This window comes from Cololabis saira, chromosome 3 (assembly GCF_033807715.1).
Source record: "Cololabis saira isolate AMF1-May2022 chromosome 3, fColSai1.1, whole genome shotgun sequence".
NCBI classification, from domain to species: domain Eukaryota; kingdom Metazoa; phylum Chordata; class Actinopteri; order Beloniformes; family Belonidae; genus Cololabis; species Cololabis saira.
Genome location: NC_084589.1, coordinates 46562171 through 46703445, shown reverse-complemented (window position 1 = coordinate 46703445; position 141275 = coordinate 46562171). Strand labels below are relative to the sequence as shown.

Sequence of the window (141275 nt, the reverse complement as noted above, 5' to 3'; positions counted from 1 at the left end):
ATTTTAGATGGATGAATTATTTTATTGTTTATAATTCTGGAATATTACACTCTCCATATGTAGAAAGAGCAGCAGTGCCCCCTGGTGGTGAGTTATAAAAGCTCAACATAAACCAAAGAGTGAACAATCTATCGTAATAATAATAAAAACACGAATAAAAAAAGACTTTAGTGCATCAACAAGAGGAAAGTTGTCAGTGATGCAGATTATTGGTACAGCGTGATCAGTACAACCAGCATTTAGCTCAGAAAACAATGTGGAAAGAGAAATGTCATCAAATGAAGTTGAAAAGTGGAGATGCACTTTTGTCCTTTATCCTCAACTTCCTCAATCACGTCATTTTGATCCAGTTTGTTATTTCACTGGTCTTGGCTTCATCAAATGACACATCCAGGGACAGAAGCCGTGCATAGGTGTTCATCCTGTCCAGGTGTTGGAAGGTGAAGTGAAGCCGAAGCCATCGCTTCATCCACTGATCTGTTGGCACGGTAGGAAAACTGATAGGAATCCACTGTGTCAGGAACCATGGAGTTGATGTGGGTTAAAAAAAGATGATCTGCTCTGTTGGTCTCTGGAGAAGGTTTAATGAAAATGCTTCTCCATGAATAAGGACTAAAAATAACGTAAAAGTTTAAGACAGACTAATTATCCACAATATTTAACCAATAAAGATGAAGTCATTAATGACATGAATGAGGTGGTTAATAATTTTAACAGGTATTTTGTGAGTGTTGGACCAAAGCTGGCAGAAAAATGTGATCCTGGATCAGCTGATGGATGGAAGGAAACATTAATAAGTAGAAATCCAGATTCAATGTTTCTCACAGCTGTGGAGGAGAGAGAAATCATAGATATTGTAAGTAAATGTAAAAACAAGGTGTCAACTGACTGTGGTGATATGACAATAGTCAAAAAGGTTATTGATGGATTGTTAACTGACATACAGCTGTAATCAGTCGCTCAGAACTGGGACATTTCCAAAAAAAGATTAATACTGCAAAAGTCATCCCACTGTACAGAACTGGAGACAGACACCAATTCACTAATTACAGGCCTGATTCTTTACTCCCAACATTTTCTAAGATCGTAGAAAAAGTATTTATTTACAGGTTGGACAAATTAATGCCAATCAAAAGGCCACGCCCCTAATTACGCATTAAACTTCTTGCTTTATATAATTCCAACCTGCCACAATACGAGGAAAAAGAGGCTTCAAACCCCTGCAGAAAACCTGTGGGTGATTCATGCATGAATGAACCGTCATTCTGAGTTTGGGGGTTAGTTTGGGATCTTTATTCCCTCTAGTGGTTAAATGTTGGAAACTGCAGCTTTAAATGAGTCTTGTATATCTATATATTTCACACCAAAATCAGTTTGATAGTTTGATCAGTTTGATATTTAAATGTTTTAATGTCTCAAAGACTTACCATGTGTATTATTTTGAAGCCCATTGCAATAAAAGTTTCTTAACAACATAAATGTTTTATAACAAATAAAGAACACATGAATTTAAAAATATTTTTATTTTATATATTGATATTAACAATCAGAAGTTTATCATATAAATTGCGTCAGCTCTCATTGTGTCGGAAAAAATAAAACTCTTTCTAAACCTTCTTGCTTGTGTTGTTTTCTCAGATGTAAATCACTTTGGATAAAAGCGTCTGCTAAATGACAGAAGTCGTAGTAAACCAGTGATGAAAAGAATGTTGTATGCATTTTGTTCTAATTACTTTAGTTGGTAAATGAAATACTTACTGTAACTGCGAGAAGGAACTATGTCATTTGTTCAGACTCCACTGCAGCCCTTCAGAGTTTGACTTCAAATAAAACAACAAGAGAAGATCTAGTGTTGGAAATATTAATGGTGTTGTGGAGGTTATACAGAACTGGAATTACTGTGCAGTTTTGTTGGGTTCCTGCCCACATGGGTGTTGATGGCAATGAGAAAGCAGACAATATTGCTAAAAGAGCATTGAAATTGAGTAGTGAGGTAATTATGGAAATTCCTTTTGGTAAAGGTGAAGCAAAATCATGAATTAGAAAGGCAGTGAGGGATTCATGGCAGAAGGTGTGGGACAACGGTGTAAAAGGGAGACATTTTTATAACATACAGAAGTCAATTAACGTGAAGGTTTTCAAAGGAAAGTGTAGGAGAGAGGAAGTCATCATTTCTAGATTAAGATTAGGTCATACTAGTTTAAAATCAACTCTGTATTTAATGTCAAAGTCCGTGTCTGATAAATGTGATGAGTGTGATGTCACAGAGAATGTAGAGCATGTGATTCTTAAATGTGGCAAGTATGAGGTAGAAAGGAACGCTTTAAGAGACAGGATGTACGAGCTGGGACGGGAATGGAGTTTAGTAGGTTATTAGGGAGGAGTGAGGTGATGAGGGATTGTTATAAGGAAATCCTTGTCTTTCTTAAAGATGCAGGGATAGATAATAAGATTTAAATGTGGTTATCTTATTTTATTTAGGTATTTCCTTTTTCCCCCTTTAAGTTAGACTGTAACCTGGTGTAATAATGATCCTGATCAGGGGCGTCGCCAGGTGTAATCCCTTATGGGTTCTGAGCCCAAAGGGGCCCCTGCATAGCGGAGGTCTAAACTGCAAAATTTTTGGGATCTTACGGGTCGGATAGGTTAACTTTGCATGACTTTAAGTCGTTTAGAAACAGATTGACAGCCACAAGCAGCTTCAATGATTATAACAAAAAAGACCATTCCAGATCAGCAGATGAATGCATAGCACAGGATAATAATAACTGCAGGGTGGTGAATTTTAGACAATATAAGGAGTAAAAACTGAATGAGAAACGAGAAAGCCAAAGAAAGTGTCATGACAACAATTATAATTATTATCCTCCTTATTTCATTGCTGCATTCAGCAAAATACCAATGACCTCCAAGTTCCAACTCACTGCATCATATAGGGCTAAACAAACATCCATCTCAGACTGGTATTTTATACAAAATGGCAAAATAAATAAATACAATAAATAAGAAAAAACACATGACTGACCAACATGGCAGCATATAAATAAAATTCACATTAAACATTCCCAACTCAGTCCCAATACAAAGACATACTCAATAAAATTACAATAAAACAACTTAAGGTGCCATTACAATGGCTTTTTCTATCTTTTCGTTTCTGTGCTGCTGATTTCTTCTGTTTTGTTTTAGCCTCCGCCAGTGGCAGAGCGTGGGTTTCAGCACAGAGGGGGCGGAGCATTCTCAATGGGCCCTTATGATAATTATTTTACTATTCAACAACTTAAAGATAACGGACACCTCATCATACCCAGCAAACAACACAAATGCTCACGTTTACTGAGCCAAGCAAGCCTAGGTGCCTCAGAAAGCCACAAACCAGTTCTCACACACACACACACACACACACACACACACACACACACACACACACACACACACACACACACACACACACACACACACACACACACACACACAGCCTGACAGCCGTCAATCTGAGCGCGTCGCTGTCCTTGGTGCTGGTGTGACGGTGACTCACAGAGTCTGAGCCAAACCATCTTTAATATAACTTAAAACATAAAATGTAAACTACAATTACACAATCTATTCAGATAGAATATAGACACAATTGTCTATAAGGCCATTAATGAGATCTATAAATAGAAAATAGACACGGCGGTCTAAACACAACAAAAACGCATAGCCTATTAAAAATGTATCAACTGCACACAATATGCATTCAAATAGACTCGGCGGTCTATTACAGTTGACAACAACACAAGGTACATTAAGGTGGTCAAGGCAATAACAACATTCTGATCATTATTTATGTACTCACCGATTGCTGTCTCTGCTCTTGTTGCCGCTGCACCAATTCACAGACTCCGAACTCCAGAACATCATCCTTGGCTCGAACAATAATATATTCCAAGTAACGTGGAAAACAATGTAACGGCCGCTACAGCTAACACTAGCCTCCTCATCAGCCGTTGCAAAATATGAGGAGAGCGGCGGACAGGAAGCAACTAGCCTCTCCTTTCTCTATTTTACCTTTCTTTTTAACGATCCAGGCTGGTGCTTTTTCTTCTCCATTTTTCCTCTTTCAAAGTTCCCTCCAAAATGCCGCAGTCTCACATACAAGACGAGTTAGTTCAAATGTAAAAAAACGAAATAAGTTAAGGTCCAGCCAATCAGGTTGGCTCACAGCCCTGATGCGTTCAGGACAGTTGTAAAGTAAGAATTAACCTACACTGGCCGCACAATGCACATTTTATCGTTATTATAACCTACAAATTTTACGATTATATATGAACGTATCACACAAAACGGGGCCCTCTCATTGGGCCCCCCTGAACGTGTGGGCCCTGGGGCGACCGCCCCCTTGCCCCCCCCTCTGGCTCCGCTACAGGCCTCAGCTGCAGGCACAGAGAGCACGCAATGCCAAAATAAAAGCCTCGAGCGAGTCGAGCCTCGTCGTGGGGGGAGGCGGCGGCCCCTTAGGGCAGAGGGGGGGCCCTCTACTTTGAAATGTTGTTGACATTGGGTTTTTATAACCCGGAAACCCGCGCCAGCGTCGCTAGTGATCCTGATGTTACACACTCCGGTACAGCAGGTGGCGGTAGAACCTAATAACGTTGGTTGTGATCCGCCATTAAACCTAGAGAAGAAGAAGGAGAGGACGGTTCTGTTGTTTCCTTTCTTTTTCCTCTTCAACAATGTCTAAGGTGAATCATATGAGAGAGTTTATCGGTCAGCGACTAACAGCAGCTGCTGTAGAAATATTGTCAGTGTTTGAAAAAAGCATCTTGGAGTATGAAGAAGAGCTCGACCGTCAGCGCAGACTGTTGGACCTCGCCTGGAAACCTGAAATCAGACTCCACAGAGTCGGTACGTAACCCTGGAAAGTTGAATGAATGAACACATGAGTATGACTCCTACAAGATCCCTTTGTTTCCAGTTAAAAGCCGTGGTGATGAAGCAAACCAACTAAATGGGAAACTCCCCAGCTCAAGCAGCTGCGGTCAAATCAGCCGCTCCTAAATGTTCATGTGCTCCTATTTCAGCCTTTACGCTAAATGAATGAACGCGGCTCAAAAACGGAAAGATATGAAGTTCTGAGTTTGAGATAATGCAGATGTGTTTTTTTTTTCATTACCTTGATTACACCCAAACTTCCACCGTAATATTTACACACTCTTACTGTAAAAGAAAAGGAAGAGGAAAACACTTTTTTTCACTTCAGGTTCTGTTTTGCAGAGACTATAAAAATGAATTCTCCCATAATTTCACCCAATACCTCATATACCCCTCCTTCATAACTACAATTACTACAAGCATGCTTCATTTCTAACAATTTTACCGTGGTAATATTGAAATATTAAGGTGTAAACTTCAAACACTACTTTTCTACAAAGGTCAGTTGCCTTTGTTGCAGAGACTGTAAAAATGAATTCTAAAACTAAATCAAATATCCACATAGTGTGCTTAAGGATGATTATAAAACAATGAGGCGATTGTGGTGACGGGACTGAGCCTGTGATTCTGTGTGGATTATAAAAGTACAGTGAATGTGAAATTGAGCAGACCTGTAGTGAAAGGTTTGAAGTTCAGATCTTAATATTTCAATATTTGTACAGTAAAATTGTTTGAAATTAAGCATACTTGCAGTGATTGTAGTCCTGAAGAGAGGTATATGAGGTATTAGCTGAAATTATGGAATAATTCATTTTTACAGTCTCTGCAACAAAATCAACTGACCTTTGTAGAAAAGTAGTGTTTGAAGTTTACACCTTAATATTTCAATATTTCTACAGTAAAATTGTTTGAAATTAAGCACACTTGTAGTGACTGCAGTTGTGAAGAGAGGTATGTGAGGCATTGGGTGAAATTATGGGATAATTCATTTTTATAGTCTCTGCAAAAACAGAACCTGAAGCAAAAAAGGCAAATTACTTTTTTTTTTTTAAAGTAAGGTGTTTGAAGTTTAGATGTTAATATTTCTATTTTTCCACAGTGAAATTCACTGTGCCTGTAGTGATTGTAGTTGTGACGAGGGCTATATGAGGTATTGGGTGAAATTATGGGAGAATTCATTGTTATAGTCTCTGCAAAACAGAACCTTAAGCAAAAAAGGAGACTGACCTTTTTAGAAAAGGTGTTTGAAGTTTAGATCTAAAAGAAAAGGTTTTCATCCTTTTCTTTTACAGTAATAGCGTGTAAATATTACGGTGGAAGTATGGGTATATGAAAAAAACATATCTGCATTATCTCAAACTCAGAACTTCATATATTTCTGTTTCTGAGCCGCTTTCATTCATTTACCGTAAAGGCTGAAATAGGAGCGCATGAACATTTAGGAGCGGCTGATTTGACAGCAGTAGTGCTCAGTTAAGGCAAAAAGCCCAAGGGGCTTATACGAGGCCTCTACCTGTAAAATACAGCAAAATATTGTACAAAGATTTAAAATATGCAGAAAACATGATTGCAGAAATATCATGAGGTAATTTGATCAATTAAATGTGTCCTGAGTTTACGTTTGAAATGATTGAATGAAGTAGAGGTAGACGAGATTGCTGTAGGTGTTCCATAACTGTATCTGATGGAGAACTGACACAAACCAGTACGGAACTTCAGGAGATTTAAATGATTAGCCTGTCTAGTATTAAAATGGTTCATATCACTGTTGAACTGAAAAAAATCTTTACATGGCAAAGAAAATGAAACTGGAAGGAACAATACTTTGAAAATAAAATTGCAGGTTTGATATGTATTTAACTTAAAGATGGGTAAAATATTGAGTTGTTTGAAAAGAGAGGCAGAATGAGCAGACCAATTACTGTGTGTGGCAATCCTGCAGAATCTTTTTAGCAACATGTGAAGTTTATGAAGATGTGTGTTGTAGGTAGCTCCCCAAATAATATTACAGTAAATGAGATATGGATATATAAAGCTATAATAAAGAGTTGGGAGACAATTTTCATTCACCAAACTACAGAATTTGCCAATAATACCAATAGATTTAGATATGTTTTTACAGACATGGTTGATGTGGTTTTTCCAGCTTAAACTTTCATGGATAATTACACCAAGGAAGGTTGTTGATGTAACCTGAGTGAGCGGGTCATCTCCTATAGACAGACCGGTGTTAGACTTACAATATATTTTATTTATTTATTTTTTCCACAATATCTTTATTTGAGTTTTATAGCAGCACAAGACAATCACAGTAAAAACGATCATGTCATGTATAGTCTAGTCATGGCCATGTCTTTTCTTATAGATTAGCTGCCAAATATAGCAACAAAAAAAAAAACAGCTTAAAACAAAACAATCACAATAAAAACACAAAATGAACAATATGCTTCTCTTGTTATTAGACAGATTATGAACACAATGTAATGGATTGTGAAATAATAGTAATAATAATGATAAGCTACGCGCTTTAAAAGTAACAGAGAAAAAATAAATACATACATACATACATACATACATACATACATACATACATACATACATACATACATACATACATACATACATACATACATACATACATACATACATACATACATACATACATACATACATACACACCATACCCACAGTTAGTGATCATTTTGGTTTTCTGTTAAGTCTGAGTTCTTGACATATTCAATAAATGGCTTCCATGTACCTTCAAATACATGCTGTTTGGCTTTCAGAATATAAGTAATTCTTTCCAACGGTAGGGTTGATAACATTTGTCTTAACCATTGACTGGTACTTGGTTAATGGCTTCTTTTCCATAGTAGTGCAATACATTTTTTGGCATTTAACAAGCTTAAAGGGAAAGTTCGTTTTTTTACAACCTGGACCTTATTTCTGGCATTTTTTATGGTCGTATACTCACCCAGAGGTGTTTGGTGTCATTTGGAGTCCTTCGGAAGATATTAGGAGAGATGAGATGAGATGACGCCATGAGTTCAGAGGTCTTGTTTACAAACTGATTTATTTGTTATACACACAGCCCCGGATGAAGACAACAGGTCCTGGAAGCAGATCTAGTGATTCATAAAAGAAATGAAGAGTTTCGCAGCAATCATGTGTTATTTAGACGCTGCATCGTCTGTGCCCCGCGGTGCCCCCATGCGCTACCGTTATATGGAGAAGCGGCTCGCAAAAAACTCCTAATATCTTCCGAAGGACTCCAAATGACACCAAACACCTAGCTGGGTGAGTATACAACCATAAAAAATGCCAGAAATAAGGTCCAGGTTGTAAAAAAACGAACTTTCCCTTTAAATCTATAATTGCTTTTTCATATTTACTGAAGTTATGTTTCTCTGGATAAAGGCCCAGCAGGAAAAGTTTAGGACCCAATGGTATATATTTGGAAATTATCTTTTCGATGATGACTCTTATCTCTTCCCAGAATTTAATAATTATTCTACACTGCCAAAGGCAGTGAAATAGTGTTCCTCTATCTTCTGTACATTTTGTGCATATGTCTGGTATATTCGGGTCATATCTATTCAAATCCATCGGTGTCACATACATCCGCATTAACCATTTATATTGTATTATTCTAAGGCGTGCATTTATGGATCCAGAATGAGCGTTGGCACATGCGGCTTCCCACTCTTCCTTGGTAATATCTGTTTGGATGTTTTCCTTCCAGGCCCTTAGCTTACCGGTATATGTTGAGTTCTCACTTGAAAATGATATCAACAAATTGTAGATTTCTGATATTGCACCCTTTCTCAGACAATTCTTTGTTACAATTGTTTCAGTTCTGTGCTACAGGGTTTAGAAAAGTACATTGCTTTGATTTATTTTAACATAATTTCTAAGCTGAAGGTACTTGAAGAAATGTTTTCTATTAAGATGATATTTAGCTACTAGTTATTCAAAGGACATCATATCATCTGAGTTTGTTGTGTATAGATTTTTAATTGTTTTTAGTCCCTTAGTTAACCACAATTTGAATGTTGCATCTGCCCTGCCTAAATTGCGATAGTGATTGTGGTTCGTTTACGTATTTCTTCACTTCATACCAAATCTTTATCATTTGTTTAACAATTTGATTTTTAGTTTGTTTACAAAGCTTTTGTACACTGTCTGAATAAATATATGACGGAAGAGATGGATTCAAGCCACAAGATTCCATTTCAGCCCAGTGGGGGGCATTATCCATTGAAAAATAAAACATAATAGACCTCAGTTGTGCAGCCCAGTAATACCATATCAAGTTCTGACATTTTAGACCCCCCCGGTCATATGGTAAGTACAATAAAGACAAGCGTATTCTCACCCTACGGTTGTTCCATAGAAAACCAACAAATAATATTTTGACTTTTGAGAATAAATCTGTAGGTGGTGGTAATGGGATGTTCTGGAATAAATAAAGCAACTTTGGCAAAATATTCATTTTTAAAATATTAACTTTGCCCATTATGGATACTGGTAACGACATCCACCTGTCGATTGACTCACTAACTTCTGCCATTAAAGGTTCATAGTTGGCACTTGCTACCTGTTCTAACCTGGGTACAATGCGTATTCCCAAATATTTAAATTGGTCCACAACATTGAACTGAATTGCTTCAGCTATTGGATTTTTCCTCTCATTTGAATTAAGTAGTAATATAGAGGATTTGGTATGATTCACTTTATACCCTGAGATACCACCAAACGCTCTTATCAGCTGTATCAGAGCTGGGATTGATTTCCTTAAACAGGACATAAATAAGATTACATCGTCCGCGTAAAGGGCAATTCTGTGCTCTACTGGTCCTACTGTAATTCCGCAAAACTGTGGATGAGAACGTTTTGCTATAGAAAACGGTTCTATTGCTAATGTGAATAACAAGGGTGAGAGAGGGCAGCCCTGTCGACATCCTTTGTTAACATTTATTGGTTTACTTATTTTATATTATTCTTTTGTTTTACCATATTTGAGTTACTGTGTGGAAGTCTGGGGTAATGCGTATAAAACCAACCTGTTGCCTCTTTACATATTGCAAAAAAGAGCCATACGAACAGTTTTCAATGTCAGGTTCAATGATCATACTAATTTACTTTTTCTTAAGGCCGCTGCGTTAAAATTTTTTGATTTGGTAAAATTGAAAACTGCACTAATTATGTATAAAGCTAAAAACTATCTTCTTCCTAATTTAATTCAACAATTATTTCATGACAGGGAAGGTGGTAAAAGGTATGACTTCAGAGGAAAACTTAAATTGCAACAACAAAGTGTAAGTTCAACTCTTAAGAGTATGTGTGTTTTTCTGTTGGAGGGGTTATTCTGTGGAACAGCCTTGAAGATGAAATTAAATGTAGTCAAAGTGTCGGCCAATTTAAAAGCAAGTACAGAAAAGCAGTCTTTGAAATGTATAAAAGGGAAGAAGAGATAAACTGATGTAAAGAAATGAAATGATTGAGGGGAAGAGGGTTTAAGGGAGTAACTTTGTGTTATGGTTGTCTTTGTTATATGCGTGTTGGCGGGGGATGGAAATTAATAAGCTTTGCTTCTGCCATCCCCTTTTCAAACAGTGTTTGTTTTGTTTTGTTTTATTATAGTGTCTGTTGTTGGTATTGTTGTTTGTTCTGTTCAATGGTGTCCTGTAACTTTCTGTTCTTGTTTTGTAGTACGAGAGTTGTGGTTTTGTTGGTTTGAAATAAATAAAATGATGATAATGATGATGAAATATTTCTGTTTGTTAGAATTTCTGCAGTAGAGTTATTGTATATGACCTGCACCCATTTAATAAAGATATTTCCACAACCAAATCTTTCTAAAACATTGAAAAGATAAGGCCATACGACCCTATCAAAGGCCTTTTCGGCATCTAATGATAATAGGGCTGTATCTGGTTTATCTTTTTTATAGTGAATGATATTCAGTATTCTTCTGACATTATGGAAACCTTGTCTTCCTGATATGAATCCATTTTGGTCCTTATTTACAATTTTTGGCAGAATTCTCTGTAATCTAGTTTCTAGAAGCTTACATAATATTTTAAGTTAGGAGGCTTATTGGTCTCAGATTTTCACACCTATTAGGGGTTTTGCCTGGTTTTGGCAGTAAAATAATTAGAGCTTTATTCATCGAAGATGGAAGATTGCAACTCCGAAATGCCTCGAGAAACATTTCTAAATGGGGTGTTAGCAATATGTTTTTAAATGTTTTGTACAAGTCAATCGGGAGACCATCTGGTCCTGCTCTTTTTCCTGATTTCAAATTATCTATGGCGTTACAGATTTCTTCTTTGGTAATATCTGTATTTAAATCTTGTTTATATTCATCTGGGGTACAAGGAATAGGTAATCCATCTAAAAATCTATTCATATTTTGTACATTAACAGAGTTAGTTGTACCATATAATTTTTTTTTAATAATCTCTGAAAGCATAATTTATTTCTGTAGGGTTCACCACAACATTCCCATAGGATGTTATGGTTGTAATAGCTGTTCTGGTCTCTAATTGTTGTATTTGCCATGCTAATAGTTTTCCAGATGTATCACCTTGTTCATAGACTGTTTTAATCTTAGAAGACTAGATGCGGCTCTAAAAGCAGATTGTTTGTCATATTCAGACCTCAAAATTAGTAATTCTTTTTCCAGTTGAGTTGTTTTTTTCATAAACTTTTTCTTGAAGAGTTTTCTTTTTTTTTTCCAAATTAATCTCTCTTCTTGTGCCTTTTTTGACTTTGAACCCGTATAGCTTATTATATGTCCTCTGAGAAAGGCTTTAAATGCTTCCCACCTTACACATGCTGTTGTCTGTTTAGTGTTAATTTTGAAGAACTACTCTATTTGTTTTCCTATGTACTTAACAAATTCTTCATCTTGTAACCACTTATTCTGAAAGCACCATCTAGGTGGGCCAATTGGCAATTTTGAGGTCATTGGGTATTATTCCAGTTTCTAGAGATTTGGTGAAAATATGGGTCAAAGGCTTAGCAATTGAATGTCTAGTTTTCATAATTAAGTTAAATCTGACCTCATCATGACCAGCAGCTGAGTCTTTCAGGCACATAGTTATGTCCAAGATTTCCTTCTCTGTAGGAGGCTTGAAGCTCTGAATAGAAGGATGGGAACCTGTCAGAAACTCAGATGGAGACCCGGCTATAGGAGTTATCCTTTCTGAAAGAACTGTACCAATATTAACAAAATAATTGTTAAAAACATATGCAATGTCAGATGGGTCAGAGTAGACTCGATTTTCATTAACAAATTGAGATGGAAGATTGGCTGTAGAATTATTCATATTTAGAAGCTGGTTAATGACTCCCCAGGTAGTTTTTATGTTATTAGAAGCCTCATTGAATTTGTCGGAAAAGTACTTTTTCTTGGCAATTCTAACAAGATGATTATAATTGTTACGAAATGTCTTATAATTTGCTTTATTAATTGGGGATGGATTACTGATGAATTTCTTATACAATCTATTCTTAGCTTTCAGAGACTTATGGAGATCTGGTGTAAACCAGGGTTTTCTAAATGCAGAGACCTGGTTTGCTTTTTTGCTGACAAGAGGAAAGCACCTGTTGAATACAGAGTTGAAAGACTTGAAAAATGACTGATATGCTTGTTCAACATCATCATGGGTGTATCCATCATCCCATAGGATGTCATCAACCTGCATCTCAAACCGGTCAACATTTATTTTGTTATACACTCTATACCTTAGAACTAGAACTTGTAAGATGTGAGATGACACTGGCAAAAAACAGGACGGTTGGAGGATGTTCATATAGGTGTTCATATGCAGTACTTGTAGTTAGATCGTTATATATGACGCAGAAGAAGCCATTTCTAGAACAACAACTTTATTTTTCAACTGTCTTGATACCAACGCACTAACACAAGAGTACAGTCACAGTGCCGCCTAATGGTCACACAGAGTAATGCACTTGTTTTCAAATATACTACACAGATGAAGGGGAAGACCGAAGGTTCAGGACAAAGTTTAAACCTCACACATACAACCAAACAATCAACACTGGGAGGCACTTTTGACTTGTTAAAATCCTATCTTTTTGTCCCTTTTTGTAATTCCAGAACTCCCACAAGAAAATGTTTGTAAGGTGGAGGAGGATGGGGTTTTCAGTGACCAGCACCTGGATAACCTGGAGAGGAGCTGCAGCCCAGACCAGGAGGAACCAGGGCATCCACAGACTACAGAACTGGAGGAAGACTCCAGCAGTCAGGAGATGAAGCACGAGGACGTAGAGGTGGATGTCTCATTGGTCAATGTCGCTGATGTGAAAGTTGAAAATGGTGAACCAGGACCAAACTGTGTCCAGCTGCTGTTGCACACTTCTCCTGAAGCTCAAAACAAAGATGAGGAAGGGACTGAAACTTTACGCTCAGACTCCAGTAAAACTGCAGATCCGGAGCCAATGAGACGACACGGTGACCACGAAGATGCTGCTGTCCCGTCAGACAGCAACTGTAAACCAAAGCTGATCAGGACCTACACGAGGAAGAAGGTATTTTCTTGCAGCACTTGCAGGAAAGAGTTCAGTAAAAGTAGTAATTTAATGGATCACATGAAGATCCACACTGGCGAAAGGCCGTACCTGTGCAACACCTGCGGAAAAACCTTTACTGAATCATCAGCTCTTAAGCGGCACATAACCACACACACAAACATTATTCTGGGAAGATTCTAGGTTTCAAAGACTGTAATAATTTTCCTTGTTGACTAATTAAGAAACATTTTGAGTGGATTTCTTTCCCTCAAAGCACTCAGAAACACAGCCATGAAACCTTTTACATAATGTTACACAGGGAACAACCTGCCATCAAGACATTTCTGAAAATATCTATATTTTTCCATTTTGCAGGTTTCTACTGAGGAAATGCCTCCAGAAGATTCTGGTGTTACAAAGTCTTCCTCCACAATTGAAGATTTGGAACAGGTATATATTGATACTTTTAATAAACATTGTACATTATCTGACTATGAAATACTATTTTCTGAATGAATAGCAGCGGGTGCAAAAAAGATTACTGTAGGTTTTAATCTTAACTCGCACACTGTGCTCGTAAATTATTTCTTCCAGTTTGCACATTTCCATTTTTAGGGGCAAGTGAAATTCTCGCTCTGTAGAGCCCTGCAGTAACGTCACATTGGACTACCAAAACAGCCAAATCACTGACCAAGTGCAACACTATTAAAATATGCTCTGTTATATCCATAGTAAAGCGATACCAGAATAATATGGAATATATCATCTATACACACACACATATATATATATACATATATATATATATATATGTATATATATATATATATATATATATATATATATATATATAGGCAGCACGGTGGCTTAGTGGTTAGCACTGTTGCCTCACAGCAAGAAGGTCCCCGGTTCGACTCCCAGGCCCGGCAGGGGCCTTTCTGTGTGGAGTTTGCATGTTCTCCCCGTGCTTGCGTGGGTTTTCTCCGGGTACTCCGGCTTCCTCCCACAGTCCAAAAACATGCATATTAGGTTAATTGAAGATTCTAAATTGCCCGTAGGTGTGAGCGTGAGTGTGGTTGTGAGCATGGTTTGTGTGTCTATATGTGGCCCTGTGATGGACTGGTGACCTGTCCAGGGTGTAACCCCTGCCTCTCACCTAAAATGAGCTGGGATAGGCTCCAGCAGACCCCCGTGACCCCGCAAGGGATAAAGCGGGTAAGATAATGGATGGATGGATGGATATATATATATATATATGTATATAGACATATACATATATATATATATATGTATATGTCTATATCATTCAAAAAGGTGTACTTGAAAACAGAGTTTTGTTTCTGTAACTCATATTTGTTTGTATCTGTAACCGTAGTTTTGTAAACTTGTACATAGTAGTAGCTATTAAATATTTAGCTGTATGAAAGTGAGCTTGCAAGTGTCTGAATGCACAGACTTGTAAAACAGAGTTTGCACACATGTAGAAGTTTACGAAACTAAGCTTACAGATAAATGCTTGTACTTAAAAGTTTGCAAAACTATATATGTCTTTCTGGATAACGCTAATAAAATATTTTTTATTTTTTTTATTTTTTAAATGACCTATTTCATGTGAAATATGACATTGATGTGTTGAAGATTAAGCTAATATTTTATATAGTAGACCCAGTTAGTGCCTGATTATAAAGGAAATTTAGTTTTTTTGTCCCCCCTGGATAACGATATGTCCTCCCTGGATAACAAAGATATTCTGTTACCCAGGACATGTCCTCTGTTATCCAGGATGGACATGTAAATCAATTCAGATTTTTATCAGTATCTGTAGCTTTTTAGGCATTGACTGATGTTGTAATGTTATATTTTTATTATTATTAATGATTAATTAAACGATTAATGAGGCAATATTATGTATTTTGGAACTTTTATGACATTTTTTGTTATCTTTTTCAATGATAGCACCACAGGACATTACCCGTTTCCTGTCTCTCTCAACTGTGCTATCTAATAAATATCTTTTACATATATATATATATATATATATATATATGTATATACTGAACTAATCTTTATGTTTTTTAATAAAGTTTTAGTATAGCTTATGATGTTTAAGGGTCAGTTTTGTCCTTGCAGATGCCACTGTCTAATAAAGAAAGGCAGAGACTTTTCAGGGCCAGGAAGAATGCTGAGCCACAAGCTAGGGCTGAGTATCTTGAGAAAAAGAGAGAAAGGTATTGTGATTTAGTAAAGTGATTATGCAGATCAGTTAAAAAAGGAATTAGAAAATAGGTTTACACTTGTTCGCAAAATATGTTAGTTAAGCAATGTGATGTGATGTTTATGGTAGGGCACATTTCTTCTGGAGCATCGGCATCTTGGTAATTTATCAAACCTGTATACCATGTCATTTGTTTTATTTCTAGGTACTACAAAGATAAATCCAAATCAAAGCCCCAGACACCTATACAGCTGATGACTCCTTCTGCTGCAAAAAAGAAAAGAGAACAGTGGAGGATTAAAAAGAAGAGACAGAGGGAAAGACTGAGGCAGATTAATCAATTAATGGAAGACACACCAGAATCTATCAACGAATCTGCTCTTGAAGATCCTCAACTTGAACCTCAATCCAGTGAGCCAAATGAACCTGAAACACACTCATTCAGTGAGCCAAATGCTCCTACAACACACACACCCCAATCCAGTGAGCAAAATGCACCTACAACACAAATACCCCGATCCAGTGAGCCACAGGAGAACGCTCAGCCACTTGCTTCATCTACCCCAGAAAGAAAGGATAATAACGCTTCAAAACGGCTTGCTAGCTTAAAGAAAGAAAAGTCAAAACTGAAAGATGAAATAGTTCAACTTCAAAGGCAACTTGCACAGGCAAACAAGGAAAAGGAGAAAATAAGGAAACGCCTCAAGAGGGCCAACAAAAAAAATAAATAAATAAATAAAGAGCTGTTAGTATGTGCTGAAGTTTCTTTAAACGTTTATTTCGTTCATCTACAAAGCCTCTCTCACACGTCCTTTTTCCTGTCTGTTTCTTCTTCACTCACATTCTCTTTGTAAAGTTAATCTGCAGCTCCATGTTGTTAAACTCTCTCCATCTACTCCGTTCAGAGGTTATATATTGTGATGTTATACATAGTTCGCTGAAAACTGTAAAAGGCTTTATACATTTTAAAATCGGAGCTGCACGTACATCAGATTATCGTGTTATTCATGGGACAAACTAAGTCAAAACGTAATTCAAATGATCCATGCTGTTTTATTTTAACTATACAAGCTAAAGTTACAACATATTTGTGTACATTTTTTATATTATTTAAAGGAGCTTGAGGCCGGATTGTCGCAGGATTTATGAAAAAAATCTGTATACATTTTAAGTTTTCTAGTAATAATGTCAGATGAAGCGTTCCAAACCCAAAAGAATGAGCCCTCTAGTGTATCTCTCCTTTGCATTGAACAGGCTGTGTGCTGCAAAATGTGCTGCAATTCGGTCCCGAATTTCCCGCGCTGGGCTGCGTATGTGACGTCACATGACGCTGCATGCAGCCGAGACCACTTGCCTTCATGGAGAGGGACATGAATTCCTTCATGAATAAGGACTGAAAATAACGTTAAAGGTATTTGGAATATATTGAATGATGCCATTAGGAAAAGTTCAAGACAGACTAATTATCCACAATATTTAACCAATAACGATGAAGTCATTAATAATATGAATGAGGTGGTTAATAATTTTAACAGGTATTTTGTGAGTGTTGGACCAAAGCTGGCAGAAAAATGTGTGATCCTGGATCAGCTGATGGATGGAAGGAAACATTAATAAGTAGAAATCCAGATTCAATGTTTCTCACAGCTGTGGAGGAGAGAGAAATCATAGATATTGTAAATAAATGTAAAAACAAGGTCTCAACTGACTGTGGTGATATGACAATAGTCAGAAAGGTTATTGATGGATTGTTAACTGACATACAGCTGTAATCAGTCGCTCAGAACTGGGACATTTCCAAAAAAAGATCCTAAGATCCTAGAAAAAGTATTTATTTACAGGTTGGACAAATTAATGCTAATCAAAAGGCCACGCCACTAATTACACATTAAACTTCTTGCTTTATATAATTCCAACCTGCCACAATACGAGGAAAAAGAGGCTTCAAACCCCTGCAGAAAACCTGTGGGTGATTCATGCATGAATGAACCGTCATTCTGAGTTTGGGGGTTAGTTTGGGATCTTTATTCCCTCTAGTGGTTAAATGTTGGAAACTGCAGCTTTAAATGTGTCTTGTATATCTATATATTTCACACCAAAATCATGTTAATTGATCCTCATTTCCTTCCCTGTGTTCCCTCTGGTCGTACCATCCGAAGTTTACCTTCCCTCTGACTTAACTTACTTTTTTATTTTAATGCCAAACGGTGACTCATGAGTCCTGCATGTGCACGTCAATAATAAATCCACCGACTGGAAGCGCTGAACTAAACTAAGTTTGATATTTAAATGTTTTAATGTCTCAAATACTTAACATGTGTATTATTTTGAAGCCCATCGCAATAAAAGTTTCTTAACAACATAATTTTTTTATGACGAATAGTCAAGAACACATGAATTAAAAAATATTTTTATTTTATATATTGATATTAACAATCAGAAGCTTATCATATAAATTGCGTCAGCTCTCATTGTGTCAGAAAAAATAAAACTCTGTCTAAACCTTCTTGCTTGTGTTGTTTTCTCAGATATAAGTCACTTTGGATAAAAGCGTCTGCTAAATGACAGAAGTCGTAGTAAACCAGTGATGAAAAGAATGTTGTATGCATTTTGTTCTAATTACTTTCGTTGGTAAATGAAATACTGACTGTAACTGCGAGAAGGAACTATGTCATTTGTTCAGACTCCACTGCAGCCCTTCAGAGTTTGACTTCAAATAAAACAACAAGAGAAGATCTAGTGTTGGAAATATTAATGGTGTTGTGGAGGTTATGCAGAACTGGAATTACTGTGCAGTTTTGTTGGGTTCCTGCCCACATGGGTGTTGATGGCAACGAGAAAGCAGACAATATTGCTAAAAGAGCATTGAAATTGAGTAGTGAGGTAATTATGGAAATTCCTTTTGGTAAAGGTGAAGCAAAATCATGAATTAGAAAGGCAGTGAGGGATTCATGGCAGAAGGTGTGGGACAACGGTGTAAAAGGGAGACATTTTTATAACATACACAAGTCAATTAACGTGAAGGTTTACAAAGGAAAGTGTAGGAGAGAGGAAGTCATCATTTCTAGATGAAGATTAGGTCATACTAGTTTAAAATCAACTCTGTATTTAATGTCAAAGTCTGTGTGTGATAAATGTGATGAGTGTGATGTCACAGAGAATGTAGAGCATGTGATTCTTAAATGTGGCAAGTATGAGGTAGAAAGGAACGCTTTAAGAGACAGGATGTACGAGCTGGGACGGGAATGGAGTTTAGTAGGTTATTAGGGAGGAGTGAGGTGATGAGGGATTGTTATAAGGAAATCCTTGTCTTTCTTAAAGATGCAGGGATAGATAATAAGATTTAAATGTGGTTATCTTATTTTATTTAGGTATTTCCTTTTTTCCCCCCTTTAAGTTAGACTGTAACCTGGTGTAATAATGATCCTGATGTTACACACTCCGGTACAGCAGGTGGCGGTAGAACCTAATAACGTTGGTTGTGATCCGCCATTAAACCTAGAGAAGAAGAAGGAGAGGACGGTTCTGTTGTTTCCTTTCTTTTTCCTCTCCAACAATGTCTAAGGTGAATCATCTGAGAGAGTTTATCGGTCAGCGACTAACAGCAGCTGCTGTAGAAATATTGTCAGTGTTTGAAAAAAGCATCTTGGAGTATGAAGAAGAGCTCGACCGTCAGCGCAGACTGTTGGACCTCGCCTGGAAACCTGAAATCAGACTCCACAGAGTCGGTACGTAACCCTGGAAAGTTGAATGAATGAACACATGAGTATGACTCCTACAAGATCCCTTTGTTTCCAGTTAAAAGCCGTGGTGATGAAGCAAACCAACTAAATGGGAAACTCCCCAGCTCAAGCAGCTGCTGATGTGGGATTCGGAAACATCCCGAACTAACTTGTTGTTCTGTTTACTTGGTGCTAAAAAAATAAAAATTAGAAATAAACAGTAACATCTTCATATTCACATATGTTGGAAAAAAGGAGTAGGAAGAAGTCTACACTTTTTCCTAGTTCCTACCCCTTTATAACTATGAATTTACATTATTGCTATAATTATATCTACACAATATCCATATAAATATAGTCTATTTAAATACTATGTAAAACAAGCCTATTACTACATAATTATCCATATAAGTATATAGAAAATTACATAAATATATCAATATATACAAAAATACAAATATTATATAAATATACACTATATAACTACATAAATATCCCTATAAATATATATATGCTACATACCTAATAAATATATAACATATCTTACATAATTATAACTATCCCTCTCAACATATAATATATACTACATAAATATCCACATAAATATCTAAACATATCTTAAGCAAGTATAATATACCATTTTTCCCTATTTTATTTGTTTCTCACACTCGTTACCCCATTTCCTCTTCCATATACCTGTTTATAAATAATTGTTTGTATCTCTTTTTAAACAGATTTATGTTAGTACTTTTTCATTTCCAGCTCCAAACTGTTCCACAGAGTCTCCACAGTTCCATATGCACATGCTGCACATTGTTGTTCCTACTTTGATTTCTTTATGTTTACTTTATTTCACAAAAACATGAAGTTTACAAATTATATATCTGAAACAGAACATAGAAATCACATTTCATACCAGGGGGGATAAGAGTGGTGCTGCCTTTTATGGTCCATTCAGACTCTGGACCAGACTGGTATTTCATACTTTACACTTAATGCTTTATTCTGTAGAAAAGATGCAGATCACAGTGGCTCTGTCTAGATTTTTTTTTTTATTGATTTATTCAGCACAGTATAAAAAACAGAACAAGTAACATACAAATGTAAAAGAGAGATTGGCAGGGGCGTCGCCAGGTGTAATCCCTTATGGGTTCTGAGCCCAAAGGGGCCCCCGCGTAGCGGAGGCCTAAACAGGCAACATTTTTGGGATCTTACGGGTCGGATCGGTTAACTTTGCATGACTTTAAGTGGTTTAGAAACAGATTGACAGCCACAAGCAGCTTCAATGATTATAACAAAAAAGACCATTCCAGATCAGCAGATGAATGCATAGCACAGGATAATAATTACTGCAGGGTGGTGAATAGTGCAACAGGGCAAAACTCTGTGTATTCCCCTATTCAATTTTAGACAATATAAGGAGTAAAAACTGAATGAGAAACGAGAAAGCCAAAGAAAGTGTCATGACAACAATTATAATTATTATCCTCCTCATTTTATTGCTGCATTCAGCAAAATACCAATGACCTCCAAGTTCCAACTCACTGCATCATATAGGGCTAAACAAACATCCATCTCAGACTGGTATTTTATACAAAATGGCAAAATAAATAAATACAATGAATAAGAAAAAACACATGACTGACCAACATAGCAGCATATAAATAAAATTCACATTAAACATTCCCAACTCAGTCCCAATACAAAGACATACTCAATAAAATTACAATAAAACAACTTAAGGTGCCATTACAATGGCTTTTTCTATATTTTCGTTTCTGTGCTTCTGATTTCTTCTGTTTTGTTTTAGCCTCCGTCAGTGTGGGTTTCAGCACAGAGGGGGCGGAGCATTCTCAATGGGCCCTTATGATAATTATTTTACTATTCAACAACTTAAAGATAACGGACACCTCATCATACCCAGCAAACAACACAAATGCTCACGTTTACTGAGCCAAGCAAGCCTAGGTGCCTCAGAAAGCCACAAACCAGTTCACACACACACACACACACACACACGCCACGCAGCCTGACAGCCGTCAATCTCTGCATCGCTGTCCTTGGTGCTGGGGTGACACTGACTCACAGGGTCTGAGCCAAACCAGCTATAATATAACTTAAAACATAAAATGTAAACTACAATTACACAATCTATTCAGATAGAATATAGACACAATTGTCTATAAGGCCATTAATGAGATCTATAAATAGAAAATAGACACGGCGGTCTAAACACAACAAAACGCATAGCCTATTAAAAATGTATCAACTGCACACAATATGCATTCAAATAGAAAATAGACTCGGCGGTCTATTACAGTTGACAACAACACAAGGTACATTAAGGTGGTCAAGGCAATAACAACATTCTGATCATTATTTATGTGCTCACCGATTGCTGTCTCTGCGCTTGTTGCCGCTGCACCAATTCACAGACTCCGAACTCCAGAACATCATCCTCGGCTCCAACAATATATTCCAAGTAACGTGGAAAACAATGTAACGGCCGCTACAGCTAACACTAGCCTCCTCATCAGCCACCTGCGCCGCTGCAAAATATGAGGAGAGCGGCGGACTGTCCGCCGCTCACCTCACACCTTCGCCCCGGACAGGAAGCAACTAGCCTCTCCTTTCTCTCTATTACCTTTCTTTTTAACGATCCAGACTGGTGCTTTTTCTTCTCCATTTTTCCTCTTTCAAAGTTCCCTCCAAAATGCCGCAGTCTCACATACAAGACGAGTTAGTTCAAATGTAAAAAAACGAAACAAGTTAAGTTCCAGCCAATCAGGTTGGCTCACAGCCCTGATGCGTTCAGGACAGTTGTAAAGTAAGAATTAACCTACACTGGCCGCACAATGCACATTTTATCATTATTATAACCTACAAATTTTGTAGGGCAGAGGGGGGGCCCTCTACTTTGAAATGTTGTTGACATTGGGTTTTTATAACCCGGAAACCCGCGCCAGCGTCGCTACTGGAGATTGGTAATGTGCTAGGCTGAGGCAAAAAGCCCAAGGGGCTTATACGAGGCCTCTACCTGTAAAATACAGCAAAATATTGTACAAAGATTTAAAATATGCAGAATACATGATTGCAGTCTAAAAACAAAGACAAAGCAAATAAACAGCAGCATGAATAGAATACATGGTATCTACATGATTAAAGAAAAAATAATAAATCTAGAAATATCATTAGGTAATGTGATCAATTAAATGTGTCCTGAGTTTATGTTTAAAATGATTGAATGAAGTAGAGGTAGACGAGATTGCTGTAGGTGTTCCATAACTGTATCTGATGGAGAACTGACACAAACCAGTACGGAACTTCAGGAGATTTAAATGATTAGCCTGTCTTGTATTAAAATGGTGCATATCACTGTTGAACTGAAAACAATCTTTACATGGCAAAGAAAATGAAACTGGCAGGAACAATACTTTGAAAATAAAATTGCAGGTTTGATATGTATTTAACTTAAAGTTGGGTAAAATATTGAGTTGTTTGAAAAGAGGTGCAGAATGAGCAGACCAATTACTGTGTGTGGCAATCCTGCAGAATCTTTTTTGTAACATATGAAGTTTATGAAGATGTGTGTTATAGGTAGCTCCCCAACAGTGTCGGCGCGGGCACCAGGGGGCAGTGGCCGCTTACTTCAGTCACTGTGCCAGCTCACTTTTCTTCTTTGGCGGTAAACAAATTTCCCGAAAGCGCTCCTCCATTACACTATCCTCCTCTCCATCCAACACAGACTAAGCCAGGGGTTCTTAACCTTTCTGACCTTGGGGCCCAATTTTTTCAGTACAGAGTGGCCCGGGGCCCATTAAATATAAACACTGTATAGCAGGGGTATTCAACTAAAACTTTATGAGGTCCATTTAGAGAAAATTTACTCAAGCGAAGGTCCAGAACATCATAATATATATATATATATATATATATATATATATATATATATATATATATATGTGTGTGTGTGTATATATTCAAGTAGCCTCATAGTTGTATCAACATCTGCATCTGACTGTTATATTAAAAAAAGTACATATTTGCCAATTAACATGTTTAACTTGAATTAAACATATTTTTTTCTCTTAAAAATAAGATTTTATTTTATTTTTCAAATGCAATCTTATTTTATTTCTCTACCAGCAGTTTGAATTTCCCCTTTTCTTTGTTAATTGTCACATTTTTATACTAAATTAATATAAACACATCTTAACAATTTAACAGTTTTGCAGTTTTTCTTTCTTCCCCTCTTATAATCTTATGCCCCCACTTTCTGTTGTTCAGTGAGAGAACTGAGCTCTAATTTCTCCTGTCAGGACTTTAAATCTGGGCTGGATGGTGTCAGGTTCTCATATGCATGTGGAGGGGCTCATTGATGAGCCTGAAACGATATTTAGTTTTAATTATGTTCACTGTGGAGAAAGCTGCTTCACAGCTGTATCTGGACTCAAACATGGGCAGGATGTTTTAAGATGGTCAGTTTATTTTTCTGTGACTTCAGTTCAGACTTGAGTGGATATGTTTGATGAAAAACTTTGTGTTTTGTTTCAGTGGCGTTTCACTTTCGCACTTTGAACGCCACGGTCTCTGAACGTATGAGACACTGGTTTTGTCCCAGTGGGAAGACTGAACAGGATGAATTTGTCCATTCCGGGTTGCATATTTAAAAATACAGCGAGGACAAAACTTAGTTTGATTTTACTTTAAGTTATTTACATTAATAAGTTGTCAGGACTCAATGTGTCGGGTTCATCCGAGCCTGATCAGCTGCGACGGGCACAGCCCGCACCGCAGCTCTCTGGTCGCGCTGCAGCAGTTACTTTCCGATGTTTTTTCGAAAGCCCGAACAGTCCAGTCCAGCAGACACGACAGCCCACGCATCTACATCTACCATCCTTCAGCAGTAACGACGGACCCCACCGCCTGAGCGGCAGCCTCAGCCGACCTCCCCGGCCGCGGGGACGCGCCGGGATAAATGATCACGCCGCGCTCGCTTGCTCTGGGCGCAGACCCAAGTAATCGATCCCTAATCCTGGCGGATCTAAACCTACTCTGTGCAAAATGAAGGATTTTCTCTGTAAAGACACACCATTTCTCTTACTATTACGCGTACAGCTAGCTGAGTGTCTTCTTCTCCTCATTTGGTTGGGAGTTGCTATGCAGTCCCGCGGCCCTCGCGGCCCACACGTACAAAACTGATTTTTTTTTGGCGGCCCACTAGATGGCGCTCGTGGCCCAAGTGTGGGCCGCGGCCCTATGGTTAAGAATCACTGGACTAAGCCATCCTGGTGGCAGTCTGTCCAGTCAGCCCCTCCAACAGAGCCTGACTTCTAGACTCTGCCATCTCGCTCTGTACACCGGTCGCTTCGCTCTGCGCAAAAACCTGCGCCCCACTATGCGCCTCGCCCAGCGCCTCACCCGGCACCCCCGGCGCAGCAGAGCCGGCTGTCAGCTCTCTGACAGCCTGCTCCCTGCCGTTCCCCCGCTCTGTCAGGGCATGAACGGATCAACTTGATATATTAAAAACATGTATGTGACCTCGTTGTGTGTTACGAGTAAAGCCTTTTTCACATAGAACACGGCAACGGCGCCGGGGTGGCACAGAGTCGTCGCAGAGCATGGCGCGCCTGCGTGCATGGGTCTCCAACTCAGGTCCTGGAGAGCACCTATCCAGCAGGTTTTAGATCTTTCCATGCTTCAGCACACCATGATACAAGGAGCTGTGTCAACAACAGAGTTGTCCAGACCTTGATGACAAGTTAGTGACGACCATTGATTAGAATCAGGTGTGTTCATGCAGGGAGACACCTAAAACATGCTGGATAGGTGCTCTCCAGGACCAGGGTTGGAGACCTCTGTACATATTTGTTGCAGGTTGCTTGGCGACCGAAAAAAAGTTTCATAACCATATATTGATAAATGATTCAATTGATCCTGATATGAGGCATGGAAATGCTATATTTTATTTTAAATGAACATTTTATTGTTAAAAGAGCAAAAGAATATCACATTTCTACCACTTTTAAACACACCAGGTATGTCCGCATTCTAGGAGATTTCTCTCCACTGTTGTCCCTTTTTATTGATGTCCCGATAGGCCTGCAGTCTCGCATCCCACAGCTCCTCACACAGACTCACAGACACGCCCATCCCGGCGTGCGCGGCGCAAACCTCGTTCTAGGTGAAAGCCGCTTTGCGCCTTGCATGCGTCCACTGGCGCCCTTTGCCGCCGCGCAAACTCAGCGGCGTGCGCTGTGATGCGTGCCACCGACCTCAGCTGCGCTCTTGCGCGGAGCCGCAGCACATACACAATGAATGGCAAAGCCGGCGGCGGCTGCCGCTGTGCGCACTCTATGTGAAAAAGGCTTAAAACGTTTTCAGTCAAAGTAAAATGTGCGCTTCCTTGCATTACTTCCACCTAAGTGGTTTGATTTCTCCACATGTTTTAGACAGATTATTAATAGGAAAGTAGTGAGAATGCACTTTTTTCCTTAAAATGCTGTCCTACACGACTGATTTGGTGCCCGCCCTAATACGCCTCGTGCCCCCTCTGAAAATTTGCTCTGGCGCCGACCCTGCTCCCCAAATAATATTACAGTAAATGAGATATGTATATATCAAGCTATAATAAAGAGTTGGGAGACAATTTTCATTCACAAAACTACGGAATTTGCTAATAATACCAATAGATTTAGATATTTTTTTACAGACATGGTTGATGTGGTTTTTCCAGCTTAAACTTTCATGGATAATTACACCAAGGAAGGTTGTTGATGTAACCTGAGTGAGCGGGTCATCTCCTATAGACAGATCGGTGTTAGATTTACAATATATTTTATTTTTTGATGTAAATACAATAAAATTTAGATTTATATCTAGATTTATTTTTTTACAGACATACATTTGGATTTTTTTTTATATTCAGTGATAGTTTGTTAATTTTAAACCATTTTGAAATGTTTTGTAAATCATGGTTAGCCTTTCCCATTAGAGATGAAAAATCATTATGTGAAATAAACACGTTTGTCATCGGCAAAAAGTACAGGAAACAAGGAGGAGGAGGCTGCGGCCAAATCATTTATATGAATAAAAAATAACAGGGGCCCTAGTATAGACCCCTGGGGGACCTCGCATTTTAAGGTGGCCCTCTCTGATGATTTACCAACAATCATAACAAATTGCCGACCGTTATGAATATAATTGAAAAGCCACACACGAATGATTCCAGCAAATCCACAGTGTAATAATTTTTGAAGAAGAATATCAAAATGAACTGTGTCAAAAGCTTTGGATAAATCAAGAAAGATTCCCAAAGTGTATTAATTTTTATTGATTGCAGTGTGAATTTTACCAACCAATTGAAGTATAGCCATTTCTGTAGAATGATTTTTCCTAAATCCATATTGGTGTTTACACAGTATATTACAGTCCTGCAAATGTTTCATCATTCTGTTATAGACCAATTTCTCCAGGATCTTTGAGAAACATGGGAGAACAGAAATGGGCTGGTAGTTACTAAATATACTATGGTCTCCAGATTTGTAAACAGGGACTACTTTTGAGGTCATTGGGTATTATTCCAGTTTCTAGAGATTTAGTGAAAATATGGGTAAAAGGCTTAGCAATTGAATGTCTAGTTTTCATAATTAAGTTAGATCTGACCTCATCATGACCAGCAGCTGAGTCTTTCAGGCACATCATTATGTCCAAGATTTCCTTCTCTGTAGGAGGCTTGAAGCTCTTAATAGAAGGATGGGAACCGGTCAGAAACTCAGATGGAGACCCGGCTATAGGAGTTATCCTTTCTGAAAGAACTCTACCAATATTAACAAAATAATTGTTAAAAACATATGCAATGTCAGATGGGTCAGAGTAGACTCGATTTTCATCACCAAATTGAGATGGAAGAGTGGCTGTAGACTTATCCATATTTAGTAGCTGGTTAATGACTCCCCAGGTAGTTTTTATGTTATTAGAAGCCTCATTGAATTTGTCGGAAAAGTACTTTTTCTTGGCAATTCTAACAAGATGATTATAATTGTTACAAAATGTCTCATAATTTGCTATATTAATTGGGAATGGATTACTTATGAATTTTTTATACATTCTATTCTTAGCTTTCAGAGACTTATGGAGATCTGGTGTAAACCAGGGTTTTCTAAATGTATAGATCTTGTTTGCTTTTTTGCTGACAAGAGGAAAGCACCTGTTGAATACAGAGTTGAAAGACTTGAAAAATGACTGATATGCTTGTTCAACATCATCATGGGTGTATACATCATCCCATAGGATGTCATCAACCTGCTTCTCAAACCGGTCAACATTTATTTTGTTATACACTCTAATACCTTAGAACTAGAACTTGTGAGATGACACTGGCAAAAACATGATCGTTGGAGGATGCTCATATAGGTGATCATATGCAGGACTTGTAGTTAGATCGTTATACAGTGGGGAGAACAAGTATTTGATACACTGCCGATTTTGCAGGTTTTCCGACTTGAAAAGCATGTAGAAGTCTGTAATTTTTATCATAGGTACTCTTCAACTGTGAGTGACAGAATCTAATGGCACTTTTCCACTAGTATCGGCTCACCCCGGCACGGCTCGGCGCGGCTTTACACGGCTCCACACGTGTGTGTTTCCACAGCCAGGGGAGAAGCGGGCAGGTTTGGGTGAAGCTGCTGCGACGTACTCGATTGCGCAACCGCTTTGTTCATGTCGGCGCTGATGAGAAATTAGCTGGAGCGGCTGAGAAAAAAAAACCCCCCCAACAAACATCGCTTTTTTAATTTTTTCTCGACAGCCACCAAGTTTATGAACATCTGCACCTCAGAGTTGGATCACCAAACAGACGTTTTGCGCTTTATAATAAAATCGCCGCGAGTCCCCTCGCGCTGACTCCCGCTTCCTGATTCAAACGTTTGACGGCCCCGCCCCCCGACCAATCAGAGGCGCAGAGGGTGGTGACGTCCCCGCCCCCGACCAATCGGTGGCGAGAAGGTGGTGACGTCAGAAATAGTCCCTGCTCAGCCCGCTTTCAGAACCTCACTGAAATGGTTACAGAAATAAGTATCGACTTGGAGCGGCTCTACTCGTCTCAGCCCTAGTGCGAAAGCGCAAAACGGGTAGAACCGAGCTAAGGTGATAATAATGCAAAAGCGCCATTAAAAAAAAATGCAGAAAATCACAATATATGATTTTTAAGTAATTAATTTACATTTTATTGCAGGACATAAGTATTTGATACATCAGAAAAACAGAACTTAATATTTGGTACAGAAACCTTTGTTTGCAATTACAGAGATCAGACGTTTCCTGTAGTTCTTGACCAGGTTTGCACACACTGCAGCAGGGATTTTGGCCCACTCCTCCATACAGATCTTCTCCAGATCCTTCAGGTTTCGGGGCTGTCGCTGGGCAATACAGACTTTCAGCTCCCTCCAAAGATTTTCTATTGGGTTCAGGTCTGGAGACTGGCTAGGCCACTCCAGGACCTTGAAATGCTTCTTACGGAGCCACTCCTTAGTTGCCCTGGCTGTGTGTTTCGGGTCGTTGTCATGCTGGAAGACCCAGCTACGACCCATCTTCAATGCTCTTACTGAGGGAAGGAGGTTGTTGGCCAAGATCTCGCGATACATGGCCCCATCCATCCTCCCCTCAATACGGTGCAGTCGTCCTGTCCCCTTTGCAGAAAAGCATCCCCAAAGAATGATGTTTCCACCTCCATGCTTCACGGTTGGGATGGTGTTCTTGGGGTTGTACTCATCCTTCTTCTTCCTCCAAACACGACGAATGGAGTTTAGGCAAAAAGCTCTATTTCAGTCTCATCAGACCACATGACCTTCTCCCATTCCTCCTCTGGATCATCCAGATGGTCTTTGGCAAAGAAGGGCCTTGACATGCACTGGCTTGAGCAGGGGGACCTTGCGTGCGCTGCAGGATTTTAATCCATGACGGCGTAGTGTGTTACTAATGGTTTTCTTTGACACTGTGGTCCCAGCTCTCTTCAGGTCATTGACCAGGTCCTGCCGTGTAGTTCTGGGCTGATCCCTCACCTTCCTCATGATCATTGATGCCCCACGAGGTGAGATTTTGCATGGAGCCCCAGACCGAGGGAGATTGACCGTCATCTTGAACTTCTTCCATTTTCTAATAATTGCGCCAACAGTTGTTGCCTTCTCACCAAGCTGCTTGCCTATTGTCCTGTAGCCCATCCCAGCCTTGTGCAGGTCTACAATTTTATCCCTGATGTCCTTACACAGCTCTCTGGTCTTGGCCATTGTGGAGAGGTTGGAGTTTGTTTGATTGAGTGTGTGGACAGGTGTCTTTTATACAGGTAACGAGTTCAAACAGGTGAGTTAATACAGGTAATGAGTGGAGAACAGGAGGGCTTCTTAAAGAAGAACTGACAGGTCTGTGAGAGCCGGAAGTCTTACTCATTGACAGGTGATCAAATACTTATGTCCTGCAATAAAATGCAAATTAATTACTTAAAAATCATACAATGTGATTTTCTGGATTTTTTTTTTAGATTCCATCACTCACAGTTGAAGAGTACCTATGATAAAAATTACAGACTTCTACATGCTTTGCAAGTGCGAAAACCTGCAAAATCGGCAGTGTATCAAATACTTGTTCTCCCCACTGTATATGACGCAGAAGAAGCCTTTCCTAGAACAACAACTTTATTCTTCAACTGTCTCGATACCAACGCAGTAACACAAGAGTACAGTCACAGTGCCGCCTAATGGTCACACAGAGTAATGCACTTGTTTTCAAATATACTACATAGATGAAGGGGAAGACCGAAGGTTCAGGACAAACTTTAAACCTCACAAATACAACCAAACAATCAACACTGGGAAGCACTTTTGATTTGTTAAAATCCAATAATTTTGTCCCATTTTGTAATTCCAGAACTCCCACAAGAAAATGTTTGTAAGGTGGAGGAGGACGGGGTTTTCAGTGACCAGCACCTGGATAACCTGGAGAGGAGCTGCAGCCCGGACCAGGAGGAACCAGGGCATCCACAGACTACAGAACTGGAGGAAGACTCCAGCGGTCAGGAGATGAAACACAAGGACGTAGAGGTGGATATCTCATTGGTCAGTGTCGCTCATGAGAAAGTTGAAAATGGTGAACCAGGACCAAACTGTGGCCAGCTGCTGTTGCACACTTCTCCTGAAGCTCAAAACAAAGATGAGGAAGGGACTGAAAGTTTACGCTCAGACTCCAGTAAAACTGCAGATCCGGAGCCAATGAGACGACATGGTGACCACGAATATGCTGCTGTCCAATCAGATAGCAACTGTAAATCAAAGATGACCATGACCCACACGGGGAAGAAGGTATTTTCTTGCAGCACTTGCAGGAAAGAGTTCAGTAAAAGTAGTATTTTAATGGATCACATGAAGATCCACACTAGCGAAAGGCCGTACCTGTGGAACCCCTGCGGAAAATCGTTTACAAAATCATCAACATTCAAGAAGCATAAAATGATCCATATGGGCGAGAAGCTCTACGTCTGCAAAACGTGTGGAAAAAGTTACAGGCAAAATTCCAGCCTGGTGATTCACTCGAGGACCCACACTGGCGAAAGGCCGTACCTTTGCAACACCTGCGGCAAAACCTTTACTACATTATCAAATCTTAAACGGCACATAACCATGCACATGGGCGAGAAGCCCTACACTTGCAAAACATGTGGAAAAAGTTACACAGAACGTTCCAGCCTGGTGGTTCACTCGAGGACCCACACGGGCGAGAAGCCCTACATCTGCAAAACATGTGGAAAGAGTTACAGGCAACATTCCCACCTGGTGGTTCACTCGAGGATCCACACGGGCGAAAGGCCGTACCTGTGCAACACCTGCAACAAAACCTTTACTGAATCATCAACTCTTAAACGGCACATTACCACGCACATGGGCGAGAAGCCCTACAACTGCAAAACATGTGGAAAAAGTTACAGGCTACGTTCCACCCTGGTGATTCACTCGAGGATCCACATGGGCGAAAGGCCGTACCTGTGCAACACCTGCGGAAAAACCTTTACTAATTTACCGGATCTTAACTGCCACATAACCACACACATGGGCGAGAAGCGATTTTTGTGCAAGACGTGCAACAAAGGTTTTAGCCGCAGAATTTATTTGCTGAGTCACATGAAAAATCACCCGGAGGAGAAGTCTGGTGACTCGTGACAAATGAAGCTCATGTTGTCGTCCTCCGGGGGCAGCTGTCCACTCCTGTCTGACCCACAGAAGAAGAACCCGCAGAAGTCCAACCACCACCTCCTGTGGCTGATGAGCCTAATCCCCTCCCCACAAGGGTTGCAGGTTCAACACTGATTTATGTTTCTCCGTCAACTTGACGCAGAGGGAACGATGTGGTTGTGTACTTTTTTTCTTAAAGTTCTGCATTGAGTTTGTTTGAATCCGTTCCTTCTTAAAATCTTATTATTTGTTGCTGTTGGTAACTTGCCGTCTCCACGGTGCAAATAAAGAGCTGTTAGTATGTGCTGAAGTTTCTTTAAACGTGACAGTTTATTTCGTTCATCTACAAAACCTCTCACACGCCCTTTTTCCCGTCTTTCTTCTTCACTCACGTTCTCTTTGTAAAGTTAATCTGCAGCTCCATGTTGTTAAACTCTCTCCATCTACTCCGTTCTGAGGTTAGTCCAAGTGTGATATATTTACGTGTTCAGTTTTTACAACGTTCCTCTGAAAAACATGAAGAAACTTCAGAGAAACGAGGACAAAAGAAGAAATGCAACCATCAACACGTCAGACACAGAACAGCCAACCATCTGTCACCATTTTCTAAACTTTAATGTCTGCAGCATTAAACAAAAAACCTTGAAGATTTCAGAAGTCAGTGCAGTCAGATACGGTTTGCTTTTATTTCCCCTTTAAAATGTTTTTATTGATTTAGAAAACAAGAACATTTAGTTTGCAAATGAATGAGGAAATGAGTGTGATGTGGGATACACATCACGATACTCGAGTCACGATACAATACGACATTGCGGTATCCAAATTTTGCGATATATTGCAACGTTATACATAGTTTGCTGAAAACTGTAAACGGCTTTACGCTTTATAAAGTCTGAGCTGCGCGTACATCAGATTATCGTGATAATTCATGAGACAAACTAAATCAAAACAATGTAATTCAAATGATCCATGCTGCGTTATTGAAACTATACAAGCTAAAGTTACAACATATTTATGTACGTTTTTCATATTATTTAAATAATATAAAATTAACAATATTATTAAATCACATGTATAAAATCAAGTTGTATTAGATTTACAACTCTTCTGACACATGATTTATTCTAAAGCTGATGTTGAGATCCGTGTTGAAGCTGCAGATCTGCAGGTTGGAGAACAGGAAGAAGAGGGAGGATCATCGGGATCAGATTCCAGGAAGAGGACAGACTTTGGATTTAACACTTTTATGTCAGACATCCGTTTAAAAGTAAATTTATTTTTACCTCAACTCATATTTAGTAAGAAATAACCATGAAAAATGTAATTAAATTTTCATTTTACATGGATGCATTTTTTTATTGTTTATAATTCTGGAATGTTATTATTTAGAAAGAGCAGCAGTGCCCCCTGGTGGTGAGTTATAAAAGCTCAACATAAACTCAAGCGTGAAAAATCTATAATAATAATAATAATAAAAACACAAATAAAAAAAGACTTTAGTGCAAGAGGAAAGTTGTCAATGACGCAGATTATTGGTACAGCGTGATCAGTACAACCAGCATTTAGCTCAGAAAACAATGTTGAAAGAGAAATGTCATCAAATGAAGTTGAAAAGTGGAGATGCACTTTTGTCCTTTATCCTCAACTTCCTCAATCACGTCATTTTGATCCAGTTTGTTATTTCACTGGTCTTGGCTTCATCAAATGACACATCCAGGGACAGAAGCTGTGCATAGGTGTTTATCCTGTCCAGGTGTTGGAAGGTGAAGTGAAGCCGAAGCCATCGCTTCATCCACTGATCTGTTGGCACGGTAGGAAAACTGATAGGAATCCACTGTGTCAGGAACCATGGAGTTGATGTGGGTTAAAAAAAGATGATCTGCTCTGTTGGTCTCTGGAGAAGGTTTAATGAAAATGTCTCTCCACATTTCTAGTCCATGAAAGAAGCAGATTTTATGTCCATCAAATGCAGTGTCCATTGTTTTTGATAACTTCCTGCCACAAGGAGCCTCAGAGACTGAAGCACAGGTTGGAGATTCCTTCTGTAGCAGAAACTTGCAGTTCCTCAAAACCTTGTGCAACAAGCCTGGCTTTTGGTACCAGTCCATTTCAATCTCTTTCAAAGTGCAAACTGAACGAGTGGAGATGCACTTTTGTAATAATAATTACAATAATAATAATAGTAATAATAATAATATGATAATGGAGGGAGGACTTTGCTGTTTCAGAGCCGAGACCACTTGCCTTCATGGAGAGGGACATGAATTCCTTCATGAATAAGGACTAAAAATAATGTTAAAGGTATTTGGAATATATTGAATGATACCATTAGGAAAAGTTCAAGACAAACTAATTATCCACAATATTTAACCAATAACGATGAAGTCATTAATGATATGAATGAGGTGGTTAATCATTTTAACAGGTATTTTGTGAGTGTTGGACCAAAGCTGGCAGAAAAATGTGTGATCCTGGATCAGCTGATGGATGGAAGGAAACATTAATAAGTAGAAATCCAGATTCAATGTTTCTCACAGCTGTGGAGGAGAGAGAAATCATAGATATTGTAAGTAAATGTAAAAACAAGGTGTCAACTGACTGTGGTGATATGACAATAGTCAAAAAGGTGTTTGATGGATTGTTAACTGACATACAGCTGTAATCAGTCGCTCAGAACTGGGACATTTCCAAAAAATAAATGAAAACTGCAAAAGTCATCCCACTGTACAGAACTGGAGACAGACACCAATTCACTAATTACAGGCCTGATTCTTTACTCCCAACATTTTCTAAGATCGTAGAAAAAGTATTTATTTAGAGGTTGGACTAATTAATGCCAATCAAAAGGCCACGCCCCTAATTACTCTATCTCTATCTGCCCGCAGACTTTCTCGATGGTTAGCGTTCATTTATAAATCTCTTCTTGGGCTAGTTCCCTCTTATTTATGTTCTTACATGTGTAGAGTCTGTAATCCTTACAGTTTACGCTCACAGGACGTTCTGCGCATGTTCGTTCCTAGAGCCAACACTGAACTTGGGAAAAAAACCTTCAGTTACGCTGCCCCCCGGTCATGGAATGACATACAGAACGATCTGAGATTACCTCAACTGATCACTCTGGGGGAATTTCGATCAATTTTAAAGGATTGAGAAACTAGTTCTCTCGGGCAATGTGCTTGTTTTTAATTCAAATGGTGCCAAAAAGTTTTCAAATTATATGGACCCGTTTATGTTGTATGTAATTTGTGTTCCTCACTACAGTGTGTGATTGCTGTTTGTTGATTTTTGTTGTGTTTTCTGTCGTAATTTATGCTGCCCTCTTGGCCAGGTCCCTCTTGGAAAAGAGATTTTTAATCTCAATGAGTCTTACCTGGTTAAATAAAGGTTATTATTATTATTTACTCATTAAACTTCTTGCTTTATAAAATTCCAACCTGCCACAATACGAGGAAAAAGAGGCTTCAAACCCCTGCAGAAAACCTGTGGGTGATTCATGCATGAATGAACCGTCATTCTGAGTTTGGGGGTTAGTTTGGGATCTTTATTCCCTCTAGTGGTTAAATGTTGGAAACTGCAGCTTTAAATGTGTCTTGTATATCTATATATTTCACACCAAAATCAGTTTGATAATTTGATCAGTTTGATATTTAAATGTTTTAATGTGTCAAAGACTTACCATGTGTATTATTTTGAAGCCCATTGCAATAAAAGTTTCTTAACAACATAAATGTTTTATGACAAATAATAAAGAACACATGAATTAAAAAATATTTTTCTTTTATTTATTGATATTAACAATCAGAAGCTTATCATATAAATTGAAAGAGACAGGATGTACGAGCTGGGACGGGAATGGAGTTTAGTAGGTTATTAGGGAGGAGTGAGGTGATGAGGGATTGTTATAAGGAAATCCTTGTCTTTCTTAAAGATGCAGGGATAGATAATACGATTTAAATGTGGTTATCTTATTTTATTTAGGTATTTCCTTTTTTCCCCCTTTAAGTTAGACTGTAACCTGGTGTAATAATGATCCTGATGTTACACACTCCGGTACAGCAGGTGGCGGTAGAACCTAATAACGTTGGTTGTGATCCGCCATTAAACCTAGAGAAGAAGAAGGAGGGGACGGTTCTGTTGTTTCCTTTCTTTTTCCTCTTCAACAATGTCTAAGGTGAATCATCTGAGAGAGTTTATCGGTCAGCGACTAACAGCAGCTGCTGTAGAAATATTGTCAGTGTTTGAAAAAAGCATCTTGGAGTATGAAGAAGAGCTCGACCGTCAGCGCAGACTGTTGGACCTCGCCTGGAAACCTGAAATCAGACTCCACAGAGTCGGTACGTAACCCTGGAAAGTTGAATGAATGAACACATGAGTATGACTCCTACAAGTTCCCTTTGTTTCCAGTTAAAAGCCGTGGTGATGAAGCAAACCAACTAAATGGGAAACTCCCCAGCTCAAGCAGCAAATCCATAGTGTAATAATTTTGGAAGAATAATATCAAAATAGTTCAAAAGCTTTGGATAAATCAAGAAAGTTTTCCAAAGTGTATTCATTATTATTGATTGCAGTGTGAATTTTATCAACCAATTGAAGTATAGCCATTTCTGTATAATGATTTTTCCTAAATCCATATTGGTGTTTATACAGTATATTACAGTCCTGCAAATGTTTCATCATTCTGTTATAGACCAATTTCTCCAGAAACATGTGAGAACAGAAATGGGCCGGTAGTTTCTAAATACACTATGGTCTCCAGATTTGTAAACAGGGACTACTTTGGTGATTTTGAGGTCATTGGGTATTATTCCAGTTTCTAGAGATTTGGTGAAAATATGGCCGCCTAGTGGTCACACAGAGTAATGCACTTGTTTTCAAATATACTACATAGATGAAGGGGAAGACCGAAGGTTCAGGACAAAGTTTAAACCTCACAAATACAACCAAACAATCAACACTGGGAAGCACTTTTGACTTGTTAAAATCCTGTCTTTTTGTCCCTTTTTGTAATTCCAGACCCCCCACCAGAAAATGTTTGTAAGGTGGAGGAGGACGGGGTTTCCAGTGACCAGCACCTGGATAACCTGGAGAGGAGCTGCAGCCCGGACCAGGAGGAACCAGGGCATCCACAGACTACAGAACTGGAGGAAGACTCCAGCGGTCAGGAGATGAAGCACGAGGACGTAGAGGTGGATGTCTCATTGGTCAATGTCGCTGTTGTGAAAATTGAAAATGGTGAACCAGGACCAAACTGTGTCCAGCTGCTGTTGCACACTTCTCCTGAAGCTCAAAACAAAGATGAGGAAGGAACTGAAAGTTTACGCTCAGACTCCAGTAAAACTGCAGATCCGGAGCCAATGAGACGACACGGTGACCACGAAGATGCTGCTGTCCCGTCAGACAGCAACTGTAAATCAAAGCTGACCAGGACCCACACGGGGAAGAAGGTATTTTCTTGCAGCACTTGCAGGAAAGAGTTAAGTAAAAGTAGTAATTTAATGGATCACATGAAGATCCACACTGGTGAAAGGCCGTACCTGTGCAACACCTGCGACAAAACCTTTACTGAATCATCAGCTCTTAAATGGCACATAACCACGCACACAAACATTATTTTGGGAAGATTCTAGGTTTCAAAGACTGTAATAATTTACCTTGTTGACTAATTAAGAAACATTTTGAGTGGATTTCTTTCCCTCAAAACAGTCAGAAACACAGCCATGAAACCTTTTGCATAATGTTACACAGAGAACAACCTGCCATCAAGACATTTATGAAAATATCTATATTTTTCCATTTTGCAGGTTTCTACTGAGGAAATGCCTCCAGAAGATTCTGGTGTTACAAAGTCTTCCTCCACAATTGAAGATTTGGAACAGGTATATATTGATACTTTTAATAAACATTGTACATTATCTGACTATGAAATACTATTTTCTGAATGAATAGCAGCGGGGTGCAAAAAAGATTACTGTAGGTTGTAATCTTAACTCGTACACTGTGCTCGTAAATTATTTCTTCCAGTTGGCACATTTCCATTTTTAGGGGCAAGTGAAATTCTCGCTCTGTAGAGCCCTGCAGTAACGTCACATTGGATGAACAAAACAGCCAAATCACTGACCAAGTGCAACACTATTAAAATATGCTCCGTTATCTCCATAGTAAAGCAATACCAGAATAATATGGAATATATATATATATATATATATATATGTATGTATGTAATGGGTCAAAGACGAGACGTGTACATTTGGTTTCCGAGGGCCATTCATTTAATATAAAAAGATAAATAAATATATATATATATATATATATATATATATATATATATATATATATATATATATATATATATATATATATATATATATATTTGTATAATATTAAATCACTCAACTCTTATCCTTCTTTTGACCCATAAATATTTGTGTTGCTAACTATTAAATTAAGGAAGTTATTGAGCTCTAAAGTCTCAAAATGTCCTTCAGTGTAACTGTCCGGGTTTAAATTCTAATGACAAAAGTGTTTTTAAAATGTAGAAATTCATCCTAAAAATATAAATGAACACTCATGGCATAATTGTGTTAGTGTTTGCAACAATATATAGAATAATGGCCATCATACTGTATCTAAAAAGTATTTAAAAACTTGAATAATTTTTGTCAGGACTTTTGCCTTTCATCAATGTCATTCAGTATAACAATGGTAAAAAGGCATTTTAAGGCATATCACATGATGGTAATCATGTGACAGTGTGTGACATCACAAAGAATGTTATACCACAATGTCACCCGTTATGCTGAATGACAGTAGCTTTATTATCCCATGTTTTCACAACATATTATCATGCAATTCATATTTTATTGTTGTATTGATACTGAATAGTATTGTTTTAAACTATTTTTATGGCATTTTAAGGTATTTCAAGACATTATCTTTATACTGTAGATGCCATTGTCTAATAAGGAGAGGGCTGCACGGCACAGACAAAAGATCAATGCAGATCCAGTTGCTAGGGAGGAAAGACTAGCCAGAAGAAGAGCAAGGTATTGTTTTCATGGTTTTATGGTGTCAGCAACAGAATAGGATATACATTACTGGGATATAAAGCTGGGTGGATAACACTTAAAATTAAGTTGCACTATTACACTGTAGTTAATATTTTATTGCACTGCAGTTAAGGTATGACTGATGGATTATATCAGTTAATATAATATTACACACACACACACACACACACACACACACACACACACACACACACACACACACACACACACACACACACACACACACACACACACACAATGCTTTGGGTTAGGTTAATGATGAATTATAGATTGCATTTGTGTACTTGCATTGGATAGAAATTTACCGGTACCATTTTACATTAATTACAACGTTAACTATCGTGCAATAATTGTGTAATAATGCAACTTAATGCAACATAAAGTGTTGCCATAGACCAAATCCTAGTAAAGTGATTATTATTGACATTAGCAATGAAATAGTAACAAAAAATGTTTAAGAGAGAATGGAAGAGGGAGTTGATTTAACTTTTAAACTTTTTATAATTTTATAGCCTACTATTAATAGACTACTAATAACATTGAATGGATGTGAATCCTTTTCTGTGCCAGTCATAACTATTAAATGCTTGTTTTTTAGCTATCAGAGAAGAAAGAGGGGGAAGGATGGCAATCCTGATCATCCACCAATCTATATAATGACGCAATCAGATGCTGAAAAAAAGAGGGAAAAATGGAGATTAAATCAGAGGCGGCGCCGTGAAAAAATCAAACAAGTGAATGTGGTGATGAACTTAACTCCGGAATCCATTGAAGGAAACTCTTTTGAGCAGCCCCCTGAACAACTTGTACAAGTACAACATGAACCTGCACCTCCAGAGCTGGAGCAACCATCTGAGTCTTTGATTCCAGAAGTAGAGCAATCCCTTGAGGCTCAATCTCAAACACTGGAGCAACCACTTTCTTCCTCCACTCCAGAAAAAGTGAAAAAGGTATCAAAACGTTGCAAGCGGCTGCAAAAAGAAAAAGAAAAACTAAAGAAGAAAATTCTCCAACTGGAAATGAAACTAAAACAGTCAGAACAAAAAAGCGACAAATTAAGAAAGGGCATGCAAAGGTCAAATAAATTAAAACACAATCTAAGTGAAAAATACAGGCCACGAGGGCTAAAGAAAATATTTTCAGTGAGGAAAACACAGGTCATTGCATTTCTCAGTAGAGATGAAAATAGTCGCCTTCTCTCAGGGAAGAAAGACACAGTCACACACAAGAAGAAGAAGGTTCAGAGACGCATACTCATGAAATCTATGAAAGAACTCCATGCAGAGTACAATTCAGAGGGGGATGGGACACTGTCGCTGTCATACAGACAGTTTTTACGACTGCAGCCATTTTACATTACAGAGCCAAAGGCACATGACCACAACACCTGTGCGTGTCTCGATCACGAGAATGTGAAACTTCTAGTTGACAGGTTGAGCCAGAGCGAGTTGCTGTGCATTTATGTTTGTACATAAATGCACAGCTTTACAAAACTATGGTTACAGATACAAAACCCTGTTTTCAAGCACTCCTTTCTGACTGATACAATATTCCATAAAAAAGGTGCAACCAAATCATGTGCTGGTGCAACCAACTTTCTCAGTCGGTCACACCAGTGGACGAGTTAGTCTGGAGTCTGTGCAAGACATTTTTGACAGACCTTCTAAAGCTGTATTTGCACACTTTTTTTGACCTGTCACTTAATGAACAAATGAACACAGGCAGACCACGGTGTTAATTTTGAACACATCTGCTCTTGTTCTCTATCTTAGATGGACACGGAGAATCAGTTCTGCAGTCCAACTGAAATGGAGACAGTTGTCAACAGTGAGAGGGTAAGTTGAATGTAATGTAGACATTTGATGGAAATGTGTTGTTTTTTTTTTTAAATACTTTTAAGATAAATACTTATGATTCTGAAATGTCTTGCTGCTCAAACTGTCTGGTAACAATAAATGTTACAATAAAAACATTCCAACAGTGTCAGAAACATAGCCTGGTGTGTGCAACTGTCTCCACCTTGGACAAGTGTCTCCAGTGTGTGGGACCTGTGTCCTCCCTCAAGTGGCTTGGCTATAAATGCAGAGGTGAGATATTAAATGAATTAGCACTGTCTGGTGAAAGGTAGTAGGTGTATGTGCTGTGTTCTGTGTTCTGTGGTACGATTAACCACTCTATTAACACCTATGGAAAATTATCCTGGTACAGCATAGGCTACTGTACCTACTATTGTTTCAGTTGAACTATGGTGTCTTTATCAAATTGAAGACAGCTACCTTACTTTATTAGAGTGAGATTGATTGCAGTGTGTGTCATATATGTCATCTAATTCAGATTACATAAAGATGTTTCATTCTGCCTTATTGGCACTGACCAGTTCTGCGAGGGTCATACTGTAGGTTTTCCTCAATCCACCTTGTTCTCCACTTGGATGTGCGAACATTTACATCAATAAGTGTTGTGAGGTGCTCAAACTCGAAGTCTTTCACTTTCTTTTTTAAATCAGTCACATATGCATCAACAGTCTCTGATATTCCTTGCACTTGAATAAAGAACAGGTGCCTCAAATACGGCACATTTTTCCTTGGCTCACAATGTTGGCAGAAATGTTCTTTCAATGTATCATAGTCATCTACGTCTTCATCAAAGTCAAAAGTTTTATATACCTTTAATTGCTTCGTCCCCGGCCACATGTAGGAACGTGGCTCTTTTCACTGAATTAGACTTTTCGTCGATTCTGCTGGCGACAAGAAACAGTTCAGATCTCTGGATCCAGACTCTCCAATTTTCTGCTAGATTTCCTACAGTCACAGTGCCACTTAATGGTCACACAGAGTAATGCACTTGTTTTCAAATATACTACATAGCTGAAGGGGAAGACAGAAGGTTCAGGACAAACTTTAAACCTCACAAATACAACCAAACAATCAACAGTGGGAAACACTTTTGACTTGTTAAAATCCTGTCTTTTTGTAATTCCAGAACTCCCACAAGAAAATGTTTGTAAGGTGGAGGAGGACGGGGTTTCCAGTGACCAGCACCTGGATAACCTGGAGAGGAGCTGCAGCCCGGACCAGGAGGAACCAGGGCATCCACAGACTACAGAACTGGAGGAAGACTCCAGCGGTCAGGAGATGAAGCACGAGGACGTAGAGGTGGATGTCTCATTGGTCAATGTTGCTGATGTGAAAGTTGAAAATGGGGAACCAGGACCAAACTGTGGCCAGCTGCTGTTGCACACTTCTCCTGAAGCTCAAAACAAAGATGAGGAAGGGACTGAAAGTTTACGCTCAGACTCCAGTAAAACTGCAGATCCGGAGCCAATGAGACGACACGGTGACCACGAAGATGCTGCTGTCCCGTCAGACAGCAACTATAAATCAAAGCTGACCAGGACCCACACGGGGAAGAAGGTATTTTCTTGCAGCACTTGCAGGAAAGAGTTCAGTAATAGTAGTAATTTAATGGATCACATGAAGATCCACACTGGCGAAAGGCTGTACCTGTGCAACACCTGCGACAAAACCTTTACTTATTTATCATATCTTAAACGGCATATAACCACGCACACGGGCGAGAAGCCCTACATCTGCAAAACATGTGGAAAAAGTTACAGGCTACATTCCCATCTGGTGATTCACTCGAAGACCCACATGGACGAGAAGCCCTACATCTGCAAAACATGTGGAAAGAGTTACAAGCAACGTTGCCACCTGGTGGTTCACTCAAGGACCCACACCGGCGAAAGGCCGCACGTGTGCAGCACCTGCAGCAAAACCTTTACTATTTCATCGGATCTTAAACGCCACATAACCACGCACACCGGCGAGAAGCCCTACATCTGCAAAACATGTGGAAAAAGTTACAGGCTACGTTCCCACCTGCTGGTTCACTCGAGGATCCACACGGGCGAGAAGCCGTACCTGTGCAACACCTGCGGAAAAACCTTTACTCAGTTATCAGCTCTTAAAAGCCACATAACCACGCACACGGGCGAGAAGCCCTACATGTGCAAAACATGTGGTAAAAGTTACACAGAACGTTGCCACCTGGTGGTTCACTCGAGGATCCACACCGGCGAAAGGCCGTACCTGTGCAACATCTGCGGAAAAACCTTTACTAGATCATCAAATCTTAAAAGCCACATAACCACGCACACGGGCGAGAAGCCCTACATCTGCAAAACATGTGGAAACAGTTACAAGCAACGTTGCAACCTGGTGGTTCACTCGAGGACCCACACCGGCGAAAGGCCGCACGTGTGCAGCACCTGCAGCAAAACCTTCACTAATTTATCGGATCTTAAACGCCACATAACCACGCACACGGGCGAGAAGCCCTACATCTGCAAAACATGTGGAAAGAGTTACAAGCAACATTACAGCTTGGTGTTTCACTCGAGGACCCACACGGGCGAGAAGCTATATTTGTGCAAGACGTGCAACAAAGGTTTTGGCCGCAGAATTGATTTGCTGAGTCACATGAAAAATCACCCGGAGGAGAAGTCTGGTGACTCGTGACAAATGAAGCTCATGTTGTCGTCCTCCGGGGGCAGCTGTCCACTCCTGTCTGGCCCACAGAAGAAGAACCCGCAGAAGTCCAACCACCACCTCCTGTGGCTGATGAGACTAATCCCCTCCCCACAAGGGTTGCAGGTTCAACCCGGATTTATGTTTCTCCGTCAACTTGACGCAGAGGGAACGATGTGGTTGTGTACTTTTTTTAAAGTTCTGCATTGAGTTTGTTTGAATCCCTGTTCCTTCTTAAAATCGTATTATTTGTTGCTGTTGGTAACTTGTCGTCTCCACGGTGCAAATAAAGAGCTGTTAGTATGTGCTGAAGTTTCTTTAAACGTGACAGTTTATTTCGTTCATCTACAAAGCCTCTCACACGTCCTTCTTCCTGTCTGTTTCTTCTTCACTACCATCTTTGTAAAGTTAATCTGTTGTTAAACTCTCTCCATCTACTCCGATCTGAGGTTAGTCCAAGTTTGATATATTTATGTGTTCAGTTTTTACAACGTTCCTCTGAAAACATGAAGAAACTTCAGAGAAACGAGGACAAAAGAAAAACGCAACCATCAACACGTCAGAATCAGAACAGCCAACCACCTGTCACCATTTTATAAACTTTGATGTCTGCAGCATTAAAAAAAAAAACCTTGAATATTTCAGAAGTCAGTGCAGTCAGATACGGTTTGCTTTTATTTCCCTTTTTAAAATGTTTTTTATTGATTTAGAAAACAAGAACATTTATTTTGCAAATGAATGAGGAAATGAGTGTGATGTGGGATACACATCACGATACTTGAGTCACGATACAATACGATATTGCGGTATCCAAATTTTACGATATATTGTGATATTATAGTTCGCTGAAAACTGTAAAAAGGTTTAAGCATTTTAAATCTGAGATGCGCGTACATCAGATTATCGTGATAATTCATGGGACAAACTAAGTAAAAACAATGCAATTCAAATGATCCATGCTGTGTTATTGTAAGTATATAAGCTAAAGTTACAAGATATTTATGTATGTTTTTCATATAATTTACATAATATGAAATTAACAATATTATTGAATCACATGTATAAAATCAAGTTGTACTAGATTTACAACTCGTCTGATACATGATTTATTATAAAGCTGATGTTGAGATCCGTGTTGAAGCTGCAGATCTGCAGGTTGGAGAGCAGGAAGAAGAGGGAGGATCATCGGGATCAGATTACAGGAAGAGGACACACTTTGGATTTAACCCTTTTATATCAGTCTGCAGGGCAGCTGTGGCTACAAACGTAGCTACCACCACCGGTGAGAATGTGTATGAATGAATAATGATTTCTGTAAAGCGCTCTGGGTGCCTTAAAGGGCGCTATATAAATCCAAGTCATTGTTATTATTATTATAAAAAAAAATTAAATGCAGTTTAATGAAACCACAGTATCAAGTGCAAATCTCATCAACTAATTCAGCATTTGACGTTAGAAACAGCCAATCATACCTGCCCTAGAAACAAAATATTAACATGGACAACATCATAAAGTGCATCCTAAAAACACCTTCACGACACTTACGTTATGGTGGAGAGGCTGAAACACTGAGACATAATAGCCATAATTTCTTAACTAGCCAGAAATCCTGAGAGGGAAGCTTGATTTTAATAGTCAAACCTAACGTTTAGTTTTGGTAAATTCTTGCAAAAAAAACTTTGGAAGTCTCCAAAAATGCAGTGTCCATTGTTTTTGATAACTTCCTGCCACAAGGAGCCTCAGAGACTGAAGCACAGGTTGGAGATTCCTTCTGTAGCAGAAACTTGCACTTCCTCAAAACGTTGTGCAACAAGCCTGGCTTTTGGTACCAGTCCATTTTCCATCTCTTTCAAAGTGCAAACTCAACGAGTGGAGATGCACTTTTGTAATAATAATTACAATAATAATACAAATAATAATATGATAATAGAGGGAGGACTTTGCTGTTTCAGGGCCGAGACCACTTGCCTTCATGGAGAGGGACATGAATTCCTTCATGAATAAGGACTAAAAATAATGTTAAAGGTATTTGGAATATATTGAACGATGCCATTAGGAAAAGTTCAAGACAGACTAATTATCCACAATATTTAACCAATAACGATGAAGTCATTAATGATATGAATGAGGTGGTTAATCATTTTAACAGGTATTTTGTGAGTGTTGGTCCAAAGCAGAAAAATGTGTGATCCTGGATCAGCTGATGGATGGAAGGAAACATTAATAAGTAGAAATCCAGATTCAATGTTTCTCACAGCTGTGGAGGAGAGAGAAATCATAGATATTGTAAGTAAATGTAAAAACAAGGTGTCAACTGACTGTGGTGATATGACAATAGTCAAAAAGGTTATTGATGGATTGTTAACTGACATACAGCTGTAATCAGTCGCTCAGAACTGGGACATTTACAAAAAAAATGAAAACTGCAAAAGTCCTCCCACTGTACAGAACTGGAGACAGTCACCAATTCACTAATTACAGGCCTGATTCTTTACTCCCAACATTTTCTAAGATCTTAGAAAAAGTATTTATTTACAGGTTAGACAAATTAATGCCAATCAAAAGGCCACGCCCCTAATTACGCATTAAATTTCTTGCTTTATATAATTCCAACCTGCCACAACTCAACTCAACTCATATTTAGTCAGAAATAATCATGAAAAATGTAATTAAGTTTTCATTTTAGATGGATGAATCATTTTATTGTTTATAATTCTGGAATATTACACTCTCCATATGTAGAAAGAGCAGCAGTGCCCCCTGGTGGTGAGTTATAAAAGCTCAACATAAACCCAAGAGTGAACAATCTATCGTAATAATAATAAAAACACAAATAAAAAAAGACTTTAGTGCATCAACAAGAGGAAAGTTGTCAGTGATGCAGATTATTGGTACAGCGTGATCAGTACAACCAGCATTTAGCTCAGTGGAGAGAAAGAGAAATGTCATCAAATGAAGTTGAAAAGTGGAGATGCACTTTTGTCCTTTATCCTCAACTTCCTCAATCACGTCATTTTGATCCAGTTTGTTATTTCACTGGTCTTGGCTTCATCAAATGACACATCCAGGGACAGAAGCCCTGCATAGGTGTTCATCCTGTCCAGGTGTTGGAAGGTGAAGTGAAGCCGAAGCCATCGCTTCATCCACTGATCTGTTGGCACGGTAGGAAAACTGATAGGAATCCACTGTGTCAGGAACCATGGAGTTGATGTGGGTTAAAAAAAGATGATCTGCTCTGTTGGTCTCTGGAGAAGGTTTAATGAAAATGGCCGGGTTTCCCAGATCCAACCTCTCTTAAGGATTTAAGAGAGGTTCAAAGAAGGTTTCAACTAAGAAGGTACCCTAAGATACGGGTGTTTCCCAGATGACTTCTTAACACCGTTCTTTAGTTTCTCTCTTTCAGAAGCTCTTTGGAGGAGCTGTCCGGTTCTGAAACCAAATCAATCAATTATTTATTATTTCGTTTATTTCGGCATGTTTATATAGACACATTTCATCTCCAGAACATTATACATTGCATACTCAGCACATGACGAAAAGGGTACGGGAGAAGCTGACGCTTATTAAAGTCCCGCCCCGTTCTATGTACGATTCATGATCACATCAACAACAGAATTCAGTAAGATACATAGTTTACCACATAGCAATTTGTCTAATTTCATCCTTCACAGTCCAGATAGCATGTATGTTTGTACACGTGTCCAGTCCACTCATCCTGATCACCGTTCCTGTGATTTACTACTGTGTCCACTGTACAGTTATTTTTATGTCCAAGCCTCTTTTTGCATGCAATCCACTTTGCAATGGAGGTGCGTGTGTCAATGCAGATTTTGATTTTGATTAGTCGCTGTCCTCTGGCTCTCTAGCCGCCACAGCCTTTGCCCCCTCCGCTCGTACTGACTTCATCTCCTCACGAGCTTTGGACACATCCGACCATCCGACCATCAATGCCAGGCAAATCGATCACCGATCACTATCAGCGCATTTTCACATGCAGCACTGCTACCAACGCACTAATTCACTGCTGCCTGTGCGTTATAATGAAAAATTAAGATGATTAATATAATTCAATGACCCTTTTTCATGATGAAAACAAGACTGCAACTAAATAAGTAGTAGTCTTGGTAAGAAAATAATAAGGAAATGTATTGTTTTTATTAAATGTGAAAGATGGACGAAAGGAGAAATTAACTTAAAAATCATTCAGCATATTGGACCACATTGTATCCTCCTGACTAGTAAAACAGAATCCTTCACCTCAAAAAAATATTCTGAAGGTTATTTAGCTGCTTGAGCGTTTTCACTATTGCATTTATCAACGTTGTATTTGCGGATGTTTGGAGACACAGCGGGTGTGGAGACACCAGTGTTGGGACTAACGTTATTTAGTAACGGGTTACAGTAACGCCGTTAGTTTTGCGGTAACTAATACTCTTAACGCATTACTTTTTAAATTCAGTCACGCAATTACCGCTACCAAACGGTGCGTTACTCCGTTATTTTTGGCTACAGTGAAGCTTTTTTTCCCATCACAGGAGACCAGAGGAAACGTAGTGTGTGTGCGTTCAAAAACATGACTGTCATGGCCAAAAGAAGGCGCGTTTCGCAACGTGGAATTACAGCAATCCCTGGTTTTTCGCAGGGGTTATGTTCCAAAAAGAACCCGTGATAAGTGAAATTCTTTTTATAATTATAGAGGGCTTCAAATTGCAGACACGTCCAGGGGATTGAAGTGCTGACGCACGAATGCGTTCATATAAACAGTTCTGCTTCGCCCGGTTGATTTGCAGCGAGAACATGCTGTATAGCAGCCAAATTATCAAATACATGATATTCATGATGATCGTTTTATTTGTGCGTAATGCATAAAGCATATAAAGGAACACACTTGTTATTCCTTATTTTTCTTTTTTTTTTCTCCCTTTGCTGTCACCAATGAATGCTAAACAATATAAATCTAAAGTATGAAATAGATCAAAATTTGTGCGGGATGCATTGTTTTAATATCTCATTGCTTGGTGTGATATTGATTTACCTGACGCGGCTGGATCTGTGAGTCTTTGTTCACTAAGATGGTTGTAAAGACTGGGTCAGCAGCATCTTTCATTTCCTTCTTAATGAAAGAGATTCTTAAGCAAAGAGCAACTCTGGGAAACGCGATTTTCTTTCACAGGCTCCTTAAGAAGGTTTGAAAGAAGTCTTTCGCTGTTAAGAACTACTTAACTGATCTGGGAAACCGGGCCATTCTGAGTTTGGGGGTTAGTTTGGGATCTTTATTCCCTCTAGTGGTTAAACGTTGGAAACTGCAGCTTTAAATGAGTCTTGTATATCTATATATTTCACACCAAAATCAGTTTGATAGTTTGATCAGTTTGATATTTAAATGTTTTAATGTCTCAAAGACTTACCATGTGTATTATTTTGAAGCCCATTGCAATAAAAGTTTCTTAACAACATAAATGTTTCATGACAAATAATAAAGAACACATGAATTAAAAAATATTTTTATTTTATATATTGATATTAACAATCAGAAGCTTATCATATAAATTGTGTCAGCTCTCATTGTGTCGGAAAAAATAAAACTCTTTCTAAACCTTCTTGCTTGTGTTGTTTTCTCAGATGTAAATCACTTTGGATAAAAGCGTCTGCTAAATGACAGAAGTCGTAGTAAACCAGTGATGAAAAGAATGTTGTATGCATTTTGTTCTAATTACTTTCATTGGTAAATGAAATACTTACTGTAACTGCGAGAAGGAACTATGTCATTTGTTCAGACTCCACTGCAGCCCTTCAGAGTTTGACTTCAAAGAAAACAACAAGAGAAGATCTAGTGTTGGAAATATTAATGGTGTTGTGGAGGTTATGCAGAACTGGAATTACTGTGCAGTTTTGTTGGGTTCCTGCCCACATGGGTGTTGATGGCAATGAGAAAGCAGACAATATTGCTAAAAGAGCATTGAAATTGAGTAGTGAGGTAATTATGGAAATTCCTTTTGGTAAAGGTGAAGCAAAATCATGAATTAGAAAGGCAGTGAGGGATTCATGGCAGAAGGTGTGGGACAACGGTGTAAAAGAGAGACATTTTTATAACCTACAGAAGTCAATTAACGTGAAGGTTTTCAAAGGAAAGTGTAGGAGAGAGGAAGTCATCATTTCTAGATTAAGATTAGGTCATACTAGTTTAAAATCAACTCTGTATTTAATGTCAAAGTCCGTGTGTGATAAATGTGATGAGTGTGATGTCACAGAGAATGTAGAGCATGTGATTCTTAAATGTGGCAAGTATGAGGTAGAAAGGAACGCTTTAAGAGACAGGATGTACGAGCTGGGACCAGAGCCGGATTAAATAAATGGACTACACTAGGCAGCCTGTGATTTTTGGGCCCCCCTCCATCGATGTTATTTATGAAATCTTAAACTTACCAAAGTTACTAATAAAACTTAATTCACATTTTACATAGCAAAGTCATAGTCAAGTTGGTTCTTTGTATTCCAAAATAAGTCATGTGTTGTATATTAAACAGTCTATCAGACTATTTTTAGATTTTTATTATTTATACGTTATTACAATGCTCTATTAAATGCTATTAAATTATCCTTATCTTATCGATTGTGAGCATTTTGCAGAAAATCTTAATTAAATGTGTTGATTAAATTGAATAGTTAAATAAGGAGTAAAATCTACAAAGACCAATACAATTTGCAGTAAGACAAAGTGTGCTGTAGTATGTACCGTATGTCTGTATGTGTATATGTATGTATGTATGTGTATGCGTATGCAGAGCCATTTGAGAGATTTGCGAAGCCCTGTGTGAAATAGCCAGGGGGGCCCTTGCGCGTGAGCGTAGCGAGCGCGCGCAAAATTTTTGGGTTTTTCGGGTCGGATCGGGTGTCTATATGCGCAATTTTAACTCTCCAATTAGCAAAATACTGGATACCTTCCCCTGCCTCATCATCATCTCTTGCCTCGACGCGGGGCCCCACGGCTGCTTGAGACCCGGTCGGATCGGTGATTTTTGTAACAAATTTATCAAACGTGCCTTTCAGAGAGGCATTAAACTCTTCCATTTTCTTTTGTTTTTTTCTTTTTTCATCCCCTGATGGAAATTTCCTGAATCTGTCTCGTTCTCTCGACATTGTGTGACAGTTTGTTCCAACTCTACCGTCTGGATCAGAGCAGCTTGTGTCTGCGCTTGGTCTGATCAGTTGTATTGAACAACAGACACCGTCATCATTGCACATATATTTATTGATATGCACAGACTAGTACACATTTAGGTCTGTAATGGAACGTGACTGTTGATATTTATAAGGAAAAAAAAAATAAAAAATTGGGGGAAAAAAAACGGCCCATAGCGCCAGGCCCCTTGGGGCGCCAGGCCCCTTGGGGCGCCAGGCCCCGTGCGGTCGCACGGTTCGCACATCCCTTGCGGCGGCCCTGTGCGCATGTATGCGTATATATATATGTATGTATACTAAATATAGTAATAATGCACATATATATATATATATATGCCTTAGGTTTTTACCGGCATGTTATCAACCATTAATATGTGTGCAGACAAAAAAAAATAAAAAAATTTTTTTTTTGTCCCTCTGTCTGGCCCCCCCCCCTGTCGAGCCCTAGGCACGTGCCTAGTCTGCCTTTGCGTTAATCCGGCTCTGACAAGATCCCTTTGTTTCCAGTTAAAAGCCGTGGTGATGAAGCAAACCAACTAAATGGGAAACTCCCCAGCTCAAGCAGCTGCTGATGTGGGATTCGGAAACATCCCGAACTAACTTGTTGTTCTGTTTACTTGGTGCTGCCTTTCATGGTCCATTCAGACTCTGGACCAGACTCATATTTCACACTTTACACTTAATCCTTTATTCTGTAGAAAAGATATAGATCACCGCTTTTTTAGATTCATTAATTCATCACAGTATAAAAACAGAACAAGTAACATACAAATGTAAAAGAGAGATTGGTAATGTGCTAGGCTGAGGCAAAAAGCCCAAGGGGCTTATACGAGGCCTCTACCTGTAAAATACAGCAAAATATTGTACAAAGATTTAAAATATGCAGAATACATGATTGCAGTCTAAAAACAAAGACAAAGCAAATAAACAGCAGCATGAATAGAATACATGGTATCTACATGATTAAAGAAAAAATAACAAATCTAGAAATATCATTAGGTAATCTGATCAATTAAATGTGTCCTGAGTTTACGTTTAAAATGATTGAATGAAGTAGAGGTAGACGAGATTGCTGTAGGTGTTCCATAACTGTATCTGATGGAGAACTGACACAAACCAGTACGGAACTTCAGGAGATTTAAATGATTAGCCTGTCTTGTATTAAAATGGTGCATATCAATGTTGAACTGAAAAAAATCTTTACATGGCAAAGAAAATGAAACTGGAAGGAACAATACTTTGAAAATAAAATTGCAGGGTTGATATGTATTTAACTTAAAGATGGGTAAAATATTGAGTTGTTTGAAAAGAGGGGCAGAATGAGCAGACCAATTACTGTGTGTGGCAATCCTGCACAATCTTTTTTTTACAACATGTTAAGTTTATGAACATGTGTGTTGTAGGTAGCTCCCCCAATACTATTACAGTAAATGAGATATGGATATATCAAGCTATAATAAAGAGTTGGGAGACAATTTTCCTTCACCAAACAATGGAATTTGCCAATAATACCAATAGATTTAGATATTTTTTTACAGACATGGTTGATGTGGTTTTTCCAGCTTAAACTTTCATGGATAATTACACCAAGGAAGGTTGTTGATGTAACCTGGGTGAGCGGGTCATCTCCTATAGACAGACCGTTGTTAGATTTACAATATATTTAATTTTTTGATGTAAATATAATAAAATTAGATTTTTTTTCATATTCAGTGATAGTTTGTTAATTTTAAACCATTTTGAAATGTTTTGTAAATCATGGTTTGCCTTTCCCATTAAAGATGAAAATCATTATGTGAAATAAATACGTTTGTATCATCAGCAAAAAGTACAGGAAACAAGGAGGACGAGGCTGCGGCCAAATCATTTATATAAATCAAAAATAACAGGGGCCCTAGTATAGACCCCTGGGGGACCCCGCATTTTAAGGCGGCCCTCTCTGATGATTTACGGTCAATGATGACAAATTACTGACGGTTATCAATATAATTGAAAAGCCACACATGAGTGATTCCAGCAAATTCATAGTGTAGTAATTTTTGAAGAAGAATATCAAAATTAACTGTGTCAAAAGCTTTGGATAAATCAAGAAAGATTCCCAAAGTGTATTCATTTTTATTGATTGCAGTGTGAATTTTATCAACCAATTGAAGTAAAGCCATTTCTGTAGAAGGATTTTTCCTAAATCCATATTGGTGTTTTTACAGTTTATTACAGTCCTGCAAATGTTTCATCATTCTGTTATAGACCCGTTTCTCCAGGATCTTTAAAGGGGACATATTATGGCATTTAATGTATATTTTAAACAGGCCTTGAATGTCTTAAAAACAATCTAAAGCTTGTTTTTTCTACATACATCAGAAATCCAGCCTGTGGGCCATGTCTATAGTTTTACCGCTTCTAACCCCTTTTTCTGTGCTCCATTCTAAGGGAAGGGGGGGCTATGATAATGAGGCTCTGCGCTGATTGGCTGTTTGAATGACGTGTAGCAGGGGAGGAGACAAAGCGTCCCTCCGGGAAGAAGTGCTGCTGCTGCGTAGCAAAGCGTGTCCACGGCTCTGCGTTAAATCGACACGTACCCTACGCCGTAGGCTCTGCGTTGGTGTAACGCGGAACCATAAATCAGCCTTTAGTCACCTCGTCTTCAAACAGGAAGATTGAATTTAATTCTAAACAGGTACACCACGGTTATTTACTCCAATTCCTCATCATTTCACTTCTTATGTTACAAGACAAATGAATCATGTAACTGTAAAGAAATCACAACACTGAATTTTCACAAATGGCAACTTTATTGTTAAAATATATAAATAAAATGTATGCACTATTGCTGGCTCAAGGAAGGACCGTGCGTCTTCTGAATGTGAACAGCTCCAGGTGCTTGGAAGATCTGAAACCACAGAAGAAAAATGTATTACGGTACTAATAGAGCCCCGAGCCCGGGGGGCCGGCTCCCCGGAGCCGGTTCCCCCGGAGCCGGCGGGTTCGGATCTCCAGGCTCGGAGCTCCGGGTTCGGAGTTCCGAACCCGGGGGCTCCTCGACGGTCCGGTCCGTGAGCAGCCCCCGCAGCTCCGTATGCGGCCCCGGTGCTCCGGAGCTAAGCTAAATACTTAGCCCATGCAAAGATCATACAAATATAAATGACATAAAAAAAACGGAACTTACCGCTGACTCGTGTCAGTTACCGGGTCCGTGCTGTGGGATCTGATCCTTTTATGAGGGTAAATGTCGATGCAAAATCTCATTTCTACTCCCCCTCGCTGTTCAGCAGCCACCGCTGCTGAACAATGGCGGAAGCTCGAGCGGCCGGCTGAGCTGGTTGTGGGCGTGGTTTCAGCAGCGGAGGAGACCGAGGGCGTGGTTTGCATTTTGGTGATGTAAAGAAAATGCACAAATCTAAACGGCTCACAGAAACCACATGACACTGGGGGACTCTGTAAGGTGGGGGGGAGCAGACCTTGCAGATTTTCATGGGGTATCATCTTTTCTGTGTTGGCAGGGTGAGGGGAGACCACTTTATATATGTTAAAACAAGAAAAAGTGTGTTTTTCATAATAGGTCCCCTTTAAGAAACCTGGGAGAACAGAAAAGGACCGGTAGTTACTAAATACACTATGGTCTCCAGATTTGTAAACAGGGACTACTTTGGCAATTTTGAGGTAATTGGGTATTATTCCAGTTTCTAGAGATTTGGTGAAAATATGGGTCAAGACTTAGCAATTGAATGTCTAGTTTTCATAATTAAGTTAGATCTGACCTCATCATGACCAGCAGCTGAGTCTTTCAGGCACATAATTATGTCCAAGATTTCCATCTCTGTAGGAGGCTTGAAGCTCTGAATAGAAGGATGGGAACCTGTCAGAAACTCAGATGGAGACCCGGCTATAAGAGTTATCCTTTCTGAAAGAACTGTACCAATATTAACAAAATAATTGTTAAAAACATATGCAATGTCAGATGGGTCAGAGTAGACTCTATTTTCATCAACAAATTGAGATGGAAGAGTGGCTGTAGACTTATTCATAGTTAGAAGCTGGTTAATGACTCCCCAGGTAGTTTTTATGTTATTAGAAGCCTCATTGAATTTGTCGGAAAAGTTATTTTTCTTGGCAGTTCTAACAAGATGATTATAATTGTTACGAAATGTCTTATAATTTTCTATATTAATTGGGGATGAATTACTGGTGAATTTCTTATACAATCTATTCTTAGCTTTCAGAGACTTATGGAGATCTGGTGTAAACCAGGGTTTTCTAAATGCAGAGACCTTGTTTGCTTTTTTGCTGACAAGAGGAAAGCACCTGTTGTAAGACTTGAAAAATGACTGATATGCTTGTTCAACATCATCATGGGTGTATCCATCATCCCATAGGATGTCATCAACCTGCATGTCAAACCGGTCAACATTTATTTTGTTATACACTCTATAACTTAGAACTAGAACTAGCAAGATGTGAGATGACACTGGAAAAAAACACGATGGTTGGAGGATGCTCATATACAGTAGGTGTTGATATGCAGTACTTGTAGTTAGATCGTTATATATGACGCGGAAGAAGCCATTTCTAGAACAACAACTTTATTCTTCAACTGTCTCGATACCAAAGCAGTAACACAAGAGTACAGTCACAGTGCCGCCTAATGGTCACACAGAGTAATGCACTTGTTTTCAAATATATACAACATAGATGAAGAGGAAGACTGAAGATTAAGGACAAAGTTTAAACCTCACAAATACAACCAAACACTGGGAAGCAATTTTGACTTGTTATAATCCTATCTTTTTGTCCCTTTTTGTAATTCCAGAACTCCCACAAGAAAATGTTTGTAAGGTGGAGGAGGACGGGGTTTTCAGTGACCAGCACCTGGATAACCTGGAGAGGAGCTGCAGCCCGGACCAGGAGGAACCAGGGCATCCACAGACTACAGAACTGGAGGAAGACTCCAGCGGTCAGGAGATGAAGCACGAGGACGTAGAGGTGGATGTCTCATTGGTCAATGTCGCTGATGAGAAAGTTGAAAATGATGAACCAGGACCAAACTGTGTCCAGCTGCTGTTGCACACTTCTCCTGAAGCTCAAAACAAAGATGAGGAAGGAACTGAAAGTTTACGCTCAGACTCCAGTAAAACTGCAGATCCAGAGCCAATGAGACGACACGGTGACCACGAAGATGCTGCTGTCCCGTCAGACAGCAACTGTAAATCAAAGCTGACCAGGACCCACACGGGGAAGAAGGTATTTTCTTGCAGCACTTGCAGGAAAGAGTTCAGTAAACATAGTATTTTAATTGATCACATGAAGATCCACACTGGTGAAAGGCCGTACCTGTGCAACACCTGCAGGAAAACCTTTACTGAATCATCAGCTCTTAAACGGCACATAACCACGCACACAAACATTATTTTTGGAAGATTCTAGGTTTCAAAGACTGTAATAATTTTCCTTGCTGACTAATTAAGAAACATTTTGAGTGGATTTATTTCCCTCAAAGCACTCAGAAACACAGCCATGAAACCCTTTGCATAATGTTACACAGGGAACAACCTGCCATCAAGACATTTATGAAAATATCTATATTTTTCTGTTTTGCAGGTTTCTACTGAGGAAATGCCTCCAGAAGATTCTGGTGTTACAAAGTCTTCCTCCACAATTGAAGATTTGGAACAGGTATATATTGATACTTTTAATAAACATTGTACATTATCTGAGTATGAAATACTATTTTCTGAATGAATAGCAGCGGGGTGCAAAAAACATTACAGTAGGTTTTAATCTTAACTCGCACACTGTGCTCGTAATTATTTCTTCCAGTTTGCACATTTCCATTTTTAGGGGCAAGTGAAATACTCGCTCTGTAGAGCCCTGCAGTAACGTCACATTGGACTACCAAAACAGCCAAATCACTGACCAAGTGCAACACTATTAAATTATGCTCCGTTATCTCCATAGTAAAGCAATGCCAGAATAATATGGAATATATCATATATGTGCCCTCAGAAATATGCACATATTTCAAAATAAATTATAAATATTTGATAGTTTTACAGTGCATATAAAATAATAAAGTGTTATCAATAGCCACATAAAGTGTTGATGGCTATGCACAATGTCAAAACAAGTTATGACCAAATACATTTTGTCCACAAAATGGATGTCATACGGTGTGACACTAAAATGTGTATTTTGAACGGGCAATAATTTGGACATCTTAATGATGAAGAGGACCACGCCCAACCAGGAAGTTACAGTAACATCTCTGGAGTGACTTGCAAATTCATGAGGTGAGGTCTGTTTTTTTTATGTTTAGTTAAAAACCTATGAATCTGACAAAACCAATAGTGGTAAATATTTTGTGTCTTACGGTGTGACAGTATTTGCATAAAAAAAATATTTTTCTCAGATTTTACTCATTAATTCTTAATAATCACTGCTGCTATGTGGCTAATTACATGCTAGCTATAGGCTAGCAGTTTTTAGTTTGCTAATAAATTAGCTAAACTGATCAAGATGTCATACGGTGTGACAATGTGTCATGTGGTGTGACAGGTTTTCCAAGTCACACCGTATGACATTCACTTTATTTTACATGAATATTTGGTAACTTTACAATAAGGGTCCTTTAATTAATGCTAGTTAATACATTATTAAGCATTAATTAACATTTAAAAATATATTAAAAATGATTATTATGTATTAGTAAGCAATTAATTAATGTTTATTACTAAAAGCTAGTTCATAAATTATTAAGCATAATAATGTAATTAGTTATCATTATGTATGCATTACTCTTAATTAATTATTATTAATTATACATTAGTTAATATATTAATGCTTAATAATGTGCTAACTAACATTAATTAAAGAACCCTTATTGTAAAGTGTTACCGAATATTTATATATTTAAAATGTTTGAGAGAAAACAATATTATCTATATGATGAATAATATACTTTACAAGTTTATATTTAATGCAACCATGTTTTACAGTTGTCCATACTGTTCTAAAAGATGTTTTTCCTGCATTTCTTGTCAGAGTGAGGCAGATATGTCCAGCAAGGAAAGGACACGCAAGTACAGGGAAAGACTGAATGCAGACCCTGTGACGAGAGAGGATATCCTCAGGGAAAGAAGAAAAAAGTAAATAGATTATGCCAGTTCACATAGGACAGACACAGGAGAGGTTGAAGGTCTCTAGGCCACAACCAGCATAGTAATAGCATAGTAATATTGTGATTACTATTACAACTACTTACTACAGTATGATATTGAATCTGAAATTAAATGTTAAAAAATCTTAGTCATTGTATATTTTCCTTTAACAGGTATGAAGAGAAGAAACAAAAAGGAAAAAATGACCCTCGCAGTGTCAAATCACTTCCTCCTTCTAAGCAAGACACATTGAGGGAGAAATGGAGAAATGCACAAAGGACACACAGAAAAAGAAAACATGAGCTTGATGCTGTAATGAACTTGACCCCTCCATCTCTTGAGGTTTCACTAAATGAAGATGACATTGCACCACCAATAAACAGCTCCACACCTCCAGAGCCTTCTGTCTCTTCACATCCCTCCACCACTCCTCCTGCAAAGCCCCCTTTGATGGAAAGTGCTCTATAAATTAAAATTATTATTTCTATTATTACAAAACAAATTTTAAATGTCATGATTGATGTGATTAATGTATAAATTTGACATTCTAATTAACTGTTTGCTACAAAGGTGTCACTGTCATGACACCTATATAATATATATATATATATATATATCTCATTCAAGAAAGGTGTACTTGAAAACAGGGTTTTGTTTTTGTAACTCATATTTGTTTGTATCTGTAACCGTAGTTTTGTAAACTTGTACATAGTAGTAGCTATTAAATATTCAGCTGTATGAAAGTGAGCTTGCAAGTGTCTGAATGCACAGACTTGTAAAACGGAGTTTGCACACATGTAGAAGTTTACGAAACTAAGCTTACAGATAAATGCTTGTACTTAAAAGTTTGCAAAACTATAGTTACAGGTACAAACATAAATGCACAGCTTTACAAAACTATGGTTACAGATACAAAACCCTGTTTTCAAGCACTCCTTTCTGAATGATACAATATTCCATAAAAAAGGTGCAACCAAATCATGTGCTGGTGCAACCAACTTTCTCAGTTGTTGCACCAGTGGACAACCTAGTCTGGAGCCTGTGCAAGACATTTTTGACCTTCTAAAGCTGTATTTCCACACTTATTTTCATCCTGTCACTTAATGGAAATGAACAAATGAACACAGGCAGACCACGGTGTTAATTTTGAACACGTCTGCTCTTGTTCTCTATCTTAGATGGACACGGAGAATCAGTTCTGCAGTCCAACTGAAATGGAGACAGTTGTCAACAGTGAGAGGGTAAGTTGAATGTAATGTAGACATTTGATGGAAATTAGTTGGGTTTTTTTTTTAGTACTTTTAAGATAAATACATATGATTCTGAAATGTCTTGCTGCTCAAACTGTCTGGTAACAATAAATGTTACAATAAAAACATTCCAACAGTGTCAGAAACATAGCCTGGTGTGTGCAACTGTCTCCCCCTTGGACAAGTGTCTCCAGTGTGTGGGACCTGTGTCCTCCCTCAAGTGGCTTGGCTATAAATGCAGAGGTGAGATATTAAATGAATTGGCTCTGTCTGGTGAAAGGTAGTAGGTGTATGTGCTGTGTTTTGTGGTACGATTAACCCCTCTATTAACACCTATGGAGAATGATCCTGGTACAGCATAGGCTACTGTACCTACTATTGTTTCAGTTTAACTATGGTGTCATTATCAAATTGAAGACAGCTACCTTACTTTATTAGAGTGAGATTGATTGCAGTGTGTGTCATATATGTCATCTAATTCAGATTACATAAAGATGTTTCATTCTGCCTTATTGGCACTGACCAGTTCTGCGAGGGTCATACTGTAGGTTTTCCTCAATCCAGCTTGTTCTCCACTTGGATGTGCGAACATTTACATCAATAAGTGTCAGTGAGTCGGTGAGGTGCTCAAACTCGTAGTCTTTCACTTTGTTTTTTAAATCAGTCACATATGCATCAACAGTCTCTGATATTCCTTGCACTTGAATAAAGAACAGGTGCCTCAAATACGTCACATTTTTCCTTGGCTCACAATGTCGGCGGAAAAGTTCTTTCAATGTATCATAGTCATCTACGTCTTCATCAAAGTCAAAAGTGTTATATACCTTTAATTGCTTCGTCCCCGGCCACATGTAGGAACGTGGCTCTTTTCACTGAATTAGACTTTTCGTCGATTCCGCTGGCGACAAGAAACAGTTCAAATCTCTGGATCCAGACTATCCAATTTTCTGCTAGATTTCCTACAGTCACAGTGCCACCTAATGGTCACACAGAGTAATGCACTTGTTTTCAAATATACTACATAGCTGAAGGGGAAGACAGAAGGTTCAGGACAAACTTTAAACCCCACAAATACAACCAAACAATCAACAGTGGGAAACACTTTTGACCTGTTAAAATCCTGTCTTTTTGTGATTCCAGAACTCCCACAAGAAAATGTTTGTAAGGTGGAGGAGGACGGGGTTTTCAGTGACCAGCACCTGGATAACCTGGAGAGGAGCTGCAGCCCGGACCAGGAGGAACCAGGGCATCCACAGACTACAGAACTGGAGGAAGACTCCAGCGGTCAGGAGATTAAGCACGAGGACGTAGAGGTGGATGTTCCATTGGTCAATGTCGCTGTTGTGAAAGTTGAAAATGATGAACCAGGACCAAACTGTGTCCAGCTGCTGTTGCACACTTCTCCTAAAGCTCAAAACAAAGATGAGGAAGGGACTGAAAGTTTACGCTCAGACTCCAGTAAAACTGCAGATCCGGAGCCGATGAGACGACACAGTGACCACGAAGATGCTGGTGTCCCGTCAGACAGCAACTGTAAATCAAAGTTGATCAGGACCCACCCGGGGAAGAAGGCATTTTCTTGCAGCACTTGCAGGAAAGAGTTCAGTAAAAGTAGTATTTTAATGGATCACATGAAGATCCACACTGGCAAAAGGCAGTACCTGTGCAACACCTGCGGAAAATCGTTTAGAAAGTCATCAACGTTCAAGAAGCATAAAATTATCCACACGGGCGAGAAGCCCTACATCTGCAAAACATGTGGAAAAAGTTACACAGAACATTCCACCCTGATTATTCACTCGAGGACCCACACTGGTGAAAGGCCGTACCTGTGCAACACCTGCGGAAAAACCTTTACTAAATCATCAAATCTTAAACGCCACATAACCACGCACATGGGCGAGAAGCCCTATATCTGCAAAACACGTGGAAAAAGTTACAGGCTACATTCCACCCTGCTGACTCACTCAAGGACCCACACTGGCGAAAGGCCGTACCTTTGCAACACCTGCGGAAAAACCTTTACTACATTATCAGCTCTTAAACGGCACATAACCACGCACACGGGCGAGAAGCCCTACATCTGCAAAACATGTGGAAAAAGTTACAGGCAAGTTTCCCACCTGGCGGTTCACTCGAGGATCCACACCGGTGAAAGGCCGTACCTGTGCAACACCTGCAGGAAAACCTTTACTAAATCATCACATCTTAAACGGCACATAACCACGCACACGGGCGAGAAGCGGTATTTGTGCAAGACGTGCAACAAAGGTTTTAGCCGCAGATTTGATTTGCTGAGTCACATGAAAAATCACCCGGAGGAGAAGTCTGGTGACTCGTGACAAATGAAGCTCATGTTGTCGTCCTCCGGGGGCAGCTGTCCACTCCTGTCTGACCCACAGAAGAAGAACCCGCAGAAGTCCAACCACCACCTCCTGTGGCTGATGAGCCTAATCCCCTCCCCACAAGGGTTGCAGGTTCAACCCGGATTTATGCTTCTCCGTCAACTTGACGCAGAGGGAACGATTTGGTTGTGTACTTTTTTTAAAGTTCTGCATTGAGGTTGTTTGAATCCCTGTTCCTTCTTAAAATTGTATTATTTGTTGCTGTTGGTAACTTGTCGTCTCCACGGTGCAAATAAAGAGCTGTTAGTATTTGCTGAAGTTTCTTTAAACGTTTATTTCGTTCATCTACAAAGCCTCTCTCACACGTCCTTTTTCCCATCTGTTTATTCTTCATTCACATTCTCTTTGTAAAGTTAATCTGCACTAACCTCTGAGCGGAGTAGATGGAGAGAGTTTAACAACATGGAGCATGTTGTTAAACTCTCTCCATCTACTCCGTTCAGAGGTTAGTCCAAGTTTGACATTTTTACATGTTGAGTTTTTACAACGTTCCTCTGAAAAATATGAAGAATCTTCAGAGAAACGAGGACAAAAGAAGAAACGCAACCATCAACACGTCAGAAACAGAACAGCCAACCATCTGTCACCATTTTATAAACTTTAATGTCTGCAGCATTAAACAAAAAACCTTGAAGATTTCAGAAGTCAGTGCAGTCAGATACGGTTTGCTTTTATTTCCCTTTTTAAATGTTTTTATTGATTTAGAAAACAAGAACATTTGGTTTAAAGGTGAATGAGGAAATGAGTGTGATGTGAGATACACATCACGATACTTGAGTCACGATACAATACGATATTGCGGTATCCAAATTTTGCGATATATTGTGATGTTATACACAGTTCGCTGAAAACTGTAAAAGGGTTTAAGCATTTTAAATCTGAGCTGTGCGTACATCAGATTATCGTGTAATTCATCGGACAAACTAAGCACACGATGCAAAACAATGTAATTCAAATGATCCATGCTGTGTTATTGTAACTATACAAGCTAAAGTTACAAAATATTTGTGTACGTTTTTCACATTATTTACATAATATAATATATAATTAATAATATTATTTAATCGCATGTATAAAATCAAGTTGTACTAGATTTTCAACTCGTCTGACACATGATTTATTATAAAGCTGATGTTGAGATCCGTGTTGAAGCTGCAGATCTGCAGGTTGGAGAGCAGGAAGAAGAGGGAGGATCATCGGGATCAGATTCCAGGAAGAGGACACACTTTGGATTTAACCCTTTTATATCAGACATCCGTTTAGGACTAAATGTGTTTTTACCTCAACTCATATTTAGTAAGAAATAATCATGAAAAATGTAATTAAATTTTCATTTTACATGGATGCATTTTTTTTATTGTTTATAATTCTGGAATGTTATTATTTAGAAGAGCAGCAGTGCCCCCTGGTGGTGATTTATAAAAGCTCAACATAAACCCAAGAGTGAACAATCTATCGTAATAATAATAAAAACACAAATAAAAAAAGACTTTAGTGCATCAACAAGAGGAAAGTTGTCAGTTATTCAGATTATTGGTACAGCGTGATCAGAACAACCAGCATTTAGCTCAGAAAACAATGTGGAAAGAGAAATGTCATCAAATGAAGTTGAAAAGTGGAGATGCACTTTTGTCCTTTATCCTCAACTTCCTCAATCACGTCATTTTGATCCAGTTTGTTATTTCACTGGTCTTGGCTTCATCAAATGACACATCCAGGGACAGAAGCCGTGCATAGGTGTTGATCCTGTCCAGGTGTTGGAAGGTGAAGTGAAGCCGAAGCCATCGCTTCATCCACTGATCTGTTGGCACGGTAGGAAAACTGATAGGAATCCACTGTGTCAGGAACCATGGAGTTGATGTGGGTTAAAAAAAGATGATCTGCTCTGTTGGTCTCTGGAGAAGGTTTAATGAAAATGTTTCTCCACATTTCTAGTCCATGAAAGAAGGCAGATTTTATGTCCATCAAATGCAGTGTCCATTGTTTTTGATAACTTCCTGCCACAAGGAGCCTCAGAGACTGAAGCACAGGTTGGAGATTCCTTCTGTAGCAGAAACTTGCACTTCCTCAAAACCTTGTGCAACAAGCCTGGCTTTTGGTACCAGTCCATTTTCCATCTCTTTCAAAGTGCAAACTCAACGAGTGGAGATGCACTTTTGTAATAATAATTACAACAATAATAAAAATAATAATATGATAATGGAGGGAGGACTTTGCTGTTTCAGAGCCGAGATCACTTGCCTTCATGGAGAGGGACATGAATTCCTTCATGAATAAGGACTAAAAATAACGTTAAAGGTATTTGGAATATATTGAATGATGCCATTAGGAAAAGTTCAAGACAGACTAATTATCCACAATATTTAACCAATAACGATGAAGTCATTAATGATATGAATGAGGTGGTTAATCATTTTAACAGGTATTTTGTGAGTGTTGGACCAAAGCTGGCAGAAAAATGTGTGATCCTGGATCAGCTGATGGATGGAAGGAAACATTAATAAGTAGAAATCCAGATTCAATGTTTCTCACAGCTGTGGAGGAGAGAGAAATCATAGATATTGTAAGTAAATGTAAAAACAAGGTGTCAACTGACTGTGGTGATATGACAATAGTCAAAAAGGTTATTGATGGATTGTTAACTGACATACAGCTGTAATCAGTCGCTCAGAACTGGGACATTTCCAAAAACAAATGAAAACTGCAAAAGTCATCCCACTGTACAGAACTGGAGACAGACACCAATTCACTAATTACAGGCCTGATTCTTTACTCCCAACATTTTCTAAGATCTTAGAAAAAGTATTTATTTACAGGTTGGACAAATTAATGCCAATCAAAAGGCCACGCCCCTAATTACGCATTAAACTTCTTGCTTTATATAATTCCAACCTGTCACAATACGAGGAAAAAGAGGCTTCAAACCCCTGCAGAAAACCTGTGGGTGATTCATGCAGGAATGAACCGTCATTCTGAGTTTGGGGGTTAGTTTGGGATCTTTATTCCCTCTAGTGGTTAAATGTTGGAAACTGCAGCTTTAAATGAGTCTTGTATATCTATATATTTCACACCAAAATCAGTTTGATAGTTTGATAGTTTGATCAGTTTGATATTTAAATGTTTTGATGTCTCAAAGACTTACCATGTGTATTATTTTAAAGCCCATTGCAATAAAAGTTTCTTAACAACATAATTTTTTTATGACAAATAATAAAGAACACATGAATTAAAAAATATTTGTATTTTATATATTGATATTAACAATCAGAAGCTTATCATATAAATTGTGTCAGCTCTCATTGTGTCGTAAAAAATAAAACTCTTTCTAAACCTTCTTGCTTGTGTTGTTTTCTCAGATGTAAATCACTTTGGATAAAAGCGTCTGCTAAATGACAGAAGTCGTAGTAAACCAGTGATGGAAAGAATGTTGTATGCATTTTGTTCTAATTATTTTCGTTGGTAAATGAAATAGTTACTGTAACTGCGAGAAGGAACTATGTCATTTGTTCAGACTCCACTGCAGCCCTTCAGAGTTTGACTTCAAAGAAAACAATAAGAGAAGATCTAGTGTTGGAAATATTAATGGTGTTGTGGAGGTTATACAGAACTGGAATTACTGTGCAGTTTTGTTGGGTTCCTGCCCACATGGGTGTTGATGGCAATGAGAAAGCAGACAATATTGCTAAAAGAGCATTGAAATTGAGTAGTGAGGTAATTATGGAAATTCCTTTTGGTAAAGGTGAAGCAAAATCATGAATTAGAAAGACAGTGAGGGATTCATGGCAGAAGGTGTGGGACAACGGTGTAAAAGGGAGACATTTTTATAACATACAGAAGTCAATTAACGTGAAGGTTTTCAAAGGAAAGTGTAGGAGAGAGGAAGTCATCATTTCTAGATTAAGATTAGGTCATACTAGTTTAAAATCAACTCTGTATTTAATGTCAAAGTCCGTGTGTGATAAATGTGATGAGTGTGATGTCACAGAGAATGTAGAGCATGTGATTCTTAAATGTGGCAAGTATGAGGTAGAAAGGAACGCTTTAAGAGACAGGATGTACGAGCTGGGACGGGAATGGAGTTTAGTAGGTTATTAGGGAGGAGTGAGGTGATGAGGGATTGTTATAAGGAAATCCTTGTCTTTCTTAAAGATGCAGGGATAGATAATAAGATTTAAATGTGGTTATCTTATTTTATTTAGGTATTTCCTTTTCCCCTCCTTTAAGTTAGACTGTAACTTGGTGTAATAATGATCCTGATGTTACACACTCCGGTACAGCAGGTGGCGGTAGAACCTAATAACGTTGGTTGTGATCCGCCATTAAACCTAGAGAAGAAGAAGGAGAGGACGGTTCTGTTGTTTCCTTTCTTTTTCCTCTTCAACAATGTCTAAGGTGAATCATCTGAGAGAGTTTATCGGTCAGCGACTAACAGCAGCTGCTGTAGAAATATTGTCAGTGTTTGAAAAAAGCATCTTGGAGTATGAAGAAGAGCTCGACCGTCAGCGCAGACTGTTGGACCTCGCCTGGAAACCTGAAATCAGACTCCACAGAGTCGGTACGTAACCCTGGAAAGTTGAATGAATGAACACATGAGTATGACTCCTACAAGATCCCTTTGTTTCCAGTTAAAAGCCGTGGTGATGAAGCAAACCAACTAAATGGGAAACTCCCCAGCTCAAGCAGCTGCTGATGTGGGATTCGGAAACATCCCGAACTAACTTGTTGTTCTGTTTAATTTGGTGCTAAAAAAATAAAAATTAGAAATAAACAGTTAAATCTTCATATTCACATATGTTGGAAAAAAGGAGTAGGAAGAAGTCTACACTTTTTCCTAGTTCCTACCCCTTTATAACTCTATGAATTTACATTATTGCTATTATTATATCTACACAATATCCATATAAATATAGTCTATATAAATACTATGTAAAACAAGCCTATTACCACATAATTATCCATATAAGTATATAGAAAATTACATACATATATCAATATATACAAAAATACAAATATTATATAAATATACACTATATAACAACATAAATATCCCTATAAATATATATATGCTACATACCTAGTAAATATATAACATATATTACATAATTATAACTATCCCTCTCAACATATAATATATACTACATAAATATCCACATAAATATCTAAACATATCTTAAGCAAGTATAATATACCATTTTTCCCTATTTTATTTGTTTCTCACACTCGTTACCCCATTTCCTCTTCCATATACCTGTTTATAAATAATTTTTTGTATCTCTTTTTAAACAGATTTATGTTAGTACCTTTTCATTTCCAGCTGCAAACTTTTCCACAGAGTCTCCACAGTTCCATATGCACATGCTGCACATTGTTGTTCCTACTTTGTTTTCTTTATGTTTACTTTATTTCACAAAAACATGAAGTTTACAAATTATATATCTGAAACAGAACATAGAAATCACATTTCATGCCAGGGGGGATAAGAGTGGTGCTTTTATGGTCCATTCAGACTCTGGACCAGACTGGTATTACATACTTTAAACTTAATCCTTTATTTAGTAGAAAAGATGCAGATCACACTGGCTCTGTGTAGATTTTTTTTTTTATTGATTTATTCAGCACAGTATAAACAACAGAACAAGTAACATACAAATGTAAAAGAGAGATTGGCAGGGGCGTCGCCAGGTGTAATCCCTTATGGGTTCTGAGCCCAAAGGGGCCCCCGCGTAGCGGAGGCCTAAACAGGCAAAATTTTTGGGATCTTACGGGTCGGATCGGTTAACTTTGCATGACTTTAAGTCGTTTAGAAACAGATTGACAGCCACAAGCAGCTTCAATGATTATAACAAAAAAGACCATTCCAGATCAGCAGATGAATGCATAGCACAGGATAATAATTACTGCAGGGTGGTGAATAGTGCAACAGGGCAAAGCTCTGTGTATTCCCCTATTCAATTTTAGACAATATAAGGAGTAAAAACTGAATGAGAAACGAGAAAGCCAAAGAAAGTGTCATGACAACAATTATAATTATTATCCTCCTCATTTTATTGCTGCATTCAGCAAAATACCAATGACCTCCAAGTTCCAACTCACTGCATCATATAGGGCTAAACAAACATCCATCTCAGACTGGTATTTTATACAAAATGGCAAAATAAATAAATACAATAAATAAGAAAAAACACATGACTGACCAACATAGCAGCATATAGGCCTAAATAAAATTCACATTAAACATTCCCAACTCAGTCCCAATACAAAGACATACTCAATAAAATTACAATAAAACAACTTAAGGTGCCATTACAATGGCTTTTTCTATCTTTTCGTTTCTGTGCTCCTGATTTCTTCTGTTTTGTTTTAGCCTCCGCCAGTGGCAGAGCGTGGGTTTCAGCACAGAGGGGGCGGAGCATTCTCAATGGGCCCTTATGATAATTATTTTACTATTCAACAACTTAAAGATAACGGACACCTCATCATACCCAGCAAACAACACAAATGCTCACGTTTACTGAGCCAAGCAAGCCTAGGTGCCACAAACCAGTTCACACACACACACACACACGCCACGCAGCCTGACAGCCGTCAATCTAAGCATCGCTGTCCTTGGTGCTGGTGTGACGGTGACTCACAGGGTCTGAGCCAAACCATCTTTAATATAACTTAAAACATAAAATGTAAACTACAATTACACAATCTATTCAGATAGAATATAGACACAATTGTCTATAAGGCCATTAATGAGATCTATAAATAGAAAATAGACACGGCGGTCTAAACACATAAACGCATAGCCTATTAAAAATGTATCAACTGCACACAATATGCATTCAAATAGAAAATAGACTCGGCGGTCTATTACAGTTGACAACAACACAAGGTACATTAAGGTGGTCAAGGCGATAACAACATTCTGATCATTATTTATGTGCTCACCGTTTGCTGTCTCTGCGCTTTTTGCCGCTGCCCCAATTCACAGACTCCGAACTCCAGAACATCATCCTCGGCTCGAACAATATATTCCAAGTAACGTGGAAAACAATGTAACGGCCGCTCCAGCTAACACTAGCCTCCTCATCAGCCACCTGCGCCGCTGCAAAATATGAGGAGAGCGGCGGACAGGAAGCAACTAGCCTCTCCTTTCTCTCTTTTACCTTTCTTTTTAACGATCCAGACTGGTGCTTTTTCTTCTCCATTTTTCCTCTTTCAAAGTTCCCTCCAAAATGCCGCAGTCTCACATACAAGACGAGTTAGTTCAAATGTAAAAAAACGAAACAAGTTAAGTTCCAGCCAATCAGGTTGGCTCACAGCCCTGATGCGTTCAGGACAGTTGTAAAGTAAGAATTAACCTACACTGGCCGCACAATGCACATTTTATCATTATTATAACCTACAAATTTTGTAGGGCAGAGGGGGGGGCCCTCTACTTTGAAATGTTGTTGACATTGGGTTTTTATAACCCGGAAACCCGCGCCAGCGTCGCTACTGGAGATTGGTAATGTGCTAGGCTGAGGCAAAAAGCCCAAGGGGCTTATAAGAGGCCTCTACCTGTAAAATACAGCAAAATATTGTAGAAAGATTTAAAATATGCAGAATACATGATTGCAGTCTAAAAACAAAGACAAAGCAAATAAACAGCAGCATGAATAGAATACATGGTATCTACATGATTAAAGAAAAAAATAACAAATCTAGAAATATCATTAGGTTATCTGATCAATTAAATGTGTCCTGAGTTTACGTTTAAAATTATTGAATGAAGTAGAGGTAGACGAGATTGCTGTAGGTGTTCCATAACTGTATCTGATGGAGAACTGACACAAACCAGTACGGAACTTCAGGAGATTTAAATGATTAGCCTGTCTTGTATTAAAATGGTGCATATCACTGTTGAACTGAAAACAATCTTTACATGGCAAAGAAAATGAAACTAGCAGGAACAATACTTTGAAAATAAAATTGCAGGTTTGATATGTATTTAACTTAAAGTTGGGTAAAATATTGAGTTGTTTGAAAAGAGGGGCAGAATGAGCAGACCAATTACTGTGTGTGGCAATCCTGCAGAATCTTTTTTGTAACATATGAAGTTTATGAAGATGTGTGTTATAGGTAGCTCCCCAACAGTGTCGGCGCGGGCACCAGGGGGCAGTGGCCGCTTACTTCAGTCACTGTGCCAGCTCACTTTTCTTCTTTGGCGGTAAACAAATTTCCCGAAAGCGCTCCTCCATTACACTATCCTCCTCTCCATCCAACACAGACTAAGCCATCCTGGTGGCAGTCTGTCCAGTCAGCCCCTTCAACAGAGCCTGACTTCTAGACTCTGCCATCTCGCTCTGTACACCGGTCGCTTCGCTCTGCGCAAAAACCTGCGCCCCACTATGCGCCTCGCCCAGCGCCTCACCCAGCGCCTCACCCGGCACCCCGCCCGGCGCAGCAGAGCCGACTGTCAGCTCTCTGACAGCCGGCTCCCTGCCGTTCCCCCGCTCTGTCAGGGCATGAACTGTGGCAAGGTGCGTGCCACGGGGGCCCGACCGAACGACGGAGAGGACACAGAGTTTCGTTCAGACCCTTTTATTTCTCACCCAAAACGTGCAGAAACACACACAGCTCCTCAGCAGCAGCCACCTCCTGAGTCTCTCAGTCCTCTTTATCAAGGCTGGCAGGTTGGAGAGGCTGATGGGACACACCTGTGTGATTGCTGAGTGGTTGCAGCCACTCCAACCTGCCACACCCCCCCAACGCCAACCTCGAGCCGGGGTCTGTCCGGCCGAGCATACTCCCCCCCCCCGCCCCCTCGGAGCGGGAGAGGAAGCCCAGAACCCCCCGGGCCTTCCTGGTCGGGGGGTCGTCCTCGGCGTCGGCCTGACCTGCGGTCCCGTCGTGGGGGTCGTCCCCGGCGTCGGCTCTCCCGCCGTGGAAAATGCGCTCGGGGCCGGGCCCATGGTGGCCTCGGGCCACACGGCGCGCGCACGACCGCCTCCTTCCCCTCCGCGACGCAGCCCTGCGCGGGCTGCTGGTCCGGCCCCGTCTCCGCCGTCGCTTGCGGCTGCGCCTCCGCAGCCGCCTTCCCAGCCAACGCCGCCTCCGCCTCCATCTCCGCCTCCGCCCCCGGAGCCGTCGCCTGGCGGCCCGCAGCTTCTGCATCACGGCCTCCCAGCTGCGGCGCCACCAGCGCTGCCGCGGCAAACCTCAGACGGGGTGCAGGGATGGGCCGCTCCGCGGGTCCCGCCGCCTCGGGAGCCGTCGCTTGGCGGCCCGCAGCTTCTACCTCCCGGCCTCTCAGCTGCGGCGCCGCCAGCTCCTCCCGCGTTGCTGCGGCGGCCCTCAGACGGGGTGCAGGGATGGGTCGCCCCGCGGCCACCAGGGCTTCTATCGCGGCCAGCTGCCGCTCGCCCTGGTCCCGGAAGGCGGCCGCCATGCCCGCCATGGCCCGGGCGAGCGCGTCCAGGGCCCGCTCCATGCCCCCCCCTCGTCCGTCCTTCGAAGCCCCACGTTGGGTGCCAGTGTGGCAAGGTGCGTGCCACGGGGGCCCGACCGAACGACGGAGAGGACACAGAGTTTCGTTCAGACCCTTTTATTTCTCACCCAAAATGTGCAGAAACACACACAGCTCCTCAGCAGCAGCCACCTCCTGAGTCTGTCAGTCCTCTTTATCAAGGCTGGCAGGTTGGAGAGGCTGATGGGACACACCTGTGTGATTGCTGAGTGGTTGCAGCCACTCCAACCTGCCACAGAACGGATCAACTTGATATATTAAAAACATGTATGTGACCTCGTTGTGTGTTACAAGTAAAGCCTTTTTCACATAGAACACGGCAACGGCGCCGGGGTGGCACAGACTCGTCGCAGAGCATGGCGCGCCTGCGTGCATGGGTCTCCAACTCAGGTCCTGGAGAGCACCTATCCAGCAGGTTTTAGATCTTTCCATGCTTCAGCACACCATGATACAAGGAGCTGTGTCAACAACAGAGTTGTCCAGGCCTTGATGACAAGTTAATGACGACCATTGATTAGAATCAGGTGTGTTCATGCAGGGAGACACCTAAAACATGCTGGATAGGTGCTCTCCAGGACCAGGGTTGGAGACCTCTGTACATATTTGTTGCAGGTTGCAAGTTTCATAACCATATATTGATAAATGATTCAATTGATCCTGATATGAGGCATGGAAATGCTATATTTTATTTTAAATGAACATTTTATTGTTAAAAGAGCAAAAGAATATCACATTTCTACCACTTTTAAACACACCAGGTATGTCCGCATTCTAGGAGATTTCTCTCCACTGTTGTCCCTTTTTATTGATGTCCCGATAGGCCTGCAGTCTCGCATCCCACAGCTCCTCACACAGACTCACAGACACGCCCATCCCGGCGTGCGCGGCGCAAACCTCGTTCTAGGTGAAAGCGCCTTGCATGCGTCCACTGGCACCCTTTGCCGCCGCGCAAACTCAGCGGCGTGCGCTGTGATGCGTGCCGCCGACCTCGGCTGCGCTCTTGCGCGGAGCCGCAGCACATACACAATGAATGGCAAAGCCGGCGGCGGCTGCCGCTGTGCGCACTCTATGTGAAAAAGGCTTAAAACGTTTTCAGTCAAAGTAAAATGTGCGCTTCCTTGCATTACTTCCACCTAAGTGGTTTGATTTCTCCACATGTTTTAGACAGATTATTAATAGGAAAGTAGTGAGAATGCACCTTTTTCCTTAAAATGCTGTCCTACACGACTGATTTGGTGCCCGCCCTAATACGCCTCGTGCCCCCTCTGAAAATTTGCTCTGGCGCCGACCCTGCTCCCCAAATAATATTACAGTAAATGAGATATGTATATATCAAGCTATAATAAAGAGTTGGGAGACAATTTTCATTCACAAAACTACGGAATTTGCTAATAATACCAATAGATTTAGATATTTTTTTACAGACATGGTTGATGTGGTTTTTCCAGCTTAAACTTTCATGGATAATTACACCAAGGAAGGTTGTTGATGTAACCTGAGTGAGCGGGTCATCTCCTATAGACAGACCGGTGTTAGATTTACAATATAATTTATTTTTTGATGTAAATACAATAAAATTTAGATTTATATCTAGATTTATTTTTTTACAGACATACATTTGGATTTTTTTTATATTCAGTGATAGTTTGTTAATTTTAAACCATTTTGAAATGTTTTGTAAATCATGGTTAGCCTTTCCCATTAGAGAAGAAAAATCATTATGTGAAATAAACACGTTTATCATCGGCAAAAAGTACAGGAAACAAGGAGGACGAGGCTGCGGCCAAATCATTTATATGAATAAAAAGTAACACGTAGTGCCGCCTAATGGTCACACAGAGTAACACACTTGTTTTCAAATATACTACATAGATGAAGGGGAAGACCGAAGGTTCAGGACAAACTTTAAACCTCACACATACAACCAAACAATCAAAACTGGGAAGCACTTTTGACTTGTTAAAATCCTATCTTTTTGTCCCTTTTTGTAATTCCAGAACTCCCACAAGAAAATGTTTGTAAGGTGGAGGAGGACGGGGTTTTCAGTGACCAGCACCTGGATAACCTGGAGAGGAGCTGCAGCCCGGACCAGGAGGAACCAGGGCATCCACAGACTACAGAACTGGAGGAAGACTCCAGCGGTCAGGAGATGAAGCACGAGGACGTAGAGGTGGATGTCTCATTGGTCAATGTTGCTGATGTGAAAGTTGAAAATGGTGAACCAGGACCAAACTGTGTCCAGCTGCTGTTGCACACTTCTCCTGAAGCTCAAAACAAAGATGAGGAAGGGACTGAAAGTTTACGCTCAGACTGCAGTAAAACTGCAGATCCGGAGCCAATGAGACGACACGGTGACCACGAAGATGCTGCTGTCCCGTCAGACAGCAACTGTAAATCAAAGATGACCAGGACCCACACGGGGAAGAAGGCGTTTTCTTGCAGCACTTGCAGGAAAGAGTTCAGTAGAAAGAGTATTTTAATAGAACATATGAAGATCCACACTGGCGAAAGGCCGTACCTGTGCAATACCTGCGGAAAATCGTTTAGACAATCATCAACGCTCAAGAACCATAAAATGATCCACACGGGCGAGAAGCCGTACCTGTGCAACACCTGCGGAAAATCGTTTAGAAACTCAGCAACGCTCAAGGAACATAAAATGATCCACACGGGCAAGAAGGCCTACATCTGCAAAATATTGCGAAAAAGTTACAGGCAACGTACCAGCCTGGTGGTTCACTCGAGGACCCACACCGGCGAAAGGCCGTACCTGTGCAACATCTGCAGAAAAACCTTTACTAATTTATCGTATCTTAAACGGCACATAACCAAGCACACGGGCGAGAAGCCCTACATCTGCAAAACATGTGGAAAAAGTTACACAGAACGTTCCAACCTGGTGATTCACTCGAGGAACCACACCGGCGAAAAGCCGTACCTGTGCAACACCTGCGGAAAAACCTTTACTAAATCATCAGTTCTTAAACGGCACATAACCACGCACACGGGCGAGAAGTGATATTAGTGCAAGACGTGCAACAAAGGTTTTAGCCGCAGAATTGATTTGCTGAGTCACATGAAAAATCACCCGGAGGAGAAGTCTGGTGACTCGTGACAAATGAAGCTCATGTTGTCGTCCTCCGGGGGCAGCTGTCCACTCCTGTCTCACCCACAGAAGAAGAACCCGCAGAAGTCCAACCACCACCTCCTGTGGCTGATGAGCCTAATCCCCTCCCCACAAGGGTTGCAGGTTTAACCCGGATTTATGCTTCTCCGTCAACTTGACGCAGAGGGAACGATGTGGTCGTGTACTTTTTTTTAAAGTTCTGCATTGAGTTTGTTTGAATTTCTGTTCCTTCTTAAAATCGTATTATTTGTTGCTGTTGGTAACTTGGTGTCTCCACGGTTTAATAAAGAGCTGTTAGCATTTGCTGAAGTTTCTTTAAACATGACAGTTTATTTCGTTCATCTACAAAGCCTCTCTCACACGTCCTTTTTCCCATCTGTTTCTTCTTCACTCACATTCTCTTTGTAAAGTTAATCTGCAGCTCCATGTTGTTAAACTCTCTCCATCTACTCCGTTCAGAGGTTAGTCCAAGTTTGATATATTTACATGTTCAGTTTTTACAACGTTCATCTGAAAACCATGAAGAATCTTCAGAGAAACGAGGACAAAAGAAGAAACGCAACCATCAACACGTCAGAAACAGAACAGCCAACCATCTGTCACCATTTTATAAACTTTAATGTCTGCAGCATTAAACAAAAAACCTTGAAGATTTCAGAAGTCAGTGCAGTCAGATACGATTTGCTTTTATTTCCCCTTTAAAATGTTTTTATTGATTTTGAAAACAAGAACATTTGGTTTTCAAATGAATGAGGAAATGAGTGTGATGTGGGATACACATCACGATACTTGAGTCACGATAGAATACGATATTGCAGTATCCAAATTTTGCAATATATTGCGATGTTATACATAGTTCGCTGAAAACTGTAAAAGGCTTTATACATTTTAAAATCTGAGCTGCGCGTACATCAGATTATCGTGTAATTCATGGGACAAACTAAGTCAAAACAATGCAATTCAAATGAGCCATGCTGTGTTATTGTAACTATATAAGCTAAAGTTACAACATATCTGTGTATGTTTTTCATATTATTTAAATAATATGAAATTAACAATATTATTTAATCGCATGTATAAAATCAAGTTGTACTAGATTTACAACTCGTCTGACACATGATTTATTCTAAAGCTGATGTTGAGATCCGTGTTGAAGCTGCAGATCTGCAGGTTGGAGAGCAGGAAGAAGAGGGAGGATCATCGGGATCAGATTCCAGGAAGAGGACAGACTTTGGATTTAACCCTTTTATATCAGACATCCGTTTAGAAGTAAATGTCTTTTTACCTCAACTCATATTTAGTCAGAAACAATCATGAAAAATGTAATTAAGTTTTCATTTTAGATGGATGAATTATTTTATTGTTTATAATTCTGGAATATTACACTCTCCATATGTAGAAAGAGCAGCAGTGCCCCCTGGTGGTGAGTTATAAAAGCTCATCATAAACCCAAGAGTGAACAATCTATCATAATAATAATAATAATTATTATTATTATAATGATAATAAAAACACAAATAAAAAAGACTTCAGTGCATCAAAAAGAGGAAAGTTGTCAGTGATGCAGATTATTGGTACAGCGTGATCAGTACAACCAGCATTTAACTCAGAAAACAATGTGGAAAGAGAAATGTCATCAAATGAAGTTGAAAAGTGGAGATGCACTTTTGTCCTTTATCCTCAACTTCCTCAATCACGTCATTTTGATCCAGTTTGTTATTTCACTGGTCTTGGCTTCATCAAATGACACATCCAGGGACAGAATCCGTGCATAGGTGTTCATCCTGTCCAGGTGTTGGAAGGTGAAGTGAAGCCGAAGCCATCGCTTCATCCACTGATCTGTTGACACGGTAGGAAAACTGATAGGAATCCACTGTGTCAGGAACCATGGAGTTGATGTGGGTTAAAAAAAGATGATGTGCTCTGTTGGTCTCTGGAGAAGGTTTAATGAAAATGTCTCTCCACATTTCTAGTCCATGAAAGAAGCAGATTTGATGTCCATCAAATGCAGTGTCCATTGTTTTTGATAACTTCCTCCCACAAGGAGCCTCAGAGACTGAAGCAGGTTGGAGATTCCTTCTGTAGCAGAAACTTGCACTTCCTCAAAACCTTGTGTAACAAGCCTGGCTTTTGGTACCAGTCCATTTTCCATCTCTTTCAAAGTGCAAACTCAACGAGTGGAGATGCGCTTTTGTAATAATAATTACAATAATAACAAAAATAATAATATGATAATGGAGGGAGGACTTTGCTGTTTCAGGGCCGAGACCACTTGCCTTCATGGAGAGGGACATGAATTCCTTCAAGAATAAGGACTAAAAATAACGGTATTTGGAATATATTGAATGATGCCATTAGGAAAAGTTCAAGACAGACTAATTATCCACAATATTTAACCAATAACGATGAAGTCATTAATGATATGAATGAGGTGGTTAATAATTTTAACAGGTATTTTGTGAGTGTTGGACCAAAGCTGGCAGAAAAATGTGTGATCCTGGATCAGCTGATGGATGGAAGGAAACATTAATAAGTAGAAATCCAGATTCAATGTTTCTCACAGCTGTGGAGGAGAGAGAAATCATAGATTTGGTAAGTAAATGTAAAAACAAGGTTTCAACTGACTGTGGTGATATGACAATAGTCAAAAAGGTTATTGATGGATTGTTAACTGACATACAGCTGTAATCAGTCACTCAGAACTGGGACATTTCCAAAAAAACAAATGAAAACTGCAAAAGTCATCCCACTGTACAGAACTGGAGACAGACACCAATTCACTAATTACAGGCCTGATTCTTTACTCCCAACATTTTCTAAGATCTTAGAGAAAGTATTTATTTACAGGTTGGACAAATTAATGCCAATCAAAAGGCCACGCCCCTAATTACGGATTAAAGTTCTTGCTTTATATAATTCCAACCTGCCACAATACGAGGAAAAAGAGGCTTCAAACCCCTGCAGAAAACCTGTGGGTGATTCATGCATGAATGAACCGTCAATCTGAGTTTGGGGGTTAGTTTGGGATCTTTATTCCCTCTAGTGGTTAAATGTTGGAAACTGCAGCTTTAAATGAGTCTTGTATATCTATATATTTCACACCAAAATCATGTGAATTGATCCTCATTTCCTTCCCTGTGTTCCCTCTGGTCGTACCATCTGAAGTTTACCTTCCCTCTGACTTAACTTACTTTTTTATTTTAATGCCAAACGGTGACTCATGAGTCCTGCATGTGCACGTCAATAATAAATCCACCGACTGGAAGCGCTGAACTAAACTAAGTTGGATATTTAAATGTTTTAATGTCTCAAATACTTACCATGTGTATTATTTTGAAGCCCATTGCAATAAAAGTTTCTTAACAACATAAATGTTTTATGACAAATAATAAAGTACACATGAATTAAAAAATATTTTTCTTTTATTTATTGATATTAACAATCAGAAGCTTATCATATAAATTGCGTCAGCTCTCCTTGTGTCGGAAAAACTAAAACTCTAAACCAGGGGTCTGCCACCCAAAATGTTGAAAGAGCCATATTTGACCAAAAACACAAAAAACAAATATGTCTGGAGCCGCAAAAAATGAAAAGTCTTTTATAAGCCTTAGAATGAAGGCAACACATGCTGTATGTATCTATATATTATTGTTGGACCCCAGGAAGAACTGAGGCAGCAACTAATGGGGATCTGAATTAAATAAATTAATAAATTAGTTATAACTGATAGATTTTTTTTTTCATTATGTACTTCGAGAAAAAAGTCCAAATGTTGAGAGAAAAGTCGAAATGTCAAGAAAAAAGTCAAAATTTCGAGAAAAAAGTCGAAATGTCGAGAAAAAAAGTTGAAATGTCGAGATTAAAAGGGAAAGGAAAAAGGAAGAAAAAAAGAGAAAAAATGGAAAAAGAACAAAAATAAGAAGGAAAAAAAGAGAAAAAGAGAAAAAATGGGAAAAGAACAAAAAAAAGGAAAAAAAGGCAAAAAGAAGAAAAAAAGGCAGAAAGAAAAAAAAGGAAAAAAAAGGTCAAACATTTTTGAAAAAGCTCCAGGAGCCACTAGGCGGCGCTAGGGGGCCGCGGGTTGCCGAACCCTGGTCTAAACCTTCTTGCTTGTGTTGTTTTCTCAGATGTAAATCACTTTGGATAAAAGCGTCTGCTAAATGACAGAAGTAGTAATAAACCAGTGATGAAAAGAATGTCGTATGCATTTTGTTCTAATTACTTTCGTTGGTAAATTAAATACTTACTGTAACTGCGAGAAGGAACTATCCGTAGAACCGTGATTTCTACCGGAACTCCAGATTGTAACACCTGGCGGAAGGTCGGAAGTTTGGAGCGAACGGAACACGTGAGCAGTGATTCCTTTGAGGAGGACGGTTCTCTTGTTTCCTTTCTTTTTCCTCTTCAACAATGTCTAAGGTGAATCATCTGAGAGAGTTTATCGGTCAGCGACTAACAGCAGCTGCTGTAGAAATATTGTCAGTGTTTGAAAAAAGCATCTTGGAGTATGAAGAAGAGCTCGACCGTCAGCGCAGACTGTTGGACCTCGCCTGGAAACCTGAAATCAGACTCCACAGAGTCGGTACGTAACCCTGGAAAGTTGAATGAATGAACACATGAGTATGACTCCTACAAGATCCCTTTGTTTCCAGTTAAAAGCCGTGGTGATGAAGCAAACCAACTAAATGGGAAACTCCCCAGCTCAAGCAGCTGCTGATGTGGGATTCGGAAACATCCCGAACTAACTTGTTGTTCTGTTTACTTGGTGCTGCCTTTCATGCTCCATTCACACTCTGGACCAGACTCATATTTCACACTTTACACTTAATCCTTTATTCTGTAGAAAAGATATAGATCACCGTTTTCTTAGATTCATGTATTCAGCACAGTATAAAAACAGAACAAGTAACATATAAATGTAAAAGAGAGATTGGTAATGTGCTAGGCTGAGGCAAAAAGCCCAAGGGGCTTATACGAGGCCTCTACCTGTAAAATACAGCAAAAGATTGTACAAAGAATTAAAATATGCAGAATACATGATTGCAGTCTAAAAACAAAGACAAAGCAAATAAACAGCAGCATGAATAGAATACATGGTATCTACATGATTAAAGAAAAAAATAACAAATCTAGAAATATCATTAGATAATCTGATCAATTAAATGTGTCCTGAGTTTACGTTTAAAATGATTGAATGAAGTAGAGGTAGACGAGATTGCTGTAGGTGTTCCATAACTGTATCTGATGGAGAACTGACACAAACCAGTACGGAACTTCAGGAGATTTAAATGATTAGCCTGTCTTGTATTAAAATGGTGCATATCACTGTTGAACTGAAAACAATCTTTACATGGCAAAGAAAATGAAAGTGGAAGGAACAATACTTTGAAAATAAAATTTCAGGTTTGATATGTATTTAATCCATCGTAGGAACAAAGGGTACTGGAAATTTAACGCAAGTTTATTGAAATGCCAGGCCTTTCATGATGGTATTGAAATCTTAATCTCAGATGTAAAGTGTGATGAATCAATAATATCTTATGTTGCTAAATGGGAATTCTTAAAATTTAAAGTTTGAGAATTTGCTATTAGTTTTGGAAAATCACGTAACAGAAGTAACAAATTATCAGAAATTATTAAAGAAATAAACTCCTACTGCAATAAAATTTTACAGACTGATGAGGATAAACAAAAATGACAAATTTAGCAAATTAAGCTTGATGAAATCTATCTCAGGAGAGCCGAAGGTTCTTATATAAGATCAAGAGCAAAGTGGATAGAGGAAGGAGAAAAAAGCACATCATACTTTTGTCGATTAGAAAAAAGAAGACGGGAAAGAAATTCAATCAAATCACTGGTGATTAAAGATCAAACTGTCACAGATCCAGCTGTGATTGTCAGAGAAATAGTTTCCTTCTACAGTAAGTTTTATTCCTCATCTTTATCTAGAGATGATGCTGACAACTTTTTTAACTATATCAAAGATCTTATTCCAACTATAGAAAAAGAGTTTGCAGATGTATGTGATGCTGATATTTCTTCTGTTGAACTTGACCAGTTAACAGTTTGTCTTTGGACAAATCCCCAGGGAGTGATGGTCTTACTGCAACTTTTTATAAACATTTCTGGGATTTATTAAAGAACCGTTCTCTCTTATGTTAAAAGAAGCAACTAACAATATCACATTTCCCTCTAGTACGAAACAAGGAATAATAACTCAAAACCCAAAAGTGTTAGAAAATCTTAGACCGATCACCTTATTGAACAATGATTACAAAATTGTAACCCTCATTTATGATAACAGATTAAAAAAGCATTTGCACAAAATCACAAGTGACTCCCAATCTGGCTTCATGAGGGATAGATCCATTCACAACAATATTCGCTTAATCCTCGATCTTCTAGACCAGGGATATTCAAATGACGGCCCGCGGGCCACATGCGGCCCGCCAGGAGCTTTTATGTGGCCCCTGGTCATATTTCAAAAAGGGGTTGTTTGTTGAAAAAAAAAAAAATGATTTTTTTTTTTTTTTTTTAAATAATAGTGATGCATCGAATGTTCGGCCGAAAATAGTAAAAAAAACACTTTCGGTGTTCGGTGGAATAAGTGGGGAAAATGAAATGCTTGTGCTCAATGCTTAATATAATATTCAAATAAGGAAATCTTGGTGGAAAGTGGTGCTTTGTCATTATGGCGTGTTTTATTAAAAGTAGGTCAATATCAACTTCATTAAGTTTGTACAATGCATGGTTTCAAAATGAACTTGCATTTAAAATAATATTTCTTTATCTGAATATTATATTTAACATTCACATTGACTAAATCTGGAGACAATTAATACATAATTCATATGTAAACTAGATATATTCAAATGTATACAAATGTATTATATATACATAACACAGTATACCAACACAGTAACACAAGAGTACAGTCACAGTGCCACCTAATTGTCACACAGAGTAATGCACTTGTTTTCAAATATATACTACATAGATGAAGAGGAAGACTGAAGGTTCAGGACAAACTTTAAACCTCACAAATACAACCAAACAATCAAAACTGGGAAGCACTTTTGACTTGTTAAAATCCTATCTTTTTGTCCCTTTTTGTAATTCCAGAACTCCCACAAGAAAATGTTTGTAAGGTGGAGGAGGACGGGGTTTTCAGTGACCAGCACCTGGATAACCTGGAGAGGAGCTGCAGCCCGGACCAGGAGGAACCAGGGCATCCACAGACTACAGAACTGGAGGAAGACTCCAGCGGTCAGGAGATGAAGCACGAGGACGTAGAGGTGGATGTCTCATTGGTCAATGTCGCTGATGTGAAAGTTGAAAATGGTGAACCAGGACCAAACTGTGTCCAGCTGCTGTTGCACACTTCTCCTGAAGCTCAAAACAAAGATGAGGAAGGGACTGAAAGTTTACACTCAGACTCCAGTAAAACTGCAGATCCGGAGCCAATGAGACGACACGGTGACCACGAAGATGCTGCTGTCCCGTCAGACAGCAACTGTAAATCAAAGCTGACCAGGACCCACACGGGGAAGAAGGTATTTTCTTGCAGCACTTGCAGGAAAGAGTTCAGTAAAAGTTGTAATTTAATGGATCACATGAAGATTCACACTGGCGAAAGGCCGTACCTGTGCAACACCTGTGGAAAATCGTTTACTAGATTATCAGATCTTAAACGCCACATAATCACGCACACGGGCGACAAGCCCTACATCTGCAAAACATGTGGAAAAAGTTACAGACAAAGTTCCCACCTGGTGGATCACTCGAGGATCCACACGGGTGAAAGGCCGTACCTGTGCAACACCTGCAGTAAAACCTTTACTAGATCATCACATCTTAAAAGCCACATAACCACACACACGGGGCGAGAAGTGATATTAGTGCAAGACGTGCAACAAAGGTTTTAGCCGCAGAATTGATTTGCTGAGTCACATGAAAAATCACCCGGAGGAGAAGTCTGGTGACTCGTGACAAATGAAGCTCATGTTGTCGTCCTCCGGGGGCAGCTGTCCACTCCTGTCTGACCCACAGAAGAAGAACCCGCAGAAGTCCAACCACCACCTCCTGTGGCTGATGAGCCTAATCCCCTCCCCACAAGGTTTGCAGGTTCAACCCGGATTCATGCTTCTCCGTCAACTTGACGCAGAGGGAACGATGTGTTTGTGTACTTTTTTTTAAAGTTCTGCATTGAGTTTGTTTGAATCCCTGTTCCTTCTTAAAATCGTATTATTTGTTGCTGTTGGTAACTTGCCGTCTCCACCGTGCAAATAAAGAGCTGTTAGTATGTGCTGAAGTTTCTTTAAACGTGACAGTTTATTTCGTTCATCTACAAAGCCTCTCTCACACGTCCTTTTTCCCGTCTGTTTCTTCTTCACTCACATTCTCTTTGTAAAGTTAATCTGCAGCTCCATGTTGTTAAACTCTCTCCATCTACTCCGTTCAGAGGTTATATATTGTGATGTTATACATAGTTTGCTGAAAACTGTAAAAGGCTTTATACATTTTAAAATCTGAGCTGCACGTACATCAGATTATCGTGATAATTCATGGGACAAACTAAGTCAAAACAATGTAATTCAAATGATCCATGCTGTTTTATTGTAACTATACAAGCTAAAGTTACAACATATTTGTGTACGTTTTTATATTATTTAAATAATATAAAATTAACTATTATTTAATCACATGTATACAATCAAGTTGTACTAGATTTACAACTCGTCTGACACGTGATTTATTCTAAAGCTGATGTTGAGATCCGTGTTGAAGCTGCAGATCTGCAGGTTGGAGAGCAGGAAGAAGAGGGAGGATCATCGGGATCAGATTCCAGGAAGAGGACAGACTTTGGATTTAACCCTTTTATATCAGACATCCGTTTAGAACTAAATGTCATTTTACCTCAACTCATATTTAGTCAGAAATAATCATGAAAATTTAATTAAGTTTTCATTTTAGATGGATGACTTATTTTATTGTTTATAATTCTGGAATATTACACTCTCCATATGTAGAAAGAGCAGCAGTGCCCCCTGGTGGTGAGTTATAAAAGCTCAACATAAACCCAAGAGTGAACAATCTATCGTAATAATAAAAACACAAATAAAAAAAAAGACTTTATTGCATCAACAAGAGGAAAGTTGTCAGTGATGCAGATTATTGGTACAGTGTGATCAGTACAACCAGCATTTAGCTCAGAAAACAATGTTGAAAGAGAAATGTCATCAAATGAAGTTGAAAAGTGGAGATGCACTTTTGTCCTTTATCCTCAACTTCCTCAATCACGTCATTTTGATCCAGTTTGTTTTGGTCTTGGCTTCATCAAATGACACATCCAGGGACAGAAGCCGTGCATAGGTGTTCATCCTGTCCAGGTGTTGGAAGGTGAAGTGAAGCCGAAGCCATCGCTTCATCCACTGATCTGTTGGCACGGTAGGAAAACTGATAGGAATCCACTGTGTCAGGAACCATGGAGTTGATGTGGGTTAAAAAAAGATGATCTGCTCTGTTGGTCTCTGGAGAAGGTTTAATGAAAATGGCCGGGTTTCCCAGATCCGACCTCTCTTAAGGATTTAAGAGAGGTTCAAAGAAGGTTTCAACTAAGAAGGTACCCTAAGATACGGGTGTTTCCCAGATGACTTCTTAACACCGTCCTTTAGTTTCTCTCTTTCAGAAGCTCTTTGGAGGAGCTGTCCGGTTCTGAAACCAAATTAATCGATGCCAGGCAAATCGATCCCCGATCACTATCAGCCCATTTTCACACGCAGCACTGCTGCCTAACGCACTAATTCACTGCTGCCTGTGCGTTATAATAAAAAATTAAGATGATTCATATAATTCAATGACCCTTTTTCATGATGAAAACAAGACTGCAACTAAATAAGAAGTAGTCTTGGTAAGAGAATAATGAGGAAATGTATTGTTTTTATTAAATGTGAAAGATGGACGAAAGGAGAAATTAACTTAACGATCATTCAGCATATAGGACCAAATTGTATCCTCCTGACTAGTAAAACAGAATCCTTCACCTCAAAAAAATATTCTGAAGGTTATTTAGCTGCTTGACCGTTTTCACTATTGCATTTATCAACGTTGTATTTGCAGATGTTTGGAGACACAGCGGGTGTGGAGACACCAGTGTTGGGACTAACGTTATTTAGTAACGGGTTACAGTAAGTAGTTTTGCGGTAACTAATACACGCATTACTTTTTAAATTCAGTCACGCAATTACCGCTACCAAACGGTGCGTTACTCCGTTATTTCTGGCTACAGTGAAGCTTTTTTTCCCCACACGTGGAGACCAGAGGAAACGTAGTGTGTGTGCGTTCAAAAACATGAGCGGTCAAGAGCCAAAAGAAGGCGAGTTTCGCAACGTGGAATTACAGCAATCCCTGGTTTTTCGCAGGGGTTATGTTCCAAAAAGAACCCGTGATAAGTGAAATTCTTTTTACAATTCTAGAGGGCTTCAAATTGCAGAGATCAGCCCCGCCTCGCACGTATTCCACTGCTCTTCTGATGCCGCTGCATCCTGACTCTGTAGCGTCTTTTTATCCTAAACCCCGCGGTGCAGGTGGGTTTTTTCAAGAGAAGAAAATAGTTATGGGTCGTTGTCTTCGCTCTTTTTTCTTCTGGGCAAAAAGATTCTTATAAACCGACATGCTACCATTGGTTATTATATTTGAGGACTGTAATGAACGATTCATCAAAGGCTCCTGTTCTTCAGCTGCTGCTGAAGCTCATTGGCTGTTCTCAGCTTGTTGCTAAGCAACCAACGTTATTGATACAGGAAGTGAAGAAGCGGGGAGACTGTTTAGAATGCAGAACACGATGCACAATGCAAATCCATACAGTACCTGCTGAAATGAAGGCTAGAGGGGCATTAATGGGAGCATTTGAAATAATGTTTTTATTTAAAGTAACTAAAAAGTTACTTTTCATAGTAACGCATTACTTTTTGGTCTAAGTAGCTGAGTTACTGAGTTACTTTTTAATGAAGTAACTAGTAACGGTAACTAGTAACTATTTTTCAGTAACTAGCACAACACTGGTGGAGACACGCAGCGCTGCTCCTCAATGCACTGATTCCCTGTCATCACACATATAGGTGCTCGGGCTCGGGCACGGCGCAGGAGGATCGGTGCAGAGTCGGCGGCAGAACAGATCTAATTGGGGGGCACATAATAACCAGCGGGGGGGGCACAAACTGCCGTTCAAGAACGCAATATGATGTAAATGCTTAATGAGTTTGCCATCAACGATCACAGCAAACCAGTTTCAATTACACAACATACTGCAAAATCTCTTTTTAATACACACACACACAAGTGTATTGTGCACCCAAACTGCAAAAAAACAAAAAACAACGACGTACAGGCCACGTCTCTCCCTCCCTCCCTCGCCCTCTCCATCTCTCTCTCATGCAACGCATACACATAAAAATGTGAACGGTGAATCTCCAAATTTAATTTGACGAAATTAGACAGACCCAAACATTCCACATTTGCGTAATAATAAACGCCAAGGCTGGCGCCATGAAGTCAATTAAATGCATGTCTCACCTTTAGAAGAGTTGCACATCTTAATTTTTTTTTTAAATAGATCACACTTTGGGAAGCCTTCTTTATATTTTAGCGTTATTTCCGCGTAGATAAGAGTTTGATGCTCCTTAACAAGTTTGGTCCGCGGATCAACATCAACCCAGCTCCCCCAACCCCTTGCTCCCGGTGGCTGATTTATGGTTCCGCATCACACCAACGCAGAACCGACGGCGTAGGGTACGCGGCGACACACACCGCACCGCGACCCTACGCCGTCGATTTAAATCGAAACCATAATTCAGGCGAAGCTGCAGTCTGTCTGCGCTGATACTGACACAGCGGGTCGGAGCGGATTTGGTCATGATGTTTAACCTGTGTTTTGTGATTAATAAGCACGGGTTTTAATTAAATGTAATTTACGAAGGATGATTTCACGTTCAATAAGATAAGTAATCAATAAAATACAAAGTTTGGCACAAAGGCTTGGCCTGCTTGTGGGCGAGTGGAGGGGGGCACAATAACTCATTTGGGGGGGCATGGCCCGCGGATGACCCCCCCATGACGCCGACCCTGGATCGGTGTCACGGCTGCCTGGACAGCCTGATGCGACAGCACGTCCAGGGACTGAAGTGCTGACGCACCAATGCGTTCATAAAAACAGTTCTGCTTCACGCGGTTGATTTGCAGCGAGAACATGCTGTATAGCAGCCAAATTATCAAATAAATGATATTCATGATGATCGTTTTATTTGTGCGTAATGCATAAAGCATATACAGGAACACACTTGTTATTCCTTATTTTTCTTTTTTTTCCCCCTTTGCTGTCACCAATAAATGCTAAACAATATAAATCAGTATAATTTAGTATAAAATAGATCAAAACTTGTGCGGGGTGCATTGTTTTAATATCTCATTGCTTGGTGTGATATTGATTTGCCTGACGCGGCTGGATCTGTGAGTCTTTGTTCACTAAGATGGTTGTAAAGACTGGGTCAGCAGCATCTTTCATTTCCTTCTTAATGAAAGAGATTCTTAAGCTAAGAGCAACTCTGGGAAACGCGATTTTCTTTCACAGGCTCCTTAAGAAGGTTTGAAAGAAGTCTTTTGCTGTTAAGAACTACTTACCTGATCTGGGAAACCGGGCCAAAAAGGTTATTGATGGATTGTTAACTGACATACAGCTGTAATCAGTCGCTCAGAACTGGGACATTTACAAAAAAAAATGAAAACTGCAAAAGTCATCCCACTGTACAGAACTGGAGACAGACACCAATTCACTAATTACAGGCCTGATTCTTTACTCCCAACATTTTCTAAGATCGTAGAAAAAGTATTTATTTACAGGTTGGACAAATTAATGCCAATCAAAAGGCCACGCCCCTAATTACGCATTAAACTTCTTGCTTTATATAATTCCAACCTGCCACAATACGAGTAAAAAGAGGCTTCAAACCCCTGCAGAAAACCTGTGGGTGATTCATGCATGAATGAACCGTCATTCTGAGTTTGGGGGTTAGTTTGGGATCTTTATTCCCTCTAGTGGTTAAATGTTGGAAACTACAGCTTTAAATGTGTCTTGTATATCTATATATTTCACACCAAAATCAGTTTGATAGTTTGATCAGTTTGATATTTAAATGTTTTAATGTCTCAAAAACTTACCATGTGTATTATTTTGAAGCCCATTACAATAAAAGTTTCTTAACAACATACATTTTTTATGACAAATAATAAAGTACACATGATGACACAAAATATTTTTATTTTATATATTGATATTAACAATCAGAAGCTTATCATATAAATTGCGTCAGCTCTCATTGTGTCGGAAAAAATAAAACTCTTTCTAAACCTTCTTGCTTGTGTTGTTTTCTCAGATGTAAATCACTTTGGATAAAAGCGTCTGCTAAATGACAGAAGTCGTAGTAAACCAGTGATGAAAAGAATGTTGTATGCATTTTGTTCTAATTACTTTTGTCGGTAAATGAAATACTTACTGTAGCTGCGAGAAGGAACTATGTCATTTGTTCAGACTCCACTGCAGCCCTTCAGAGTTTGACTTCAAATAAAACAATAAGAGAAGATCTAGTGTTGGAAATATTAATGGTATTGTGGAGGTTATGCAGAACTGGAATTACTGTGCAGGTTTGTTGGGTTCCTGCCCACATGGGTGTTGATGGCAATGAGAAAGCAGACAATATTGCTAAAAGAGCATTGAAATTGAGTAGTGAGGTAATTATGGAAATTCCTTTTGGTAAAGGTGAAGCAAAATCATGAATTAGAAAGGCAGTGAGGGATTCATGGCAGAAGGTGTGGGACAACGGTGTAAAAGGGAGACATTTTTATAACATACAGAAGTCAATTAACGTGAAGGTTTTCAAAGGAAAGTGTAGGAGAGAGGAAGTCATCATTTCTAGATTAAGATTAGGTCATACTAGTTTAAAATCAACTCTGTATTTAATGTCAAAGTCCGTGTGTGATAAATGTGATGAGTGTGATGTCACAGAGAATGTAGAGCATGTGATTCTTAAATGTGGCAAGTATGAGGTAGAAAGGAACGCTTTAAGAGACAGGATGTACGAGCTGGGACGGGAATGGAGTTTAGTAGGTTATTAGGGAGGAGTGAGGTGATGAGGGATTGTTATAAGGAAATCCTTGTCTTTCTTAAAGATGCAGGGATAGATAATAAGATTTAAATGTGGTTATCTTATTTTATTTAGGTATTTCCTTTTTTCCCCCTTTAAGTTAGACTGTAACCTGGTGTAATAATGATCCTGATGTTACACACTCCGGTACAGCAGGTGGCGGTAGAACCTAATAACGTTGGTTGTGATCCGCCATTAAACCTAGAGAAGAAGAAGGAGAGGACGGTTCTGTTGTTTCCTTTCTTTTTCCTCTTCAACAATGTCTAAGGTGAATCATCTGAGAGAGGTTATCGGTCAGCGACTAACAGCAGCTGCTGTAGAAATATTGTCAGTGTTTGAAAAAAGCATCTTGGAGTATGAAGAAGAGCTCGACCGTCAGCGCAGACTGTTGGACCTCGCCTGGAAACCTGAAATCAGACTCCACAGAGTCGGTACGTAACCCTGGAAAGTTGAATGAATGAACACATGAGTATGACTCCTACAAGATCCCTTTGTTTCCAGTTAAAAGCCGTGGTGATGAAGCAAACCAACTAAATGGGAAACTCCCCAGCTCAAGCAGCTGCTGATGTGGGATTCGGAAACATCCCGAACTAACTTGTTCTGTTTACTTGGTGCTGCCTTTCATGCTCCATTCAGACTCTGGACCAGACTGAGATTTCACACTTTACACTTAATCCTTTATTTAATAGAAACGATGCAGATCACCGTTTTTTTAGATTTATTAATTCAGCACAGTATAAAAAACAGAACAAGTAACATACAAATGTAAAAGAGAGATTGGTAATGTGCTAGACTGAGGCAAAAAGCCCAAGGGGCTTATACGAGGCCTCTACCTGTAAAATACAGCAAAATATTATACAAAGATTTAAAATATGCAGAATACATGATTGCAGTCTAAAAACAAAGACAAAGCAAATAAACAGCAGCATGAATAGACTACATGGTATCTACATGATTAAAGAAAAAAAATAACAAATCTAGAAATATCATTAGGTAATCTGATCAATTAAATGTGTCCTGAGTTTACGTTTAAAATGATTGAATGAAGTAGAGGTAGACGAGATTGCTGTAGGTGTTCCATAACTGTATCTGATGGAGAACTGACACAAACCAGTACGGAACTTCAGGAGATTTAAATGATTAGCCTGTCTTCTATTAAAATGGTTCATATCACTGTTGAACTGAAAAAAATCTTTACATGGCAAAGAAAATGAAACTGGCAGGAACAATACTTTGAAAATAAAATTGTAGGTTTGATATGTATTTAACTTAAAGATGGGTAAAATATTGAGTTGTTTGAAAAGAGGGGCATAATGAGCAGACCAATTACTGTGTGTGGCAATCCTGCACAATCTTTTTAGCAACATATGAAGTTTATGAAGATGTGTGTTGTAGGTAGCTCCCCAAATACTATTACAGTAAATGAGATATGGATATATCAAGCTTTAATAAAGAGTTGGGAGACAATTTTCATTCACCAAACAACGGAATTTGCCAATAATACCAATAGATTTAGATATTTTTTACAGACATGGTTGATGTGGATTTTCCAGCTTAAACTTTCATGGATAATTACACCAAGGAAGGTTGTTGATGTAACCTGAGTGAGCGGGTCATCTCCTATAGACAGACCGGTGTTAGATTTACAATATATTTTATTTTTTGATGCAAATATAATGAAATTAGATTTTTTTTATATTCAGTGGTTTTTGTTAATATTAAACCATTTTGAAATGTTTTGTAAATCATGGTTGGCCTTTCCCATTAGAGATGAAAAATCCTTATGTGAAATAAATATGTTTGTATCATTGGCAAAAAGTACAGGAAACAAGGAGGACAAGGCTGCGGCCAAATCATTTCTATGAATCAAAAATAACAGGGGCTCTAGTATAAACCCCTGCGGGACCCCGCATTTTAAGGTGGCCCTCTCTGTTGATTTAACATCAATCATAACAAATTGCCGACCGTTATGAATATAATTGAAAAGCCACACACGAGTGATTCCAGCAAATCCACAGTGTAATAATTTTTGAAGAAGAATATCAAAATTAACTGTGTCAAAAGCTTTGGATAAATCAAGAAAGATTCCCAAAGTGTATTCGTTTTTATTGATTGCAGTGTGAATTTTATCAACCAATTGAAGTAAAGCCATTTCTGTAGAATATTTTTCCTAAATCCATATTGGTGTTTATACAGTATATTACAGTCCTGCAAATGTTTCATCATTCTGTTATAGACCAATTTCTCCAGGATCTTTGAGAAACCTGGGAGAACAGAAATGGGCCGGTAGTTACTAAATACACTATGCTCTCCAGATTTGTAAACGGGGACTACTTTGGCAATTTTGAGGTCATTGGGTATTATTCCAGTTTCTAGAGATTTGGTGAAAATATGGGTGAAAGGCTTAGCAATTGAATGTCTAGTTTTCATAATTAAGTTAGATCTGACCTCATCATGACCAGCAGCTTTCAGGCACATCATTATGTCCAAGATTTCCTTCTCTGTAGGAGGCTTGAAGCTCTGAATAGAAGGATGGGAATGTGTCAGAAACGAATATTACCAATATTAACAAAATAATTGTTAAAAACATATGCAATGTCAGATGGATCAGAGTAGACTCAATTTTCATCAACAAATTGAGATGGAAGAGTGGCTGTAGACTTATTCATATTTAGAAGCTGGTTAACGACTCCCCAGATAGTTTTTGTTATTAGAAGCCTCATTGAATTTGTCGGAAAAGTACTTTTTCTTGGCAATTCTAACAAGATGATTATAATTGTTACGAAATGTCTTATAATTTGCTATATTAATTGGGGATGGATTACTGATGAATTTCTTATACAATCTATTGTTAGCTTTCAGAGACTTATGGAGATCTGGTGTAAACCAGGGTTTTCTAAATGCAGAGACCTTGTTTGCTTTTTTGCTGACAAGAGGAAAGCACCTGTTGAATACAGAGTTGAAAGACTTGAAAAATAACTGATATGCTTGTTCATCATCATCATGGGTGTATCCATCATCCCATAGGATGTCATCAACCTGCTTCTCAAACCGGTCAACATTTATTTTGTTGTACACTCTATACCTTAGAACTAGAACTTGTAAGATGTGAGATGACACTGGCAAAAAACATGACGGTTGGAGGATGTTCATATAGGTGTTCATATGCAGTACTTGTATTTAGATCGTTATATATGACGCGGAAGAAGCCATTTCTAGAACAACAACTTTATTCTTCAACTGTCTCGATACCAACGCAGTAACACAAGAGTACAGTCACAGTGCCGCCTAATGGTCACACAGAGTAATGCACTTGTTTTCAAATAACTACATAGATGAAGGGGAAGACCGAAGGTTCAGGACAAAGTTTAAACCTCACAAATACAACCAAACAATCAACACTGGGAAGCACTTTTGACTTGTTAAAATCCTATCTTTTTGTCCCTTTTTGTAATTCCAGAACTCCCACAAGAAAGTGTTTGTAAGGTGGAGGAGGACGGGGTTTTCAGTGACCAGCACCTGGATAACCTGGAGAGGAGCTGCAGCCCGGACCAGGAGGAACCAGGGCATCCACAGACTACAGAACTGGAGGAAGACTCCAGCGGTCAGGAGATGAAGCACGAGGACGTAGAGGTGGATGTCTCATTGGTCAATGTCGCTGTTGTGAAAATTGAAAATGGTGAACCAGGACCAAACTGTGGCCAGCTGCTGTTGCACACTTCTCCTGAAGCTCAAAACAAAGATGAGGAAGGGACTGAAAGTTTACGCTCAGACTCCAGTAAAACTGCAGATCCGGAGCCAATGAGACGACACGGTGACCACGAAGATGCTGCTGTCCCGTCAGACAGCAACTGTAAATCAAAGCTGACCAGGACCCACACGGGGAAGAAGGTATTTTCTTGCAGCACTGGCAGGAAGGAGTTTAATAAACGTAGTATTTTAATGGATCACATGAAGATCCACACTGGCGAAAGGCCGTACCTGTGCAACACCTGCGGAAAATCGTTTAGAAAATCATCAACATTCAAGAAGCATAAAATGATCCACATGGGTGAGAAGCTCTATGTCTGCAAAACATGTGGAAAAAGTTACAGGCAAAATTCCAGCCTGGTGGTTCACTCGAGAATCCACACTGGTGAAAAGCCGTACCTTTGCAACACCTGCAACAAAACCTTTACTCAATCATCAACTCTTAAACACCACTTGACCACGCACACGGGCGAAAAGCCCTACATCTGCAAAACATGTGGAAAACGTTACACAAAACGTTCCAACCTGGTGGTTCACTCGAGGATCCACACTGGCGAAAGGCCGCACCTGTGCAACACCTGCGGAAAAACCTTTACTCAATTATCAGTTCTTAAGAGCCACATAACCACGCACACGGGCGAGAAGCCCTACATCTGCAAAACATGTGGAAAAGGTTTCACGCAACGTTCCAGCCTGGTGATTCACTCGAGGATCCACACCCGTTGAAAGGCCGTACCTGTGCAACACCTGCAGCAAAACCTTTACTATATTATCAGCTCTTAAAAGCCACATAACCACGCACACGGGTGAGAAGCGATATTTGTGCGAGACGTGCAACAAAGGTTTTAGCCGCAGAATTTATTTGCTGAGTCACATGAAAAATCACCCGGAGGAGAAGTCTGGTGACTCGTGACAAATGAAGCTCATGTTGTCGTCCTCCGGGGGCAGCTGTCCACTCCTGTCTGACCCACAGAAGAAGAACCCGCAGAAGTCCAACCACCACCTCCTGTGGCTGATGAGCCTTATCCTCTCCCCACAAGGGTTGCAGGTTCAACCCGGATTTATGCTTCTCCGTCAACTTGACGCAGAGGGAACGATGTGGTTGTGTACTTTTTTTTAAAGTTCTGAATTGATTTTGTTTGAATCCCTGTTCCTTCTTAAAATCGTATTACTTGTTGCTGTTGGTAACTTGCCGTCTCCACGGTGCAAATAAAGAGCTGTTAGTATGTGCTGAAGTTTCTTTAAACATGGCAGTTTATTTCGTTCATCTACAAAGCCTCTCTCACACGTCCTTTTTCCCATCTGTTTCTTCTTCACTCACATTCTCTTTGTGAAGTTAATCTGCAGCTCCATGTTGTTAAACTGAAAAACATGAAGAAACAAAAGAAGTAACGCAACTATTAACACGTCAGAAACAGAACAGCCAACCACCTGTCACCATTTTATAAACTTTAATGTCTGCAGCATTAAACAAAAAACCTTGAAGATTTCAGAAGTCAGTGCAGTCAGATACGGTTTGCTTTTATTTACCCTTTAAAATGTTTTTTATTGATTTAGAAAACAAGAACATTTGGTTTAAAGGTGAATGAGGAAATGAGTGTGATGTGGGATACACATCACGATACTTGAGTCACGATACAATACGATATTGCGGTATCCAAATTTTGCTGTATATTGTGATAATATACATAGTTCCCTGAAAACTGTAAAAGGCTTTACGCTTTTTAAAATCTGAGCTGCACCTACATCAGATTATCGTGTAATTCATGGGACAAACCAAGTCAAAACAATGCAATTCACATGATCCATGCTGTGTTATTGTAACTATACAAGCTAAAGTTACAACATATTTGTGTACGTTTTTCATGTTATTTAAATAATATGAAATTAACAATATTATTGAATCACATGTATATAATCAAGTTGTACTAGATTTACAACTCGTCTGACACATGATTTATTATAAAGCTGATGTTGAGATCCGTGTTGAAGCTGCAGATCTGCAGGTTGGAGAGCAGGAAGAAGAGGGAGGATCATCGGGATCAGATTCCAGGAAGAGGACACACTTTGGATTTAACCCTTTTACAGGGGTGATAGCGCTCCGGCGTCACGCCGGATTTCCGGCATACCGAGGTGTTTGCGAGAAAAAAAAAATAAAATCAGGTTTGCCGTTTATTTTTCTTATGATATGAATTTTTTATATACCGTAATACCGGTGAGTAGCGCACACAACGTTGGGAGCGCCGCGCGGCGCGGCGGAACGTAGCGCCGCTGGACCCTGTTTGTGAGGGGACTGTTTAGCCAGTGAGCAGAGCCGGCAGGGAAAAGTCAACAGTGCCGCGTGTCCTCGTGTAACCTAAATCTACCATGGCATCAGCGTTAGGGCTCGGCCAAGTGAGGCTTTATAAATATATGGGCTTTATAAATGTATTAAATATATGAGCGCGGAGTCGGCGAGGCGCTGCGCGCGGCAAGGAGTACGAGGCGGGCGCTGTGAAGCCTGATTTATAGTTCCGCGTTAAATCGACGCGTAGTTTTCGCCGTAGGGTTTCGCCGTACTTCGCGTAACCCACGGCGTATGGCCTGCGTTGGTGTAACGCAGAACCATAAATCAGCCTTAAACCACACCTGTAGCCCGTCAGCTGATGAGGATGAGAGGTTAAAACAGCGGGGCTGCGAGTTGTACATTGCTGGTACGTTTTGTTAACTCAGAGCTTTATTGTTTGTTTGTTAGCTTGCTGGTGTTTTTTTTCTCTCTGGGATTTTTGAGTTATTTATGAAGAAGTTCTGAGTTCCCTGTGAGCAGTATTCGAGTTGAGGGGGGATAAGGGGTGATGTGATGGCACCCCCCCCCCCGAAATAAAAACGGTCCAAATCATCCCCCCTGAAATAAAAACGGTCCAAATCATCCCCCCTGAAATAAAAACGGTCCAAATCATCCCCCCTGAAATAAAAATGGTCAAAATCATCCCCCCTGTAAAACTGCCATCCCTCCTTTCCATCCCTTATGCCATTTCATCAATGAATGTGGTTTTACTGCTATTTCAACATTTAGAGTCATCACCAGAAAAATAACACCAGAAAAATAACTAATTTGACCATTTTCACCTGTTTCAAGTAAATTTTCACTTGAAATAAGTAGGAAAATCTGCCAGTGGGACAAGATTTATCTTCTCATTACAAGCAAAAAAATCTTGTTCCACTGGCAGATTTTTCTACTTATTTCAAGTGAAAATCTACTTGAAACAGACTGATTTATTGCTTGTGTAGTTGAAAAATACATGAGAACAGGACCTTGAAAAAAAATAATCACATATTAAATCGCAATCGTAATATTGAGGAAAAAAATCGCAATTAGATTATTTTCAAAAATCGTTCAGCCCTACATTAGAATCATAAGTGCTGCCACCTCATTGTAAACGGCATCATTTTTTGAGGCCATGCAAACCTGTATTTATACTAGTGTGGACATTAATGTTTTTCTACAATATTTCCTCCTCATGACAGTAAAATAGGCCATTCTAAGCCAATTTACTGCAGCAATTCCTTTCCAAATCATTATAAAATGTGGTTAACACCCAGTTGTGCATGAAAAAAAAAAGTGATATACCGTGAAACCGATATCATTTTGAAAAATACCGTGATATAAATTTTTGGTCATACCGCCCAGCACTACGTTCGCGTAGATCCGAGAGACGCTTTCACTCAAAACCACACCAGTAGCCATACTTAAGCCAATCGGTAATAGTGTAGGGGGTGGTCTTGGGTTTTGGCCAATCAGATTGATTCTAGCCTCGCGTCACCAGGCTCCAGGCTGTTAACCGAAATCACCAAAATAAATGTGTTTCATTCTGTTTTCTATGGGCTGCATGTGGTGAGCTTGAACAACAGGACCATGGGTCAATTTACACCAGACTTACACTTTAAGAGGACAAAAAATGACAATTGTGTTGATCGGGGCATATATCTTGGCTTAGGGGCTCGCTTACCTCCCAGGGAAAAAAAGTTCAGGCTCAGGATTTTTTTTTACTATCACCCCTGCTTTTATATCAGACATCCGTTTAGAAGTAAATGTATTTTTTTACCTCATCTCATATTTAGTCAGAAATAATCATGAAAAATGTAATTAAGTTTTCATTTTAGATGGATTACTTATTATATTGTTTATAATTCTGGAATAGTACACTCTCCATATGTAGAAAGAGCAGCAGTGCCCCCTGGTGGTGAGTTATAAAAGCTCAACATAAACCCAAGTGTGAACGATCTATCGTAGTAATAATAAAAACACAAATAAAAAAAATACTTTAGTGCATCAACAAGAGGAAAGTTGTCAGTGATGCAGATTATTGGTACAGCGTGATCAGTACAACCAGCATTTAGCTCAGAAAACAATGTGGAAAGAGAAATGTCATCAAATAAAGTTGAAAAGTGGAGATGCACTTTTGTCCTTTATCCTCAACTTCCTCAATCACGTCATTTTGATCCAGTTTGTTATTTCACTGGTCTTGGCTTCATCAAATGACACATCCAGGGACAGAAGCCGTGCATAGGTGTTCATCCTGTCCAGGTGTTGGAAGGTGAAGTGAAGCCGAAGCCATCGCTTCATCCACTGATCTGTTGGCACGGTAGGAAAACTGATAGGAATCCACTGTGTCAGGAACCATGGAGTTGATGTGAGTTAAAAAAAGATGATCTGCTCTGTTGGTCTCTGGAGATGGTTTAATGAAAATGTCTCCACATTTCTAGTCAGGGACATGAATTCTTTCATGAATAAGGACTAAAAATAACGTTAAAGGTATTTGGAATATATTCAACGATGCCATTAGGAAAAGTTCAAGACAGACTAATTATCCACAATATTTAACCAATAACGATGAAGTCATTAATGATATGAATGAGGTGGTTAATAATTTTAACAGGTATTTTGTGAGTGTTGGACCAAAGCTGGCAGAAAAATGTGTGATCCTGGATCAGCTGATGGATGGAAGGAAACATTAATAAGTAGAAATCCAGATTCAATGTTTCTCACAGCTGTGGAGGAGAGAGAAATCATAGATATTGTAAGTAAATGTAAAAACAAGGTGTCAACTGACTGTGGTGATATGACAATAGTCAAAAAGGTTATTGATGGATTGTTAACTGACATACAGCTGTAATCAGTCACTCAGAACTGGGACATTTACAAAAAAAACAAATGTAAACTGCAAAAGTCATCCCACTGTACAGAACTGGAGACAGACACCAATTCACTAATTACAGGCCTGATTCTTTACTCCCAACATTTTCTAAGATCTTAGAAAAAGTATTTATTTACAGGTTGGACAAATGAATGCCAATCAAAAGGCCACGCCCCTAATTACGCATTAAACTTCTTGCTTTATATAATTCCAACCTGCCACAATACGAGGAAAAAGAGGCTTCAAACCCCTGCAGAAAACCTGTGGGTGATTCATGCATGAATGAACCGTCACTCTGAGTTTGGGGGTTAGTTTGGGATCTTTATTCCCTCTAGTGGTTAAATGTTGGAAACTGCAGCTTTAAATGAGTCTTGTATATCTATATATTTCACACCAAAATCAGTTTGATAGTTTGATCAGTTTGATATTTAAATGTTTTAATGTCTCAAAGACTTACCATGTGTATTATTTTGAAGCCCATTGCAATAAAAGTAACGTAAATGTTTTATGACAAATAATAAAGAACACATGAATTAAAAAATATTTTTATTTTATATATTGACATTATATATGGATATTAACAATCAGAAGCTTATCATATAAATTGTGTCAGCTCTCATTGTGTCGGAAAAAATAAAACTCTGTCTAAACCTTCTTGCTTGTGATGTTTTCTCAGATGTAAATCACTTTGTATAAAAGCGTCTGCTAAATGACAGAAGTCGTAGTAAACCAGTGATGAAAAGAATGTTGTATGCATTTTGTTCTAATTACTTTCGTTGGTAAATGAAATACTGACTGTAACTGCGAGAAGGAACTATGTCATTTGTTCAGACTCCACTGCAGCCCTTCAGAGTTTGACTTCAAATAAAACAACAAGAGAAGATCTAGTGTTGGAAATATTAATGGTGTTGTGGAGGTTATGCAGAACTGGAATTACTGTGCAGTTTTGTTGGGTTCCTGCCCACATGGGTGTTGATGGCAATGAGAAAGCAGACAATATTGCTAAAAGAGCATTGAAATTGAGTAGTGAGGTAATTATGGAAATTCCTTTTGGTAAAGGTGAAGCAAAATCCTGAATTAGAAAGACAGTGAGGGATTCATGGCAGAAGGTGTGGGACAACGGTGTAAAAGGGAGACATTTTTATAACATACAGAAGTCAATTAACGTGAAGGTTTTCAAAGGAAAGTGTAGGAGAGAGGAAGTCATCATTTCTAGATTAAGATTAGGTCATACTAGTTTAAAATCAACTCTGTATTTAATGTCAAAGTCCGTGTCTGATAAATGTGATGAGTGTGATGTCACAGAGAATGTAGAGCATGTGATTCTTAAATGTGGCAAGTATGAGGTAGAAAGGAACGCTTTAAGAGACAGGATGTACGAGCTGGGACGGGAATGGAGTTTAGTAGGTTATTAGGGAGGAGTGAGGTGATGAGGGATTGTTATAAGGAAATCCTTGTCTTTCTTAAAGATGCAGGGATAGATAATAAGATTTAAATGTGGTTATCTTATTTTATTTACGTATTTCCTTTTTCTCCCCTTTAAGTTAGACTGTAACCTGGTGTAATAATGATCCTGATGTTACACACTCCGGTACAGCAGGTGGCGGTAGAACCTAATAACGTTGGTTGTGATCCGCCATTAAACCTAGAGAAGAAGAAGGAGAGGACGGTTCTGTTGTTTCCTTTCTTTTTCCTCTTCAACAATGTCTAAGGTGAATCATCTGAGAGAGTTTATCGGTCAGCGACTAACAGCAGCTGCTGTAGAAATATTGTCAGTGTTTGAAAAAAGCATCTTGGAGTATGAAGAAGAGCTCGACCGTCAGCGCAGACTGTTGGACCTCGCCTGGAAACCTGAAATCAGACTCCACAGAGTCGGTACGTAACCCTGGAAAGTTGAATGAATGAACACATGAGTATGACTCCTACAACATCCCTTTGTTTCCAGTTAAAAGCCGTGGTGATGAAGCAAACGAACTCAATGGGAAACTTCCCAGCTCAAGCAGCTGCTGATGTGGGATTCGGAAACATCCCGAACTAACTTGTTGTTCTGTTTACTTGGTGCTGCCTTTCATGCTCCATTCAGACTCTGGACCAGACTGAGATTTCACACTTTACACTTAATCCTTTATTCTGTAGAAAAGATGCAGATCACACTGGCTCTGTGTAGATTTTTCTTTTTAGATTGATTAATTCAGCACAGTATAAAAACAGAACAAGTAACATACAAATGTAAAAGAGAGATTGGTAATGTGCTAGGCTGAGGCAAAAAGCCCAAGGGGCTTATACGAGGCCTCTACCTGTAAAATACAGCAAAATATTGTACAAAGATTTAAAATATGCAGAACACATGATTGCAGTCTAAAAACAAAGACAAAGCAAATAAACAGCAGCATGAATAGAATACATGGTATCTACATGATTAAAGAACAAAATAACAAATCTAGAAATATCATTAGGTAATGTGATCAATTAAATGTGTCCTGAGTTTACGTTTAAAATGATTGAATGAAGTAGAGGTAGACGAGATTGCTGTAGGTGTTCCATAACTGTATCTGATGGAGAACTGACACAAACCAGTATGGAACTTCAGGAGATTTAAATGATTAGCCTGTCTTGTATTAAAATGGTGCATATCACTGTTGAAATGAAAACAATCTTTACATGGCAAAGAAAATGAAAGTGGAAGGAACAATACTTTGAAAATATTACAGCAATAGGTACAGTAATTGAATTGAACTGAATCACCTACTCTAAAACAGTGGCTGGATATTATTAAAGAAATATGGACGATGGAAAGACTGACCCATATCCTGAGTTTGAGGGAAGGGCTATTTGAGAAGAGATGGCAAAAGTGGACATTTTATCTACAGAAAGCATAAGGATGCGGACCTCCTTTTTTTTTCTTTCTCTTTTCTTTTTTTGGATAGATTATTAATGTGCTAACCCACAAGTTTATGTTTGTTTTTCTACTTTTTATTTGTTTGTTTGTTGCACGGTGAATATACAGATAATTTTTGTGATCTGGTAAAAATGTGCAGTTGTAAAAAAACTGAAAATCTAATAAACACAAAGTGACAAAAAAGAAAACAAAATTGCAGGTTTGATATGTATTTAATCCATTGTAGGAACAAAGGGTACTGGAAATGTAACGCAAGTTTATTGAAATGCCAAGCCTTTCATGATGGAATTGAAATCTTAATCTCAGATGTAAAGTGTGATGAATCAATAATATCTTCTGTTGCTAAATGGAAATTCTTAAAATTTAAAATTCTAGAATTTGCTATTAGTTTTGGAAAATCACGTAACAGAAGTAACAAATTATCAGAAATTAGCAAAGAAATAAATTCTATTGCAATAAAACTTCACAGACTGATGAGGATAAACAAAAATTACAAATTTAGAAAATTAAGCTTGATGAAATCTATCTCAGGAGAGCCGAAGGTTCTTATATAAGATCAAGAGCAAAATGGATAGAGGAAGGTGAAAAAAGCACATCATACTTTTGTCGATTTAGAAAAAAGAAGACGGGAAAGAAATTAAATCAAAACACTGGTGATTAAAGATCAAACTGTCACAGATCCAGCTGTTATTGTCAGAGAAATAGTTTCCTTCTACAGTAAGTTTTATTCCTCATCTTTCTCTAGAGATGATGCTGACAACTTTTTTAACTATATCAAAGATCTTATTCCAACTATAGAAAAAGAGATTTATGTGATGCTGATATTTCTTCTGTTGAACTTGACCAGTTAACAGTTTGTCTTTGGACAAATCCCCAGGGAGTGATGGTCTTACTGCAACTTTTTATAAACATTTCTGAGATTTATTAAAGGAACCATTCTCTCCTCTCTTCCTCCCACCAGAAAATGTTTGTAAGGTGGAGGAGGACGGGGTTTTCAGTGACCAGCACCTGGATAACCTGGAGAGGAGCTGCAGCCCGGACCAGGAGGAACCAGGGCATCCACAGACTACAGAACTGGAGGAAGACTCCAGCGGTCAGGAGATGAAGCACGAGGACGTAGAGGTGGATGTCTCATTGGTCAATGTTGCTGATGTGAAAGTTGAAAATGGTGAACCAGGACCAAACTGTGTCCAGCTGCTGTTGCACACTTCTCCTGAAGCTCAAAACAAAGATGAGGAAGGGACTGAAAGTTTACGCTCAGACTCCAGTAAAACTGCAGATCCGGAGCCAATGAGACGACACGGTGACCACGAAGATGCTGCTGTCCCGTCAGACAGCAACTGTAAATCAAAGCTGACCAGGACCCACACGGGGAAGAAGGTATTTACTTGCAGCACTTGCAGGAAAGAGTTCAGTAAAAGTAGTAATTTAATGGATCACATGAAGATCCACACCGGCAAAAGGCCGTACCTGTGCAACACCTGCGGAAAAACCTTTACTAAATCATCAGCTCTTAAACGGCACATAATCACGCACACGGGCGAGAAGCCCTACATCTGCAAAACATGTGGAAAAAGTTACACAGAACGTTCCAACCTGGTGATTCACTCGAGGAACCACACCGGCGAAAAGCCGTACCTGTGCAACACCTGCGGAAAAACCTTTACTAAAGCATCAGCTCTTAAACGGCACATAACCACGCACACGGGCGAGAAGCCCGCGTGCGTGTACATCTGCAAAACGTGTGGAAAAAGTTACAGAGAACATTCCAAACTGGTGATTCACTCAAGGATCCACACGGGCGAGAAGCCCTACATTTGCAAAACCTGTGGAAAAAGTTACACAGAACGTTCCAGCCTGGTGATTCACTCAAGGACCCATACCGGCGAAAGGCCGTACCTGTGCAACACCTGCAACAAAACCTTTACTAAATCATCAGCTCTTAAAAGCCACATAATCACGCACACGGGCGAGAAGCCCTACATCTGCAAAACATGTGGAAAAAGTTACAGAGAACGTTCCAAACTGGGGATTCACTCAAGGATCCACACGGGCGAGAAGCCGTACATTTGCAAAACATGTGGAAAGAGTTACAGGCTACGTTCCACCCTGGTGGTTCACTCGAGGACCCACACCGGCGAAAGGCCGTACCTGTGCAACACCTGCGGAAAAACCTTTACTAAATCATCACATCTTAACCGCCACATAACCACGCACACGGCTGAGAAGCTATATTTGTGCAAGACGTGCAACAAAGGTTTTAGCCGCAAAATTGATTTCCTGAGTCACATGAAAAATCACCCGGAGGAGAAGTCTGGTGACTCGTGACAAATGAAGTTCATGTTGTCGTCCTCCGGGGGCAGCTGTCCACTCCTGTCTGACCCACAGAAGAAGAACCCACAGAAGTCCAACCACCACCTCCTGTGGCTGATGAGCCTAATCCCCTCCCCACAAGGTTTGCAGGTTCAACTCTGATTTATGCTTCTCCATAAACTTGACGCAGAGGGATCGATGTGGTTGTGTACTTTTTTTTAAAGTTCTGCATTGAGTTTGTTTGAATCCCTGTTCCTTCTTAAAATCGTATTATTTGTTGCTGTTGGTAAGTTGCCGTCTCCACTGTGCAAATAAAGAGCTGTTAGTATTTGCTGAAGTTTCTTTAAATGTTTATTTCGTTCATCTACAATGCCTCTCTCACACGTCCTTTTTCCCATCTGTTTATTCTTCATTCACATTCTCTTTGTAAAGTTAATCTGCACTAACCTGTGAGCGGAGTAGATGGAGAGAGTTTAACAACATGGAGCATGTTGTTAAACTCTCTCCATCTACTCCGTTCACAGGTTAGTCTAAGTTTGATATTTTTACGTGTTGAGTTTTTACAACCTTCCTCTGAAAAACATGAAGAATCTTCAGAGAAACGAGGACAAAAGAAGAAACGCAACCATCAACACGTCAGAAACAGAACAGCCAACCATCTGTCACCATTTTATAAATTTTAATATCTGCAGCATTTAACAAAAAACCTTGAAGATTTCAGAAGTCAGTGCAGTCAGATACAGTTTGCTTTTATTTCCATTTTAAAATGTTTTTATTGATTTAGAAAACAAGAACATTTGGTTTAAAGGTGAATGAGGAAATGAGTGTAATGTGGGAAACAAATCACGATACTTGAGTCACGATAAAATACGATATTGCAGTATCCAAATTTTGCGATATATTGTGATGTTATACATAGTTCGCTGAAAACTGTAAAAGGGTTTAAGCATTTTAAAATCTGAGCTGCACGTACATCAGATTATCGTGTAATTCATGGGACAAACTAAGTCAAAACAATGTAATTCAAATGATCCATGCTGTTATTGTAACTGTATAAGCTGAAGTTACAACATATCTGTGTACGTTTTTCATATTATTTAAATAATATGAAATTAACAATATTATTTAATCACATGTATAAAATCAAGTTGTACTAGATTTACAACTCGTCTGACACATGATTTATTATAAAGCTGATGTTGAGATCCGTGTTGAAGCTGCAGATCTGCAGGTTGGAGAGCAGGAAGAAGAGGGAGGATCATCGGGATCAGATTCCAGGAAGAGGACAGACTTTGGATTTAACCTTTTATATCAGACATCCGTTTAGGAGTAAATGTCTTTTTACCTCAACTCATATTTAGTCAGAAATAATCATGAAAATGTAATTAAGTTTTCATTTTAGATGGATGACTTATTATATTGTTTATAATTCTGGAATATTACACTCTCCATATGTAGAAAGAGCAGCAGTGCCCCCTGGTGGTGAGTTATAAAAGCTCAACATAAACCCAGGAGTGAACAATCTATCGTAATAATAATAAAAACACAAATAAAAAAAGACTTTAACAAGAGGAAAGTTGTCAGTGATGCAGATTATTGGTACAGCGTGATCAGTACAACCAGCATTTAGCTCAGAAAACAATGTTGAAAGAGAAATGTCATCAAATGAAGTTGAAAAGTGGAGATGCACTTTTGTCCTTTATCCTCAACTTCCTCAATCACGTCATTTTGATCCAGTTTGTTATTTCACTGGTCTTGGCTACATCAAATGACACATCCAGGGACAGAAGCCGTGCATAGGTGTTCATCCTGTCCAGGTGTTGGAAGGTGAAGTGAAGCCGAAGCCATCGCTTCATCCACTGATCTGTTGGCACGGTAGGAAAACTGATAGGAATCCACTGTGTCAGGAACCATGGAGTTGATGTGGGTTAAAAAAAGATGATCTGCTCTGTTGGTCTCTGGAGAAGGTTTAATGAAAATGTTTCTCCATGAATAAGCACTAAAAATAGCGTAAAAGTACAAGACAGACTAATTATCCACAATATTTAACCAATAACAAAGAAGTCATTTATGATATGAATGAGGAGGTTAATAATTTTAACAGGTATTTTGTGAGTGTTGGACCAAAGCTGGCAGAAAAATGTGTGATCCTGGATCAGCTGATGGATGGAAGGAAACATTAATAAGTAGAAATCCAGATTCAATGTTTCCCACAGCTGTGGAGGAGAGAGAAATCATAGATATTGTAAGTAAATGTAAAAACAAGGTGTCAACTGACTGTGGTGATATGACAATAGTCAAAAAGGTTATTGATGGATTGTTAACTGACATACAGCTGTAATCAGTCGCTCAGAACTGGGACATTTCCACAAAAAAAATGAAAACTGCAAAAGTCATCCCACTGTACAGAACTGGAGACAGACACCAATTCACTAATTACTGGCCTGATTCTTTACTCCCAACATTTTCTAAGATCTTAGAAAAAGTATTTATTTACAGGTTGGACAAATTAATGCCAATCAAAAGGCCACGCCCCTAATTACGCATTAAACTTCTTGCTTTATATAATTCCAACCTGCCACAATACGAGGAAAAAGAGGCTTCAAACCCCTGCAGAAAACCTGTGGGTGATTCATGCAGGAATGAACCGTCATTCTGAGTTTGGGGGTTAGTTTGTGATCTTTATTCCCTCTAGTGGTTAAATGTTGGAAACTGCAGCTTTAAATGTGTCTTGTATATCTATATATTTCACACCAAAATCATGTTAATTGATCCTCATTTCCTTCCCTGTGTTCCCTCTGGTCGTACCATCCGAAGTTTACCTTCCCTCTGACTTAACTTACTTTTTTATTTTAATGCCAAACGGTGACTCATGAGTCCTGCATGTGCACGCCAATAATAAATCCACCGACTGGAAGCGCTGAACTAAACTAAGTTGGATTTTTAAATGTTTTAATGTCTCAAAGACTTACCATGTGTATTATTTTGAAGCCCAAGGAAATAAAAGTTTCTTAACAACATAAATGTTTTGTGACAAATAATAAAGAACACATGAATTAAAAATATTTTTATTTTATATATTGATATTAACAATCAGAAGCTTATCATATAAATTGTGTCAGCTCTCATTGTGTCGGAAAAAATAAAACTCTTTCTAAACCTTCTTGCTTGTGTTGTTTTCTCAGATGTAAATCACTTTGGATAAAAGCGTCTGCTAAATGACAGAAGTCGTAGTAAACCAGTGATGAAAAGAATGTTGTATGCATTTTGTTCTAATTACTTTCGTTGGTAAATGAAATACTGACTGTAACTGCGAGAAGGAACTATGTCATTTGTTCAGACTCCACTGCAGCCCTTCAGAGTTTGATTTCAAATAAAACAACAAGAGAAGATCTAGTGTTGGAAATATTAATGGTGTTGTGGAGGTTATGCAGAACTGGAATTACTGTGCAGTTTTGTTGGGTTCCTGCCCACATGGGTGTTGATGGCAATGAGAAAGCAGACAATATTGCTAAAAGAGCATTGAAATTGAGTAGTGAGGTAATTATGGAAATTCCTTTTGGTAAAGGTGAAGCAAAATCATGAATTAGAAAGGCAGTGAGGGATTCATGGCAGAAGGTGTGGGACAACGGTGTAAAAGGGAGACATTTTTATAACATACAGAAGTCAATTAACGTGAAGGTTTTCAAAGGAAAGTGTAGGAGAGAGGAAGTCATCATTTCTAGATTAAGATTAGGTCATACTAGTTTAAAATCAACTCTGTATTTAATGTCAAAGTCCGTGTGTGATAAATGTGATGAGTGTGATGTCACAGAGAATGTAGAGCATGTGATTCTTAAATGTGGCAAGTATGAGGTAGAAAGGAACGCTTTAAGAGACAGGATGTACGAGCTGGGACGGGAATGGAGTTTAGTAGGTTATTAGGGAGGAGTGAGGTGATGAGGGATTGTTATAAGGAAATCCTTGTCTTTCTTAAAGATGCAGGGATAGATAATACGATTTAAATGTGGTTATCTTATTTTATTTAGGTATTTCCTTTTTTCCCCCCTTTAAGTTAGACTGTAACCTGGTGTAATAATGATCCTGATGTTACACACTCCGGTACAGCAGGTGGCGGTAGAACCTAATAACGTTGGTTGTGATCCGCCATTAAACCTAGAGAAGAAGAAGGAGAGGACGGTTCTGTTGTTTCCTTTCTTTTTCCTCTTCAACAATGTCTAAGGTGAATCATCTGAGAGAGTTTATCGGTCAGCGACTAACAGCAGCTGCTGTAGAAATATTGTCAGTGTTTGAAAAAAGCATCTTGGAGTATGAAGAAGAGCTCGACCGTCAGCGCAGACTGTTGGACCTCGCCTGGAAACCTGAAATCAGACTCCACAGAGTCGGTACGTAACCCTGGAAAGTTGAATGAATGAACACATGAGTATGACTCCTACAAGATCCCTTTGTTTCCAGTTAAAAGCCGTGGTGATGAAGCAAACCAACTAAATGGGAAACTCCCCAGCTCAAGCAGCTGCTGATGTGGGATTCGGAAACATCCCGAACTAACTTGTTGTTCTGTTTACTTGGTGCTGCCTTTCATGCTCCATTCACACTCTGGACCAGACTCATATTTCACACTTTATCAATGAATGAATACATTTTTATTTCGAACATGTAAAAAATTAACAGTAACCTCTTCATATTCATGTTGGAAAAAAGGAGTAGGAAGAAGTCTACACTTTTTCCTAGTTCCTACCCCTTTCTAACTCTATGAATTTACATTATTGCTATTATTATATCTACACAATATCCATATAAATATAGTCTATATAAATACTATTGTAATAATTATTCGTTTATTAGATTATATATTTTCACTTTTAATATAAAGCTGCCACCACCTTTATTAAACCGGTGTGGTCCGGTATAAGAGGCAAGAGGATGTTTATCAACCACACAAATACACAGGGATAGGATACAAAATAATCTTTATTAGAAAATATATCTTTGTTTAAAAATGGCAATATGACCCCTGCAACAGGCTGAGAACTAAAGGCTAACAGCTATGGCACACCAATGGCCACCCTACAACCCTGCCACACGAAATGCAAGTCCACAAACCCAGACGAGGCCGGCACACGGTAAAAGAGTCACTGCACACTGTAAAACCCAATAGCTGACACAGCAAACTAATAAAACTCAGTGCTAAAACTGCACAGCAAACCACAGGGACCACTCCAAACTATAAGCAGGTCAAAACCACTCCACACCACTAGGGGGAGGCAGGGGGCCCGGGGGCCTTCAGCGTCGCCTCTAAATGAGCCCCTGACAAAGGATCAATTACCCTGGAATATGCGTTAAAACATTATGCTCCGGTTCATATAGGGAAATGAACGGGCATCAAATCACTCAAATACATAGACATGAAAGGAAAAAATATGAAGGACACAACAAATAACGGACAATGTATACGGTATTTGAGTTTAACTTATCTCGCCCGGTCTGGCGACGACACCCCCCCACGGGGTGTCAGCATGGAGTTGCCCGTGAAGCGTCACAGACAAAACTCACTGCGGCCAGGTTAGTGGCAACCGGCAGCAGTTTGTGGCAGGGAAGCCTCAGTAAGGAGAAGGCATGGGCACCTACTACACCCCGGTCCCTCACTATCTAAAGGAGGCATCCAGCCTCCCCTCCTCACTCAGAAAAGGCTCTCTCCCCTATCCAGCTGTCTTCGCGGCCGGCAACAATAAAAGCTGCGATCCGCACCCTCCCAGCCCGGTGCCGCAGCTTCGAACAGAAACTGAAGTATTCCCCACTCGCCGTCCAGCCATTCACAGACCTCTTTTATTCCTCTCCTAGCTGACACAGGTGCAAGTGATTCACAATCAGGTAATGGAACTCCTCCCTGCAGCATCCACACCGGCAGGCACAGAGACCCTCCTGACATTTCATTACACTATGTAAAACATGCCTATTACCACATAAGTATCCATACAAGTATATAGAAAATATAAATATTACATGAATATTATATCAATATATAGAAAATACAAATATTTTATAAATCTATATAAATATACACTATATAACTACATAAATATCCCTATAAATATATATATGCTACATACCTAATAAATATATAACATATATTAAATAATTAGAACTATCCCTCTCAACATATAATATATAAATATCCACATAAATATCTAAACATATCTTAAGCAAATATAATATACCATTTTTCCCTATTTTATTTGTTTCTCACACTCGTTACCCCATTTCCTCTTCCATATACCTGTTTATAAATAATTTTTTGTATCTCTTTTTAAACAGATTTATGTTCGTACTTTTTCATTTCCAGCTCCAAACTGTTCCACAGAGTCTCCACAGTTCCACATGCACATGCTGCACATTGTTGTTCCTACTTTATGTTTTCTAAAATTAGATGGTAGTAGATTATTCCTTGCTTTGAACATTATTTGCGCTGTTTTGTATTTAGCAAAATCCCTACATTTCTTAACCAGATCCATACATTTCTTTAGACTTAATCGTTTATTTAGTAGAAAAGATGCAGATCACAGTGGCTCCGTGTTAAATGTGAGATGACACTGGCAAAAAACCAGATCGTTGGAGGATGTTCATATAGGAGTTCATATGCAGGACTTGTAGTTAGATTGTTATTTTTTATTAAATTTTTTTTCAAAAACATGAAGTTTACTAATTATAGATCTTCAACAGAACATATAAATCACATTTCATGCCAGGGGGGATAAGAGTTTACAAGAAAACATTAAAATGAGCACAGATATTAATAGTTTTGATCGCCTTTTGATGAAGAGAAAATTAAATGCAGTCGATGTTTGAGCTCATTGTAATAAGCAACAAAAGAGGGTTTTTTATGTGTAAATTTACATTTGTGAATGTGAAATTTTGCCAACAGTATGACGAGGTTAATAATGAATGTTTCATTGGGTTTTGCCTTAATCCTGTCAAAGTCATAGAGTCCAAACAGCACATCCCTCCAAAACAACTTAAATTCTTGTTGAATATTGTTAACAATAAAATTACATATATAAATCCAGAGGTTTTGGACAATGGGGCAGAGTCAAAATAAATGAGTAATTGTTTTAATATTTACAGAACAGAAAGCACATTTCACATCAATGTCTATTTTAAACCTTTTAACAATATGATTAACAATATGATCATTAGAAGGCTAAAATCTATGAATTATTTTAAACAATATTTCTCTAACTTTGTTGGTCAACAGGTATCGGTTGGGTAAGAGCCAGACCTTTTTCCAGCCAATATGATTCATGTACCTATTCCAGTGTGAGACCACATAAGGAACTGTGGTGACATCCTGTCTAAACAAGAATCTAATCAACTTATTGTTCTTACCATGGTTACAGGACAAACAGATTTTGATCAGAATCAGAATTGTTTCAACCAATTTATCTTAAATGTGTTATTTAGGGTGCAGAAATTTAGAAAATGAAGTCCACCATTTTCATAGTCATTCATTAGAACAGATTTTTTTCAGATGATGAGTTCTATTTTTCCACAAGAAGTTGAGAATCAGCCTGTCAATCTCAGTAATACGTTTGTTGTCCACGAACAGAGACAGAGATGCATATGTTAACGTGATATTCCTTCCTCCTTGGTGAGTAGAACTCTACCTCTAAGAGAGAGATCCCGTAATAACCACTGGTTTAACTTTTTTTGAGTTCTTTGGATAATAGGATTGAAATTCAGTGAAGTTTTTTTTGTTGGTCCTTAGTTATTGTAATACCCAAGTAAACAACTTAATTTTTGACTGGGATACTACAAATTGATGTTTTATCAGAATCCTTAATGGATATAATTTTGCATTTATTAAGATTCAGATTTAGGCCAGAGGCCTTGGAAAACTCATTTATGGTGTTTATTGCAATAGAAACTTGATTTTCATCCCTGAGAAAGAGTGTGGTGTCATCTGCTAGTAGATCAGACTTGTTCCCGGTGCATGTTGGACTCCGGCAGGGCAGCCCTTTGTCACCGGTCCTGTTTATTTTTATGGACAGGATTTCTAGGCGCAGCCAGGGGCCGGAGGGGATCCGGTTTGGGAACCTCAGGATTTCACCTCTGCTTTTTGCGGATGATGTTGTCTTGTTGGCTTCATCGGACCGAGATCTTCAGCTTGTGTTGGGGCCGTTTGAGGCCGAGTGCGACGCAGCAGGGATAAGAATCAGCACCTCCAAAACCGAGGCCATGGTTCTCCACCGGGAGACAGTGGTGTGCCTTCTCCGGGTGGGTGGAGAAGTCCTGCCTCAGGTGGAGGAGTTCAAGTATCTCGGGGTCTTGTTCACGAGTGAGGGAATGATGGAGCGGGATTGGTGCAGAGTCCGCAGTTATGCGGTCGATGTACTAGAGCTTCTAAGAGACGATTTAGACTCGGCTTACAGAGAGTAAGTGTAGCCTACTAGCTTCAGCTTCCTGTGGTAATAATTCTGTACAACATGTGCAGCAACACAGACAACAGCAGACATGTCACTCTCTAAAATAAAACTTGATAAACTCTCTATAAACTCTCTAACTTGATACAAGTTGTAAACTATAAACCTTAGTTTTCCTCTGGGAAGAGGAATTAAATCTTAAAATAAAAATTAATTATGAATTATCAAGCTTTGCGAAAGCTTTAGTGATAGCATCCGCCGCGTGTGAGGAAACTCTTCACACTAGAGCTCCACATGTCACTCGTGACGCGACTGACACGGCTTTTGACTGTATATAGTTTGCTATAATTCCGACAGGATTTCATCAGTGAAATATTTACGACCCGACGTCTTCTACAACAGAAAGCGGCTGATGAGCAAAGCATATGAATTTATTACCTTACGATGTAGTTCTTCATTTTTCGTCCTGTCATTTATAGATCTCTGTTACATTCAGTGGAGTTAGCGGCGTGGCTGCACCTCCTTTTCTTTCTCTGCCTTAGCTGCAGCCAACTTTGGAAACTGAAAATACTTCTTTGTGTGAAAAACATTCAAATGTCTTATCAGCTTCGTTGTGTTGAAATTCTTTTGTAACATTCCTCCTAGGGTATCTCCTTTGCAAACTGCAAATTTGTTGTCCTTTTTGGACATTGTAAAACTGCTATACCGGCGAGGCCGGCCACGCCCCCTCAGGACAGCTTGGTCTGAGATGCAGGAATGCCCGAGCGGGCGGTGTTTGTTGTTGTAAACGTCATCAGATTGACCCGCTCTGAACTATTTTCCGATCTCCGATCAAAACCGATAGGGGCATTATAGGCCTGATCCCGATCAGTGGCCGATCAATCGGTGCATCTCTAGTTTTGAGCAGGTGTCTGCGATTTCTCCTGTACATTTCTCCTCTTGTGGTTTTGATAATGTATGATCTGGGCTGAATGTGTTTCTCTACCACAGTGGCTGGTTCCCACTTGTTGCCTTGTCTAACCCGCACATTTTCACCAACTTGGAGGTCAGACAGTGTCCTGGTTCCTTGATCAAAATATTGTTTCTGTCTTTGTTGTCTATGCACGAGGTGGCTCCTGGCATCTTTATAGAAAGCTGGCTGCAATAATGTCTTTGTCACAGGTAACTTTGATTTGAGCCTTCTTCCCATGAGCATCTGAGGAGGTGAGAGTCCAACCCCACTCAGTGGTGTGTTCCGGTATTCAAGCAGTGCTAGGTACGGGTCACCAGCACTGTCCTGTGCTTTTGTCAGCATGTTTTTTATTGTCTGAACTGCTCTCTCAACTTGGCCATTTGACTGCGGGAAAGTGGGACTTGAAGAGGTGTGTTTGAAACCCCACTCAGCACTGAAGTCCACCATCTCTTGGCTCACCAGCTGTCTGCCATTGTCAGAGAGCAACTCATCTTGCACACCATGCCTTGCAAATATAGACTTCAGCCCAATGATTATGTGTTTGCTTGTGGTTCCATTCAGTTTTATGATCTCTGGAAACTTTGAAAAATAATCCACACACAATAAATACTCACTTGAAGTGAAACAAATCCACACCTATCTTTGCCCATGCTCTCTCGGGCACTGGGTGTGGTATAAGTGGCTCTCTGGGATTATTGTTCTTGTGTGTGTTACGTACAGCACACTGAGCCACGACTTCTTCTATCTGTTTGGTCATGCCCGGCCAGTACAGTACATCACGGGCTCGCTCCTTAACCATGCCCATATGTGACTCGTGGATTTTCCTGAGCATTTCACTTCTCAATGTGTGTGCTACTACTAACCTTGAGTTCCAGCTCTTCATCAAGGAGTTTCTCATGGTGCTCTTTTAGAAATGCTCTGCTTAAAGCATCAGCAATATGCATCTCCTTGCCTGGCTTGTACTTGACCTCAAGAATGTACTTTTGTAGTCTCATGAGCATTCTTTGTAGACTGGCTGGGGCGCTGAGGAGTGTTTTATTTATTTATTTATTTATTTATTTTTTTTTTTTTAATATCATCTCCAGCGGCTTATGAACACTTGCTACATGGACATGTCTTCCATACCTGGCTTTCTGACATCATAGTTCTTGAGTACTGGTGCTTGGCCGACGAGAGCTTTCAGTTTGTCACAACTCTGTTGTTGCTCTGACCCCCAGTGCCATTCCACATTCCCTTCCAACTTCCTTAGAGGAGCACTCAGGTCTGAAAGGTTAGGGATGAATTTAGAGAGGTACTGCAGTAACCCTGTGAACCTCTGGAGGGCAGCTTTGTCCTCTGGTGCAGGCATGTTTTGTATGGCTCTAACCTTTTCAGGATCAGGCTTGAGTCCTTTCTCACTGAGCACATGTCCAATGTACTATAACTGATTTCTGTCATCCTTATCTTCCACTTACTTTTATTCAGTTTCAGATTGACGCTTCTTTTAAACCCGTATCTCCCAAATGGCGTTTTGAATGTACACAGGTGAGAGCTTTCTTGGTCCAACTTGATGTGCCAAAATCCGTGGTTAGCGTCTACAACTGAAAAGTATCAGGTCCTCTGGGTCGATACAGATCCGAACTTTGTTGGGTTTTGTTACAGTCACCATACTATTGACCCAATCTGTAGGTTATTTCTGTTTGGTTATCACGCCCAAGTTTTCCATGCTATTCAGCTCTGTTTCAATTTTATCTTTTAGCGCGACAGGTACTTTCCTGGGAGCGTGTATTACTGGAGTGACATCTGGATTCGTCTCAATGTGATATACTCCTGGTATGCAGCCTAATCCAGTGAATAAATCCTCATATTCACTTAGAATGTCACTCTCTTTTTTAAGCCCATGCAATCTTTTGACAAGCCCCATTTTCTCACATGACTCCTCCTAGAATTGCAGGGGCATTGTTCTTTATGACCTCAAACTCCATGTCATACTTTTTATCTTTGTACTGACATATCAGCATGACTTTACCTTTGGCTGGAATGTGGTGTCCTGCATAAGCAACAAGCTTGAAGTGAGATTTGCTCACCTTTTTATCCAGTCTCAGCTTTCTGAGGTCTTTCATAGAAATTACGTTGCAATCAGCCCTAGTGTCCAGCCTGAGTTTCAAAACTTTCTTGTTGACAATCAATTCAATTAAATTTTATTTATATAGCGTCTAATACAACAAAAGTTGTCTCTAGACGCTTTCCAGAGACCCATACCCAGAACATAACCCCCGAGCAGTTATTACATAAACAATGGCAGGTAAAAACTCCCCTAGTGGGAGAAAAACCTTAAGCCAAACAGTGGCAAGGAAAAACTCCCCTTTTATGAGGGAAGAAACCTTGAGCAGGACCAGGCTCATAAGGGGGGACCCTCCTGCCGAGGGCCAGACTGGGGGTCAGGGACGGCAACAGCACAGCAGGCAGGTGGAAGCAGCAACGGGATGACCAGGCGTGGGGACCGCAGGCCAGCACGCAGCTCCCAAAGCTCCGGCCCAATCAGCAAGTCCCAGGTTTGGGTGCAGGTTTGGGGGAAGGTTGAGAAGGGGCAGGGCCAGGGAGAGGTGTTTTGACGGACCAATCTCTCCCCCACCTGCCCGGGCCGTTACCCTGCCCCTAATCAGAGAAGCGCCCCGCTGCCTCTGCGGCGGGGCGATCCTCTGGTCCTGGAGGGCCGCTTTTGTGGGGACGGGTGCACCTGCCCGCGTCGGCGGCCGGGGCTGCTCTGTCTCTACGGGCAGGCTGGCCTCTCGCCGGGTGGGGGTCGTTGGCCTGGGGGGTGAGGGCCTATATTAAATATAGTAACAATGCACATATATATGCCTTAGGTTTTTACCATTATGGTATTAACCATTAATATGTTTGCAGAAAAGGTAAAAAAAAAAAAAAAAAAAGTAGACAATCAGATCTTCACGCCACTTTTCTTTCTTTGTATCCACTGCATCGATTTGTGAGACTTGTTTTTCTGCTTGGATTGTGCCAATAACGAAGTCCTGATCATCTGCCTCGGCCTTGTTTACATGATGCACTTTATGATTATTTGTGTGCTTGCGTGAGTTGCACATTTTGGCATAGTGATTTTTCCCGTGGCAGGCTTTGCACACTTGTCCGTAGGCAGGGCACTTCCTTGGCTCATGCCTGTAGCTGCATCGTGTGCAGTTTCCTTGAGTTCTCATCTTTACATTCTGTGCTGTGGCACCACTGTCTTTCTGTTTGTCACATGGTTTTTTCTTAGTGACTTTATTGACAGGAATTTCAACCTCTTCATGTAGACTTTTTTTTAGCTGACTTCGACTCAACTCACTGGCCCTGCAAATGTCTATTGCTTTGTTTAGCGTGAGGTCCGGGTCTCTCAGTAGTCGTCCTCTCACTTGGTCATCTGTGATTCCACACACGGTTCTATCTCGTATCATTGAGTCTGTGAGGTGCTCAAACTTGCAGTATTTCACTTTTTTTTTTTTTAAATCAGTTTGCCTCAAATGCGTCACATTTTTCCTTGGCTCACAATGTTGGTGGAAAAGTTCTTTCAACGTATCATAGTCATCTAAGTTTTCATCAAAGTCAAAAGTGTTGTATAGCTTTTAATTTCTTCGTCTCTGGCCACATGTAGGAACGTGGCTCTTTTCACTGCATCAGACTTTTCGTCGATTCCACTGGCGACAAGAAACAGTTCAAATCTCTGGATCCAGACTCTCCAATTTTCTGCTAGATTTCCTTCTAGACTTAATGAGGTTGGAGGTTTCATCTGCTCCATTTTGTCTTCCCATCTTTGTTTTACTTCAAGTTTTTACTCTGAGACCATGTTAAATATGACGCAGAAGAAGCCATTTCTAGAACAACAACTTTATTCTTCAACTGTCTCGATACCTACGTAGTAACACGAGTACAGTCACAGTGCCACCTAATGGTCACACAGAGTACTGCACTTGTTTTCAAATATACTACATAGATGAAGGGGAAGACCGAAGGTTCAGGACAAAGTTTAAACCTCACAAATACAACTAAACAATCAACACTGGGAAGCACTTTTGACTTGTTAAAATCATATCTTTTTGTCCCTTTTTGTAATTCCAGAACTCCCACAAGAAAATGTTTGTAAGGTGGAGGAGGACGGGGTTTTCAGTGACCAGCACCTGCATAATCTGGAGAGGAGCTGCAGCCCGGACCAGGAGGAACCAGGGCATCCACAGACTACAGAACTGGAGGAAGACTCCAGCGGTCAGGAGATGAAGCACGAGGACGTAGAGGTGGATGTCTCATTGGTCAATGTCGCTGATGTGAAAGTTGAAAATGGTGAACCAGGACCAAACTGTGGCCAGCTGTTGTTGCACACTTCTCCTGAAGCTCAAAACAAAGATGAGGAAGGGACTGAAAGTTTACGCTCAGACTCCAGTAAAACTGCAGATCCGCAGCCAATGAGACGACACGGCGACCACGAAGATGCTGCTGTCCCGTCAGACAGCAACTGTAAATCAAAGCTGACCAGGACCCACACGGGAAAGAAGGCGTTTTCTTGCAGCACTTGCAGGAAAGAGTTCAGTAAAAGTAGTATTTTAATGGATCACATGAAGATCCACACTGGCGAAAGGCCATACTTGTGCAACACCTGCGGAAAATCGTTTACTAAATCATCAGATCTTAAACGCCACATGACCACACACACGGGCGAGAAGCCCTACATCTGCAAAACATGTGGAAAAAGTTACAGGCAAAATTCCAACCTGGTGGTTCACTCGAGGACCCACACTGGCGAAAGGCAACACCTGTGCAACACTTGCGGAAAAACCTTTACTCAATCATCACTTCTTAAACGCCACATAACCACGCACACGGGCGAGAAGCCCTACATCTGCAAAACATGTGGAAAAAGTTACAGGCAAAATTCCAACCTGGTGATTCACTCGAGGACCCACACTGGCGAAAGGCCGTACCTGTGCAACACCTGCAGCAAAACCTTTACTAATTTATCAGATCTTAAACGCCACATAACCACGCACACGGGCGAGAAGCTCTACGTCTGCAAAACATGTGGAAAAAGTTACAGGCAAAATTCAAACCTGGTGGCTCACTCGAGAATCCACACCGGTGAAAGGCTGTTCGTGTGCAACACCTGCGGAAAAACCTTTACTCAATCATCAAATCTTAAAAGCCACATAATTACGCACACGGGCGAGAAGCCCTACATCTGCAAAACATGTGGAAAAAGTTACAAAGATTGTTCCAACCTGGTGATTCACTCGAGGACCCACACCGGTGAAAGGCCGTTCGTGTGCAACACCTGCGGAAAAACCTTTATTAAATCATCACATCTTAAAAGCCACATATCCACACACACGGGCGAGAAGCGATTTTTGTGCAAGACGTGCAACATAGGTTTTAGCCGCAGAATTGATTTGCTGAGTCACATGAAAAATCACCCAGAGGAGGAGAAGTCTGGTGACTCGTGACAAATGAAGCTCATGTTGTCGTCCTCCGGGGGCAGCTGTCAACTCCTGTGTGACCCACACAAGAAGAACCCGCAGAAGTCCAACCACCACCTCCTGTGGCTGATGAGCCTAATCCCCTCCCCACAAGGGTTGCAGGTTCAACACGGATTTATGCTTCTCCGTCAACTTGACGCACAGGGAACGATGTGGTTGTGTACTTTTTTTTTTAAATTCTGCATTGAGTTTGTTTGAATCCCTGTTCCTTCTTAAAATCGTATTTTTTGTTGCTGTTGGTAACTTGCCGTCTCTACGGTGCAAATAAAGAGCTGTTAGTATTTGGAGCATGTTGTTAAACTCTCTCCATCTACTCCGTTCAGAGGTTAGTCCAACGTTCCTCTGAAAAACATGAAGAATCTTCAGAAAAAACAAGGACAAAAGAAGAAATGCAACCATCGACACGTCAGAAACAGAACAGCCAACCATCTGTCACCATTTTCTAAACTTTAATGTCTGCAGCATTAAACAAAAAACCTTGAAGATTCCAGAAGTCAGTGCAGTCAGATACGGTTTGCTTCTATTTCCCTTTTAAAATGTTTTTATTGATTTAGAAAACAAGAACATTTGGTTTAAAGGCGAATGAGGAAATGAGTGTGATGTGAGATACACATCACGATACTTGAGTCACGATACAATACGACATTGCAGTATCCAAATTTTGCGATATATTGTGATGTTATACATAGTTCGCTGAAAACTGTACAAGGGTTTAAGCATTTTAAATCTGAGCTGCACGTACACTAGATTTACAACTCGTCTGACACATGATTTATTATAAAGCTGATGTTGAGATCCATCTTGAAGCTGCAGATCTGCAGGTTGGAGAGCAGGAAGAAGAGGGAGGATCGTCGGGATCAGATTCCAGGAAGAGGACAGACTTTGGATTTAACCCTTTTATATCAGACATCCGTTTAGGAGTAAATGTCTTTTTACCTCAACTCATATTTAGTCAGAAATAATCATGAAAAATGTAATTAAGTTTTCATTTTAGATGGATGAATCATTTTATTGTTTATAATTCTGGAATATTACACTATCCATATGTAGAAAGAGCAGCAGTGCCCCCTGGTGGTGAGTTATAAAAGCTCAACATAAACCCAAGAGTGAACAATCTATCGTAATAATAATAAAAACACAAATAAAAAAAGACTTTAGTGCATCCACAAGAGGAAAGTTGTCAGTGATGCAGATTATTGGTACAGCGTGATCAGTACAACCAGCATTTAGCTCAGAAAACAATGTGGAAAGAGAAATGTCATCAAATGAAGTTGAAAAGTGGAGATGCACTTTTGTCCTTTATCCTCAACTTCCTCAATCACGTCATTTTGATCCAGTTTGTTATTTCACTGGTCTTGGCTTCATCAAATGACACATCCAGGGACAGAAGCGGTGCATAGGTGTTCATTCTGTCCAGGTGTTGGAAGGTGAAGTGAAGCCGAAGCCATCGCTTCATCCACTGATCTGTTGGCACGGTAGGAAAACTGATAGGAATCCACTGTGTCAGGAACCATGGAGTTGATGTGGGTTAAAAAAAGATGATCTGCTCTGTTGGTCTCTGGAGAAGGTTTCATGAAAATGTCTCTCCATGAATAAGGACTAAAAATAACGTAAAAGTTCAAGACAGACTAATTATCCACAATATTTAACCAATAACGATGAAGTCATTAATGATATGAATGTGGTGGTTAATCATTTAACAGGTATTTTGTGAGTGTTGGACCAAAGCTGGCAGAAAAATGTGTGATCCTGGATCAGCTGATGGATGGAAGGAAACATTAATAAGTAGAAATCCAGATTCAATGTTTCTCACAGCTGTGGAGGAGAGAGAAATCATAGATATTGTAAGTAAATGTTAAAACAAGGTGTCAACTGACTGTGGTGATATGACAATAGTCAAAAAGGTTATTGATGGATTGTTAACTGACATACAGCTGTAATCAGTCACTCAGAACTGGGACATTTCCAAAAAAAATAAAAACAGCAAAAGTCATCCCACTGTACAGAACTGGAGACAGACACCAATTCACTAATTACAGGCCTGATTCTTTACTCCCAACATTTTCTAAGATCTTATAAAAAGTATTTATTTACAGGTTGGACAAATGAATGCCAATCAAAAGGCCACGCCCCTAATTACGCATTAAACTTCTTGCTTTATATCATTCCAACCTGCCACAATACGAGGAAAAAGAGGCTTCAAACCCCTGCAGAAAACCTGTGGGTGATTCATGCATGAATGAACCGTCATTCTGAGTTTGGGGGTTAGTTTGGGATCTTTATTCCCTCTAGTGGTTAAATGTTGGAAACTGCAGCTTTAAATGACTCTTGTATATCTATATATTTCACACCAAAATCAGTTTGATAGTTTGATCAGTTTGATATTTAAATGTTTTATTGTCTCAAACACTTACCATGTGTATTATTTTGAAGCCCATTGCAATAAAAGTTTCTTAAAAGCATAAACGCTTTATGACAATAAAAATATTTTTATTTTATATATTGATATTAACAATCAGAAGCTTATCATATAAATTGCGTCAGCTCTCATTGTGTAGGAAAAAATAAAACTCTTTCTAAACCTTCTTGCTTGTGTTGTTTTCTCAGATGTAAATCACTTTGGATAAAAGCGTCTGCTAAATGACAGAAGTCGTAGTAAACCAGTGATGAAAAGAATGTTGTATGTATTTTGTTCTAATTACTTTCGTTGGTAAATGAAATACTTACTGTAACTGCGAGAAGGAACTATGTCATTTGTTCAGACTCCACTGCAGCCCTTCAAAGTTTGACTTCAAAGAAAACAATAAGAGAAGATCTAGTGTTGGAAATATGAATGGTATTGTGGAGGTTATGCAGAACTGGAATTACTGTGCAGTTTTGTTGGGTTCCTGCCCACATGGGTGTTGATGGCAATGAGAAAGCAGACAATATTGCTAAAAGAGCATTGAAATTGAGTAGTGAGGTAATTATGGAAATTCCTTTTGGTAAAGGTGAAGCAAAATCAGGAATTAGAAAGACAGTGAGGGATTCATGGCAGAAGGTGTGGGACAACGGTGTAAAAGGGAGACATTTTTATAACATACAGAAGTCAATTAACGTGAAGGTTTTCAAAGGAAAGTGTAGGAGAGAGGAAGTCATCATTTCCAGATTAAGATTAGGTCATACTAGTTTAAAATCAACTCTGTATTTAATGTCAAAGTCCGTGTGTGATAAATGTGATGAGTGTGATGTCACAGAGAATGTAGAGCATGTGATTCTTAAATGTGGCAAGTATGAGGTAGAAAGGAACGCTTTAAGAGACAGGATGTACGAGCTGGGACGGGAATGGAGTTTAGTAGGTTATTAGGGAGGAGTGAGGTGATGAGGGATTGTTATAAGGAAATCCTTGTCTTTCTTAAAGATGCAGGGATAGATAATAACATTTAAATGTGGTTATCTTATTTTATTTAGGTATTTCCTTTTTCCCCCCTTTAAGTTAGACTGTAACCTGGTGTAATAATGATCCTGATGTTACACACTCCGGTACAGCAGGTGGCGGTAGAACCTAATAACGTTGGTTGTGATCCGCCATTAAACCTGGAGAAGAAGAAGGAGAGGACGGTTCTGTTGTTTCCTTTCTTTTTCCTCTTCAACAATGTCTAAGGTGAATCATCTGAGAGAGTTTATCGGTCAGCGACTAACAGCAGCTGCTGTAGAAATATTGTCAGTGTTTGAAAAAAGCATCTTGGAGTATGAAGAAGAGCTCGACCGTCAGCGCAGACTGTTGGACCTCGCCTGGAAACCTGAAATCAGACTCCACAGAGTCGGTACGTAACCCTGGAAAGTTGAATGAATGAACACATGAGTATGACTCCTACAAGATCCCTTTGTTTCCAGTTAAAAGCCGTGGTGATGAAGCAAACCAACTAAATGGGAAACTCCCCAGCTCAAGCAGCTGCTGATGTGGGATTAGGAAACATCCCGAACTAACTTGTTGTTCTGTTTACTTGGTGCTGCCTTTCATGCTCCATTCAGACTCTGGACCAGACTGATGTTTCACACTTTACACTTAATCCTTTATTCTGTAGAAAAGATGCAGATCACAGTGGCTCCGTGTAGATTTCTTTTTTTTAGAGCAAATCCACATTGGAAGAAGAATATCAAAATTAACTGTGTCAAAAGCTTTGGATAAATCAAGAAAGATTCCCAAAGCGTATTCATTATTATTGATTGCAGTGTGAATTTTATCAACAATTGAAGTAAAGCCATTTCTGAAGAAGGATTTTTCCTAAATCCATATTGGTGTTTATACAGTATATTACAGTCCTGCAAATGTTTCATCATTCTGTTATAGACCAATTTCTCCAGGATCTTTGAGAAACATGTGAGAACAGAAATGGGCCGGTAGTTACTAAATACACTATGGTCTCCAGATTTGTAAACAGGGACTACTTTGGTGATTTTGAGGTCATTGGGTATTATTCCAGTTTCTAGAGATTTGGTGAAAATATGGCCGCCTAATGGTCACACAGAGTAATGCACTTGTTTTCAAATATACTACATAGATGAAGGGGAAGACCGAAGGTTCAGGACAAACTTTAAACCTCACAAATACAACCAAACAATCAACACTGGGAAAAATTTTTGACTTGTTAAAATCCTATTGTTTTGTTCCTTTTTGTAATTCCAGAACTCCCACAAGAAAATGTTTGTAAGGTGGAGGAGGACGGGGTTTTCAGTGACCAGCACCTGGATAACCTGGAGAGGAGCTGCAGCCCGGACCAGGAGGAACCAGGGCATCCACAGACTACAGAACTGGAGGAAGACTCCAGCGGTCAGGAGATGAAGCACGAGGACGTAGAGGTGGATGTCTCATTGGTCAATGTCGCTGATGTGAAAGTTGAAAATGGTGAACCAGGACCAAACTGTGTCCAGCTGCTGTTGCACACTTCTCCTGAAGCTCAAAACAAAGATGAGGAAGGAACTGAAAGTTTACGCTCAGACTCCAGTAAAACTGCAGATCCGGAGCCAATGAGACGACACGGTGACCACGAAGATGCTGCTGTCCCGTCAGACAGCAACTGTAAATCAAAGCTGACCAGGACCCACACGGGGAAGAAGGTATTTTCTTGCAGCACTTGCAGGAAAGAGTTCAGTAAAAGTAGTATTTTAATGGATCACATGAAGATCCACACTGGCAAAAGGCAGTACCTGTGCAACACCTGCGGAAAATCGTTTAGAAAGTCATCAACGTTCAAGAAGCATAAAATTATCCACACGGGCGAGAAGCCCTACATCTGCAAAACATGTGGAAAAAGTTACACAGAACATTCCACCCTGATTATTCACTCGAGGACCCACACTGGTGAAAGGCCGTACCTGTGCAACACCTGCGGAAAAACCTTTACTAAATCATCAAATCTTAAACGCCACATAACCACGCACACGGGCGAGAAGCCCTATATCTGCAAAACATGTGGAAAAAGTTACAGGCTACATTCCACCCTGCTGACTCACTCAAGGACCCACACTGGCGAAAGGCCGTACCTTTGCAACACCTGCGGAAAAACCTTTACTACATTATCAGCTCTTAAACGGCACATAACCACGCACACGGGCGAGAAGCCCTACATCTGCAAAACATGTGGAAAAAGTTACAGGCAAGTTTCCCACCTGGCGGTTCACTCGAGGATCCACACCGGTGAAAGGCCGTACCTGTGCAACACCTGCAGGAAAACCTTTACTAAATCATCACATCTTAAACGGCACATAACCACGCACACGGGCGAGAAGCGGTATTTGTGCAAGACGTGCAACAAAGGTTTTAGCCGCAGATTTGATTTGCTGAGTCACATGAAAAATCACCCGGAGGAGAAGTCTGGTGACTCGTGACAAATGAAGCTCATGTTGTCGTCCTCCGGGGGCAGCTGTCCACTCCTGTCTGACCCACAGAAGAAGAACCCGCAGAAGTCCAACCACCACCTCCTGTGGCTGATGAGCCTAATCCCCTCCCCACAAGGGTTGCAGGTTCAACCCGGATTTATGCTTCTCCGTCAACTTGACGCAGAGGGAACGATTTGGTTGTGTACTTTTTTTAAAGTTCTGCATTGAGGTTGTTTGAATCCCTGTTCCTTCTTAAAATTGTATTATTTGTTGCTGTTGGTAACTTGTCGTCTCCACGGTGCAAATAAAGAGCTGTTAGTATTTGCTGAAGTTTCTTTAAACGTTTATTTCGTTCATCTCTCATGCCTCTCTCACACGTCCTTTTTCCCATCTGTTTATTCTTCATTCACATTCTCTTTGTAAAGTTAATCTGCACTAACCTCTGAGCGGAGTAGATGGAGAGAGTTTAACAACATGGAGCATGTTGTTAAACTCTCTCCATCTACTCCGTTCAGAGGTTAGTCCAAGTTTGATATTTTTACATGTTGAGTTTTTACAACGTTCCTCTGAAAAATATGAAGAATCTTCAGAGAAACAAGGACAAAAGAAGAAACGCAACCATCAACACATCAGAAACAGAACAGCCAACCATCTGTCACCATTTTATAAACTTTAATGTCTGCAGTATTAAACAAAAAACCTTGAAGATTTCAGAAGTCAGTGCAGTCAGATACGGTTTGCTTTTATTTCCCTTTTTAAATGTTTTTATTGATTTAGAAAACAAGAACATTTGGTTTAAAGGTGAATGAGGAAATGAGTGTGATGTGAGATACACATCACGATACTTGAGTCACGATACAATACGATATTGCGGTATCCAAATTTTGCGATATATTGTGATGTTATACACAGTTCGCTGAAAACTGTAAAAGGGTTTAAGCATTTTAAATCTGAGCTGTGCGTACATCAGATTATCGTGTAATTCATCGGACAAACTAAGCACACGATGCAAAACAATGTAATTCAAATGATCCATGCTGTTATTGTAACTATACAAGCTAAAGTTACAAAATATTTGTGTACGTTTTTCACATTATTTACATAATATAATATATAATTAATAATATTATTTAATTGCATGTATAAAATCAAGTTGTACTAGATTTTCAACTCGTCTGACACATGATTTATTATAAAGCTGATGTTGAGATCCGTGTTGAAGCTGCAGATCTGCAGGTTGGAGAGCAGGAAGAAGAGGGAGGATCATCGGGATCAGATTCCAGGAAGAGGACAGACTTTGGATTTAACCCTTTTATATCAGACATCCGTTTAGAAGTAAATGTCTTTTTACCTCAACTCATATTTAGTAAGAAATAATCATGAAAAATGTAATTAAATTTTCATTTTACATGGATGCATTTTTTTATTGTTTATAATTCTGGAATGTTATTATTTAGAAGAGCAGCAGTGCCCCCTGGTGGTGATTTATAAAAGCTCAACATAAACCCAAGAGTGAACAATCTATCGTAATAATAATAAAAACACAAATAAAAAAAGACTTTAGTGCATCAACAAGAGGAAAGTTGTCAGTTATTCAGATTATTGGTACAGCGTGATCAGAACAACCAGCATTTAGCTCAGAAAACAATGTGGAAAGAGAAATGTCATCAAATGAAGTTGAAAAGTGGAGATGCACTTTTGTCCTTTATCCTCAACTTCCTCAATCACGTTATTTTGATCCAGTTTGTTATTTCACTGGTCTTGGCTTCATCAAATGACACATCCAGGGACAGAAGCCGTGCATAGGTGTTCATCCTGTCCAGGTGTTGGAAGGTGAAGTGAAGCCGAAGCCATCGCTTCATCCACTGATCTGTTGGCACGGTAGGAAAACTGATAGGAATCCACTGTGTCAGGAACCATGGAGTTGATGTGGGTTAAAAAAAGATGATCTGCTCTGTTGGTCTCTGGAGAAGGTTTAATGAAAATGTCTCTCCACATTTCTAATCCATGAAAGAAGGCAGATTTTATGTCCATCAAATGCAGTGTCCATTGTTTTTGATAACTTCCTGCCACAAGGAGCCTCAGAGACTGAAGCACAGGTTGGAGATTCCTTCTGTAGCAGAAACTTGCACTTCCTCAAAACCTTGTGCAACAAGCCTGGCTTTTGGTACCAGTCCATTTTCCATCTCTTTCAAAGTGCAAACTCAACGAGTGGAGATGCACTTTTGTAATAATAATTACAACAATAATAAAAATAATAATATGATAACGGAGGGAGGACTTTGCTGTTTCAGAGCCGAGACCACTTGCCTTCATGGAGAGGGACATGAATTCCTTCATGAATAAGGACTAAACTTAAACTTAAACTTTATTTATTTATATAGCACCAACTCATGCAGTGTAAGTGCAACTCATGGTGCTTTACATACAGAGATAAAATAACAATCAAAAGTACAGTTTAAAACATCCCATACGACCCCACCCCCCACGCATACACACACCCTCACTCACACTCATACACATGTGCATACACTCACACGCCCACACACACACACACACACACACACAATAAGTGGACTGGTGACATGGCTTAGCACTAACGATCCAGGTGAGGAAAACACTACCTATGGGTGGTCGTCCACACCGAGAGGCTCCACCGGCCACGACCACAAGGAGCATCGCCACAGAGACCCCCCCAACCCGGACAGACCAGGACAGACCCCACACAGAAGGTGGAGTCCCACCCCCAGCTACCCAGGCCTGAGGGACCCCCATGACGACACCCCCATGGGCGGAGCAGGCACACCTCCCAGTGTGGACGACCCCCCTGAGGAAACACTGGAGCTAAAAACTAAAAGATTAAGAGAAAGTAAAAAATGCCTAAAAAGTGTAAAATTTTAGAAAAATCTATACAAAACTTAAGATGAATAATAAATAACATAAAATACAAAGTCACTCAAATGGATTAAAGGTCAGATAAAAGCCAAGCTAAAAAGGTGTGTCTTGAGCCTCCTTTTAAAAGTATCAACGTTCTCTGCGGTCCTGAGGTTCTCTGGCAGGCTGTTCCATAAATAAGGGCCATAATGGCTGAATGCAGCCTCACCGTGGGTTTTGGTCGCGGTTCGGGGAATGGTTAAGAGGCCGGTGCCAGAGGACCTCAGGGTCCGTGAGGGTTGATACAGTAAAAGCAGATCAGATAAATAAGATGGCCCAAGACCGTTAAGACATTTAAAAACCAGTAAAAGAACCTTAAAATCAATCCTGAAGCGGACGGGGAGCCAATGCAGCGATTTTAAAACAGGTGTAATGTGCTCCCGCCCTCTGGTCCTCGTCAGCACGCGAGCGGCTGAATTCTGTAATAGTTGTAGGTTCTTAATACTCTTTTTAGGAAGACCAGAGAGCAGGGCATTACAATAATCTAAACGACATGAGATAAAAGCATGCATCAGCACCTCCGTGCTGGCCTGAGAGAGAAACGGGCGGACTCTGGCTATATTCTTAAGATGGTAAAAACCTATCTTCGTAATATTCTTTATGTGTGGAATAAAAGTGAGCTCAGAGTCAAAAATAACACCCAGGTTCTTTACACATTTCGAAGGTTTAAAATCTTGTAGTTTTGGTAAAAGTTTCTCTCTCTGGCCTTCAGGACCAATAACTAAAACTTCTGTTTTGTCCTGGTTGAGCTGTAGGAAATTATCTGCCATCCATGACTTAATATCTAAAATACAGTTAAAAAGGGCATCAAGTGGCCCTGTGTCATCAGGAGACACAGCGATGTACAGCTGTGTGTCGTCAGCGTAGCTGTGGAAGCTGATGCCGTGTCTCCTGATGACGTCCCCCAAGGGAAGCATGTAAAGGTTAAAAAGAAGCGGACCTAAAATTGACCCCTGGGGGACCCCACACTTAATTTTATGCATTCTGGAGGAACATGTATCCAAACTTACAAAGAAAGATCGATCTGTGAGATAGGAGCGGAACCAGCTAAAAACAGTACCAGAGAGGCCCACCAGGTGCTTCAGTCTGTTTAATAAAATGTGATGGTCTACTGTATCGAAGGCGGCACTAAGATCCAGTAGAACCAAGACTGTCAGTTTGCGGTTATCTAAATTGCACCTGATGTCATTTAAAATCTTTAAAAGGGCTGTCTCGGTGCTGTGGTTCATCCTAAAGCCAGACTGAAATTTCTCTGAAATATTGTTTCTTATTAAAAAATAATTTACTTGGTTAAAAACCAGCTTTTCTAAAATCTTACTTAAAAAGGGTAAGTTGGATACAGGTCTGTAGTTATTAAAAATGCTGTGATCTAAATTGCTCTTCTTCAGAAGGGGCTTCACCACCGCCATTTTAAAGGCGGCAGGGAAGACACCCGTCTGAAGAGAGTAATTTACTATATTTAAAATATGTTCCTCAAAGAATTCATAAAATGTCTTTAAAAGTGATGTGGGAATAGGATCTAAAAGGCAGGTTGTTGGGTTTACCTGGGAGAAAACTCGACCAAGGGTCCTCGCATCAACCAGGGCAAAGCTCTCCAGTGTTTCCTCGGATAAAAGCAACTGTCCAGATGTGTTAAAAATGACATTTTGATGTGGTAAAAGACTGGACCTAATGTTGTCAATTTTACTTCCAAAGTGGTCTGCAAAATCCTCACAAAGATTGTCTGTTGGTGGTTGTGAGGAATTCTTAAAATGTACATTTGTTAAAAGATCGAAGGTGGAGAAAAGAAATCGAGGATTGTTTTTATTGTCTGTAATGAGTTTTGAGAAATGAGCTATCCTTGCCTGTTTGACGGTTTTATTGTAGGATTTGAGTTGTTCACGAAATATTTGATAATGTATTGTAAGTTTACTTTTTCTCCACCTTCTCTCAGCACTCCTGCATTTTCTTTTTGATTTTTTGACCTCCTCAGTTCTCCATGGGGGTGTAGGCTTAGTTTTTATGGTTTTTGTTAAAAGTGGAGCAACTGAGTTCAGCGTAGATTCCAGTTTCCTGTTAAAATTATCAACAATAAAATCACATGATGCAGGTAAAACATCAGCAGGAGTGCTCTCTAAAATCTCAATAAAATTTGCAGCCACTTCAGAAGTTAGGTAGCGTTTCCTCACCGTTCTCATCGAGGCTTCCTGATGATTAAGACTGGTGATGTTAAAAAACACGCAGTAATGGTCAGACACAGCCAGGTCGACAACAGAGGACACACCGGTGGACAGGCCATAGGTTATGACCAGGTCCAGGGTGTGTCCTCTGTTGTGAGTCGGCTGTGTGACATGTTGGGTAAAATCCATGCAGTTTAAAAGGTTTAAAAATTCTCTCGACAGTGGGTCGGAGGTATTGTCAATGTGTAGATTAAAATCACCAGTTATTAAAATTCTGTTGTAAGTGGTATGTATGACTGATAAAAGCTCTGAAAATTCACTGATAAAAACAGTGGAGTGATGGGGTGGTCTATAAACAGTTAAACAAAGAATAGGAGGACTGCTAAAAACAAAGGCAAGGTGTTCAAATGAGGAGTGGTTGTTAAAAGAGACCTCCTTTGTAGCTAATATGTTTTTAAAAATTGAAGCTGTGCCGCCTCCCTTTCTAACACCCCGTGTAGTAAATAAAAAATTAAAATTTGGTGGAGAAGCCTGGATGAGGGAAAATGCAGCGTCCGTGCCAAGCCATGTCTCTGTTAAAAGAATACCATCAAGTTTATGATGTACAATAAGATCATTTAAAATAAAGGTTTTGTTTAAAAGAGAGCGCACGTTCAACACAGCCAAGTTAATGTCTGTGTTGAACGTGCGCTCACGACCACAACGTACCGGGTTGATAAAAACAAGATTGTCTCTGTTAAAACCAGTGGGTCTGTGGATCTGACGGGGAAAACGGGTGGTGACCAGGGGATGAATTGGTTGAGGATCGGGTGTGTTGGTGGCGCCAGATGTAGCTGGTTTTATGGAGGAATTATCTGGTGGGGGTGGCAGTGGTGACTGTGACCTGTGGGGGAAGCTGGAGAGGGGGGCAGTGCTGTGAGCGGCTGGCTCCACAGGTGGAGAAGAAGACTCCGGGCCCGAGCTGGGAGTGTGGGTGTGGCCAGAAAATAGTCACTCCCGTGGAGCCGACAGAACCGCGTGCTGAATGTTTGCAGCCAACACGCGGCCCCCCAGCCTGTTTGGGTGAAGTCCGTCGGGCCTATAAAACGAGGGACGATTCCAGAAAAGATTAAAATTGTCGATAAAACCAATGTTAAGGGCTCTGCAGGTGTTCTGTAGCCAAGAGCTCAGATAGAGCAGCCTGCTGAAGCGCATTGCTCCCCGAGACAGCGTTGGAAGGGGGCCGCTGATAAAAATGGACTTCCCACAGTTTTTAAGGAAGGTGAACAGCTCATTAAAATCCTTTTTTAAAAGCTCAGAGCGCGGTTTGGAGCAATCATTGGATCCCACGTGGACAATGACGCGAGCAATGGTGGATGGAGCCGACTGTAGTAGAGCGGGGAGTTTCTCCAGAATCACCGGGACTGTGGCTCCAGGGAAGCAATGCGTGGCTGCGTTAAAGAACCTAATGTTCCGGGATATTGAGTCTCCCACGACCAGTGTGGTTGGGGAGAAGAGGGGGCGAGGAGAAGAAGGTTGTGGGGACTCACGGTTGGGGGATGCAAGGTTCCCGCTGGGTGCCCGGGTAGACGGGTGAGGTGGTGAGGCTGTGGCCGCGGCATCAGACGAGGAACGGGGATTTCCTGCCGGCTCCGGACGAGGACGAGGAGGGCCCCCGGAGCGTCGCAGCACGGCCTCCCTAAGGATTTCCCGCCGGGCAGAGGAGGTCGTCGGCCGGGATGAGGTTGAGCGTCGCTGAGGCTCCTGGGTGTCGCCAGCTGACGGTGGAGGGGCTGTGGTGTCGGCCGGCGCTGTCGTCGGGTGTAGAGCTGAAACCGCAGGTTGCGGGACATCAGCCGGATGGACCGGATTTTCATCCAGTGACAAAGCCGTGTAGCGGTTGGAGAGGCTCAGCGGCGGAGGAGGAGAGGCGGCCCCGCCTGAGTGCTTCTTGCGGCCGCGAATCACCACTTCAGACCAGGGTGGTTCGCGGTTCGGTGTGGAGCAGGAGGAGGGCCGTGGACAGGTGGAAGGATCCCACACGGCTGTATCCAGGAGAGCCGCGCTCAGTTCTGAGATCTTCCTGGACTGCCCGGCCGCCACCTCCATGACGCTGGAGAGCAGGGAGTCCTTCTTCTTCAGATCCTCGTGGAGTCGTCTGACATCATCCTCCAGGTCGGTGATTTTTTTGTTTGCTCGTGTGAGGAGTTTGTTTTCCTCACACGGCAGGGCTGGCATTGTGTAGCTGGGGAGAACAGAAAAAGAGCTCCGGCAGCAAGGTGTGTGGTCCACAGCGGTTGAGATTCAGGAGAGGTGGATTGTATCCTTTAAGGATAGCCTGAGGTACAGGCACTTACCGGCGCGGGCCCAGTAAAGGGCCCGGTGAGATGAGAAGGTATCCGGTAAGCAATCCGGTAAGCTCGGCGGTAGAGGTGAGAATTTCTCAGCGTTTTCCCACGCTGTCAAACGCTGCTGCTTCCGCGTTCTGCTGCTTCCGCGTCCACGTAAAAATAACGTTAAAGGTATTTGGAATATATTGAATGATGCCATTAGGAAAAGTTCAAGACAGACTAATTATCCACAATATTTAACCAATAACGATGAAGTCATTAATGATATGAATGAGGTGGTTAATCATTTTAACAGGTATTTTGTGAGTGTTGGACCAAAGCTGGCAGAAAAATGTGTGATCCTGGATCAGCTGATGGATGGAAGGAAACATTAATAAGTAGAAATCCAGATTCAATGTTTCTCACAGCTGTGGAGGAGAGAGAAATCATAGATATTGTAAGTAAATGTAAAAACAAGGTGTCAACTGACTGTGGTGATATGACAATAGTCAAAAAGGTTATTGATGGATTGTTAACTGACATACAGCTGTAATCAGTCGCTCAGAACTGGGACATTTCCAAAAAAAATGAAAACTGCAAAAGTCATCCCACTGTACAGAACTGGAGACAGACACCAATTCACTAATTACAGGCCTGATTCTTTACTCCCAACATTTTCTAAGATCTTAGAAAAAGTATTTATTTACAGGTTGGACAAATTACTGCCAATCAAAAGGCCACGCCCCTAATTTCACATTAAACTTCTTGCTTTATATAATTCCAACCTGCCACAATACGAGGAAAAAGAGGCTTCAAACCCCTGCAGAAAACCTGTGGGTGATTCATGCATGAATGAACCGTCATTCTGAGTTTGGGGGTTAGTTTGGGATCTTTATTCCCTCTAGTGGTTAAATGTTGGAAACTGCAGCTTTAAATGAGTCTTGTATATCTATATATTTCACACCAAAATCAGTTTGATCAGTTTGATAGTTTGATATTTAAATGTTTTAATGTCTCAAAGACTTACCATGTGTATTATTTTGAAGCCCATTGCAATAAAAGTTTCTTAACAACATAAATGTTTTGTGACAAATAATAAAGTACACAAGAATTAAAAAATATTTTTATTTTATATATTGATATTAACAATCAGAAGCTTATCATATAAATTGTGTCAGCTCTCATTGTGTCGGAAAAAATACAACTCTTTCTAAACCTTCTTGCTTGTGTTGTTTTCTCAGATGTAAATCACTTTGGATAAAAGCGTCTGCTAAATGACAGAAGTCGTAGTAAACCAGTGATGAAAAGAATGTTGTATGCATTTTGTTCTAATTACTTTCGTTGGTAAATGAAATACTTACTGTAACTGCGAGAAGGAACTATGTCATTTGTTCAGACTCCACTGCAGCCCTTCAGAGTTTGACTTCAAAGAAAACAACAAGAGAAGATCTAGTGTTGGAAATATTAATGGTATTGTGGAGGTTATACAGAACTGGAATTACTGTGCAGTTTTGTTGGGTTCCTGCCCACATGGGTGTTGATGGCAATGAGAAAGCAGACAATATTGCTAAAAGAGCATTGAAATTGAGTAGTGAGGTAATTATGGAAATTCCTTTTGGTAAAGGTGAAGCAAAATCATGAATTAGAAAGGCAGTGAGGGATTCATGGCAGAAGGTGTGGGACAACGGTGTAAAAGGGAGACATTTTTATAACATACACAAGTCAATTAATGTCAGAGGTGTCAAAAGTATTCACATTCATTACTCAGGTAGAAGTATAGATACTAGAGTTTAAAAATACTCCTGTAGAAGTTGAAGTATCGACTCGAGTTTTTAACTCAAGTAAAAGTATAAAAGTATTGGTTTCAAAACTACTTAAAGTATAAAAGTAAAAGTAATGTAAGGGGGAAAAAAGCCATTAAGGACAAAAGCCATTGAAAATGAATGTATCTTAGTATAATGCAAATATATTAAAGAACCATATAAGTGTACTATTGAGCATTAACATGTGTTTCAGAGAGCAGGAGATATGATGACTAGTTGCCTATAAGTATTGTAATGGTGCAAAAAGTCAAACTTCAGAGGCATGTTATCATTTATCCTAACCTTTATTGGAATGTACATCCAAGTTTAGTTGCAGGAATCTGAGGGAACGGATGTAAGAACAAAACTGGACAAGAACATCTGAAACAACCACAACCAAATTCACTCTATCCGGATGGAGCAATTTAACTGGATAGTTTTTATTTAAAGGCTGAAATGAAATAGAGTAACAAGGCTGTTTTTAAAATGTAAGGAGTAAAAAGTACAGATAATTGCGTGAAAATGTAAGGAGTAAAAGTAAAAAGTCGTCTGAAAAATAATTACTCCAGTGAAGTATAGATAACCAAAATTTCTACTTAAGTAAGGTAACAAAGTATTTGTACTTCGTTACTTGACACCTCTGATTAACGTGAAGGTTTTCAAAGGAAAGTGTAGGAGAGAGGAAGTCATCATTTCTAGATTAAGTTTAGGTCATACTAGTTTAAAATCAACTCTGTATTTAATGTCAAAGTCCGTGTGTGATAAATGTGATGAGTGTGATGTCACAGAGAATGTAGAGCATGTGATTCTTAAATGTGGCAAGTATGAGGTAGAAAGGAACGCTTTAAGAGACAGGATGTACGAGCTGGGACGGGAATGGAGTTTAGTAGGTTATTAGGGAGGAGTGAGGTGATGAGGGATTGTTATAAGGAAATCCTTGTCTTTCTTAAAGATGCAGGGATAGATAATAAGATTTAAATGTGGTTATCTTATTTTATTTAGGTATTTCCTTTCCCCCCCCCTTTTAGTTAGACTGTAACCTGGTGTAATAATGATCCTGATGGTTTGGGATGGTGACGTGGCGAGAGTGGTAGCGCGGTAGGATTGAACATTTGTTTTGGCGGATTTGCATAAACTGTACGCTGACTGTGAAATTATGACATCTAGCTCGGATGGATTGGATAATGAAATGGATTGGACGATAAATCAATCTAGGAAACAGAAAAGGACTGTGCCAGAGAGAAGCTCACGAGACAGAGCGAAAAGTTGGTCGGATGACAGCGAGGCCAGGGCTGGGAAAAAGTCTAGAAATAATGAAAGGCGGATAAATATGGATCAAGCTCAGGAAAGCGACTGGAAAGTTATGATCGAATTCTACCAGGATGGTGGGCACTATCACCCAATCAAACTTACCAAAATAATCGAGGAAGAAATTGGTAGAATAAAATTCGCCAGGTTTATGAACAACAAACGAGTGCTGATACATGCAACCAGCAAACAACAACAAGAAAAAATACTTAGAATGTCAACACTTAAAGGAGAAAGGATGAAGGCTCATATACCTGGAGCAATGGCAAGCGTGAGAGGAGTTATCTCAGGAGTCCCACTAAGCATGACAATGGAAGATGTGAAAAAAGAGATAAAAGGAGGAAAAGTGACTGAGGCCACAAGGCTCAAAAGTAAAAGGGATGGCACACTGAAGGAAACCCTGTCAGTAGTACTTCAGTTTGAAAAAGATGTACCAAATGCAGTACAGATGGGATATGTGAATTACCCAGTGAGGGAATATATACCAAAGCCACTCAGGTGTTATGCCTGCCAGAGAATGGGACACACAGCGCAACAGTGCAAAGGTAAACTAAGGTGTGCAAGATGTGGAGGGCCACATGAGTATGGAAAATGTGACAAAGATTCCAAGATACAATGTTGTAACTGTGGAGGAGAGCACAGTGCTGCCTATGGAGGATGTGTAGTGCAGAGGGAAGCCAGAGAGGCCCAGAGAATTAAAATAACTGAAAAAGTTTCATATGCAGAAGCACTGAAGAAAGTTAGGGGGACAGGAACAAATGATGACAGATTTAGTGGAATGACACAAAGACATGTAGCTCAGAGGGACAGTAAAACAACAGATAATCAGGACAAAACCCAAACCCCAGTGATGACCCAAAATGTCTGCACGCACAAATGTAAAGTTAATGATGAAACACTAGTGGTGAACAAAGTGAACTTTGTGGTCTTCATCTGCCACACCATTAATGTTACGACACAACTGAAAAGGAAAAGTGACAGGATCAAGGCCATTGTGGAAGCAGCAGAAACATTTCTGGATATGAAAGATGTGAAAGCAGACCAGATACATGCAATACTAAAGGAAAATGAAGCTGCAGGAAATACACATGTGGAGGGTTAATATATTGATGATGGTTCTACACATACTTCAGTGGAATGCAAGAAGTCTTATAGCAAACGGACAAGAATTTAAAAAGTTCATACATGATTTAGATACAGTTCCAGATATTATTTGTGTACAGGAAACTTGGCTACAGCCCCAGCTAGATTTTATAATTCCAGGGTTCAGTTCCATAAGACATGATAGAAATAACCAACATGGAGGAGGGTGTGCTACTTTTTTCAAAGATGGACTGGCCTATAGGGAGATTCCCTCCCCTGAGGATATTGAATGTACTGTAGCAGAAATTTATAGCCCAAGAGAAGAAGGAAACATTAAGTTAATTAACTTTTATAATCCATGTAGAAACTTAACTGTTGAAAGCTTCAAGGAATTGGCAGGGATCGTAGCTAAGAGAGAAATATGGTGTGGAGATTTCAATGCACACAGCAGTTTATGGGGTAGTACTCACACGGATAACAATGGGGATGTAGTGGAAGAAATGATGGATGAAAGGTCTTTAGTATGTCTTAACAGTGGAATAGGTACAAGAGTGGATGTGAACAGGGGTACGATGTCATGTTTGGATCTGACAATGGTGTCAGATAGACTGGTGAATGCGTGTGAGTGGTATGTCAAGAATAATTCAACCGTAGGAAGTGATCACTTCCCTGTGATAACTATTGTAAATACAAGTGTATGCCTTCAGGAAGGGAATACGTTCACCAGGTGGTGCTTTGTTAAGGCAGACTGGGAAAAATTTAAGATGTGTTGTAAAGAGTCAGTACATTTGATTACACTAGAAGGAGACATAGAGGAGTGCACGGATCAGATTACAGAACATATTCTAAATGCAGCAAACCTGAGCATACCAAAAAGAACTACAAAGGGCAGGAAGAAAGTGGTACCGTGGTGGAACGAGGAATGCAGCAGAGCAATTAAAGAACGAAACAAAGCATTCAGAGCACTGAAGAAAAATGTATCACAAGAGAATATTATAGATTATCAAAGGAAAAAGGCAGTGGCTCGTAGGATCATTAAATACACTAAAAAGAGTACATGGAGAGATTTTTGTGCCACCATAGGCAGAGGGGTCAAGCTGGGGGATGTATGGTCTATGCTCAAGCGAATGAGTGGGAAAAGGAAGTCAGCTTTAATACCAGCACTAGTAGATGGGGAGAAAATGGCAGTGTCAGACAAAGAGAAGGCTGATGTATTAGGTACAGCATTTGCTGCAGTTCATAATGGGGAGCACATTGGTGAATTACACAGGCAGCAGAAAGACCACATATGCAGAGAAAATGAGAAAGTGAGAGAGAAGAAAGAAGATGACATGTCAACGTTGAATATGGACCTAACAAGCCCAGAACTTAAAATAGCCTTACAAGGTACAGGGTATACAGCACCAGGACAGGACCAGTTATGTTATGCCATGTTCCGGCAGCTACCAGAGGAATCTTTAAAAATGGTGTTGAGACTGTTTAATAAAATATGGAGGGAGGGAACTCTGCCCAGTGGCTGGAAAAGAGCAATAATATTGCCATTTAATAAACCTGGGAAGAATCCTAATAATCCTAGTAACTATAGACCCATAGCCTTGACGTCCCACTTATGTAAATGGATGGAGAAGATAATTGTTATGAGGCTGTCATATGTTCTGGAACAGAGAGGGCTATTTAATAATTCTCAGAGTGGATTTAGGAAAGGACGATCCACAATGGATGCTCTAGTTAGAGTTAGTAATGAAGTAGAAAAGACAATGAAAATGAAAGAGTTAATGATAATTGTATATTTTGATATAGAAAAAGCATATGACTCCATGTGGAGGGATGGGTTGCTTATCAAATTAAGTAGAATGGGTATTGGAGGGAGATTATATAACTGGATTATGGACTTCTTAACAGGAAGGAAATTTAATGTCAAGGTTGGAACAGAAGTTTCTAAAGATTATAAAATTGAAAATGGTATTCCCCAGGGAAGTGCAATCAGCCCTGTTCTGTTTAATGTAATGATCAATGACATTTTTACAAAGTTAGATGGATGCATCGAATCAGCGCTATACGCAGATGATGGGGCCATATGGATGAGGGGAAAAAATGTGTCACATGTCTTCAGGAATATCAGGAAAGCAATAGAAAAAGTGGAAAAGTGGTCGTATGAATGGGGGTTCAAAATGTCAACCAGCAAGTCATGTTACATGATCTTTACAAACAAGCGTAAGATTGACAATGAGAAGTTAACACTTTATGATCAGCCGATGGAGAGGGTGAATGAGTTCAAGTACCTGGGCCTATATTTAGATCACAAGTATACATGGAAAACACACATTGAACACCTGGAAACGAAGTGCAAAAAAGTTATTAATCTACTACGGGCTGTAGCAGGCTGTGACTGGGGGGCAGATAAAAAATCACTAATTGACATATACAGGGCAGTCATGAGATCAACAATAGATTATGGCAGTATAGTTTACGGAGCAGCAGCTAACACTTCATTACAAAAAGTAGACAGACTACAGTATAGAGCACTGAGAATTTGCATAGGAGCCATTAGGTCAACACCCATAAACGCAATATTAATAGAAGCAGGAGAGACACCACTGGATTTAAGAAGGGATAAACTGGCACTTACATACTGGATAAGATTAAAAGGGAGTGGGGAAGAAAACCTTACAACGAGGACAATAAAAGACTGTTGGGAATACTCAAAATTCCAGAGACATGGGTTTGGGTGGTCAAGGGATGAAAGGTTGAGAAGATATGCAATGGAGACATTAAAATTCACTAAATACACACCTATGAGTAACATACCTCCTTGGCTATTTCCAGAAGCAAAAGTAGACATGAGCATACTGGAACGGAAAAAAGAATGGAGAATGAACGAAGTAGGAGGTAAAGCAAGTATTTACCTGAGAAATAGTTACTACAACTACCTGGAAATTTACACAGATGGGTCAAAAAATCAAAAGGATTGTGTGGGAATAGGTGTATATATCCCTGAGTTTGATGTGAATGTCTCTAAAAGATTATCCAACCAACTATCAGTATACACAGCAGAAATGGTGGCAGTCTACATTGGGTTACAGTGGGTGGAAGAGGTCAGTCCTGATAAGGTGGTGGTATGCACAGACTCAATAGCGGTATTAGAAAGTATAAAATCAACAACAACGTGCAGAGAAGACTTACTCATCGATATTTCTCACAGTTTATTAAGATTACACAGACGTGGCATAGATGTTCAGTTCTGTTGGGTACCAGCACATGAGGGAGTAACAGGGAACGAGGGTGCTGATAAACTAGCAAAAATGGCTCTACATAAGGAAATAACATTACCAGTTCCACTAGGAAAAGGAGAAGGTAAAGCAATAATTAAAAAGAAAGGAATGGAAATATGGCAGAAAAGGTGGGAGGAAGATCAGAAAGGACAGGGATATCACATAATACAAAAGACTATAATAACAAAGAATTATACTGAAAGGAACAGAAGGGAGGAAACGGTCATAACAAGACTCAGACTGGACCACACAGGACTAAATGGCACCTTGCATGTAATGGGAAAAAGGGATAGTGATAAATGTGAGAACTGTGGAATAAAAGAAAATGGTGAACATATCCTAATGCACTGTAACAGGTATAAAATAGAAAGAGAGCGGCTACAGGAAAAAGTGAGAGAGGCAGGACGTGAGTGGAATTTGAAGGGGATACTGGGAACAGAGGGAGAGGGGGTGGAAATCACCAGAAAGACTGATTAATTTCCTAAAAAACACTAGGCTGATAAACAGAATTTAAACCGGGCTAAATGAAATAATTTCACACACTCTTGTACAGTAGGTGGCGGTATGCACCTGAAAGTTGCTTGCGATCCGCCAATAAACTGAGAGAAGAAGAAGAAGATGTAACACCCGGCGGAAGGTCGGAAGTTTGGAGCGAACGGAACACGTGAGCAGTGATTCCTTTGAGGAGGACGGTTCTGTTGTTTCCTTTCTTTTTCCTCTTCAACAATGTCTAAGGTGAATCATCTGAGAGAGTTTAGCGGTCAGCGACTAACAGCAGCTGCTGTAGAAATATTGTCAGTGTTTGAAAAAAGCATCTTGGAGTATGAAGAAGAGCTCGACCGTCAGCGCAGACTGTTGGACCTCGCCTGGAAACCTGAAATCAGACTCCACAGAGTCGGTACGTAACCCTGGAAAGTTGAATGAATGAACACATGAGTATGACTCCTACAAGATCCCTTTGTTTCCAGTTAAAAGCCGTGGTGATGAAGCAAACCAACTCAATGGGAAACTCCCCAGCTCAAGCAGCTGCGGTCAAATCAGCCGCTCCTAAATGTTCATGTGCTCCTATTTCAGTCTTTACGGTAAATGAATGAATGCGGCTCAGAAACAGAAAGATATGAAGTTCTGAGTTTGAGATAATGCAGATGTTTTTTTCATATACCCATACTTCCACCGTAATATTTACAAGCTCTTACAGTAAGAGCTTGTTGGATGAAAGAGTCTTTCATCCTTTTCTTTTACAGTGAGAGTCTTACTGTAAAAGAAAAGGATGAAACACTTTTTTTTCTTTTTTACTTCAGGTTCTGTTTTGCACAGACTATAAAAATGTATTCTCCCATAAATTCACCCAATAACTCATATAGCCCTCTTCACAACTAAACTCACTACAGACACTGTGAATTTCAAACAATTTTACTGTACAAATATTAAAAAGAAAACACCTTCTTCTCACCATACTCGTGTTCATTGGGCCAACATTTCGGTCATAGACCTTTTTCAAGGCATCAAACAGATCGGAACAAAAGCTTGTCTATTATAGGCTGGTAGGACTATGTGGTCCAATCAGGCGCCGCCACACAAACACCTGAGCACCTTCAAACAAGGTCACATACCGAAATACAGTCAGTAAGCATCACCAAAAAACCAGGGAAAAGAGACAACACCCATAAAGTGCATGTATGAAATACATCAATCAATGACCATCGAATCCAAAGGTATAATCATTAGAAAGGGAGGATGATTATACCTGTAACGTGTTAATCTTAGGTAGCAATCAATTTAAAATATTTACAATGAGGGAAGAGAGTCACACAGCAAAAATCCCATCTAAGTGTTCTGATCTTATACAGTATAACAAATAGGGAGGATGAATGTACTGTAAAAACACAAAGTACATCAAAACTTATAAGGAGAACATCTTAGAATAAATAGGAGTCAGGGCCAGTCTCCTAATCGACCCCTTCCCTGGAGAAAGGAAGGGAAATGAGAACTGCTCAAATTCAACTCTCAAAATGTTTAAATATACTTAAAAGATGTTAACTTATTTTTATATATATATATATATATATATATATATATATATATATATATAGATATAGATATCACACACACATGACACAAGTTATACATATAGATACTGGCTATCGTTATTGTGGGGAAGTGTGAGGAAGGAAACTACACATGATAAAAAACCAAATCATAACATAACACTCAAAGGCAGTTCATCATTCAATCCCTTCGGTGCCAGTGTTTGTAAAGTAAAAATCCAGAAGAGCTCTCAACGTTTTAGCAGCAAGTCCAGATTCCCACCCCTCCGTGGAAGGCTGACTTTTTCAAGTCCACAAAAACGTAAAGTTGAGATATCATGTTTGTTCTCGTTGAAATGAACAGCCACAGGATAGTTAATGTCTTTTCTCCATATGGAGCTTTTGTGTTCACTTATCCTTTGTTTTAACTGTCTGGAAGTTTTTCCCACATATGCTAGACCTCAACGGCAGCGTAGCATATATATAACATGTGTAGATGCGCAAGTAATCACCTCTTTGATGGAAATTTTTTTATTAGAGTGGGGATGATAAAAAAAGTTGGTCTTGGAGGTGTTATTGCATTGTGCGCAGTTACCACACCGGTAATTTCCAGCAGGTAAGGGAGCCAACAGTCTCTGAGTAGGTGGCTTAGGTGTTTGGGTCGTATAGTCAGCGGGAACAAGCAGGTCTTTTAGAGTTTTTCTCCGTTTATATACAAAGAGGGGGGGATCTTTAAAAGTGGGGGCCAATTCAGGGTCCGAGGTCAGGATGTGCCAGTATTTCTCAAATGTGGATTTCACAGAGTGATGCAGGTCACAGAGAACTTCCTTTCTTTCTTTTGGCTTTTTTGTAGCAGTTCTGAGCGTGATTTCTTCCGTGCCGCATCATACGCCCTCTGGATACAATCCATAGGATATCCCCGCTGGACAAATCTAGAGCTCATCTCTGATGCCTTGTCTATGAAATCCTCTGTACTGCTGCAAATTCTCCGGAGTCTAAAAAACTGGCTTTTGGGTAGGCCTCTTTTGAGGGGAGGAGGATGAAAACTAATAGCCAATAAGAACGTATTTCCTTCGGTTTCTTTGCGGTAGAGTGAAGTGGATAAGAGCCATTCTTTTTTTCAACCCATATATCTAGAAAAATAACTTTTTCACTACTATACTCCATTGTAAATTGGAGGTTGCTGTCGAAGCTAATTCAGTAAGGTAAAAAAGTCTTCCAGTTCATTAGCATCAGCTTTAATTAGACAGAATATGTCATCAATGAATCTGTACCATTGTAAGATTTTTGGCAAAAAAAATATTGTGCTCAGGATTTCACACGTTTTTTTCAAAGTGACCCACGTATAGATTTGCGTAATTCGGAGCACAAATAGAGCTGGTACCAGATACTTGGAAATAATATTCACCATTAAAGTTAAAGTAGTTTTTCTTCATGATTAAAGTAGCTAAGTCAACAATAAACTTACCCGGGGGCATGAGTAAGTCCTGCA

The 141275-nt window shown here is 39.7% G+C and overlaps 4 protein-coding genes, 1 long non-coding RNA gene and 1 pseudogene across 5 annotated transcripts in view; 5 read left to right on the top strand and 1 right to left on the bottom strand.

Moving 5' to 3' along the window:
• LOC133440699 (stonustoxin subunit beta-like) overlaps window positions 1–3903 on the bottom strand; it is an 8001-nt gene extending 4098 nt beyond the window's left edge. Inside the window, exon 1 of the mRNA XM_061718017.1 lies at window positions 3839–3903. Coding sequence (XP_061574001.1) covers window positions 3839–3903 — 65 coding nt within the window. The remainder of the gene's footprint in view (window positions 1–3838) is intronic.
• A 26816-nt stretch (window positions 3904–30719) lies between these two features.
• Window positions 30720–31714, top strand: LOC133440698 (gastrula zinc finger protein XlCGF49.1-like). Its single transcript, XM_061718016.1, has 2 exons — window positions 30720–31165; window positions 31250–31714. The coding sequence occupies exons 1-2, from the start codon at window positions 30720–30722 to the stop codon at window positions 31599–31601; spliced, it is 798 nt and encodes a 265-aa protein (XP_061574000.1). The 3' UTR covers window positions 31602–31714.
• Window positions 31715–38434: 6720 nt separating this feature from the next.
• On the top strand, window positions 38435–43476 carry LOC133440697 (zinc finger protein ZFP2-like). Its single transcript, XM_061718014.1, has 5 exons — window positions 38435–38656; window positions 39279–39630; window positions 40453–40515; window positions 40662–40767; window positions 41663–43476. Exons 1-5 carry the CDS (start codon window positions 38559–38561, stop codon window positions 43198–43200), a joined length of 2157 nt encoding a protein of 718 aa, XP_061573998.1. The 5' UTR covers window positions 38435–38558; the 3' UTR covers window positions 43201–43476.
• A 12962-nt stretch (window positions 43477–56438) lies between these two features.
• LOC133440470 (uncharacterized) lies at window positions 56439–58091 on the top strand. The gene is made up of 3 exons (XR_009782340.1): window positions 56439–56675; window positions 57427–57530; window positions 57716–58091. It is a non-coding gene; the product is annotated as an uncharacterized LOC133440470 (long non-coding RNA).
• Window positions 58092–58934: 843 nt separating this feature from the next.
• On the top strand, window positions 58935–102289 carry LOC133440696 (zinc finger protein 845-like; annotated as a pseudogene).
• A 13320-nt stretch (window positions 102290–115609) lies between these two features.
• LOC133440695 (zinc finger protein 850-like) lies at window positions 115610–123190 on the top strand. Its single transcript, XM_061718013.1, has 2 exons — window positions 115610–116979; window positions 121702–123190. The coding sequence occupies exons 1-2, from the start codon at window positions 115774–115776 to the stop codon at window positions 122896–122898; spliced, it is 2403 nt and encodes an 800-aa protein (XP_061573997.1). The 5' UTR covers window positions 115610–115773; the 3' UTR covers window positions 122899–123190.
• The last annotated feature ends 18085 nt before the right edge of the window (window positions 123191–141275 follow it).

What these genes read in the sequence shown, in the direction of transcription:
- LOC133440697 (XM_061718014.1), top strand. Translation starts at nt 38,559, where the DNA reads ATGCCATTGTCTAATAAGGAGAGGGCTGCACGGCACAGACAAAAGATC. An exon ending in CTAGCCAGAAGAAGAGCAAG is followed by an intron (nt 38,657 to 39,278) that starts GTATTGTTTTCA and finishes CTTGTTTTTTAG; the next exon opens with CTATCAGAGAAGAAAGAGGG. An exon ending in GCTTGGCTATAAATGCAGAG is followed by an intron (nt 40,768 to 41,662) that starts GTGAGATATTAA and finishes TTGTAATTCCAG; the next exon opens with AACTCCCACAAGAAAATGTT.
- LOC133440695 (XM_061718013.1), top strand. Translation starts at nt 115,774, where the DNA reads ATGAAGCACGAGGACGTAGAGGTGGATGTCTCATTGGTCAATGTCGCT. An exon ending in ATCACCCAGAGGAGGAGAAG is followed by an intron (nt 116,980 to 121,701) that starts TCTGGTGACTCG and finishes ATTCCAGAACTC; the next exon opens with CCACAAGAAAATGTTTGTAA.
- LOC133440698 (XM_061718016.1), top strand. Translation starts at nt 30,720, where the DNA reads ATGACCATGACCCACACGGGGAAGAAGGTATTTTCTTGCAGCACTTGC. An exon ending in AGGACCCACACGGGCGAGAA is followed by an intron (nt 31,166 to 31,249) that starts GCCCTACATCTG and finishes CACGGGCGAAAG; the next exon opens with GCCGTACCTGTGCAACACCT.